Source organism: Pavona decussata, unplaced genomic scaffold, assembly GCF_977016875.1.
Source record: "Pavona decussata unplaced genomic scaffold, jaPavDecu1.1 SCAFFOLD_150, whole genome shotgun sequence".
Classification (NCBI taxonomy): domain Eukaryota; kingdom Metazoa; phylum Cnidaria; class Anthozoa; order Scleractinia; family Agariciidae; genus Pavona; species Pavona decussata.
The window spans coordinates 86,082-227,924 of NW_028145562.1; the positions used below are offsets into that span (position 1 = coordinate 86,082).

The following is a 141,843-nucleotide window of genomic DNA, read 5'->3' on the forward strand; positions in this document are numbered from 1 at the left end:
TAAGCGAGCAGCTAACTACGGGTTAAACACATACTGTATTCTGGGTGATTTGAAACTACACAAACGGCGTCCATTCTAGCAAAGGTACGTTTTGAAATCAGTTGAAGTAGTGCATAGATTTTGACCACTTTTTGCTGAATAGGGTAAGGCTGGCCTGGAATTGGTTATAGTTTTTTCACGAGTAAAATGGAGTTGGAAGGCCTAACGAGCTCCTACTCACCTGTCTGACATATTCACGCATATTGGCCTTCTTTGAACCAATTTAGCATCTTGTATGTTTGTAGCGGGTTAACATGATCATTTATAGCATTTGGATGATATGCAATCGAAAAGAAGGTCATGTCTGAAAAAGGGTTAGGAAGAAATTACATATTTTGGTCTCAAATTAGGCGAGAGTTTCAAGAAGCGCGCTAACCCCGGTGGCAAGATGTAGGTGTAGCCATTATCATTTGTCAGTAAAAGACGTCTGACTGTCTCTGTGTCTTAACCATAAGCGACCTGCCATTTACGGCTAAAGAACATACGCTACTTTGGCTGGCTGGGAGCTACAAAAGCCTTTTCCATTTTACCGAAAAATTGGTTGTGAAACAGGGATTTCGCACAAAATAAAAGGAGAAAATACGATGGAGAAACCGGCCTTAGGGTGTCCCGTGCTTTAATATTTGCGTATTCTTCTTTGGCGGTCCAAAGTCACTCGCATAAATAGAAACTGTCAGGAATATTAGATTAGATGGAATCGGTTGATTACCAAAAGCCAAGCTTGTTTACTTGAGCGCATTAAAAAACCTTAGAGTCAAAATACAAACTCGCTTCGCTTTGAGATGAAAAAATTTGGCTTGTATTCATGGACTAGCAACATAAAATTGCAGCGTACTTTATTGTGAAACTAAATCAGTGTTTTTCCGCTTTATCTTGGAGAGCGTTTTTCAAGTCATACTTCCTTGTGAGGTTCAGGCAAAGGTTGAAGCTCCTATTTTGCATAATTGAGAAATGCTAGTATTTGGAAGCAGCGCCAGGGTCTAGGAACCATCTGGCCGCACGATTTTATTTTATTCGATTTTATAATAAGAAGTCTTTGTCTTTTCATAACCAGATGGACATCGCTGTAGGATGTCTCACTATTGGTTCACATGCATTTTTGTGCACCCATTTTTCCTTTTTTATTTTTTACAAGCTGTGAAGGTTGGTTGGGAAAAAGTTGCTGTTTTTACTACTTGAAACAATTATGTGAAAATATCAATAATATTTTAATATAAGGAAGACTTTGGCTTATAAAATTATCTACGAATTGTAGTATTTGGCCTTGCAGCAATTTTTTAGTGTTGTGAGAAGTTATCAAAATTGTTGAAAGTTTGCAATTTTTTTTCTCACTACAAAAAATTCAATTTTTGCCAACGAAGGGACCCTGCTGGAAACAGAGGAAAAAGCGTTTAAGGCTAAAACGAAAGTTGTATTTATTTTCAAGTAACTGGACAGAGTATAATTCACATTCAATATTTGAAGCAAACCTATTTTGTGAACAATTTGGGTTATGAGGGGGAGCCGGGTTGAAATTAAATGTTGTCTTAAAGACGACGTTTGCATGCAGAGCGAAATCAATTCTACTTCTGTTTCAACTCCGGAAAATTCCAAGGTCTTTATATTATGATGTTTTGTAACGTATGCTTGTTACACTGCTTGAGTGATGTGACGGAAGTTGAGGAGCTAGTGCGTTCGTCTCCGCCGCAAATCCCCGCGCAAATCCCACCGACAAAAGTTAAAAAAAAAAAAAGAACAAAACATCGTTGTTCTGTATGTCTGTGAACTTGCCCAACAATCAACTCTAGTCTTAGATGTAATGTTTCAGAGATATGGATAAGTAGATTTGTTTATTTAGTGAACGATGCCGCAATATTTGCTTTTCGTGTGAAAAGTTACTTCCGATTGGCTATCGAAGGATGATTAAGCTTCTCATCCTTAATATAATTAGTTTTAATTGTTCCAGGTCGTATTGCTATCAAGTTATTTTCTATTTATTCTGCAAGTTAACCGGGAAATCTGGGACATCGATTTGTTAAGTAAGATATTTTAAAATATGACTTATTTTAAATCAAGGCGGATGTAAGTCGCTCGTGCGTGACACAGATAAGGGAGCGAGTGACATTTAATTTTATCTTGTGGTAATTTGCAATTTTGGTGTTTGCCTTGAAAATACTTTAGAGCCTTTTTTTATACAAACTTTGGCCGAGGAGTAAACTTATTCTATTAGCCTTGTTACGCAGAGTTGTTTCTTTTTTTTTTTTCAATGCCACTGAATCGTAATTTTGTCAAACTTTGCTCCGCGTTCATGCAAAAGTTCTGCTAGATCCTAAAGATTTAAAACCGTACAGCAAAAAATCAATGACTGAACAGTCTTTTGTCAAAGTATCAGAGGATTTGAGTCACTACCGGTCAGCGTTTTTTCATGCTGAATTTCGATTATTTCAGACTTTTGCGTGATAGAGGAAAGGACAGAAAAGTGTGTGTGTACTTCATCCGTGCTCAGTTTGCTAACAAACGAGCAGAGATGAAAAAAATTGCTATATTTTGACTGAGGAAGACTCGTTATGTTAAATTATAGTGAAGAAAGTTCTGCAGCTGTGTAAATGTCTGTTTAGGGAGAAGCTGAAAAGTGGAAAATTTCGCCCGTTCTCTCGTGGTGAAATCCGAGCTTCGGGTAGGGTGACTGTTTTTCATGGTTTTCTGCCGGAATATGGAATATTTCAAAAAAAGTAACCTTACATCCTTTACTTACTTACCTTGGCCTTCAAACTGGCAAAGTATGAGCGAAATCGATTTTTTGACCGTGGCCACATTTTTTAATCTTCTTCGATTTTTACTGACATCCACTAAAATAAATAAATAAAACAGATTTTCTCCATTTTGGTCTGAAAGTGTGAAAACGGGTATACATGATTTTACAGAAACAGGCATGGATGCTAGAGACCAGGCCCCAGTTGTTCAAAGGGCATATAACTTTATTCGCTATCCAGCGGAAAAATGTTTTGAGTTGGAGAACATTTTATCTACCGGATAGCGATTTATAAACTGGATAGAGTTATCTTATCAGCTCTTTGAACAACCGGGGGCAGGTCTGAAGATGGGTATGAATTTTAGGGGGCGAGTCCTGAAAAGTATAGGTTCAGGGTTTGAAAAACCTAACGTCTACCCCCACAAAAAATTCCGAGTAGTAATCCCCACCCCCCCTCCTCCCTGAGAGATGAAAGGCCCTAAGTATAGTGTACACTCGACTCGCGTTGGTTGATCTACTTTTTGCGGTGTTACACCGTGCTGACGAGAGCCAACCAGCTCGAAACAGCTGTCCACGGTTACCGCATTCTGTTGATTCTCGGACTATCATGTCGCTGTCGTGTAAGTTTTCTACGCAGTCCTATCAGCCTTGCAGAATTGGAGTCATTTATATTTTTGGCTGATTAGATCTTTTACAGATCCTGCGTATACTTGCAGCATTTTCGTTGTGCGGTCCCTTGCTTATTGTTCGCTTTGCCGCAGTGTCTTGTCAATTTTATTCGTTGATAAAACAGTAAAGACAGCACCTCATCAGTTTAAATTCAGTAAATTTAAATAATCAATACCGTAGGTAAGCAAAACCTGTTAAATCTTGACACGTAGCCCGATATCTGGCAGTTCAGGAGAACTCATTTCCTCACCCTCCCCCTCCCAACCCAGAAAATAGTGCTTGGGAGTGTGCAAGGTTATCCATTTACAGATTTAAAACATCGCCGATATCACGAAGGATGTAACATGAACACAGGAAGTTATTGTCAAATTAAGTTCGCAAATAACCAAGGCTTTAGGGCGAGGTGCCGGTGGAACTGAGAGCTGCAATCCATCCGCCGCATAAAAAAGAAATAAACTGCCACCTCGAACAATGGAACGGTTGGGTCATGTTAATAGTGAAAACCAAAACAAAAGATATTTGGGGCCACCACCACTTTATTATATATATGTCAGATCAGAGCACGGACAAAGTAAACATTTGATCTCTGACAACGGGTGTGTTTTGATGATGTATATACAATATCCATGGCAAGAGCTCTAAACTGTCGTGAACTGATGTTAGTAACACTCGGAGCTGGCTAGCTGTGTGGCGTTGCGGACCACAAGGAATTTTATCTGGGCGGTGATTAATGCATTCAGAAAGTTTCGAATAAACCCGACAATCAAAGGGCACATGGCATGGATCTGTCAATCAAACTTTTGCACCAATCCAAGCATTCGTGGTGTTTCGTCTTATAAGACTAACCTTTGTTCTTTGGGTATACACGCATTCAGTTGTAGGGCTAAAATCTTCCAGTTCGCTACCTTACCGGCAACAATGAAAAAAAATCACGCGATATTTTCTTGTTTATCAAAAGCACAAAGTTGCAATCGTGCCCATTCACAACATGGTTGAGATTTAGCGCGCGCGTGGGGGAATTTGAGAGGTTAGAAATTCCACCTGAATTACGTCAGCGACAATAACGAAACCACGTGAACATCACGTGTCTTTTTAGTCAAAAAGGAAGAGGATCATCTTCAGCAGTCTCTCATTTTCAAGGCGTTGGTGCAGTGAGTTTCGGTCAGTTCAAGTCAAAGAAAGCTTGATCTTTAAAACTTCAAAAGTTTCAATACCAAGGTAAGCTGCAAAGGAGTAAAGTAGCTCAAAACATTAAGCTATTATTCTAAGAAGCTCAGAATTCGGTACGAAACGTTTATTTTGCCGCTTAATACTTGTTTAATAGTAGCGCGTAAGACACCGCCTTGATTTTGAACTCACGAGTCTTGAATCTGTACTTTGCTACGTTTCGGGTTTGTCTTGCCAACGTCGCTGAAAAACTGAACTGGATTTATGTGTTTGTGGCGTCGTGCGTCAGTAGATTTGTTATAAAAACATCTTAAATAATCCGTGTTCCAACGATTTTGAGGATGTTCGATCTCGCCACGTTTCCTCGGTTAATCAAACTGAAAGCAACGATGCGTTGAATAAGACCACAGCGAATACAATATCGTTAAACCGAAGCTTGTGAAGCAGCGAAGCGATCACTGGTTTAATATATATACCCTGCTGGTCGGCATTGTTGTTGATTATTGAAGCGCGTTGGAAGTTCCAGCGAGTATGATTGCATCCTGATGTGTAATTGCAACAATTGAAATAGATCGTTCGGTATTGTAGACGCTATTCAAACGCCGTACAAAGGCAAATTACTCTTTTATCTAGTGCTTTGTTTAGGATTTTGTTTTGGCTTAAGATTTCTCTCTTCACTGGAACGCGAAGTACTTCCAACGGCAATGATTGTAGATTACAAGCGACGGCATGTTGTAGTATGGCGTGGTCGAACAACACCCACTGCCGCATTCTGCGTTGCTCGCGTGTAAGTTTCAGCATCAACACAAACCTGTTTAGACTTCAGTTATATTGTAAACCGTTTCAACAGTATTCCGTGTTGAATTTTGTTCGTTATTTTTGTAGGTAATTAGCCCGCCGAATATTGATCAGTGTTTGTCTTGTTGACGGTGTTTATATTTCTCCGATGTTCTCACAGCAAAAATAGCCATCTTGATTTTTAGCGACTCTTGTATCGGTAATTCACGGAGGCGCTGACGCTTTCCGTGTTACCAGTAAGCGAAACCTTTTGTCTATATTTCGATGTACTGTGAAACAAATTCAAGGCGTGATGCTCATTAGATTGGTGAGGGATTTTTCTAGTTCAAATACACCTTCGCCTAATGATCCCGGGGTAGAGTGCGCGCGCGTTTTGTCGGCCGCAACAATATTCTGTACATTTGCCGGTATTGCTGAAGGCAGGTTCCCCGTGGTCACAGCATTGTAGCTAGTCCGATACTGATATCCTTCCTGCACAAAGTACACATTTTCACTTTCCCCCTTCGCTGTTTCATTCTCGACGCAAAGTGCAAATTACACGCAAGCTCGCGTGAAATATTGTTATTTCGCTACTAGGCAAGGAAATGGTCCAGCGCGAATTTCAGAGAAAGTTATGTCGACGCCTATTTTAACTGAATTAGTAAGATGATCTCGAGCATTTTTTCCGAAACCAAAAGCGTGCATATTTGAAATAATTCATCACCGCGTGTGTTGTGGCTAGTCAAATAAATAGAATACGTATATTCGTTTAAACCTAGGCAACAATTTAGTCATCCCAACCCTCCTTTGTCCTGTGACAAAAGGTCTGTTTGCAACATGCTTCTTGAACTTTGAGCTATTAAAGTGGAAATACCGATGCCCTATCGAATATCAGTAAACCGTAAGAACGTCTAATTTCCTTGACTGCTTCGCGGAAATACCAACTCGATTTGAATATTCACTGTAAAAACATTAATGTGTCTTTTCATATGATTAACATACGTCGTGTCATAGACGGCCGTCACTCAGCGCGTTGTCACCAATTGTAGACAACATAGTTCTAACATTAACCATTTTACATAGAAGTCAACGAAAATTTTATTGAAAAAAGACAGTGTGCTCCATCCAATTCCTGCGAGTCTATTGATAGCGTGCTTTTTCTTCAGCGGACAAAACGAAAGATTAACCCTGTGAATAATTATTAACCTCAAAATATTCTCGACCCTGAGATGTCAAGGTCTCGTCAAAAAATACCTGTCGGAAAACGATATTTCGCAGCTTTTTTTTGTGTGTCAAAGTGGTTGATTCCAGAAAATCCTATCCGAAGAAATCCTGAAATACCGGAAACTTTCGCGCTCACACAAACTTAAATCCAAGATTGTTGATCCTGCATAAACCATTAATTGAACTTAATTGATGCATACCGTAGCTAAATGAAAACGCGTCAAGGAATTAATATGGGCCGTTGATTTTTCGAGTTTGTCTCGCGAACATTAAAACAGAATAACAGTCGCTTATCAGACAGAAAGCGGCAAGTTATCAAGTTCTTCAAACCCAAGGTCCGGCTAATTACATTAAAAGTTATAAAAATACCTCTTTATTTTGTAACGTTAGTTTTTACTAAATTACTAAATCAACTTCGTGAAAGCGCTTTTTACCTCTTCGTTTTCAAACCTGGACTTGGCAGATACAATTTTCCAAAGTGATATTTTAATTTTTTTCCACATAAAATCTTGCCCAGGAATGGGAATTTCAAAGAAATGTGTACAATACTCCACGTAATAACTAACTAAGAATTGTTCTTGTTCATTATCAGAACAGTACTACTTGTTGCAGCTGCAGTAGGTTTTCATATAACCAAAAGTAATTTTCTGTTTGGGGGAGTGGGGGCAGGAGGAATTCCCAGTGGATTGGGGGGGAGGGGAGGGGAAAAAAGTAGCCTGGGATTTTCTTCCTGTGAGTGGTGTCAAAGCTTTGTTTTTTCTGTCAAAGGATACAAATTGAAATATAGTAACAAAATCTTTCTCTCTTTTAGATGGAGAAAATTATCATTCTGTCATTTGTCGTTCTTGCTTACGGTAAGAAGTTGTTCCTTGAATTTTTTTTATTTTGTTTGCCTCGTCCTTTGTGAAAGAAAAAAAATCCCTTGTCATGTTTCCATGATTTATTTCAACAATAATCTTGTAGCAAACAATACAATGTATAATTGTTTTTTTTTTGAAGTTATCGAAAGGAACCTCACTTCACAAAAATATTTCCATCAACTTTGCAAAATTAAAACCTACAAAGATGATTCATTTATCGAGGTGTGCTTGAGTTTCCCAGAGTCATCAAAATTACAGGGAATGTTATTAAAACAAGTGTTCCCCTTAGCTTTTTTATGATTGGAAATCATGGCTATTGCTTAAAGAGCTAAGTAGCTTGCAAGTTGATCGAAACTCTGCATTTGACTCATTAGAATAATTTAATTGCTAAAAATGTGAAGTTTAAGTTAAAATATTATGAGGTCAGAGATTGAGAGATAAATCGTTTATTAAAAAACCACAACTTGCAGCTATAAGCTGAATTACTTGTGTTACGAACAGCATGTTTAAAATTTGACGAAAAGGGGGTATGTTGTTTTTTTATTTTTATTTTTTTATTTATTTATTCGAAAAAATACAAATCCAGATTTCTGATTTCTGAGTTGGCATTTTTTGGGTGAATCCAGAAATGGAGCATGAATCCATAAAATCCACACTCTGGGTGGATTCTTCAGATCAAATCTAAATCTGGATTTTAAAGGACACCACCTAAGCATTTTTTTCTGGGGTGGGGTGGGGGGGATTCAAGAAAAAGTATTTTGGACAAGCGGTTATCTGTACAAAAATGGTATATACACAACAGTTCCTGTCACGTTCTTACTGAACTGTTCTTTTTTTCACCATTTTGATTTTCCTATTGAGAGGAGGTAGAAGAAAGGTGCGTTTCAGTGCAAATTTCACACACACACACCAAAAAAAAAACTACTAAATGGTATGTTACAGCAATTGTAAGCACCTTTCCTACGGCTAAACAATTTAAGTACAAAAATGCCCCTGATAGTCGTCTATTTGTTACGAGGAAGGCATTTATCAGCTGTTTTTTTTGTTTTTTTCTTGTTGCATATAAATGGACCCTCAGTACTCCTTTTAGTAGAATATTTTCATGTGATAAAATGGTGACTGTTGTTCTGTCTTGTTCAATCCCTCATTGCCATGACAAGTGATCCTTTTCGGATCTTCCTTGTTTTGGTGGTGAAAAATCCATATAATCTGAGATCACAATAGTTTTCAGATTCTCCTCAAAAAGAAATGCACCCAGGCTCTTGCAGGAAAGTGAAGAGTTCAAATCTACAAAAAAATAATGTTGAATTGAAAAAAAATGGCTGGTGTAGTTAGCTGACAAAGGTTTGCTTCTAGGATCTTCAAGCTCAACTTGTTTTTTTTTTCTTTCATGTGGTAGTTTGCATTATCCAGGCGGGTACCCCCGATCCAACCACACCAGCAGGTAAGACTAGCAAACACTCTGGTGTAAGGGGGAAGCTTACTAGTAATTTCAGACCTGAAGAAGGGGGGGGGGGGGGACTTGATAGAGTAGGTGGTGGGTGGGGTGTCATTAAAAACAAGAACCTTGGTGTAGTTAATACCATAATTAGTAATTTCAACTATTTTAGACCAAAGTGGTGGTGGTTTTTTTGCCCTGCAAGTTGCGTATTTTTACTGCACATAGGGTTGGAAACAACCACTTTGCAAATTTGACTGAAAGTTGGAAACCTGTGGAAACAGCTGGTGATCAATGGGTTAAGAAGTTTTTTTAAGAGATGCGTAACTTGTATGCCAAAGTTCCATTTCTGGGCAAAAACTGGTTGTACCTCTCCTGTGACTAAATAAACAGCTGTCCATGAGATATGACTGTTAACCCTAACCCCTTATATCAAAGAACAAATTCTCCTATCTTGTCCCCATACATTTTTTATAAAAATACTGGTGAGAGTTACTCTAATATCAAGAAAATTTACCTTGGGTGGTCATATCCTTAATTCTCATGACCTCAGTGGTTGAATAAGCATTGTTAGTATATACCACACAAGTGAATAGTGCTTTTAGTGCGCGCTGATTGGCTAGCTTGGAGGTGATTAGCTAAGTACTATTCACCTCCGAGCAGCCGAAGAGAAACAAGATGGCTTCCCGTTTCGCCACGCCACGAAATTATTTCGATAAAGGAGGCGGCTGTTAAAAAGTACATAAATGGCAACAAAGTTTGGTTTGACGGCATTACATGGCATGTAATTTAATCTTTCAAACCTTGTATTCTAAGGCGACAACTGTCGAGCGCTGTACAGCACTATAATTATTAAAATGTAAACAATGAAACATCTAACGTTTTGCAGCATGGTTTCAACAACAGGACAAATTTCACACAACAATAGAAGAAAAGACACCTAGCAACTAAACAAGTGCCTCCAGAAGTTTTATTTGTCCAGCGGGACGGAACTTTCTACAATAAGAAATCGCTTACTGCCCGGGGCGAGAGATTTTAAAATTTCCCACCGTTTGTCGGTATATTGTCAAAAATTAGAGTAGTAATTTTTGGTCCACTTCTTATTCAGCTTGTGTGGTATATACTAAAACAATTATTCCCCTCAGTGTCAGTGAAAGTGATAAATATTTACCTCGCTAACATTCATCACTATTCACCTCCACTTTGGTGAGTAATTGTTACATATTACAAGAAGAAATTTGATGTTGATCACTGTTAGGGTTGAAAGGGTTAATTAATATAGTCATTAGTGGATTCTCTGTCCATTGTGTATCATTAATTTATGAATTTGTGTAAAATTATTCTTTCCTAATAGCAACAACTCCTGGACCTACAGGTACGAGTAAGCTGTTTATTATTATTAACATAGTCTTCAAAAACAAGATCGTATATTCTTGTTTACTAGTGGTGGCACATTTAATTTGCCATTGCATTGCTTAGTAATGCAACTAACTGAACCCATGAGCTTGATTGAAGATGTTAGGTGGAGCTCAGCACCATCCTGTGAACACCTCCAGTCTGAGTGTCATACCTTGGAGCCAAATACAGTTCAGCCTATCTCATTCAACAAGTGTTTTATATGAAATTATATGAATTCATTCATTTGCAGTTCAAGTATACAAATCTCGTCAGTGTTTGCTCTACTTTTTCACTTTTTAGGGGTCCCACACAATTTTTAAGCGTCCTCATAAATTGATTGTCTGCATGGGAAAACAAGTTGTGTAGTTAGTTATTAATTTCGAATTATGTCATGAAATCACAATTCACAATAATGTACTAAACAAAGTTTAATCACTGTGAGAGACCTGATGTAACTACAAGCCTGTATCTGCTATTGCAAAATAAAGATTAAATTTAGACAGATTACAATAGTCAGGGATTAAGATTTTCATAATACTTGTGAAGTCGTGACTGTGAGGAAAGTACTAGTTACGCAAGGCAAAGTATCAAAACTGGAGTAGAGTTTAATAGGAGGACATAATTGTTAGAAGTTTAGAACGCTGGAATTTAGAACGATAATAAACAAAGGTTGGCTGTACATTCTCTTTGATGGGATTGACCAGCCAACACTGGGTAAAAAGATTCTGTAACAAATTAGCCAGCAGCAACCCTCAGTCAATATTTAGTCTTCTTGTAGCTTTGAGAATGCCTTTGAGTTCCTTTAACTTTGCCTTCACTTCCTCTGCTTCTTTATCTTAAAAATGTTCGCTGCTTGAAGTCTCTTGTATTGTAACCCCTGAACAGCTGATTCACACGATGGAGAGAGAAGAAGTCTGGTACTAATCTATTTTGGCTGCCATGTTGAATCCTAATATTTTATTAACAATCCCAAGTTTATTAACAAGTGTCTTCAATCAATCACTTTCCTTTTTTTCTTGGATTTGGCCTTTAGGGTAAGATTGTCTTTGTACAATTTGGTAGCTTATTTTTTCTTTTATCTTTTCTTCTGCTATTTTATTTCATTAGAGTTAAACTGTTTGCACGTCTAACAAAAGTTTTATGTACATGCGAACTCTAAATCTTGTACAGTTCACCTCAACAGGTATATTACAGATTCACAAAAACTTAAGATAAAACATTTGCAACCCAGTCCATCTTGGGCTGAGTGCACTCATCAACAGTTTCAAGCACACTGGGGTGTTAATTTGTAAATAAATATTTTTTGGTTTCTTGTTGATTGAAAAATGTTTTTAGACTTTAGAAACAACACCAAATCCCCTCAAGAACCTCCATTGGAAGCTAAATCCAGTTAATTACTGAGAATGCAAATGTGGTTTATTAAAAAAGTGTGTTAAACTTTATTTTCAGGTAGTTCCACACCTTCACCAAGCGGTAAGTCACTTGTTGACTTCATGTTAGTAAGTTACACTTAGATTCTGGAAGACTAATAAGTGTCCTTGTTTACAAACTACTTAAATTGATCACTTCTTACGTAAAGGACATTTAGAAGCTAACCAGGTCAATTGCCATATGATACGTGTTGTTCTCCAATAAGGAAACAGTCCTTTGCAGAAAGAAAAACCCTTCTTGGAGCAGGCAATTTTGGTGGATGTGCACAGTTGTAGTGAATGAAGGTTATGCTCGGTAATTTACTGACATAGTCTTTTCACGTGTTAATTTATAATTTCTTCAATTTTGTTTCAGGACCTAGTGGAAATGATACAACTCCCTCTCCAACAGGTAAGAGCCATTCAAGACACTGCTCCAGTCAGTTGCAAATGTAATACATTTGAAAAGGTTTTGACTTGCAAGAAAGCTTAATGTTGGGGTGGGGTGGGGGGGGGGGGGTCCACTGAGGTCCAAACCCTTGCTCCTTGAATCTACCACATTTGACAGGCAAGGTAATCGTTTTATATACAGTCAAACCCCTATTGAGTGGCCACCCCCTGTCAAGTGAGGGTTGTCCAATACTGTACATTAATGTGATCCTGGGGAAACTTCGTATTGCGCTGAGATGACATTATTTTGCAACAACGTTGTCTCAAAATGACTGTTTCTGATGAGCTCGAAAACTGTCATGTAAGCATGGAAGCACAGCACTTAAATGGGTTTGAGGTGCACAGATTTAAATTTTAGTTCTGGGAATGAACATGCTGCATTGGATGGTGTTGTTTATTTCTTTTCATTTGAGTTTGCAAAGCTTCTGACACTGTTCAAGGAACACTTAAAGAATTGTTTTGTGGTGAACATGTATAAACAGCGGATAAAATTTTTTTCTTGAAGTTAAGCGAAAAAGAGTGATTGTAAATTCTATGAAGATAAATTTACTTAGAAGACTTTTTCTAAAGTGTGTAAACGGCCACAGTAAATAACACGGTAAATAGCAATGACCTTACATTCCAATCAATTATAGCATTTTCAAAGCAAAAGGATCTGATTTATTTGGACTACTCCCTTTTTCAGAGGCTTTGAGGTGCTTTTCACCTTACACCTTCAGAGGTGTCTTGAGAGGTGTCTTGGGTCCAAGTGATGTAGTGCGTCCAGTTTAAACTGTAGATACCTACACCCCTATATCAAATTAAAGCTTGTAGAGCTGGCAATCAGACTAAACCAAGAATTTTGAAATAAAATGAATTGCCAAATTTATAGCGCTGTTTTCTCCAATCATTTTTTTTTTCACTTGGAGGAGCCACTTAAAAGAGCTAACACTTAAAGGGAAGTTTGTTCGTTTGCCTTCAGATTTGGACAGTAGCTAGTTTAGCATCAATGTGTCTGCGAATTTTTGCTTTCAAAATATTTTTTCTCTGAGAGCGATTTTTGTACGATCACTCCACTTTTTTTCATCCTATTTCAAAAATGTCTTATAACTTTTCATTGCGATTGAATATGGCAAGACGCAGACACGTTTTTTTAGCGCTTTGTGTCTGAAAACTGAGGAGCAATTTAAATTAGCAAAAAACAAAATTTGCTTTGACTTGTAGCTTCTGATGCTTGCATTTAAAGGGCCCCAAGTCAGCCACACCTTTGTTTTTGTTTATATGCGAGAGTTTAGTTATTATATTTAATTCGCAGCATGTCGAAATGAACGAAATCACTGTGAAACTACTAAAGATAACGAAACATACTTTCAGGAACACAACTTACAGTAAAAGAATAAGATTTCGCTTCACCATGCAATATCAATAATTTCAATGGCATCGAAAATGGCGGAGGCTGACTAGGGTCCTTTATGGTGGTGAAAAATTCAACAATTTATTTCATTTCAAAATTCTTGGTATAGTTTGATAGCCAGCTCTATAAGCTTTAATTTCATTTAGGGGTTTAGGTATCTACAGTTTAAACTGGACGCCCTACATCGCTTGGACGCGAGACACCTCTGAAGGTATAGGGTAGCCTTAAATTAGTACCATCGCCAACTGATGTGTCAAAATTTTCACCTTCACGGCTCTCCAGAAAATATCTTCTCAGACCTTTTCGGTACGCTGTCAATGTTGCTGGCTCATTCTTTGCCAAAAGTTCTTTTTCTGGTGTCTCTTATCTCTAGAAAAAAGTGCTTCTAGAGCTCTGCTGCATTGCCTGTCATGGTTCAGGTCTGCCAATACATAGCTAGAGCAAGCTCAGTAATTTTTTTACAGTCCTTCGCCGCTTGGTTCATTTTTCAAATTTTTAAAGTGCTACTACGATCAAAACTTCATGTCACGTATGAAACAAAAATACGTTCTTTACAGCTTATCCGATGTGGCTGTACCTGTCTTGGTCACTGAAATGAAGTTTGGGCCCCGTAAATTGAAAATATTGAGCCTTGAAAACTGGTGTTTTCGAGTCCGCCATTATGAATTTATGTTCCAGTGAGCCCGCGGTATGAAAGTGATTGGAGTTGCGGTATTTCTATTCAAACCTATTGTGTTTTTGTCGTGACGTAATACTCTCAAGTCGCTGATCGAGCGAGTACTGTAGTTCTCCTTCTGGCGACGAATTTCAGAGCTGTTTTGACCACAGAAAGCTCTCCTGGATCGTCTTCGCATGATATAGGCAAAGGAAATTAAGAAATCCTGACTCTGTAGAGCTAGTTCCGTCTGAAGAAGAGGCAGCCGAATAAGTTCAGCAGCTAGCGCTTTTGCTACAAGAGAAGGAAGAGCAGACTTTGCTGAGTCGTTCATCTCTCAGGTAAGATATTAGAGATAGAGATTGATATTTAGATGTGTTATTTGCTGTATTAACAAAACAGGCAAGCTTTAAAAGTGTAGTGCCTGAGAATCCTCAACAATTTCTCTTGACTACTAGCCAGTTCATTCCCCGGAGGAAGGCTACCGGAGACTCAGTTGAATTGAAATCGAAGTCAAGTTTAGGTTTTTAGCTTTGCTTTCGAAAGTTTGCCTTGGTGTTAAATTAGAGTGCACAGTTAAGTTTCGGTTCCGAGTAAGCTTACTGTTTTTGCACTTTTTTACCATGGAAAAAGAATATACATTGTACTGAAAAGCTCTGTACAATGGCTTGAATTTAAGCTGATCGTTCCCTTGTAATTGATGCTAAGTTTCCTCTTGGTTCAATATTTTCTCAGGTGCAAATGTTCAAATTGCTCCCTTGAGCGACTTACCAAGCCTGGAGAGTGCTGGTGCTGCATGGACATCATTGTATCCAGATTTGAATAAGTACAGTAATCAATAAACAAATAAATTTGCAAGGCAACAACAATTTGCAATGATTTGTTTTCTTCCCTTGCACCATCATGAACAATGTAATAGTATTAACAGTCTTTTCCGTGTACATATATTTTTTTTTAAGGTAGCTCACATCAGGTTGAACACCACTGAACTGGATGCTTTAACGCACTGAAGAAATGACTAGCTTTATAAATGAAAATTTATTAACATGCTTTCTGGTAACAAGCATCCACCTAGGCAAATGAGGGGAGGAAAAGTAGGAATGTTGCAAATATACATTGAAAACAATATTCTTGGGAGTTAAAGTTTGTGATTCAGGTATTAATTGAAATTTTTTTGCTTATTGTAATGGAGGGTCAAATCAACCTAACAACAAACATCCTTTGTCCTACATGTCTAAGGGCAAACCCCCAAGCAAGTGTTGATGAGTTTGATACACTGTTGCTGTGGTAACAGTTCTTGTTACTTTCACTTTTGGTGCAGTGAGAGATGGGCAAATGCACGCTACCAAAATGAAGTAAAGTTGAGACTGTTGTGAGCCACCTTTGATTTTTTTCTCAAGGTTGTTCTTCTTGATCAGTGTTTATTCTTAGAAAATGTAGATTCAATTTCATTTGTACAACAACAAATTTATTGGTGAAACAAGATTCTGGCACTCTTTTTCAAATGAACATAAAAATAAAATTATTAATGTACTGCAGACAATGAACCATAAACCTTATTCCAAAATGGCTACCATATTAATATTGTTTATATTCAAATTAGTATTTATTTAAAACCACACCAAAAGAGAAAACATTGGAGTTCTGGTTGCTATACATGGCTCAGGAATGTCTGTGCTTCAGCTCCCTATTAGCAGGGAGCAGGGGGTGAGGAGGGGGGGAGGTGGAGTGTCATGAAAGAATAAGCAGTGAAAACAGAGGGTCACATAAATTTATGCTCTTGCAATCATAATTTATAGTATGACAGGGAGAGCGAGTTATATACAAAAGACAAAATAAAATTTGTTAATTTAAGTCATTATTTAACAAAAGCAAGACAAGTATTAAGTATTAAAATATTAATGTAAAGGAAATGTGTAGCATAATGGAGTTATATGATGCCAATGGGCTCTATAGATGATTTGAATTATGTTGGGGCAAAATGGTTCCAGTAAGTAACTTACATTTTGCTTCCATTCTTGTTTTCTTTTTCTGGTATTTGAGCTACATTGTATTACCTGTTCAGGGGGAGGGTCATGAAATTTCATTTGCATCGCTATGGAGGGTCACATCATTTTCATTGCTCAATTTAAAATCTCCACCTCACTCCCCCCTCCCCCTCCCCACTGATTTCTGACCATTCCCTAAAACAGAAGCCTATGTAATGGAAAGAGTTACAAAGAGGAGGCATGATGAATGAAGAGAAAACAGTTCTTTTATTGATTCTGTTTGTCAACTGGTGGTTGATGACAAAAGATCAAGAAAAGCCCTTGAGAAAGGTCAGTGCTCTTCAACTGCTAGTCTAAGGAGGAGCACTGGCCTTTTCTTGGCTGTCCACATTTTTCACGTGTTGTGCTCTGCAAGGCTTGTTTTGGCCTGTATTTAATAGTAAGAGCTGGGTTTTGACGTTGTTGCAACTCAGCGTCTGAAAAATAAATCAAAATTCAAAATACATTACCAATTGAATCTAATTGATAAGAAACCACTGAATGTGAGGTTTTCTTAAAACCTTTCTTAAACCAAAAATTCAAACTATTTCTTCAAGAAAACCACTTAAAAGAAAGAAGGAACCCTTTTGTAAACGCCAAAGACCACCTTATCGAAAGCTGAGTGAAAATGGATAAAGTGGTTTTCTTCGCGTTTGTTTGCGCAGTTTTTGCCGCAAGCTTTTGCACAAGCAAAGTAAACACAAGCTTACTCTTATCGCACTGAGATGTTTTGGAAATGCTTCGGAGGGAAAAGCTAGTTCCGGGAGCTAGTTGCACTTACATTATTTACTCGTTCAATCAAAGTTTAGTACGTTAGAAACGCAATATAAAATGTGTATAAAAAATTGTGACTGCTATTTGTATGGGTGCTGAACAAGGTATCAAGGAATCACCAGAGATAAAAAACAATATTCACACATTTCGCCACTTTACATAAGCTTACCTTTTGCCGCTCCTTCCCCTTCGGAGATTTTTTTCAGGTTCACGATCTCCTGATCGCTTACCCTTTTCAAAAGATCAGGTTTAATTTGTGTTCACTGACTTGGGTGGAATGCCCGAGTGTCCCTCGAACTAAACCGAGAAAATAGCAAAACGTGCAAGACAACAAACTGGACCCACACATCTCTCGTTCTGTCGGCCGGACTCGCATGCAGCGCAATTCCTGCCGCTCGATTAGAGCAGTTGTTATACCACTGAACAACACAGCGACTTCCCACCATTGAAAGAACGAAACATTTTTCGAAAACGTGTTCGAAACCGTATGAGAGGTTAGCCTCGTAGGGCTCGCCTGGGCTTCGAGTTGAGAGTCTGACGTCACTTGTTTTTCCCGGGTGACCCGGCCTCTGTTGTCATTGGACACCATCTGCCTTTGGTAACCAGGCCGCAGGAACATGGCGGTTCAATGGCGGATGAAAATTCGTGGAGTTTGAGCGCAAAAAAATCGCTCTTTCCTTCATCTTACGAGGATATAACTTGGAGATCATGTACTTTAGGACATAAACTACCAATCAACCGCAAATAAAAGGTATTCGAAAATTTGATCGTAGTAGCACTTTAAATCTCCATGGCATCTAAGCTAGGATAATAATGCTCTTTTTTGTTTTTGGGTACTAGTATGGTTGCTTTTTTTTTTATTCTTGCTTCCGGTTGTGAGGTTTAAGCTTATTTATCACTCTTTTCATGTGGTTGTTTAATATCTAGCAGCGGTATCAAATTTTCAATAAAATTTGCTGGTAAAATGTTTAAACCTACTAGCTCTTCCATTTCATCAATGGAAGGTACTTTATGGACTGTAAATTTTTGCATTTTAATTTGCAATTAAAGCCAAAAATTTAAATAACCCACCCCGAGAAAAAGTTTTGGTGTACGGATAGTACCATGGCTACAGTTTGACTGAAGTAAGAATTTCTCTTTCAATCAGCGCACGATCTGTCTTTCATCCGTTTTCATCCTCCAACAAAATGTTTGTATTGCGATAAAAGACTAAATTCCAGATTAAGACGACATTACGGCTCTATAATGACGGGGTTATGAGAAAATATATTCTGTATTGGGCTTCGTCTCTTCGCGACTCCGCCCAATATGGAATGTATTTTCTCCCATCTAACCGTCATTATAAAGCGGTAATGTCATCTCAAAATCAAATTAAGTTTATAATATGACCTGAAAAGCCACCTTTTGACAACCTGTAGAGATGAGACGGACTAATTTGTCCATTTGAAAAGACTGAATCTGTTGACCTGAACAATGCATCTCATCGGAGGCACTTTGATAAAAATGGCACGATGTTTGTTGTCTGGCGGTGTGTTTATAGTTGTAGAGTCATTAAATGGAGAATGTTATTGTCAACCCAAAAAGTCAATTTCTTGCACCAAGAGATTTTAAAACGCGCCATTTTGGCCCTGTTCTGGAAAAGCTGATTGCATGTAGAGTCCAAAATAGGTAGCAACTGATAAAATATCCAAACACGTTTTTTATCGGTCAATAACACTTGACACCGAATGAGATTTAAGTCGTGCTGCAGCCAGCCAAATTCTATCACTTGTGGCATTTTCTTGTATTTTTCGGGTTAGTTCCTTTGAAGATTTTCATGTTTGTGCCGGTGGCGAGACCAATGTTGTTTCTTTGGTAGATGTTTAAGTTTCACTGACAAATTAATTCTGTGCTGCCTGATCCATTGCGGTGGCCTTTTCAGTTTCTGCACTTATGGAGTGTCCCATGCCTGCAATTGCTCTAAATTGTTTGCTCAAAACAATGAATAATCATAAATGTTTCTGTTAAGCCGCCGTTACACGTTGAAACTTGTGAGACAAGTTTCACGAAAAGTAGACCCGCTTTCTACTTCTGCAACGGCTCGCAACGGTCGCAGTGGTGAAAAAACAAGAGTTTCACCGTGTAACACCACTTCGTGAAACTTGTCTCGTTTGCCGTTGCACACAAGTTTCAGCTAAAAGTTTCAACGTGTAACGGCGGCTTTAGCGATTCTCGCATGTATTGATTGAGTCGAATTTTGAGTGAACTGAGCCCCAATGCTACGTCAAGACTGTCAACTTACATTTAAGCGGTAGTGCAGGTGTATCATTAAAGGAATTGTGACAAGTATTGTAGTTTAGCTACATTCCTGTGATCAAAATTGTACATATTAACAAAATGGTTTTTTTATTTTCTTATTTTAGGCAAGCCTACCACTGGCCCAACAGAAGCTGCACCTTCACCAAGTGAGTCTTTTTTGATTGTATACTGACTATTTTTTTTCTAGGCTAATTTACTGTTGTACTTTTTTTCAATTAAACGCATCTTAACCCTTTGAGCTCCAACAACGACAAGCATGTAAGGTCTTCCAGCTTGTGAGGTCTTCCAACAGTTTAGATATTAGACAAGTATTTCTTTTTTTCTTTATGAATGTGTTTTTCAATTGAGTGGCGTAAAAACAAAACTAATTAAGTGATTACTTTGATGAATCACAATCGGTGTGGAAATGAAAATTTATCCCGAGTTTTCATAATCTAAAACGTAGGACTGTCTGCATTTAACTGTAACTTTGCCATATTAGTGACACTTCTGTTCTGTCTACAGCGAGTGGAGCTGTCTCTGTCAGAGGTTTCGCTGGACTGGTGATGTCTGTGTTGTTGATTGCGTAAGTATTTTAAGCAGGCATTGCAAATTAGAATCTTTAATACAGGAGCAATACATTTCTGTCAGTAGCTGTTTACTGCACCATCAATATCTGCAGAAAACAAAAACAACAACAAAAAAAAATCGAAGAAACCAAAAGCGTTTGACTTAATGGAATCAAAAGGTCATGTCCCTGCACTGTGATTGGCGGATTTTGATCCACTTGGTCGGTTTCTGTATATTGCAGTTTGCTGGTTGTCGCTGTAATTATGATTGACAGCAGTAAGACATGGAAACTGTTAGTTGGGTTGAAGTTCAGAGTCTGCGTGTTATTGAAAGGCGCATTAAATGAAAGCTGCTAGAACTTTCCCTGTCATTAAAGGGACAATGTCATCCATTGGTAGCATAACTTAAAATAGCTGAAAAACCAGTTGCATAGATGGAAACCTTAAAATTATCATTTTAAAATGGTTCAGTTGTCAACAATTTCCCTACCAGTACACAGAGACTACTGTTGATTATTCTTCTTCTTGTGTATTGAAGAGAAATCATTTTAAGACTGATTACAGTTGTTATTCCCAGAATGAATAACTTGTATTAAAAAAATTTTTCTTGTCATTGCTCTAAGAGCAATTTGATGATGGAGAAAAGGTACCCTATCACTTTTTACATACCGTAGTTTTGGGGAAAACACAGGGAAGTCACCATGACAATGCCCGTTTAAGACTACTACTCATGCTGTTAAAGGTGGTTAGAAGTTTGGTTTGAGGGATGTAGTACAGTCGACTCCCGATAACTTGAACCTTCAAGGGAAATTGAAAAAGGTTTGAGTTATTAGGACTTCAAGTTATTGAGGGCAAAATTATAAAAAATGACCTGAAGGGAAAAGAAAATTGGTTCAACTTATCGGGAGTCAACTGTACTTCAGTGTAACCATTCACAGTACTTTATAGTGGTGCTGTTTATTATGCTATGTACAAGGTGCTTGTAATTTACGGGATAAAATCCTAAATTGGGATCATTCAAATGAAAACCTATCCTTTAGATGTGTCTATTATGCTGTTCAAGGTGGTTGTTTGAAGTAGAGCTACTGAGCACAAACTCCTGTGCATACTTGCTCAGTTCTGCAGCTTTAATATTTGGTTGTCTAAATGAATATGAATAAATGAAACGTGTTTAAACTTTTGGTGACAGGTTAAATAGAAGAAGACCCTTGCAGTTGTTTAGCTCAAGTTAAATAAAGAAAGCCTGGGAAAAAAGATTAGGCTTGAATGGGATTTGAACCCATGACCTGTGTGATGCTGGTTTATCAAGCACACTGGGAGCTGGTCATATTGTGAGTTTGGGTATGAACTCACAATATGGACAGCTCCCAGTGTGCTTGATAAACCAGCATCACGCAGGTCATGGGTTCAAATCCCATTCAAGCCTAAGTTAGAATCCCATTCAATCCAGAATTTTTTTTCAGGCTTCCTTTTTGCATCTGCTTATTCAGTTGCATAAATAATTGCAAGGGTCGTTTCATCTATTTAATTTTGTTGTCTTTTCATTGCAGTTTATTCTGAGTGAAGCCAATGTCATTGCTGAACAGCCGTGCTGTTGCTTGTTGATTGTTTTTTTTTTTGGAAGAGTCTGATTTCACAGCTCAACGTTTCTTAGCATGTCGACTACATTGTATTTAACACAAAAGTTTTGCTTGCCAGGATATAGTTGCTGCTGGGTTTTACCATATCTTAACAACTTCTATTGTATATTAAGATACATCTAAGGTTCTGTACCTTGTTTCTTGTAAACAACGATTAGAATTTGCAATGTGACTTTTTATAGAAAACTAGGAAAGTAGTGGAAAAAATAAAGCTGTTGCCTTCGTATAAATTTGTCCTTTTTTTTTTCGTTTTGCGGTTGCAAAACTGGCATGATATTGAGAGAATGTCTGTGTGAGCGAGTGAGAAATTTTAGCAAGCGCATTCTAAAAGGCCATCTCCAAAAAAAGAGAGCTTGCTTGCCGGCTAGCATTGCATGCGATTTACGTGAAATTGAAGCATATCTCCGTTCCGCTCTGTAACTCAGTGTGGTTTGTGTTGCGGTTTTTTCTTGTGTTTTAAGTACCCCATTAAATCAATAAATAATCAGGCAAACAGTCTTATTAAATCGTTGTCCAAAAGAGGATGACGGTAGTTATATAGGGGGTTATAGTCCGAGGAGATAAATGAACGACCAGATGTAAATTTACATTAAATCTTGAAAATACAATCAACTATTCTCTTATCAAATAGAAGAAACATTCTCGCAGTTAGTACGTAACTTCAGCAGTTGCGAAAAGAAAGCCTGAAAAAATTCAGGCTTGAATTCGAATGGGATTCGAACCCATGACCTCGGCGATGCAGGTGCAGTGCTCTAGGGGCCGTTTCTCAAATAGCCTGTTCCAGATTTACGTGAAATTGAAGCATATCTCCGTTCCGCTCTGTAACTCAGTGTGGTAGGCGAGGGGGGACAGGGGAAGAGATCTTGAGACTCTCCAGAAGCCTAGAACAGGCTATTTCTCGAAGTCCCGGTGATAAATGTTTCTTAAAAGTCAATTTGCGTTAGCTTTGAATACTAAATTTTAAAATCTTGTAATTCGATGAAAACAGTGGCCAAGAACCAAGTCTGTGATCACTGTAATTGGCGAAAAAATATTTAAAAATATACTTATTGAGCCCGCAAGTTACTGGGACTTTCGAGAAACGGTTCGTAATATACCCGCGAAGGATGAATAAATGATTGTAAAGATCCTCGCAGTTGGTATGCAACTTAAGCAGTTGCGAAAAGAAAGCCTGAAAAAAAAAAAATTCAGGCTTTCAGATCCGGAGTTCAAAATATATGTTTCATATATTTACATTCGTTTATTCTCTGATCGGATGCCGAAAGCAACCAATCAACAAATGAACAGCGGAGGCAAATGCTGTCGCGCAGAGCAGCAAAAATTGGGCAGTACAAACAATAATGTTTGCAATGTGTGCATCACAAAGAGCACAGTCGTGCAGATGTGTGCAAAGGACGACTGAAGATGAAGTTGAGTGTCTTCACAGTCCAGTATTTTTTGAGCTGTTGTAAAAGGAGAACATGTGAATGTCTATAGTTTAATCAGCACCAATCCCCACCTTCCCCCCTATAATAATAATAATAATAATAATAATAATAATAATAATAATAATAATAATAATTATTAATAATAATAATAACTGGTTGGGAGAAAGACTACTCAAGTCTTAGAGAGAATGCAGAAGGTGGTTTTATCGGCGACGCTGAACATTGCAAGAACTTTCAAAGTAGTAACATGATAATGTTATATTATACCAAGATTGATAGACCAGCCATGAGTTTTAGACTTTCAGACATCTAGACTATGACTTTTATATATGTATATGTATTTTATTGATTTATTCACATGCTATTTTAAGTTTCGCTTGGCTCACAGGTTATGCTATGCACCCTGTGTTGCTTTCTGATAATGTGCATACAGATAGTTTTACTGCGCATTATAATTTAATAATAAAGATATTTCAACAGGGAGCCCACGTCACAAATGAACAAAGGAAAGGAACATAGAAGAGGTTGTTGGCATGCATGATAATGTGATGAGGAGGAAATCACTCTTAGCTACTCGGCAGGGAGTGATAGACATCAGCCCTATCACTTGCCCTAAGGCTTCTTCTTAACTTTCTCTACAACCTTTGTTTGTTTCTTCCGCTTGAATTTTGTTTTTGTAAAGTGTGTGTGTGTGTGTACCTTGCTTTTTCTTAGTGATCCATGCAAGTGCATGCAAAAATTGCTTCCTTTAGGTTACAGGACACCCAATGAAAATGTGGAATCTGTTTGGTCTTTCAGTCAAGGACAGTGCCTCCTAATACTGAGGTATTTTTGTGCAGTTTATGACTATGCAGGAAAAACAGATCTTAGCATTATTTTTGTTTGCAAGGGCTAAAGACCTTAAAAGATCAGCAGTGCCACCGATTTCTAGTTCACCTCTGAATACCGAAAATACATATTTGTATCAATGGAAATGTTAAAAATGGTTCAGTATAATTTGTTAAAAATTATTACCCTACGAGTATACATAAACGAGTGTTACCTTTTGCTGCTGATGGCTTGGATGGAAATGGATTACAGCTTGTAAAAATTGGCCAATTTTTTCAAGTTCTTCCTGTGTATTTTGGACAAATTGCTAAAACTTGATTTATAAATTGATCTTCATTGGAGAAATCACTTAATATTTTCCATCCCGTGCTCTACAAATAATTTCATTTCAGACGAAAAAGGTTCTTTGTTAAATATTTGTGTAGCTTTAATTAAAAAACAGCAAACTCTGTGACAGTACAACCTTAGCAAATTATCTCCAAAAATGTGTGGTTACCCCTAATTTTCTTTTTTGACTTGCCAAGATCTACTTTTTTCCACATAGTCATGCATAAACCGCACAAAAACATCTTTTTAAGAAAATATTATTGGAGTTTTATCCTGAGATGCACAGAACAAGGCACCATTCTTAACTTTCCTTGAGCCACACATTTGTGTTAGACGTTTACCAACCATGAGATGCCATCCACTTCTTTCCATTTCCAACCAGTTAGTGTGTTTTATGTTTGCACTTGCTTTCTGTTACTTTCCTCACTCTCTAGAATGGCCTGAGCCTACAAGCTTAGCCTACAGCCTTTAAGCCCTAATGGTGATCAGCATCAAATTCCTCCTTGTAATATCAATGTTTATTCAAACCCTTAGTTCATGAGAAATTAAGGATATGATAACCCAAGGTGAATTTTCTTGATATTTTAATAACTTCTCTCTAGTAGTTATAAGAAAAGTATGGCGACAAGATAGGAAAATTTGTTCTTTGATATTAAGGGTTAACTTCAACTTACTGTTAAATACAGACTACGAGTTGCAAATGACCAACTTCTTTTAGTGCCATTGTTGCATGCCGTTGTCTTGTGAGTGGAGTATTGAGAAAACAGTTAACGTCTTGATTTACTCCCAGTCAACAGCTGAATTGCCATCTTGGTCTGATTGTGCCAGTCCCTTTCGTAAACCCAGATACTGAAAAAAAAGTAAATATTTATAATTATTATTTTTCAATATATATGTAGTATGTTCCTGAAAACAATAAAGTTTGGTGGCAGAACTTAAAGTATTATCTATTGCCATTCTTGGGGGGAGGGGGAGGGGGGTATGCTCCCAGCCCTTCATTTATAAGCCACTTAATATACAGCAGCATCTTCATAATTTTTTAATTTCTAGAGCTGTTATATTTTGTTACTCTTATTTGGGCCCTGTAGAAGACAAGTTTGACTGGTCAAAATATCACGATAACGATAACAATACTTTATTTAACGTGGGATTTATGCTTAGCTTAATCAGCTAGTTTACAGGTAATCCATGGTCAAGTATATACTAAAAATTAGAAACCAAAAAATGAACAACAATTCATGGTATAAAAACTGTAAAAGCTAAGAACTAAGAATCGGATTAAAAAAAGAAAAAAATCTGAAAACAGTCAAAACTTAAAGGACCCTAGTCAGCCTCCGCCATTTTCGATGCCTTCGAAATCATTGATATTGCATGGTGAAGCGAAATCTTATAGCTTTACTGTAAGTTATGTTCCTGAAAATATGTTTCATTATCTTTAGTAGTTTCACAGTAATTTTGTTCATTTCCACATGCTCCGAATAAAATATAATAGCCAAACTCTCGCATATAAACAAAAACAAAGGTGTGGCTGACTATAGCCTGCAGTGCAGGCGTTTTTCATGGGCGAGCGCTGAATAATAAATTTAGTTCGCGTATTTGAAGGAGGCTGAGGGGGAGGGGGGAAGGGGCAGGAAATGAGAGCCTCCTTTATTTCTCAGCCAGTCGTCCTCTCCCTTAGGGTCACTTTTGACTCGCTCCAGCCCTCTCACGCTTCCTCGCCCAAAATGACAGCAACGAAGGATTATTCAGCGCTCCCGCTCCAAAAATACGCCTGCATTGCAGGCTAGGCTGACTAGGGCCCTTTAAGCGATCGGATTTTGTTCTTCACTTCATGAGTGCCAGCTTTAATTCTAACATAATTTGTTAGCTCTTTCCACATTACAGTCAATCTACATCTACATCACATGCAACCAGTGTTTTTACAATTTGAAAGGAGTTTTACATGTCAGTTTTGAACATTACCAGCGAGATTTCAGAGTTCCTGTAGAACGTTTCCTGGTTTATTGATGGCGTAATAAAGCTATGAATTTTTCTTTACATTACAACACTGAATATTTAAAAAAATGCAATGCATAAATATTATAATTGTTGTTTCTTAAGTATTTTGAATTATTTTTCGTTTGATACATCTTTTCTGGAAAGATTTCTAGAGGAATCTTCAAGATTCCATTCAAGTACCACACCTTACAAAGAGGAATTTGAATGTTCATTTCATTCTCGGAAAAACTCGTCATGCATGACATAGACTGACTGTAAATCCGCCCTGCTATCTATCTGCTGTACAAGCATTGCAGTTATATTAATAATTAAAATAATTAATTGAGTTTCTTCTGATACATGTAGTATTCCTACATGTATGTACCAAACATTCAAGTGATACATGTAGACAATTTCTGACCTTTTTCCGGCTTTGTATTGCTTGTTCAGTCCACAGCAATTCCATGGCAATATGTTCCCTTAGTTCACGTAGCTTAACAGCATCAGAAGGAAGGTCTGTAGTCGACTCATCACTTGTTACTGGATCTGAAGAAAATCATGAATGAATACAAAGATATGACATGCAGTACTCCTACTGTAAAATGAAAGGATGGAAAATTATTAATTCATGATTGAGTATTATTTTTCCATGAGAAATGCAAAGTATTGCAAAATTGAAAAAATCCATACTGTTGATATCAGATTGACCACCAACTTGCTGTAAAGTTTTTGTATTAGATAATGACAAATAAGCTAGTTCATTCTCCTTAATCCCCCAAAACAGTCATAATAAAACGTTTGGGAGGTTGAGTTACACACCCACTCCCCCTCTACTAAGGATGAGGTTATGTATTTTAAAGTTCTTTAAAGTCATTCTCTGAAAAATGTGCAGTTACCCCCACATTTTCCTTTTGGATTCCAACAGCCCTACGTGTAGCTTGCAAAGATCTGCATTTTTCACATGGCACAAAAATACCTCTGTCTTTGGAGCAACATCTTAGATTCAAAACATTTCGGAAATCGATTTTTACATAAATTATAAATATCTAATCATTTTACTTTAAGGGGCAGTGTCACCTAGTTTAGTGTTACTTTGAATGGCCAAAGAACATTCTTTAATTGACAGAATCGTTAAAATAATGGTTTAGTTTTGTCAACAATAACCCTACTAATTAATGCACAGAAACTAGTACAGTCGGACCTCTATTAAGCGGCCACCCTCCGTTAAGTGGCCACTTTCCAAAGTCCCGAATTATTATTTTGTCAGTAAAGTGCTGTATTCGATACCTCTATTCAACGGCCAACCTCTATTAAGCGGCCAGTTTTCAAAGTCCCCAGGGTGGCCGCTTAATAGAGGTCCGACTGTATTACTTATCAGTTGAATTTATAAGTTTTTGACTCTACACTGTATGAAAGTAAAATTCTAAGCTTTTGACTCTGCTAAAGCCTTGTTCACAATGCTTTGGTCAGGTCACGTGACATGTGTCCTGACCAGCCTTGTCCAGATCACTGGAAGGTTGTATCTCCCCTCGTCTCTATTTAGGGTCGGCTTGTGGGCTCTGATGTAAATTGCCTCCCGAACTCCTCTTGTAAGCCAGTCTGGATCTCTGTCCAAAATCCATGTCTTGTCAATGTGGACATGGTGTTCTGGCTAATGTCTTTGTTGATGTGTTGAGACACTTTTGGGGGAGACTGCATATCCTACATAACTAACCATTCCATTAATAGTATTACTTATGTTTGGCTAAGGATGGCAAGGATGGAAATGGATTGCTACTTGAAAACAATTGGCCAATTTTTTCAAGTTCTTCTTGTTTTGACAAAAAAACAGCAAAATCGCCATGACAGTGCCCCTTTAAGAGTCAAAGTAATTAGTGCAGAGCAATAGTTACTGGTACACTTTAAGGTGGAATTGGAATTTGGGAATTTGGACATATTGGGTTTTGAGGAGTGGGGAAAACTGAAGTGCCCCCATAAATTAAAGCAACAGCAAACACAACCCAGATATGATGTTGAGTCGGGGAATCAAACCCGGGTCACAATGGTGGAAGATGAGTAGTCTCACCACTGTATCATCCCTGCTCCATACATATTGACTCCTATACAAGCACAATCAGGCAGTCAATAGTAACCAAGAGTTGGTTGTATTAACTGCTTACCAAATGACCTGTCAGTCATCCAACTTTCACTGAGCAGTGCTTGATCTCTTAAATGAAGCTTCCCAAGCATATGTTGTGGCAGCAATGTTCCAGATGTATTGTCATGCTCAGCTTTTCTCTTCATCTCACATTCATCACTTGTCGTATATTTTAGGGTGCTGCTTAGTGGAGAGGCGGAACAAGAAAATTCAGAAATTTTGTGGGCATATTTGTCATCTCCACCACCATCTGTTCCTTCTGTAGTAAGATCTGAAGGCTCCAACCTTTCCGAACTTTTTTCTCTAAGGAAGTTTCTTTCACCCTTTTGTTCTTGTCTTTGCACAGCCTGAGGAAGAAAACCTTGGTTCTGCAATAAGTCTTCATCGTATCTCTCAGAGTTGAAAGGTCTTTCTGGCCAAGGAACTTCATCATCTGCATTTCTTTCTTTATCATCTTGTTCCCTGCGTAATGTATAATGATTTAAGTTCCCACTAACGAGGGAATATTGCTCAGTGTCTGAATTAGCTCCATCCTTAGCCGCATTTGATAAAAGTTCACCACCGCGAAAATCAAAACCCTCGTTTGTTGTTTTTTGACCGTCACCATTTTGTCTGGTGCTCAAGTTCGTTTCCTCGCTCGCACCATTTAACATTAAAGGATCAGAGGTTATCAACGGCAGTCCAAAGCCTTTTCTCTTCCAGCACACAAGTTTGTAATCTCTTTCCAACTCGCTAAAAACTTCTTCAAACTCTTTCCGAACTTTCAGCAACTTTTTACGCGCAAGAAAACTACGCACATGTGCCTGTTAAAAGAGAAAACAAATGCTTTTTCAAAATCCTTCACATTGCAAGAAGAATTTCGGGTGTAAGGTAACATTTGTCATGAAATTACCTGAATAACTACAGCTGCAGTTACAATACTCAAATCTGCCGCCATCTGTCCCGCCATCTTGGTTTAGAGAAAAAGATGCTTATTGCGCATAATCACTGAGCACGAAGGGATCGCAGGCTCAATCACAATGGCGGATCTTTTAATTTGGACATGTGGTGAAATCGTGGTGTAAGTCAGTGGCGAAAAGAAATTGCAGTACTTGCATTTTTTGTGGCAGTCATTGCTTCCTTTTCGTGAATCACGATGGCGACAAATGCTGCTGCTGAAGAAAAACCTGTCAAGTACGAGTGTAAGTACAGACTGTATTCAGTAAGCTTATAGTGTATTCAGTATATCGACATGTTCTTTGATCTGGTAAATAAAATTAAAATGAAGTGAAGATCTTTATAATTAAAGTTTACCATTTATTAAAAAAAATGCACTGATCAACAAATGCTTCAACTTCTGTTCATGATGAATAGTGTATCATACCTTGTCAGGGCTGTCAACCTCATACGTCTTCAAATGTGGAGAACATGACTTCCCCGGCAAATCGCCGTACAGAGCTAACCAGCTTAAGATAACGTCTGCATCCACTTGTAATTTTAGAAAAGATGACTTTGTATATACTTAATTTTATGCTCATGATTTCATATTTGTAAGCGTTAATTTAGTTCAAACATTTTGTCTGTATATACCCCCAGTTTTTAGCTTCTTTAGTTTACTTGTAATCAGTTAATTGCAAACGACCCCACAAGCTCATGTAGCTTTAATACTCATCGTTTTAAAATAAAGGCTATCAGTCGTCGGGTCAAGGCCAAATTCACGGGTTCGTTGGGGGAAGAAGGGGGGGGGGGGGGGGGGAGTAGGAGGGAAACGTACATTTCACCAGCAAAAAAAAAAAAGCTCAACATTTCAGATTTTCTTGTAAGAGAGTCGAGCCTACGAAACATGGTAAACTTCGTCAATTATCCGGGAGATTACAGACATAAATCTGGAGAAATCTGCAGACCAGAAGATACGCCTCAAAATCTGGAGATTACAGACATAAATCTGGAGACCGGGAGATACGGTTCAAAATCTGGAGACTCCTGGATTATCCAGGAGAGTTGACAGCCCTGCGTTGTTGAATGTTGATGCATGTTATAAAGGCTCTCTAAGTTGAACCCTACTTCAGTTTAGCCCATGTGTACTATGCATATGAAAGACAGCTGTCCACAGTGTGTTGCTCGTCACTGCCTCCTGCCACTTGGTTGATATATTAGCTGACCCACGAGGATTACTTGGTTGCCTTGTCAGGTAATCAGTTTGCAGAGTATGGTAGAACTTGATGAGATCTTGCACTTGCATCTAGCCTTTTTCTGAAGACTCATGAGTGCACTAATGCATTTGCTCTGCCTACTGGTCAGGTGCTATGTCAAATGATGCTCAGTCAATATGTTGGTCAACTATGGACCAAGGTAGATTGAAACTCAGCTGTCTATTGACTGACATGTACACTGTATGCTTGTTGGGAGATACATGGCTAAGTGTAACCAATAGTTGGGTAATATGCTACCGACATGGGGCCAATACTTACGTTACTAATTGTTCGCACTGTTGACTCTGGCATTAATTTCATTGTTATATCTCATCATAGATTTGGATCACACTGCTGATGTACAGTAAGTACTCTGTTCTAGTTGATGCCTAAAAATGCCAAGTATTAAAAAAAAAACATAACTTTATTTATACTCAAGGACCTGGAGCAATAAAAGTAGCAATAATTATTATAGCTATGGAAATACCATTAGATAGCTATTGCTACTTTTATATAGGGTAAAGGTTAAGTCGTACTCCAGCCTAAGTGAGCCACACAGCTGCAGCTTAACCAGGTTTCTGTAGCGTGAAGCAACTAGGAGTATTGTTTATTTGTGCCCAAGGGACTGATCACATTCACATGATTTGATGTGCATTTGTTTTCTTTTGTTTCAATGTAATTTATAAGAGGTGAAAAAAATAAATAAATAAAAAAAACAGTCAATAATTATTCACTATATTTTTTTCTCTATTTGTAGGCTTCATGCTTGTATCCTTTACATTATTTGTCTGTTGTTCTTCTTGTAATATATCAAACACTTGTAAGGGAGAGTGTTTCATCCGATTTCCAAAAACTGAGAAGTGTTTTGAAAAAATGAGGCAAAACCATACAGCCAACTTTGAGGTGTTTGTAATAGGATGAAACACTCTTAAAAGTGTTTGATATATAACCTCTGAAACCATTATTGTCAGAAATAGTTCACTGAAGACTAACATAATAAATAATTAATATATTATATCACGCAAATAGTTTGGCTTGAATTGAGTCTGGTTGGATGGTGTGATGATGACTCAAAAATGTTCACCATCTCTTAATATCCAATAATATTGGACTCAATTCACACCAAACTGTTTGCATGAGTCTGATCGGATGGTGTCGTGACGACTCGAAAATGTTCACCATCTCTTAATGTCCACTAATATTGGACTCAATTCGCACCAAACTGTTTGCGTGACATTACATAATTATTTATCATGTTAATCTTCAGTGAACTTTTTCTGACAGTTTATTCTGATCACTTCAAACCATTATTGTTGGAGAAATGCAAAGCAAATTTTTACCAGGTTCAAACCTCCTTTAAAGCAGTGATTTCCTATGTGCTTGTTAATAATCATTATTAACAAGCATGAGGCCTGATCCAGACACTGCAGACACATCAGTGTCGGACCTAATTGATAATTTAAGTCCGGCAAAAGAGCGATGTCTGAATCAGTTTGGTATGGCACTTTTAATTTGATGCGGCAAACTTTATTGACTTCGACAGGGTCTGCCGCATTATGTGACTCTAGAGCGGCAGCTGATTTAGACACTGCTCTTCTCATGTGCCAAACCTAATACATAATTACTCATTGTTTACCAGTGCTTGTGATTGGCTCAAAGCTCCATACCATGACAAGTCATGCATGAGATTTTAACAGTGAAGTATAAGTACAGGCGCGACTGTCGCTTGATTATCTTGAATCAACTTGAGTCTCGTTTTTTGGCTTTCAATTCGCTACGCTTTGTGATTTATTTAGAGAGAATTGCTCTGGCATAAATCTGTTTTTCCTGCTGTTTTCATCCTGACACCAAATGTAGAATTTAAAGCTAAAACTATTGGAAAAAGTCATTGAGAATCACTGATAAAGTTTAGTTTCTCTTATTGTATTGTTGTTTAGCGATAACTAAACCAGATCAGCCACGTTTTTTCAGAATTCCTGACTTTCTGTCTCGGTGAAAATTGTTTACTTCTTTCCCTCAAGGTTGTGAAAAATTATTTGTTTGTTTATCGTGGACCTTAGTCCCTGAATTTCAATCCCATCAATTCTTTGTTATTATTATTCATAGTATGATTCTTCCTTTATTCAAGACAATGCTAATGGCAATGTTAAACCATTAAGGGGGTGATGATCTGAAGGAAGCTTTTGAACAGGTACGGGAGTTATAAATAATTAGTGTCATATTTAGTGTATAATCCACCGTATGGAAAAGGATGATAGCTTTACATTTTACCAAATGTTAGATGATACGTTATGATCCTAACACAGCCAGTGAGCAAAATTATAGAAAGCCGTATTTTTTTGCAAATTTTGTCCCAGTACTAACAACGTTGTGTATGCTAGATTTGAAGTTTTAGAACTTTTCTGTGCTTTTTTTATGAACATTTTTAGAGTTGTGAAGTCTTTGTGAAGTCTTTTGTTAAATCAGTCCGTGTGAATTTACAATCAATAACCAATCATATCCAGCATATACAAGGCCCCTCTGGCTGCCGCCTCAGTCTACATGTGATCTCACCCCACCCACCCAGACCAATACACACAAAGACCAGACTGCAACACTGGGAACTACATCCCCTACTCTTTACGAACAGCGAGTGGGTTCTTCAATGTCCCACAGAGTTACTACAAATTATATTACATGTATTTAAAGACCCTGAGTGGTCGGTGGTTTTTGTGTGCTAAGAATTATAGGTACATGTAAATGTGCCATTTGTCATCTTTTTACGCACTGTGAGTTCAATTTCATTATCTCGCTATCATGAAATCCTTGTTATATTTGTTCCCTCTGTTTCTCGCTTATACGCCTATTTACATGTAAACAACAAAGAATTTCAGTTATAAACCCTCCTGTCCATGTATATGTTACAGGTCAAAATTAACTTTAGGTCATTTTTTTCAACCTAGGTTAATTTTAAATCTAACTAGGTTATTTTTTTAACCTAGGTAATAAAAAACTCCTCCTCCCTTTTTCCCACCAACCTCCCCTCTCTTATTCTCGTATTCACCCCCCTGTTCTATTTTACCTCCCCCACTAGTTACCATGCCCACCCCATACCCCAATTTAATGTTTTGCAAGTAACAACGAAAGAAAGATTTTTATCTGTACTTACTCAGGGCTTGAACTCTCGACCTCCGGGTTTGTAATCCATCACCTTTACCACTAGGCCATCGTGGAATCGTTGCAGATTTTCCTATATTTCTTTGTTTTCTTACTCATGTGGCGCCCAGGCCTCCTCGGTCAAAACTTAAGTTATGCAAAACTTTGCACATGCGTAGTTGAACAAAACCCTAACCCTTTAATCATTGCTTAGACCTAATCAGTAACCCTGGTGAACCTTAAAGCATGCCCTTTGTTCAATTATTGTCATCATAGTAGGTTACCAAAACCCCAACCAAACCCTAACCCTTAAACCATTGCTTAGGTCTAATCCGTAATATTAACCTAGGTTAAAAAAAAATGACCTAGGTTGAAATACATTTAACCTGAAAATAAATTTGACCTGTAACATATACAATTCATGTCAACAAAGTCTATTCTGGTTATAAGCCCCCTTCTCTCTATTTCCACAGATATAGGCCCACCATACTTATGTCCTTGAATTTGTTTTATTTTTTTTCCTGGAATTGAGATGGATTACTGTCATTATATAGGATGATGTGATATTAAAAACATGTTTAATTAACATGCCAGTGTTTCAGCTAAAACTTCAGCCCTTCATCACTGGGAAGTGATAAGACTTCTTTTACAAATAGCATGATATATACAGCTGTGCCGACAAAGGTTGGCCCAAAAAGCGTAAAAGTGTATGCGACAAAGCCGAAAGGTAGTCTGGTAAATACCCACAGTCAATTTCAATAAAAGCTCAGAATCCATTATCCCTCGACTGTACTGTGAACACTTGAGATGGCGGGCAATATGGATTCTGAGTATTTGTTGAAATTTATTGGGTATTTCCTAGACTACCTTTCGGCATTGTCCCATACGCTTTTACGCTTTTTTTGGACAACCTTTGTCGAAACAGCTGTATAAAGAAAACTACAAATTTTGATCTAATTAAGTCTGTCCTTTAAGGTGATTCCATTGAATTGCATTGCGCATCCTTGCTGCGCATAATTTTTCGCGTCATTTAGCGTGCATTTGTGCGCGCGCACGCAGAACATTACAGGATTTCCTTGAGGTTAAGCTCGGCAGGAAAATAAATGGTCCTTTTCTTCTAAACGAGCACGGTGACCCCCATTTTTTAATGCATCAATTTAAATGATTGTCATACGGTTGACCACAAAATATCGCGATTTAAAGAAAAGTTTAATACTCTTTGGGATATTTTTATTTGAATGCTTTAAAAAGCACATATTTAGGTAGTGCTGCTTACGTGCATACGCAGCAAAATCTTTAATTTCTTTCATAATCTTAATTCCAGTTCAATGAAAATAGTTTGTTGTGTATTAAAGATTAATTAAAAGTAAATTTTGTTGAACTGCTTCGATATTTTAATGCAAGAAATTAATTTTCTAGAAATGATAGTTCCCTTCTCTGATTACTAGCATTCCTAATATAAACCTCGTGGGTCATTTATTTACTATTAATAATAGCCATCCAGGTTGCACAAAAACGAGCAAGGTGACGCCCATTTTTTATTGCATTTTTGTAATGCTCATAACATAGTCATGAACTGGATCAAGTCTTAGACAATTTTAAATACTCTTTCTTTTTCAGCGGAACCACCTTGAGAGTTAAATTCAAATACTCGTGCATGAGATACAGTAAATGCATGCGTTTTTTTTTTTTTTTTTCGTTGAAGGTAGCAACAGCCATGTTTGGCTACATGACAGATTTGGACACTGTGGATATTGTGAGAACAGAAGAAATCACTGCAGAAGGTATGTGAACAAGCACAACTCAAATTGTATATCCTAGGAACAATGTTCTCCTTAAACTATAATCCTGGTTGTCCATTGCTGGTAACAAAGATGTACAGTAAGTGATGAGGAAGGCAAGAGTGTCACAGTTCGAAGACAAAGGCATAGATACAGGGATGGGTTGGGTGGATTGAAAAGCGTAGTAAGGGACATGATGTCCTCATGTCTGTCTACGTACCATTGATGAATTTGCAAATGAATAAATAAAAGAATGAATGAATGAATATAGACCTCTTGCAGCAGGCTACTGCCTCAACTGAAATGAAGATGATTTAAGGTAAACAAGAATTTAGAAAGTGACTGAAATGTGGAAGGTTTTGATTGTATCATGGTTATCTATCGGTAGTAGTCATTCACTTTCCTTCTCCATCAAACTTTCAAACTTTAGTGGGCAATATACACGGATATGAATGGTACAGATAATTACATAATATAATATTAAAAAGGTTGCCCAAAAGGGAAAGGCACGAACGGGACACTCAGACTCTTGCAAGGCACCCACCCAATACAACAATCTAAAAGTTAATCTATGCATGGTGACATGAACAATCCCTTGAAATGGACCACAACACTTCTTTACATCCAGATTTTTCAGGGTTCCATGCACTGCTGGAGCAGTTGTGATTTGCTTGTGTTTTGTTGTCTGTCCTCACTGGACTACTTTTGTGATTCTTGAGCTGAGCAGTAATTCCAGATGTCCTAGGTTTGACCATATATATATATGCCTTGGAATTTTATCATTACAGGTGATGACATGCTAAATCTATTGTTCCATTTTCTTGACGAATTTCTGTTCTTGATGTGTGCTGATCCTTACTTCATTGTGAAGGTATCTGAAATACACATAAGTTTTGTATTTTTAAGAGGGTTTGTCCCCCATGCTCAGTTAATTTAAAAAAATTTGACATGGTGAGAGTTAATTAGTTTATTTAATAATCGCTTTAAGTGTTAATGTGTTTAGCACAGCAGTTAGTACTAATCACATTAACACTTAAATAGAGCTGTGATGTCAACAGGGGAAATATGCTTGTCTGGCGATTTCTCTCTTCTTTAGTTGTTTTTCGTGTGGAGAGGAAGGAAACGGTGTGAATGGAAATAGGATTGTTGAATACTCAGAAATTATGAAACAACTGAGCAAAAGAGGAACCATAAGACTAAAGATTCCTGTATTGGTGTCACACCGCAGCACTACTATCCCCTGTCTTGTCTTGTGTGGTATCTCACATGCATCTCACCGGAAGTGACATTTGATGCTTTTATACACCTCAAATACGGGGAAGAAAAATTGAAATGGATCCTTTTTATTTTCATACGAGAACAACATTAACATAATGAAGCAAATAAAAGAAATGCTGTCATATATACTTTAAACGCTAGGAAAAAGTAGACACATCGATCAACCCTTTGTCAGTACAGTGTTTAGTCAGCTTATCAGTTTTACTTTTTGCTTATTTTAAAGGAGGTTGAGATTTTAGAATTTGACAGAGAAAATTTCAAGATCAGAGCAGTTGGGTGAGTTACAGGCCCCCTCAGGATAACAGCCCGGTAGCTGATTGGGCCACCCTGTCTTAAATAAAGTTCACTTACTTACTTTAACTGATCACTATAAATTATAATCTATTTCTAATAATAATAATTATTATTAATTAACAGATGACTATTATTTAATGTAGCAGCTTTCATGTAGTTGAAAATTTGCATCAAATATTTGTGTCTTAAAACCTTGATGTCTTTGGTAAATTAAGAGTTGTGTGACAAGGTATCCCACCTACAGATATGGCTATGTTGTGATTTAATTAAATAATTTTTGGGGGGGCTTTAAAGTTTTTCAAACCAGTTTAGTTTTATTTTCCTTGTGCAATATTTATTACCATAAATATCCAAGACAAAGGAAAATGAAAATCAAACTGGTTTGAAAATTTTTAAACCCAAAACATTTTGAACCATAGCAGCTATTTGTTCAACTCTGATCAAGTGTGAAACACTTATCAAAAGGTCTGGAAATTATATATTAATAGTATTATGATTTTTCTAGATGGGATGCTAGTTCATTGCACCCTGTTTCTTAATATTGCTTTGTGCATGGCATGTTTTTGAAGGGTGAAAAGTGGACTGCACTCTCCCTAATCAGGATTTGCAGAACCTTTTCCAGATGTTTTTGCAGATAAACCCCCACCCCTAAGTTGGAAAGCAAAACTTGTCGTCAGAAATGTGACTGTTCTCATGGTTTTGTGTCACTTTAGAGGCAATTAAAGACCTTGTGGATGTCAGTTTTCTTACTCTATTTTTTTTTATTTCTATCTTTTATAGGAGGGGTGAAGAGTTTGACCTTGAGAAACATCCACAGGTAAGCATTAAATTAAAAAAAGTAGAATGCATTAAGTAGATGTGATTATTAACATGACCCTTTGTTGCAGTAAGTCTCGAAGAATTTTCATTGATAATTTCCTAAATCTAGCACGGTCAGTTTTGGCAAGCACTTGTTTAGATCTTTGGGGCCATTGTTTTTGTTTAAGTTACTATCAAGTAAGAAGATTGTCCAAAAAAAAAAAAGTCTTGAGAAATTGTTTAGAAATTCTGATTGTCAGAATTGTATTTTATGTACTTCTTAAATTTTACTATGTACTGTATAGGTAAACAATAACCTCCATTTGGCGCGAAAATATGCTCAGATATTTGTCCGCGGACATTATCTGTTCCGAGAAGTGAACAGTTTTCCGAGAGCGAAGCTTGAGGAAAACTGTAAGCTTCGAGGAGCAGATAATGTCTAAGGACAAATATCTGAGCATATTTTTAAAGCCAAATGGAGGCTATTGTGGTTATTATCCTTCAAATATTTTTCGCAACATTTAGCAACGAGCTTGAGTATTTGAACATTTCATTTAAGAACAGTTTAACGTCAAAAACGTTTAGAGTGTATGTTGTTTTCTGATACTGCTTTATCGACCAGCAGGTTTATCTCTCCTTCGTCACAAAAGCAAACCATTCCCCCATCTCGACATTAATTTTCATTGTAAACAAGACGGGCCTTGAAGTTTTTTTAAATTGGGGAATATCACTTGGGGAATATCATCGGATATTCCCCAGTTTTAGCTGGGGTATATTCGGTCACGTGAGGCGTTTAGACCAATCGCGTGGAACGAAAATATTTCATGGATTATAAAGTTAAATATTATATGGATGGTTGGGTTACGTTTGGTATTTAAAAGAACTAAGTTTTAATTAGTTTATCATTATTTTGTTTCATGTCAGCACTCGTTAGGTAACTCCTATTGATTCTGGCTCTTTAACTAGTGAACTGTTTATGTTCCATTTGTCGTGTAAGTACAGTGACCCCCAATGAGCACTGCTACCATGTTAAATACTTTTGAAATTTAGGTTTCATTTGATTGGTTGTATTTTAGAATACCAATTCATTAAATAGTCTGACTAAATGATCAAGCTAAAAATTCTCATAAGAGCTTTTGGAGTTACTAGAATGCAAACTGTATATTGAATATTGTGTGCAAGCAAAAGTTTGCAGATTCGTCCTAGCAAATTAAATGATAAATTCCATTTATTCTCATTTCAAGCTAGACCTTAAACGTGATAGTTTAGTGATTTATCAATTGATTTCATTATCTTCTTTAATTTACTTTCAGGGCACAGAAGTAAAAGCGATAACTTACTCTAATATGCAAGTTCATGACGAAGACAACAAGCATGAAGTTTACGTTATCATCGATATATAAACAAATACATGGAAATCAGAACTCAGAGTGGCACTTACCTTGCTTGATGCAGCTACAATCATTGCAAGTTACACTGATGCCCTACAGTACATACACAGTGAAGTTCTTTATTTGGCCTCCAATAATAATAATAATAATATTATTATTATTATTTAAGACAGGCACCTTCTGATAATGTTCATGGCTGTAGTTGGTGATTAATTTTGCGTAAGTGTTGTCATTTCCAGACACTGAGTGGCTGCTCATCTTCAGGAGAGTTGCCTGTTATAAAAGTCAATTTGCCAACTACAAATGACAGCCCTTAATATTGGATGGTCCTTTTGGTTATGACCAAAAACAATACTACAGTATCTACCTCGTACTACAGTGTACAACTACTACTACCACCAAACATTCTGGAATAAGATGGATCAGATTGCATCCTTGGAAGGTTAGATAGAAAGATAGACTTCCAAAGAAGCTTCAAGAATCTCAAACAAAATTGTAAACCACAGAGGAAATGTTCATAACACTGTAGATTGGTTAAGAGAACCTTAAACTGTTGTCCAGAGTCCCCTGTTTTCTTTTGGAAGCAGACTAATGGCAGAGCAAAATCTGGGAAGAACATAAGAATACCAGCTAGGGGTGGGTTAAGAGAAATTGAGAAAGACAGATCTCAGTGCAATAAATGCAGTGATTGAATTTGGCCAGTGCATGAGAAAGTAGGGGATTGTGGACAGTCTGTAGAACTCTGAATAAGAAATTAAAAAATAATGAAGTTATTTTTAAATATTTATTTGTCACTGGCCAATTTGTTGGGGATTATAAAATTGGATTGATCACACTGATGAAGTTAAGTACTGGTAAAGTTCCCTGTCACATGTCCCATGTCACATGTCTATGTCTGTCACATGTTCCCTGTCACATGTCTAAATTTAAAATTAAATACTTTTTTATCTCATAAATAATAATTTTAACCATCTAATGTCTCAAATCAATTAAGTGACGTTTAACTAGTAATAATGTAGCAAAGAGTGAGGAAGAAGGATTTCTAAAGAGTTTGTTTCCATTCTCCTTCCTGTTTTTCACAAAATTTATAATTATTTTTCTGCTAGCTCCTGCCTCTTTCCTTTTTAATATTTTTTGGTATTTGAAAATTGTTTTTAGATTTTTTTCTGCCTTACGTCATCTCACAAATGCTTTAAAAAAAAAATAAACTAAAATTTTATTATAACAATTTGGTACTTGTTTATCATGAATGACATCAATCTAAGGCCACCAGTTACCATAATTTGGCCTGAAAGCCTGAGTCCCTATAGATTGAACTATACATCCTTAGAAATTCAGGAGCAGATAGTGGCATAAGAGATGTCAAAATGGTTGAATTTTTCCCATTATTGTTCACTTTTCCCTGTCCCCACAGATCCCTACTGCACAGAAACTGTGAACAGAACTTTGTAATGCAAATCATGAGGATGGAAAAAACTGTTCCTACACACAAACACGTGTAATATTAAATGACAAGGCACTGGAAACACTACCAGCTGGTCTTTTCATGATCCACGCACCAGCAGACATGGCCTGCAGCCATGGCTTTGGAGATGGAGTTTAATTTAAAGCCCTTCTCTGAGCATCATGCCTCTACATTGATCGACCAGGGTAAAACAAGGACATGCATGGGTTGTAAGGCTGTGTGCATGCAGGAGGGTTAAGCTGGTGAATGTAAGATAGTGTTCACAGTCTCTTATCACTGACATCTCTGATACATGTGCAATGTTAGTCAAAAACCAGCTATCAGTGACGTTTCAGATTGCTGTAGTAAAATAATGGGGAATTGGAAATGTCTAATCTACCCTTTCTAAATATTATAGGCTCCTTTTATTTCACAACAGTGGGACTTCCCCATGAGCAGTACTAATTTTTACAGAGAAATTTGGGTACACAAGTATTATTATAGTACATGTAAGCATGACAAACTTGTTTTTAATCTTATCTGCTCATGAATTTGTTTGGCCCCCTTTGTGGGTGAATTGAAAATTTTAGGTTGCGTTCGATGACTTTATTCTGGAATAAGAATAAATGGAATGGTTATTAGATTTGTCTTTTTAAGTAAATTTGAGAAGACATTTCTGCATTTACTTTTGCTGACACATGATAATTTAATTTAATTTAATTTTGTACTCCAGTAAACTGTAATTCCAAAAACCACTAATATGAGGGATTCCTTGTCATCATATTTGCATGTGTTCCTATTCCGGAATAGGGTCAATCGAACGCGATCTTATCTTTCGTTGATCTCTGGGGTACTCCATTTTTGGGGGGAGTTCACAAGAAAACCATGAAAGTGACACTTACCTACCCCTCCCCGAGGACGTGTTCTTACAGCGCGGGATCTGGGTACGAATTGATTGAACTGAACATGCGCAGTACCCTGGGAAGAAACGCGGGAAAATTCTCGTGAGTCGATCGATCGAAGACATAAACATGTCGACTCTCTTCTCCTACTTCACAAAAACGCCGAAGTCTAAGAAGCCTTCTTCGCCAATATGCGGCGAGACAGCCGAGAAAAAGAAGAACCATTCTCCGAAAGAAGAAGCGCAGGGTTTTACGCCAATCAACGAAGAGAAAACGAGAATAAAGGAAAGAACGACAGATAAATCGAGCAAGAGCGAGGAATGCTCTCCGCGGATTGAACTCTATGATATTCTCTGGGCGAAACTCGAGGGACACCCTTGGTGGCCTAGTTTGGTTTGTAATCATCCTACACAAGGCGTGTTTCAGCAAAAGGATAAGTGTCATGTGCAGTTTTTTGGAGAACCACCGAGTCGAGCTTGGGTGAAGCGAAGGTGAGCTGTCCAGACGAAGTATCTTGTACATTGCGTTAGCTGTAATTAGCTACATTTCCATTTGCCTTTGTTAGATATTTAGTTCAGTTTATTGTGGAGTGCTTATATCCTTTTGGACTGTATTTTGCGTCGATCAAATGAAACCGTACCTTCACGAGCATACCTCAAGGTGGGGAATTTAATGTTGAAGTTTTGAATTGACCAGTGTATTCACCTATAAGACCGGCGTAATCAATCGATGACAATCGATCATCGGAAATTCAATCGATCAATCGATAACAATCGATGACAATAATTAACTAATTATTAGTTAATTGCGATTGGGCAATCAAGGACCAATCGGTAGTCGCAAGCTTCAGTCCTCTAAAATTGCTATTGATTTCTATTGATTACCATTGATTATTATTGACTATCCTTTTGCTGTCAAGCTGTTTTATTTTTTCAATCAATTTTTGATTAATAATTTTGTTAAGTTTGTTCCATTGTGGTCTCGTATGTGTGTGGTTACTTTAACCCCGGCTTTTGCACAAAAAACCCCCCAGAAAATATGTGGTTGTTTTGACTATCTACCAGGTTGTAGTTTTAAAAATGGTACCACGAATGCCCATTTGCTGTTGAAGTTGGTGAGCGATTTGTTGCTCAGAAGAAGAAAGGAGATCATGGGAATGCGCTGAAAGTGATCGATAAGATACATGATCGTGGCCAACTGGGTCACCTACAAAGGGATTTAGTAGCACCTAGACTTTCTAAAAGTCGTTTAAATTTTTTTTCTTGGTTAGTTATGCCTTTCGGTCACTGCGCGACCTCGTTGAAGCTTGCTTTGCTCGCTTTTTCTCGGTCGCTACAAAGAACTTTTTTATGTGACTTATGAGGTCGTCTAAGTACAGTCGAACCTCGATTATCTGGACTCGTCCGGATCGCGGTAAATAGTCCGGATAATCGAGAGTCCAGATAATCGAAAATATGAATATTAATGAGATAGAAATGTAAACAATAGGTTACAGCTAAGAAAACATGATTTTAAATATGAAATCGGTTTCCCAGTAGATCTTTGTTGAATAAACTAGGCGTACAGGGCTTTATCCAACTGCTCATCATCGGCCAGCTTCAGGGACTTTAGTTTCAATCCTTCGCCCTTCTCAATGCTGTCAGTAAATTTTAGGATCTTGTCTTTGTTCTTCCGTATGTCAGAGATCTACTGCTTTTTGATGCCAAATTCTTGAGCTAAATTTGTTCTTTTTTCTTCTTTATCCAAACCTGAAATAATTATCTGCTTATCTTTAATCGATAGAACGGCTTGCTTTCGCTTTGTAGACATGTTTTTTATTTGAGTTTACGATCGGTCCCACGCAGAAGGAACTAATCAAGCATGAAATTCCTGTGGCCACAAAACAATTGAGCCAATCAGATATCAGCTGAATGCATCAGAATATTTCTTTGTCTCGTCACGCTTGCGAATTTTGAAAAGTGCACAGGATAATACGCTGTTTCAACAGTCTTTTGAAAGGATTATTGGGCTTTTTGTGACTTTGAGTTCAAAACATCTCAACTAATTAATTAATATTCATGAGAAAATTGGGACCAGAGAAAAAAGTCCGGATAATCGAATAGTCCGGATAATCGAGGTTCGACTGTAGCACCGCTCTGGCCTTTAAGAAGCAAAATTTCCTTGTCAAAATTTCTGACAAGCTTGCAACCTAGTCGCTTTCATGTCTCCATCAAGGTACAGGCCTGGATGCACAGCTCAACACAGTGGTCAATTAAATCTGTGGGGGTGCGGAGGGTGAGGATGCAACAAAAATGTTATGGGAACTGGGAAAGGAGGGAATAGAAGCCAAGATGAAATGATATTTGTGAGTTGGTGGGAGAAAAACATGTTGGTTAAAATTTTGTAAAAATTAATAAGGATTTGTCATTCTGTAATTTATATTTGCATAATTATTTTTAGGCAAGTGAAACCATTTGTAAAAAGATTCAACAATCATGTAGTGGATGCTACAGTTAAAAAGGCCATACAACAAGCAGAGGAAGCCTTACCACTTTCAAAAGAAAAGAGAAAAGAACTTGTAAATTGCATGCCTTCAGACGAGGAAGATTCAGTTGAAAACAGTAACCAAACAATGCAATCAGAGGACGAGCGCCCAAGTAAAGAGATAAATAAGCACAAACGGAAGAACAGTGATGATAGCCCAAACAAGGATATTGATGACGACGATGATGAAGTGACAGGAAGAAAGGTACAGTACGTACTGTAGATATAGAGAGGAAACAGGGGTAAGTGGATAGCTAGTGTAAGAGCAAGAAAGCTAGGAACACTTTCCAGGTTTGTCAAAGGTAGCCTGGGAAAGTGGACGTTGTATCAATGTGACTGCTTTGCTGTAAGTTGGTGGTGATCTACAGCATACACAAAAACACACCTGGAAAAGACAGCACCAAATTCTATACAAGAGGTGGATTTTTTTCTCTGCAGCCATATCTTTTTAGTACTACTGTAGGAAAACTTAATTAACAGCAACATTCTTTGTGTGACAACAATTAACGATTAGATAATGAGCTTGAGATTTCTATCGCGTGATAGCTGATGAGGGCGCAGCCCGAATCAGCTATCATGCATAGAAATCAATAGCGAATCTACTAGTCGTTCAAAACTAAACAAGTTACAAATTACCTATATCCTCATCGCAGACACTTCAAAAACGCGAGGAAGCGGCCACCATTTTGTTGAAAGCCGCTACTCATTATCCATCACAAAATAGATAGCGAGTAGCATAGCCAATCAGAGAACGGCATTCGTGATAGAACACTAGTAGATTTATACTAAAAGTGGATTGAACTGGTAGGAGGACTGTCAATGTGGGTTGTGAGAAAAACAAGATACTGATAGAGATAAAAAAGGTTTATCTGTCAGCTGGCAACTCGTTCCATTTCCACAGTACCTCATAAATTAATACAGTTAAATGCAATTTAACGGAGTTAACTTGAGCTCCAGTGTGCCAGTTATGGTCAGTGGTGTTTACAATGTGCGCTTGCACCAGGATGCCAGGTGATGTTGGATTGAAAGGTGTTTTGTAGCGGGAAAAGTGAGCGTTTGTTGAGTAGATTTACACGTCCTAAAAGGGTATTCTCCCCTTCCTCGCCTCCCTTTCAATTGTTTTTATCAGCGTAATGGGTGCCTTTCTTCTTTACTGTGTGGGGGCTTATGGCTGGGTTGCCAGGGTTTGCCAGCCACAGGAGCGGTCTTCATCTAGGAACTGGCTGCCAATACTGGAAACTCCTGGATGTCTTCAGGCTTGGCAATGCAGTTGTTAGGTACAGTCACAGGTATGTTAAACTCTCAGTAGTTAATGTGGAATGCATTTGTTTGTTTTCAGTATAACAGCAAACGTCCCAGACGAAAAGCTGCATCAAAGAACAACAGAGTGAAGAAAAGACGAGTCATTGAGTCTGGCTCTGAGGGAGACTCGGAGGGTATGTTAGTGACAAACTCAAACCGGCTAAAGGGAAACTGTGAGGAAATTATCAAGGCATCATTGCCAAGTGTTACTAATACATTGTACATGGTGCTAAATTTAACATGTAATATAATATGGCATGAAACGGGCCAGACAGGGGTCCAGCCATCCTACTGTTTGCCTGGGAAATAAGGGACTCAGTGACTTCTGATAAACTGCTTGATTCTCCTTCCAAATTACCTTGCATTTCCTTGTAAGGAGGGGGAGAATTTGACATGAGATCAACAGTCTCTTAGGGCCTTTTTCCATGGACCTTCAGTTGAAAATTCACCTGCTATAATCTCAGAACACACCATAATCATAATCATATACCGTAATTTCAAAGTAAACCATAATAACTTTTATTGGTTTTACCAAGACACAAGGAAAGGATGAAAAACTTGGCCAATTATTTCAAGTTGTAATCCATTTCCATCCTCCGCAACCATGACCAAAGACACTTATGCAATGTAAATAGTTTCAATGCACTCATATTAATAGTGACTTAACAAAAACTAGAGCATCATTTTTAGGTTTGCATTGTTGCAATGTGACTTTAAGCTTCTTAACTGTTATTAAAATTAACTACCTTAGTTCCCTTAAAGAAGTCTTTGATGTTTTCCTTTGCAAGAAAACAAATGTTTATTACACCACACTTTTCTTGGGAACTTTCAGATGAATACAAACCTGATGGTGATGATGATGATGACGAAGATGACAGCTGTAGTAGCGGAGTTGACGAAAATGAGTTGGCAGATGATGTCCAGTCAGAGGAAGACATTGAAGAAGATACTGAGAAGGTTATAGCTCATTAGGAACTGAGGTTTTAACGGTAGTTAAGTCATGATTGGGCCACAGCTGGCCATATGGCGAGAGCTTTTAATTACCTTAATTTGTTGCTCTTTAGCCAGTGAAAACCTGGTGAAGATTCTGAAAGTTTTTTAAGATTTGGGCAAATGCAATCAGACTTTTTAAGAATTAGTGTTCATTGACTTTGATGTTACCATGGCAACCAATTTTGATAGCCTTTTTCAGAAAATAGGAATTCTATTTTAAAATGAAGAAAAATTTCTTTTCTTGCTCTCAGCACTTTCCTGAAGTTTTGGGGAAATCCAGAAATCCAAGATGAGAGATCGTAGATGGCTTCCATTTGGCAATCAAGAAATAAAATAATGTAATTGCCATGTCATATGACATCATCACTTCCTGTTATGAACCTCAAAGGAAATGTCTTTGGATGCACTATCTATCCTAAAAGCCTCATTGTCATGGCTTTTATACTTGTGAAGCTATAAAAGGGGGGAGGGGGAGGCAGGGGATCCCTCCCTTCCCCTCCTGGCCCCAGAAGATAAAAAATAGTCCAGGCTAGATAGGCTTAAGACTTTTTCAAGTTTTCTAAATTGTCTTTATTTTATTTATATATTTATTTTCCGTAGCCATCCCGTAAACGCAAAAGAGGAAGTGCATCTACTCCTCAACAACAGAAAGTAAAGAATCGCAAGCCTTCCACGCCCTGCACCCCAGTCACTAGTAAGGCATCCATGTTGAGTACATCCTCACCATCATTACTGCTAGGGTCATTAGCAAACAAGGTATCCAGTTCTGCCAGTAAAGCTGTAGAATCTCTGGCAAGATTCCAGATGACTTCATCACCTGCTCCCAGCTCAAATGCTGATAATGAGGATGGGGTGGCTACTTATAAACATGAAAAGCTGGAATGGTTAAAGGAAGACAAGAGAAGGTAGACAGTACATCTTAGTTTGTGTTGTTGCAGAAAATATCCATACATCCCCACAGAAGGTATTTTTGGTTTCAGCCCCTCCCCACCCCTCTGGAATTACCAGTTTAACTCCATTCTTTCCTTTAACCATTTTGGCTTTTGATACCCCCTCCCACCCCCTCAGAATTTCCAAGGACCTTCCGTGGGGTGGTTATGGATATTTTCTGGAACCGCACAAAAGACCAAATGAACCATCTGCTAGCAGATGGTAACCTTTATCAAAGTTGATTTCCTAGCCAGTTTATCTAAAAGAAAGGGCATCATGTAGAGGATACCGTATTTTTTGAACAACAAATCTTAAATCACTGCATGTAATATAATTTGCAAAATCAGTGATGTGTGCGAGTTAACAAATTATCATGTGCAGTAAAATTTAAAAATATTAATTCAAATATACCTTAGTTTTCTTGTCACTTGATCTGGCTCGGAAATAAATTTAAACAATATAAGTTTTACCTTCTCTTTGCAAACTAAAATGCTCAGTTTCTTACCGGGTTGCCTTGGAATCTCATCAATGGCTTTTCTTTCATTGATGTCCACCAAAATGCAACTTTATCCGACTCGTGAGGGTGGTAGGTCACTTGATACTGGTAACCGCTATAAAATCCCTAACACGCCTTTATTAATTTGCTTTTAATTAGTTAATCTTTTTTTTTTTTCACATGATAAGCAAGCTTTGTGTTGAATGTTTTTTTGTATGATTTATTACAGAGACAAGCATGGCAGACCAATGTCACATCCTGATTATGATCCAAGAACTTTACTGGTAATAAATACATTATTGAAGTGTTCCAGCGCACGCAAATTTTTCGGCTCTAAGTGACTTTTGATGTAAGGTCAAATTCTCCTTTTGTGTTACAAGCGAATACAAGGCAATCTAGAAGGAGAATCTAGCAATTTTTCAGAAGTCACTTTTATGGGCTTTTTTCCAGGCACCCCTTGGATTAATATATTCATTTTAGGTACAAATAATACCTGCCATTTAATTGGACTGTGTGGAGTACCATTCAGTAAGGATATGATTAATAGAATATTCGCTAATTTGTGGAAATCATAAAAACCACAAACAAAGCTTCAACTTGAAAGTATAATAAGAACCACCTCATCACAGATGAAATATTTTCAGTTTTAAAAACATAAGAGAAGTAGCCAAAAAAACCCAAAACATTTTACTTAAGTACTTGCAGCTGACTGATGCATGCACTACACAAGAGAACTTGCTGAGCAGGCAGCCTGAAAGCCAAAACTGAATCAGTTGAATGCTTCAAGTCCTAGCTCCCTTATATGGGACCTAGACTTCAATAAATTAATAAGCAAAAGCCGCTGCTGTGACTGAATATCTACTGATCATTTCCCTATGGTAGATAAGTTAACCTGTTAAGGAGGTTTGGCGTGGTTTTGGTTAAGATTTAGATTTACAGTAGATTTAGATGAAATGAGGAACATAAACAAATTAGTAAAAAATATACAAATCAATATACTGTGAGCACCTAAGTTTCTGAATTTCTTCTCTTGACATTCCAGGTTCCTCCATCGTTTTTAAACTCCAAAGAAGTCACTCCTGTAAGTCTGCTTTTTGTTTGTTTGTTTGTTTTAACCATTTTAAGCCCTAACCGTGATCAGCTTCAAATTTCTCCTGGTAATATCAAGGCTTATTCAAACCCTGAGGTCATGAGAATTAACGATATGATCACCCAAGGTGAATTTTCTTGATATTTTAATAACTTCTCCCTACTACTCTTATAAGAAAAGTTTGGGGACAAAATAGGAGAATTTGTTCTTTGATATTGGGGGTTAAAGGATTAAGGGAATGATATGTGGAAAAGTTGTACAAAAAAATTAACCATTTTTGGTTGTTTTTGCAGGCAATGAAACAATGGTGGCAACTGAAGACTGAAAACTTTGACACTATCCTTTTCTTTAAGGTATAATTAATTATTTAATATGTGAAACTGAGCTGTGGTGATGTGATGCCTTGTACATTATTTGACTTCAGCGTAAGTATGCTCGGGTGGAGTTTTTTGCCACAACAGTCTGAACTTGTCTTCATCTTTCTGCGAATCAAAGTGTCCCTGATATGTTTGTTTTTGCATCTTTATCAGGTTGGCAAGTTCTATGAATTGTACAACATGGATGCTACAGTTGGTGTGAAGGAGCTTGGATTAATTTATATGAAGGTATACACTTAATCCTTATACTGCATGGTCCACTGGGTGAAGGGCATACAACTAATGAATCAGTGACAAATTTCTTGTTGATACAGTCAAACCTCTGTTAGTGGACACCTCCTGTTGGGGTACACCTCTTTTAAGCAGACACTTGGTCATGTTCTCAGCTACATACAAACACTACATTTTCAACCTCCCATAAGCCAACACCTCTCCTGAGCAGACACTTTTTCTGGTTCCGAGGGTGGCCGCGTATGGGAGGCTCGAATGTAATATGATAACTTGTTGGTTACTGGCAGTGTGGTTGTCGATATTGGTGATGGAAAAGTATGGTGGAAGGTGATGACGACGATGATGATGGTGATGGAGGTGACAATAATAAGGATGGATGAAGCTGATGATGATGATGATGATGATGATGATGATGATGGTTATGATTTTTTTTTTCAGGGTAATTTTGCTCATGCAGGTTTTCCTGAAATTGCATTTGGTCGCTATTCTGACACTTTGATACAAAAGGGATACAAGTAAGCATGAAGTTAATTTAATTAAAAATCATTTTCAATTTATTCTTATTGTTATTTGATGACATGTTGAGCACTCTTAATAACTCTTCATATCGTCTGAATAACAAACCAGTATTTTACCGTTGATTATAGAGTGGCAAGAGTGGAACAAACAGAGACACCAGAAATGATGAAAGAAAGATGCAAGAAAAGTATGGCTACTTTTCAGATTTCATTCTTCTTGTTGGCATGTCTGATGGTTGCATGAGGTTTTGGTTAATGTGTACTCTGGCAGGTTACTGAGCAACAGACACTTGACTCTTAAGCTGCTTAATTTTTTGAGAAAATGCATATAATGGTCATACATCTATTACATACATGTAATAAATTATGGTTTTGGTGGTCAAACATTTTTCAGGGGGAGCAGGGATGGCGCAGTGGTGAGCACTCGCCTCCCACCAATGTGGCCCTGGTTTGATTCCCGGTGACGTCATTATTTTTTTTTTGTTGTTGTCATCCCTGCTCGGAGGGTTTTTCTCTGGGTTGTCTGGTTTTCCTCCCTCCACAAAACCAACATTTTCAAATTGCAATTTGACCTGGGAGCCATTTGTTTATTTAAACTCAATGTTGTACTTAAAACCTACCCATTAATTTGGACCCTTGGTGACAACCCTGGCTTGCAAATACCCTTCCTCTTGTTTACGTGACAGTGTAGTAATTTTTCTGTGTGTATGTTATGGTCAAAATTTCTCTTTTTTGGTTTGAAAATTTTTGAGCCAGTTTGATTTTTGTTTCCCTTTGTCTCAGATTATGATAACAAATACTGCACAAAGGCAAATAAAAATTAAACTGCTTTGAAAAATTTTAAACCAAAACATATACATGATGTAGATGCGAATGTAAACCAGCCGTAAATTTCAACGTTTATTTCGACACGAGGCACCGTGAGACAAACTCGCAATTCTAGTTACACCAATAGGCCTTCATAAAAGTCGACTTAACTGCCATTTAAACCATGAAAACTAATAAACCTTAGTGAACTTCAAATTGAGGTAAAAACTCGGTGGCCCTCGTGGTAAACATTAAAGGCCACCTATGCGCATGCCCGAAACTAAATGTCTGCGCAGGGAACCCAGCTGGGAAACACGAAGCCCAGCAGTAACATGGCTCCCCAAAATGTCCAACATTTTCTACAAAAAGGAACTAATCTTTAGCAAACACAATGTCAATGTTCCATGCTTAGTGAAAACACTTAAAGTTTCTTTCACTGTAAATCTCTTTCTTAACAAAGTTCTGGCTCCTCAGGCTCCTCGTCGGGGAATCCCGGTCTCTCACGCTTCTACGAGCAGCACAAGCTTATTAACAGGTCTTTCCAGTCTGGATCCATTACTTGTCAACACTGTCACCGAACGTACTTGGTCCTGATCATCAGGGTGAGTTTCCACCACTTTAGCCATGGGCCATCTGTTTCTAGGAGACTGGTTTTCTTTCAACAACACAACATCTCCGACCTGAAAATTTCTTCGTGGCCGAATCCACTTGTTTCTTGCTTGTAACTGCTGCAGATATTCTTTACACCATCTTGACCAGAATTCTTGAGCCATATGCTGTGTACGCCGCCACATCTTTCTGCAGTACAGGTCTTCTCTCTTGAATTCTCCAGGCGGGGGCAGCACAAGTCTTGTCTTTCCTGTAAGCAGCATACTTGGTGATAATGGTGGTGCAGAATGTGGGTCGCTGAGGGTCTCCACCGTCAGAGGTCTGTTGTTGATCGTGTATTCGGCTTCGCAAAGGAAGGTCCTTAACGAGTCTTCGTCCAGCCGACTACCATGTTCTCTGATGAGACCATTCATGACATTTCTGATTGACCTGATTTGTCTTTCCCAGACACCACCAAAATTGCTAGCAGATGCAGGGTTTTTAATCCAATCAATGCTTTTCTTAAGGAGTTCCGCTTTGATCTCCTGGTCATCCATTTCTTCAATAGCTTTCTTGAGTTCTGCTTCTGCACCAATGAAATTCGTTCCTCTATCGCAGCGGATTTCCCTAACCGATCCCCGTCTACAGATGAAACGTCTGAGTGCATTTATAAACGAATCCGTTTCCAAAGAATCCGCCACCTCTATGTGTACTGCTCTACTTGCTAAGCAAGTAAACAAGGCTCCGTATCTCTTCACGACAGATCTTCCTCGCTGGACGTGCCAAGGGCCAAAGTAGTCGACCCCACAATAGGTAAAGGGTGGTGTTGGCTCTACGCGCGACTTTGGCAAATCTGCCATTTTCTGTTCTCCTTGGGTCCCTCGAAGGTGACGACATGTTACACATTTAGAAATAAACTGTCTGACCATCGCATTTCCGCTAACAATCCAATAGCCACAGGAACGAAGCTCGTTCAGAGTTATCCCTCTTCCGCTATGATGTGTTCTTTCATGAACATGGCTGATAATCAGTGAACTAATGTGGCTTGACTTTGGTAGGATCACAGGGTTCTTTAGAGTGGGGGGCAGATTGGCCTTCCGTATTCTTCCACCAACTCTCATAACACCATCACTGTCTAGAACTGGATCCAACATGCGGAGGGAACTTGTCTTCTTAAACAGGGCTTTCTTTTCTTTGTCTGACTTACGACTACCGTAGACAACTTTCTCTTTAACGTCTTGCAGACTTTTAATTTCTGACGGGAACTCATTTCTTTGTACGTGCTTTATGATCTCCATTTCTGCTTCTTCTAAGTCAGCTACGTTGACTCTTGTAGAATTGACATCCTTACGTCCGGCAGGTCCTTCATCAGATTCCAAACCGCTGGACACTTTTCTCTTGGCTAGGACTCTATCTCTCAGATGTCTCTTTTTCAGGCAAAGTGCTACAGCCATCTTTGCTTTAAACCAACTGGAGAATCGTCGAAGTCTCTTGACAATATCACTGCTCTCTTTCACCGTGCTAATGTTAACCTTGACATTTTTTACTTCAGGGGAATCTGGATCGACGTGGTCTTCATACATTTCTTCCTTCAGCCAGCTCTTTGCAGGTTCTTTCAGGAAGTCAGGACCCGTGATCCATGCCGCCTTCTCAACAAAGTCCTTTGGAGACATACCTCTCGACCCTTCGTCAGCAGTATTCAATGCAGTTTCCACATAGTGCCATTGTGAAGGAGTAGTGTGCTCGTGGATAAGCTGAACTCTGTTAGCTACGTAGGTATGAAAACGACGAGATTCATTACTTATAAAGCCTAAAACGACTTTACTGTCCGTCCAGTAGTAGTCCTTTATGCCCTCATACTCCAATTCATCCTTTAACTTGTCACCAATATTGACAGAAATTGTGGCAGTGGCCAATTCCAATCTCGGGATACTGACTATCTTCTTCGGTGTTACGCGGGCCTTTCCCATAACAAACGACACATGTACCTTCCCGCTCTCGTCTTCAAGTCTCAAATACGAGCACTGTCCATACCCACACGTCGAAGCATCGGACATACAGTGGAGCTGTGCCGACACAATCTTTCCGAATTCTGCGGGTTTGAAACTTCTTGGCACTTTTAAACTTTCAAGTAAGCAAAGTTCATTCCGCCATTTTTCCCATCTGCTTTTGGTTGCATCGTCAACGGGTTCATCCCAGCTGTTAGACTGACAGATGTCTTGTAATATCTTCTTTCCAACAAGTACTACCGGAGCAATGAAACCTAAGGGATCGTAGATAGAACTAATCGTTGAAAGGATGCCTCTACGTGTGCAAGGCTTATCCTTAAGTTCAATCCTGAAGTTGAACGTATCTGATTCGATGCACCAAATAACTCCTAGTGTTCTTTCAATAGGCAACTTATCTTGGCCAAGTGCAAGGCTCTTCACATTCTCTGCTCTGTGCTCGTCAGGAATTGAGTTAATGATGCATTCAGTGTTGCCCACAAACTTAGTCAAGTTAAATCCCCCATTCGTGCAAACTGCCTTGACGTCCTTCACTAGATCGATAGCTTTGTCCTCGCTGCTTGCAGATTTTAGAACATCATCTACATAGAAGTTCCTTCTAAGGGTGTTGGCTACCTCAGTTCCATAGTTGTCTTCGTTTTCGTCTGCTGTACGCTGAAGTGCATAGTTGGCACATGCAGGAGACGATACTGCACCGAAGAGGTGCACAGTCATACAATACTCTTCGGCTTTCTGCTCCAAGTCTCCATTTGGCCACCACAAAAATCTGAGGAAACTTTGATCTTCCTTTCTAACTCTCACTTGAAAGAACATCTTCTCGATGTCCGCCATAAAGGCATAGTTCTCCTGGCGAAATCTGGTTAGCACGCCAAGGAGGTTACTTGTAAGATCCGGTCCCTGAAGAAGCTTGTCATTCAAGGACTGTCCTTCAAATGTGGCTGAACAATCGAACACCACTCGTACTTTCGACTTCTGCGGATGATAGATCCCATGATGAGGAAGGTACCAGGTTCTTCCAACTTCATCTTTGAACTCGTCATCCACCTTGCAAGCATATCCTTTGGAGATGATATCAGCCATAAAACTGCAGTAATCCGCACAATATCTGTCATCGGCCTTCAGACGCCTTTTTAGGCCAGTCAGACGCTTCTCTGCCTGTGCATAGTTGTTAGGGAGCTGAATGTTCTGATGCTTAAATGGGAGGGGCATCTCATAATGCAGGTCATGAAGATGAAGGATGCCACTTTCCACCGTTTCGCAGAACTTGATGTCTTCACGCGACATTGCTGTCCCCTTTTCTTGTTCAGAGAAGTCCAAGTCAAACATCTGACTAACTGCTTGTGGAGTTATCCGCTCCTTCACCTTTCTCTGTGTGACTACATATCCCCGAGGGGTAATTATAGTATCTTCAGGGCTAAGATTGATTTGGTTGCATGTAATCTGGCTACTCGGCTGTGGATTACAGAGGGGCCCGTTGACGTACCATCCGAGGAGTGACCGAACTGCGTACGGGTCTGAATCTTTGCCGTAAACGATTTCTCCTGGACGTAGGGCACTGGGCAATTCAATCCAATAAGCAGACCCACTTCGATGTCTGCCATGTAGGGGGTATCTCTGCACTGATTTTCTTCAAATGAGACATCTTGCAGATTACGTCAGGTCGAGGTATTTCATTGCGGTCTGCTGGAATCACATGCCGCGTAAACGTTCTAGGTAGGTCCAAGATCACGTCCTCTTCTTTAATGTTGGCTACCACCAATCCTTCAATGGCCTTTGTGGTAACACTGCTCGTTCCATGAATCGTAGTAAGGATAAGGTCAGTGTCATTTCCCTCAATGCCAAGCGCTTTCATTGACTTCTCACTCACAAACGTCCCACCACTGGCGTTGTCTAGCAGTGCATAAACCTTTATCTTCTTTGCTGGATCACTCTTGTGAAACAAGTGAACTGGTAATATACCCATGTTGATAGGTACATCTCCAGCTTCCGTGACGTTACAGATGGCAGTGCGGTTGCTGCTAACCCGAGGTTCAGCTCCAGGTTGATTATCACTGTCGTTGCTGATCTTCTTCGCCCAATCATAGTCGTGTAGCGATGTGGGGTGTGGCCTTTTGCAAGTCTTACATGTCTGCCGCTCCTTGCAGTTTTTGGCAATGTGCTGATCACTAAAGCAACCAAAGCAAAGTTTCCTCTCCACTACAAACTCCCGTCGCTCAGTTAGAGTTTTCTTTAAAAACTGTTCACAATCATTTAGGTTGTGAGGCCTTTTGCATAAGGAACACGACGTGGACTGCTCCTTTCTACCTTCCTGCTTTAATCCCGTGGCAAGGCTTGTTCCTTTTCCTCTGCTACGTGGCCTTCGTCTGAATTTGACATGAGTGCCTTTGTCTTTCTCATCATGATGAGGTTTGGTAACATTTTCTTCTGAGAATACAGGATCTGTGGCAAGCTCAGCCTGTTTGCGGACAAATTGTGAGAACTCCTCAAAGTCAGCTATCCTTCCTTTTTCAATCTTGGTCTTATTGTTCCTTTCAGTCCATTTGCTTCGTAGATGCCTTGGTAACTTTTCCCACAGCTGTCGCAGTACATGAGCTGTGTTCAAATCATCCATGTGAGACATGCCTTTCATGGCAGACTTTGCTTGGTCCAGAGCAATAGAGAAATTTTGGAGAGCTGAGCCATCGTTTGCTCTGATTGGTTGCCATGAAGACAGTTTGGTGATGTGGGCATTTGCAATCTTGAATGGATCTCCAAACTGTCTCTTTAGCAGTCCCTTGGCTTCTTTGTAGGATCCTTCCGATTTTCTCTGAAGACAACCATTGATAACTTCTTTAGCTTTACCAGAAGTGTACTGACCCAGAAAATACAGCCTTTCACAGGAGTCTTCAACCTTCGATTCAATCAAAGACTCAAAGGCAGTCATAAATGCGGGAAATTCCATAGCGTCACCGTAAAACATTGGAGGCTCAGTTGATGGAAGAAGGCTCCTTGCTTGCTGGGAAACCATAATTCGAGACAATTCCGTCTGCTTTCTTTGAATGTCTACAATATCTTGAAAGGTATTGTTCTGGACTGCCAAGGAGTTAACAGACAAACTTGTTGAGCAACTTCGAGGGCTATAAACACGTTGGGGTGTCTGTGGGATCCCCTGCGATTGATCTCTGATAGAATACACAACTGCACGCCCGTCTACGAAATGGGGTTGAGTTGATGAAATATGTGCACTTGTGGGAATTTCAGTGGGGTTCACTACACACCCAGGAGTCACAATGTCTACATGGGTTTCAAAGTCAAAGCCTGAATTTCCTGATCTGCATGCTGTCATTGGGCTTGTGTAAATGGGGCCTGTTTGCTCTGTAGTATATCCACTAAGAGGATTTGCTTTAGTGGGGTACTGGTGCCCTGAGACATGATTGCCAGAAGAATGTGCTGGAAGAGACTTTGAAGCAGGTTCTAAAATTGGAATGGCGTTTGATGAGGATGAACTAGTCACCATTGCTGCCGTTGTCATCGTTACAACCGACCCTGGGGTTGACAGGGAGGTAATGTTTGTATCCTTCATAACGTTGGCTGGGAGTAGACTGGACACTGGGAATATTGGAAGCTTTTGTGACTGTAAACATGTAGGTGTGGAAACCCACTCTTCACTGTTCATTTGTTTATAAATCCTTTCTTCTTCCTTTGCCTTAGCTAGACTTTTCCTAAGCTCCAATTGTTCCTCGGCCATTTTCAGTGCCTGTTTTTCCTTCAGAAAAGCTGTCTCAACTTCTAGGGCTGCCACCTTAGTCTTGGCTTTTATCAATTTCGCATTAGATGAAAGTGAAGATAAATTAGAACGTCTAGAGTGATTAGACTTTCTAGAGCGATGAGACTTGTTAGAAGCAGCAGAATTTAATTCAGCAGACTGAAGCTCTTTCGCTTTAGACAAATATTCACAGACAGACTGTTTAAACTTAAACACATCTCCATCATGAACTTCATACCATGAATTAGCACTGGCAATATCTGATTCATTCTCTAACACTTCGAGGAAATTATCCTGAGCAACTTGTAGCTTGACAAGTAAATTGTTTAAACCTTCCGTTTCAGATGACACAAACTCAAAATTGTTAAGATCAACAAGAAGAGGCTTCATTTTGTTTATCTGCCTAGTCACGTGGCGAAGAGCCACAGTTCTACGCTCTTTTAACCTTTGTATCTCGTACTGTTTACCTTTATCCGTTGTAAATTTCTTCCTTGCACCCGATTCTAACTCCGCGGCACCATTCTCCGTCGATTTCTCCTCCATATTCAGCGAACCTTGAACCTTAACTGAATCATGAAGTCGTATTTCTGATGCCGCATCCGTCGGTGGAGTGTTAAGCGGTGAAATGGCGCGAAACGAAGCCGTGTCAATTGAAGATGAACGCGAACGATAACCTTTGAAAATTCCTTCTTCACCATAAGCCATTGTAGATTCCATGTTTTCGTTTTCCATGCCCGTAATTATCCGTGAAAGTTGCAATAGAAAAACCAAGTAAACCGTATTTATCCTTGTAAACCACACATCCATCGACAAACCATGCTTGAGGTCAAGTTTTTACTGTAGATGCGAATGTAAACCAGCCGTAAATTTCAACGTTTATTTCGACACGAGGCACCGTGAGACAAACTCGCAATTCTAGTTACACCAATAGGCCTTCATAAAAGTCGACTTAACTGCCATTTAAACCATGAAAACTAATAAACCTTAGTGAACTTCAAATTGAGGTAAAAACTCGGTGGCCCTCGTGGTAAACATTAAAGGCCACCTATGCGCATGCCCGAAACTAAATGTCTGCGCAGGGGACCCAGCTGGGAAACACGAAGCCCAGCAGTAACACATGATGTCACTTTAATCCCATCAAATTATAGTCATTACTGTTCCTGGGTATTGAGTGTTGTGATGATTTCCAATCTTGTTATCCCTTCAGCTCATTCTAACGCAAGATCTGACCAAGTTGTCAAAAGGGAAATCTGTGCAGTGATTACAAAAGGTACAATATACATTGTGTTACTATTGTGAGTAGGATTTTTTTGAGGGCAGCTAACCATTCTTCAGTTGTAAAGTGATTTCCCTACTAAAAAGTCTTGTTTTGATGTGCCATTTATACGGTTGCAGGAACAAAGACCTATAGCTTTCTTGATGGTGACTGCACAGACAGTGAAGCTGCTTATCTCTTGGCCATTTCTGAAAAGGTAAAATTAATGTTGTCAAACCTCCCCTCCCCCAACCCCACTTAATAAATAAACATCAGCACTGTAATCTTGTTGTGGCCTTTAACTGACTAAAAATACTAAACAAAAAATAATTCACCCAATCCAAAGGGTTGCACACTGTTAGTCTGTGCAGCTAGATGCTTAATGTTTGGAGAAGGAAATCGTATCATTGCCTTGCCAAAAAACAAAATAGCAGTGACCTGAATGCTTGCTTTTGAAAATCTCTCTGGATACTAGCTGCCAGCTTATTATATTTTTGTTGTATAATTATTTGTAGGGATCTGATGATTCTTCTGGTGGTGAAAGTGTTTACGGAGTTTGTTTTGTGGACACATCTATTGGAAAGTTTCATGTGAGTTAACACTCAACTATTAAATATTTTTTTTATTTTTAGACATGATAACAGCAAAGAAAGACATCAAACAACTCATGAGTGACTTAATGAATTAAATAAACTTTTGATTTGAATTTGTTTCAATAATTGGGCCTTAATTTACAATACATAGATCACATTTACAAAGGAACAGTGCTGTACATGTAGTGGTTCATTAGTGTATTGAACTTTCAACCAGACTTTTGTGGAAGATTGGAGGGTTAGAGGTTTGAGGCTAGGTTGGTCACTGCACTTTGGTGCTGTGTCCTTTCAAAAGAAACTTTGTTCCACATTGTCTTTCTTCACCCAGATGTATAAATTTATGGGTACAGGTGACATACTGCTGGGGGGGGGGGGATGGGGTTGGTTTAGCAATGTCCCTAAATATTGCCTCATGCTGCAAAAACTGGGTTAAGTTATGGCCATGTGGGCCATTTAGACTTGAGTGCAACTATTTTATATTGTTTACATGTATCTTGCCTTACCTGAACTTAACCAGAATATTTTCATCACATTTGAGAAGGAACAGTGATGATAATGGTTAGTGCTGGGCTCGCAATCAAACTTTCAGTTAGAAGATCAGAGGGTACTGTAGGTGGTTTGAGGCTGGGTTGTTGGTTGTTTCCTTACAAAATAAACTTTACCCCACATTGTCTCTCTTCACCCAGGTGTATAAATGGGTACTGGCGACATACTGCTGGGGATAACCCTGTAGTAGACTAGCATCTCATCTTGGGGGAGTAGCCAACTCCTTGTTGCTTCATGTTACAGACACCAGGTTACATTCCAGCCGTATGAGTGACTTAGGCTTGTACGGTGATTTTACCTTCCCACATGTACATGTACATGTTTGTTCTTTCCTTTAAGATTGGACAGTTTGAAGATGATCGTCAGTCCTCCAGGCTCAGGACTTTGGTGGCTCATTATACACCAGTGCAGGTGTGAAAATCAAATTGTTGACTTGCAGTAATTTCTATTTACATCTATGTACTCCATCCTGTTGTTTTCTTTTTCCTAGACAAAGTGTACCATGATTATTATCTGCATATATGAACATTAATGCATTAACTATAACATTAATGCATTAATTATACATAATACATGTGTGTATTAATTATGAAAATATATATTTTAAATGTATGCAGATGTTGGTGGTTTGTCACCCTCCTACTCTCCCCCACCTCTCCCTCTTTCTTCTCTTCTCTCACTTTTCCTCTTTCTTGCTACTCACTTTCTTCTTCCGCCCTTTCCTCTCCCTCTACCATCCCTTTCTCCTCTCTATTTTCCTTTTCCCTTTTCCCTTTTCGCCGTCCCCCTCCCTTTCCATCTGGCAGACAGTCACATTTTTATGACTTTAAATTCATTTAATGTGATTCATAGGTGTTGTGTCCCCGTGGAGGTGTAACACTTAAGACCCAGCACATGCTTAACCATGAGCTGATGTCCTCTATGAAAGAGTATCTCACACCAGGTTTGTTAAATTTCCATTTTTAGTGTGTGCTATGCATTTATCAGATGGGTGTTAACCTGTAGTGGAAGGATGAGAAGTGACACCTGTCAGTCATTGGTATTTTGATCTGTTTTCCTTCTCCAACCCAAGTTCTTTCTTTTTCTGGTTTAATAAATCTGGGTCAAGCTTAGAAGAGTCTTTACCATTTAAACCATTCTGTGCCTATCCATTTCTGCATTTTCTACTTGTTGAAATAAGGTTTATCTTAAGAAGTGTTGAATTTTACAGGGTCACAATTCTGGGAAGCAAGTAAGACACTAAAAGTTTTGGCAGAAGAAGAGTATTTCAAAGAGGACAAGAAAAGCACAGAAAACTCCATGAAGGTGACCTACTGCCACTATATTTTGAGTCAACTTAAGTACAATTTGTTTTCTCAAATTTTAATTTTAACCCCTTTAATCAAAGGAACACAGAATAAACAGTTTTTCTCATGCCTTTCTATGACATTTGCTGTCCTTTTTGTCAAATTTTATCAACATTTAACATTATAGTGACCTCAAGATGGTTGTTTTTGCAATGTCACTTCAGTGAACATCCTAGTTTATGAATTTTCATTTGAATCAGTTTTGAGTCAATTAGCAAGCACCCTTATTATCTCTGGCATGGTGGTCACGAGCTTGCTTATGATGAGAGTTACAGGTCTATTTAATATCGCATGATTGCATCTTTCTTATTTGTTTGTTCATGTACCTTTGCAACTAAACAGTATGTTTTATTTTTCTGTGTTTAGAGTTGGCCAGATTTATTGAAGAAATTAACTGATGGAGGTAATACAAATTTAATGAAGATTTATCGAAATACACATGAGCCAGTGAGTTTATTAGCTATTGCATATTGTCCAATGCAGGTCCTTGCTTAATTTGTTGTTGTGCATTGTCTTTGTTTTCTGTTAAGGTAGCCAGGGGTTTGATTCAAAATTGCCGGAGGAAATCCCAGCTGCCTACTTATTTTGAAAGCCCTTTGTAGTTAATGACAATTAATTCAGATTAACTTTAATTTAAGTTCAATTATCAAAGTCTTTGTTTCTTGGATGTTTGGGAGGGGGGAGGAGGAGGCAGATGTGATGGTGTGTGTGCACACAGTGACTAAATAAATACTCATAATAATAATATTCAAGGTTTGTTGTTTCGTAAGATGGCAGGTCTGAGATCCATAGGTAACTGTTGGTAAGATACACTGATCGTACACCTGGCGTTTGAGAACGATCGGAATATTTTATAATATTTAACACTTTGTAATTACTCATTGAAATATTTTGAGAAAAATGCCCTTCAAATTTGCAATATCAATATTATTGTAATTATTATTAAAAGTAAATATTCTCTCCCAGTGAGTTGCTTTCACTCATCTTTCACTGACGTGATCTTGGTTGACCCATGCTTTGTGCACCCAGTGTTACATTCATTCAGTTGTTATTTTTTGTTAGCTCAGATTCTCTCCATGAATGTTCCTCGGTGTTCTCTGTTTTGTTCTTTCTTGAAAATCCCAATTTTATCTGGATACTTAATCACCACTGATAAGCAGTAGCAGGGAGTGATTTCAATGTAGTGTTTTGTGTGTGAATGATAAATACTATTAACACCATCTTGTGTGTAATTTGATGTAGATCCCTTGGGGTTGACGCCAGGTGACAGTAGTCAATTGGCATTGAGTGCTCTTGGTGCTGTGGTGTGGTGAGTCATTAATTTCTATTTCAGTTTTGCAACATCAGTGTGCCTGCAAGGTTAGATGTCCTTTGAAATTCTGCACTCAGAGTACTATAGACCTTTTTCATAACTGGTGGCCGATTTATTCTTTTCAATATATGTTAATTAGCCCTACAACCTCATTTAAGAGTAAAAATTCTTTTGAATTTTGCACATGCTGACGAGGCTAGTAGGGCTAATTTTCATTAAAACAAAAGAATAATTTACCGGCCGCCATTTATGAAAAAGGTCTATGGGGTGGTCCATTCTTGAAGATAATAAACCCTTTCATCCTTTCACTGCTGATAACCTTGAGGTACGTTTTTTGTAATTAAAAGCACAAAAGGAAGAACTTTAATTACAACCCTTTACATCAACAATAGACCATTTCCGAGTTGCTTTGAACCTCATTATGAAAGCCAGGCTTAGTGCAAAGTTTTTATTATAAAAATTAGTTTTCATTCATATGCAAACAGAACTAATTTTCATATGAAAAGTTTTGCACTTAGCCTCGCTTTAATAGTGAGGTTCACGGAAACTCGGAAATGGCCCATTACTCTGTTTGAACCACATGACATTAGTTTACTCCTGAGGCAGGGTTCCACTGCATAGTCATACATTAGCAGTAAAGACAGGTTCTATGAGTAGATACTCTCAACACTCTCACATGAATGCTCTTGTTACGTTAAATGGATGCTCAAGGCCCTGTAGAGGGCTGAACAGTAGTTTAATTTGATAAACTTCCAAATACTATTTAAAGGTATCTGAAGAAATGCCTAATTGATCAAGAGGTCTTGTCAATGGGGAATTTTGAGGTATGTATTATCGTTAAGTTAATGCCACTTAGTTATCAATGGTTAGACATTGCAGCTAATCGGTACAATTAATTTTACAGGCCTCAATAATAAAATATTGCAGCTATAACACTCCTGATTCTGGTCAGTCCTTATATGACTACTAACATCAAATGCACCAGCTCAATGTTTGTAAAATGTTTTTCCAGTTCTTGCATTACTCTGCAATCATTTTAGCAAGTGCTCTGTTGTTTAATGTCCTTCCTGGACAAATGTTGTATTTTGTGTCCATTCAGGAGTACACCCCTCTGGATAGTTCTTCAAACAGTGGAAAGACTGCAAGTTTTGCTAAAGGAAGACAACATATGGTACAAATTTATATCTTGAGTTAAAAAGATAATAAAAATTATAGTAAAATTAAATGTCATTTCTCTTATTTGTGTGTGACTTACCTCCAGACATCAAGTGCAATGTACTTGCATCTCCACAAGTATTTCTTGTACCATCATTTTTTTTTTCTTTCACCCTAACAGATTCTTGATAACATAACACTGACGAATCTTGACATCATTGCCAGTGGTCCTGATGCAACACCTGAAGGCACATTACTTGAGAGACTGGATCAATGTTCTACAGCATTTGGTAAGTGATGCACTCTACTATTCTCACTGCTTACCATCATCCCCATTACTAGCTCCCATCATCATCATTCATCATCATATACCTGACCAATTGTCATCATCGTCATCATCACTAACGTGACCATTGTCATTGTCTTTGCTCTTACTAATGTGACCAATAAAATTGTCATCATCATCTTCCTCACTTACATGACCAATTGTCGTCATCATCATCATCACCATTACTAATGTGACCAATTGCCATTGTCATCATCATCAATTGCGTGACCAAATGTCATCGTCGTCATCATCACTAATGTGGCCATTGTTGTCTTCATCATCATTACTAACATTACCAATTGTCATCATCACCATCGCTAACGTTACCAATTGTCATTGTCATCATCATCAATTGCGTGACCAATTGCCGTCGTCATCATCACTAATGTGGCCATCGTTGTCTTCATCATCATTACTAACATGACCAATTGTCACTAATATGACCATTGTCATCGTCATTATCATTGCAACCTTAGTCACCATCATCATCAATTATACTTTATCTGGCCTTCTCAAAATGTCCTGGCAGGTGTTGTTTTGCCAACTAAACACGGTGATGCTTAGTTCACACTAATTTTCCCCAAGGCCCCTTTACTGGTATATATTTCTGGCTACTACTGCTGTGATGTTGCCTGCTGCTACAAAACATTTTGAGAAGATTGCACTTCATCATCATTTAAGCCAGCATAGTCATCCACATTGTCATCAGATTAACCTTCACACACAAAGAAAATCATTTATTCGTTCTAGTCACCAATGACCAGTCACCAAACGTTTAATTGTCTACATGGCAGCTGGAAAGGAAATTGTAGTGTCAAAGGCTATCATCTTGGTTGGCCCAAACTTGCCAGTCCATGTTGTTGCCCAGACATTGATAGATATGTCACAAAAGTGTTGTTCTCTGTAGCCTTGGTATGTTATAACAATTAACTCTCCATTTCTAATTCTAATGTTGAAAACTAAGCTCAAAAACTTGTGCCAGGTTTCATTCTCACCAGACCATAAAAAAAATAGTGCTAAGTAGTCAATAAACCATCAATGCTTTATCACTTGAAGGAATTCATTCTTTTCCTGCAGGCAAACGGTTGTTCAAACAGTGGCTTTGCGCTCCACTGTGTAATCCAACAGCGATCAATGACAGGTACGTACTTTTATTAGTTTTCTGCTCTGTGTGATAGGAGATTCAAGTATATTAGATCATGTGTCCATGAGCAGTCTGGACTAGCTTTGTCTGGATATACACACTGTCCGTTTGGCTTGTTCTGGGAGGAGGAGCTTCTGAAGGGTTCATCTTTATGCAGTGCATGAAAACATTTTAAGAGTTTTTATATCTGGTGCAATGCCAACTGCCAATGTAGCATTTTACCATGACTAGAATAAAATGAAATACAGGGCATGTGTCCGACACGTAAATGGCGACTGTCTTGTTTTTCTATCAAAAGAAAAATCACTCTTCATAAAATAACCCAACAACAATAGTAAGAAACACAAGTGTTGTTGCAAAATGCTACAATCCTGTTGATAAAAAAAAACTACTGCATGCAGTGGCTATCTTGCAATCACCTTTAATCTTTAGTTTACAATTATTGACTGCAGTATCAGCCTGTGAGCGATGCTTCCCTTGTTCTGTTACCAGTGTCCTTTTGTTTACAGGTTGAATGCAGTAGAAGATTTAATGACTAACTCAGGATTGGTGTCAGATGCCAAAGAAGTTCTCAGAGTTTTACCAGACCTGGAAAGACTTTTGAAAAAGTATGTTGACATTAAACTAGGCTGATGCCTTACCTAAAAATAACTAGAGTTTACAACATAATCATACTTATATTGTTATGACGCAAATGATGGATCAGAGAATTAGCTGCAGTGTGTGTTAAAGCACTAAAGTGAACTCAGGAATTTCCTACTGAGCATTAGCCATAGTATGGAAATAGGAGACAGCATGAGGCAAAGAAAAAATGTCCGACCTCAGTGGGAATCAAACCCACGACCTACAGATTTTTCTCTGTCTTGTGCGATCTCTGTTTCCTTACTTGAGCTAACGCTCAGTGGGAAATTCATGGGATCACTTTAGCACTTTAACAGACACTGCAGAGTTAATTCTCTGATCCATTATCAGTCTGAGGAGGCCTAATTAATCTCATAAGCTTTCCAGTCTCTTTTATGTCTCCTTAGCACTTTTCAGTACACCTAATTGTATGTCCCGTGTTGTGCCTTCTTTGTGTGGCTAAAATAACACTAAAAGAATTAAGTTACTATAAGATGTTTTTAGTGAAATTATCATAAGACCTGAATTTCTTTTTCTTTTATCAGAATCCATGCATTAAGTTTGCCACGAGACAAGAACCATCCTGCTCACCGAGCCATTTTGTACAATGAAGACACCTACAGTAAACGCAAAATAAATGACTTCCTTACAGTCTTGGAGGGATTCAGTAAAGCAACTGAGATTGTTACCATGTTTAAAGACCACACCAGTTCATTCAGGTACATTGATAATGTAACCACGGTTTGTGAAGAGTCTGGAGTTGAAAAAAGTTTGACAATCTGCAAACAAGTATTTCAGACCTGGAAAAAATATGGAAAATAAGATCAAGTCTGGAAAAATGGAAAAAAAAGTCTAGAGTTTGTTCAAAGCTGCAACAAGTGCTTATAAAATTTTACATAGCTAAGTGAAACCTTTTCCAGCTATTCAGATTTTATCTTAATTTATTCTTAGCCAAAATTCTCTCTGAGTGTGATTTGACTCATAACCTTTAGTCAGAAAAAGGAAATGATGGTTTGGGAAAAAGGGTTTGGGAAAAACTCTGGAAAAGGTCTTCACTCTTGAATTTGCATTAAAAAAAGGGGAAGAACCCTGTGTTATGCCTGCACCAGTGGGTCGTGTTAGCACAATCGGTTACTAACGCTTGAAGGGCTTGCTCTTGTAAAGGCACAAGAGGTGATTTAGAATCCAAGTTTCTCCTCTAATTTGGCATGAAAACTGGGATTGTTTAACACATTCAAAATGTAGTTCCATAACAGTTAAATCTGATGAATTAGCATATGACTTTTGCTGTAAACTCAAGAAAAAGAAACAATTAAGGAGACTTGAAGTGTGGTTGATTTGCCTTTGTTTGGCTTTACACAGAGAAGGAAAGAAGTTGTTCATGCATTGTTTCGGTTGGTTTATTTTTTGTAAGCTAATTCACTGAATTCAATCCCTTAAATCCTTTAAAAAATATAACGAGATTTTATAAAAGAATATCATTTCTTTGAAGAAGTTCACTTTACATTCTGAACCTCTTTCCAAAATGTTGCAGGATATTGATCAACGGTTTTGTCTTTTCACAGGTCCAAGCTGCTTTCTCGGGTTGTCACAGAACAAAGTGAAAGCTGTCAGTCAAAATCTTCAGGGCAGTTTCCAAAGCTGCAGGATCTTCTGCTAACGTTCAAGGTCTTTTTTTAATGTTACTCATCTTAATGCAACTATCAATGTTAAGTGAGTTATTTTCTGAAGTGGTAGTGCTACGTCAGTGGACGAGTGGAAATGAGTATTTGGTTTTAGAGCGGTTTCCAATTGAGTGTCGTAAAACTAAAACCAAATTAATAACTGTAGCCAATCGCAACAGATGTAAACAACACAACAAGCCAATCTGAATTCGAAGCAAGTACATGTAACTGGCGCCAAGCGCGGGGAAACGCGTGCGGCCAAAACACGATTGGTTTTGGTTTGGATTCCCATTGGTTGAGAAAGTTTTGCCAACCAATCACAGAGCATAGTAATGTAAAACCAAAGTAAACTCGAAATTACTTTCGACACTCTATCGAAAACCGCTCTATTAACTGAGTTCGTACAAAAAAAATGTTAATTTGTTTAACTGCAGGGCACCATAGAGCTCTCTTCTGAGAAACTCGATTCAAAGGTGTCTGTGCTTTCCGGGTCGAATTGGAATTTGAAGGAAGGAAGGTCTTTGGGGATGTGGTTGGGAAAGTGTTCTTAGAAATCAAATATCACACATCTACTTGAGGTCCCCCACAACAGATGTTTATTTATTTAGTTTTCTCAGTTTTTGTAGGGACACTACTACAGTGTGCACCTGTTGCTTTAGAAAAAAAAGTACTAGGGTGTCTTTTTTAAAGCAAAATGTTGGGGCTCTTCTGGTTACAATGCCTGGTCAGGGCACCCATCAGGTTTGCACGGAAGTCGGCAATGTTGACGAGCTGAGTAGTGGCGTGGGAAATTATGACATTTGATAGAGTCCTCATAGAGTCGGGCTTAACTGGCTAACGGAATAATGATTATGGTAGCATTAGAGGGTAAGCATTTACTGGATCGTTATCAGTAGCTACGTGTGTTATTTTTGTATTTTTTTTTCCAAACGTTCCGATCCTTTTGTTTTATTCAGCATGCATTTGATCACAACAAGGCCAGGAATGAAGGCGTCATCTTACCCAAGCCAGGTGCAGTAGCTCTTCGTTCGGTTTTTGCATAAGCAAGTTTCACGCAGACTTGAAAGCAACAATGGGAAAGCCTATATAATAAAAACCCTGAACTAGCTTGTTCGGTCGGTATTGGGAAAATATTTGTCGTGTTCTTTTTTTAAAAACATATTAAAGTGGTAAGTTATTATTTTTCCATTTTTTCGCTATTTCTTATGTGAAGCGTTGACTTAATTTTGATGGGAACTGCGCGGATGCTGCACTTTGCAGATATTTGCATCTTGTAAAATATATATTTCAAAGTTGGGTCTTCTGTCACTAACCTGCTTTAAAGACGAAAAAAGACGTTTTTCTGTTGAAGTACGGACTGTCGAAAGTGAAGCAAAGTGGATACCACAGCTGGTAGCCATTGCGGTAAAAACTGAAGATGTTGTTATGTTTTAACTGTAGGAGTTGATCCAGACTATGATGGGGCTTTGGCAGACATTAAAGCTACAACCATCTGGTTTGACCAGTACCTCAAGAAACAGTGTTCAGCACTGGGCTGTAGGGTGAGCCTCATGTACAGAACATTCATATTTCCGTAATTTTGTGATACAGTAATTTTAATACAGGGCTATACTGGGCTGTCATTAGCACCAGGCAGCTAGCTACATTATAATATGGCTTTCAACTCCAGCGATAATGATCCACTCCCCAGAGTGTCAAGATGGCTAAACGTCTACTAGACTGCGAGCAGTCGTGCTTTTTCCTCAGATCACGCGCGCAAAGTGACGGTAAACTTATGCAAATTAGAAAAGTGAACGAGGAAAGATTGGGGAGAGGGAGGAAAAGTACGCGTTCCTTGAGGCTCGCGACGTGACCGCTCGCTAGATCCATCGCGCGTGGACTCGCGCGCAGGAGAAGAAAAAGACTACTCGCAGTCTAAATGTCAAGTTGATGGCTTTGCAGTGAAAAGTCGCTGGTCGACTTCTCCAAAGTTTAATAACAGCCGTGTTTATGAGAATTTGGGGTTCATCTCATAGCACAAGAAGTGTAGGGACAGATGTTGAAAACGAAAAGGTATTCGAACTTTATGTCAACCAAAAAGCTGAAACAAAACAAACAAACGAAAACAAACTTCACTACTAAGTTTTAGATTGTAAGTTGATCTTTTATAAAGATATCTCCAATGCATAGACTGTAATTATGATGAATTTTATGGCAAACAGAAAGCACACTCATGGTTGTTTTAAAATTGTAAATTTACTTTTCGGTTTGTTTTTTTAGGTCACATATTGGGGATCAGGTAAGGAAGAAAAAGATCTGGCCTCGGTTGTTCAAAGAGTGGATAACTGTATCCACCGTATAAATCGCTATCCAGCGGATAAAATGTACTCTTTGGAGTACATTTTATCCGCTGGATAGTGACGTATCCGCTGGATAAAGTTATTCACTCTTTGTACAACCGGGGCCTGAGTTACAACAACCCTCCAAGTTGCGACCATTTTAGTTGCCATGGTGACGAGTATTTTGGTCCCGGCAGTTGGTCGCCAAATCGTCACTAAAGAAAAATTTGAACTTGGAGGGTTGTTAAAGTAGACCCCTGCAAACAGAAACCAAACATCTGTTTTAGAAAGCAGATGTTCAAGAGTAGCCAGTAGCAAATTACGGTCAGCAGTGTCCAGGGTAAACGAATTCCTGTTGGAGATCGCCAGGGGTAAATTCTGTAAGCAGCATTTAAGGGAAGCACGTTCCTATTTGAGATCGCAAGAGGCCCAAGAGTCTCTGTGATTGTGATAGTGTGAGTCTATTGGAGTGAACGCTTTGAGCCCCGATATCAACGTATATATTCTCCTTACCATTCTCCATACATAGCTTATGGTACAGTTGGGAGAATCTGTTTATACATCGAGACATTTTATTTTTGGTGATAATGTCCCTCGTTCTCACGACCTTAATGTTTGTGATAGTGATATTGGTTTGATTGTTTGTTGAGAACTGACAAAGGTGACAAAACCAGTAACTAGCATTGGCGAAAAAGTGTGGATCTCTTAGACTACCGGGGCCAAATTGGAAGGTCTGTTCACATATGGCGCCCAGAATCTTCCCAGTGCCTTAAAAATCCGCGAGCGAAACGAGAGTAGCGTTTGAAGTTAAATTTCCCGGGCACTCTAAATTTGCGTGAGTATAAGGACGAGTAAGCTGATGTGCCAGCAAAATGCAAAAGTCGCGTTCACATTGGTTCCTGGCATCCACTGGTCGTAGTGGTACACAGTGTAAATGCTGACTGCATTTTTCTCCACTTCAGCAAAGAACCGTTACCAGCTGGAAGTTCCAGATTCAATCCGTAAGATTCCAGATGAGTACACTCTACAGTCACAGAAGAAAGGATTCAAGCGATACTGGACTGCAAAGATTGAAGAGAAATTGGCTGAGCTGGTGGATGCCGAGGAGAGACGCGAAGAAGCGCTTAAGGATACCATGAGACATGTGTTTCACAAGTTTGACCAAGAGTGAGTCGTTTTGTCTTTCTTCAATCCTTTGTTTTTTAGTTGAAATAATTACCACTGGCAAGTTAATCCGGTTCACACGGTTGGTCGGAACACACACGTAACATGGTACGCAGGGAATGTACACACAACCACACGCTGCAATTGATGGTTTGCATGTGACGTCATGGCGGCCATGTTGGTGGACTTGAACAATAAGATTTTTCTCCTCAGGGAGTTCACTTCCATTTTTATGCATACTTAGTGAACAAATTTTCTGTTGTTTTGTCCACCAGCATGGCGGCAATGCAAACCACATATAGGGCATTTCCGTTTTGCTTTTAAACCTCATAACGAAGGCGAGGCTAAGTGCCAAGCTTTTCATGTGAAAATTAGTTCTGTTTGCATGTGAATGAAAACTAATTTTCATAATAAAAGCTATGCACGAAGCCTCACTTTCATAATGAGGTTCAAAGTAACCCTATTCGCACCGAGTACAAACAAAGCCAAATAAAGCGAAAACAGAATAAATAAATAGAAGTTAAAATGCTGACGGTAGAGAACTGTCACTGTGGACGAAATAAACTTCATGCGTTAGTCAATGCCTGCAGTATCCATCGTTTACTGGTGACTTCATCATGGCTGGAATTAGTAAATGTTATGTTTCGTGTAAGAAATCAAACACGAGGAAGATTGTTTCATCCGATTTCCAAACCGAAAAATGGCATGAAAGCTTCTCAAACCATTAATAATTCCTGGAGAAATTTAAAGCAAAAGTTCACCAGATTTTATGATGATTTCCAAACCTCGTTCGCGGTGATTTTCTTTGTTTTCTATCATGAATTATTGATGAGTTTGTGAATGCTAAATCGTTCCTTCATACTATTCAAACAGGTACAAGACCTGGGACCAAGCAGTACAGTGCCTGGCAGTGTTGGACTCACTGATCAGCCTTGCGTCTTACAGGTACAAACTCAGTTTCGTTTATTCATCTTTCGTCAACCGTTACCTCGCTGAAGTGATTGTTGTTTTCTAGTTCGCAGTGTGACGGTCCTATGTGCAGACCAGAAATTGTTCTTCCTGAGCAAACATCAGATGGTGATTTCCAGGTACAGATCGTTTCCTTGTTATACAATTTTTTGTTATTATCCTTCTTCCATAAACTTGTACATCTAAGTGTCGAGGCGCGTCGGATTTTTGATCGGAGGGTCGGTGGTTCAAGGCTAGGTGGTTCTCTTCATTGCTGTGTTGTTTCCTTAGACAAGAGACTTTACCCACATTGTCTCTCTTCACCCAGGGCCCAGTTGTTCAAAGCCCGATTAAGCTAATCCTGGATTAATGTGAACTTTGATTCAATTTTAATTACTAATCGGTAAAGATTCTTTCAAAAGATTTTTGGCCCTCAGTTTTGACATAGACTTGTCTTTACTTTTAGCTTAAAATTAGGCCTTAAAACCACTTTTAAAGAGAGATGAAAACCTTGATTAACTTTTAATCGTAGATTAGCGTTAATCGGCTGTCGAACAACCCGGCCCAGGTGTATAAATGGCTACCGGCGACATACTGCTGGGGGTAACCCTGTGATGGACTAGCATCCCATCCAGGGGGGAGTAGCAATACTCCTAGTTGCTTCATGCTACGCTGGAAACCGGGTCAAGCTCCGTGTGGACCACTTTAGCTCTGAGTGCGACTTCACTTTATAAGCTAGTTAGTATTATTTGTAACGTGGCATTTTCCTTCCCTTAACAGCCGTTCTTGGAAATCCGCGATGGCCGGCATCCGTGCATTTCTCGTACGTTCAGTGGTGGTGATTTCATACCAAATGATACTGTAGTTGGTATGAAAGATGTAAGTACATTGTCACCTCTACTACAACTCCATTAGCGTCTTAAACTAACCCTGGTTAAAGCGAGCGCTTAGGTACAACCAACAGGCAAAGTAAGCAGTCGAAAAGAAAAAAGACGGAGAACGTCGGCCAAAAGCGTGTTCATTATGCTAAGAGCTGTAAACACTAGTGCCACCATATATGTACGGAAAAGGTAAAACTATGGCCCCGTTCAGACCAGGTGCCGGGGGCTAGTCTGAACAGACATCTTTTTCTTTTAAATCACGATAACTTTTTTGCGGGCCTGCCCATCAAGCGAGTCTTCTTTCTAGCATTGTGAAGAATGTTGTCTCTTTAATTCGAGGGTCTCTCCAGCGTTTCTGCAGTAATTCCTTGGGTCGTTTTCCCAGAACTAATGGTGAACAATTCACTTAATAGACAAACGCCCGGTACACAAGGCCGAGCTTGAAATAAACGCCCTCGGCGTTTAATGGAGAAAATACGGTATGATTGTTGTGAACGGGTAACTATCACTTCCTTCCTCGTATTTTTTCCTCAGGAAAATGACCGCGAGGAAACAGCGGTGAAGAGTCAAAGCACATGCGTGTTAGTTACCGGGCCCAACATGGGCGGCAAATCAACTCTGATGAGGCAAGCTGGGCTCATTGTGGTTATGGCGCAAATGGTAAATAACTCATTCTTGGTTTGAAGCGAAAGGTGGTGATACGTTACTTTGACGACTTAAACTACAACGACGTTGATGATGATGATGATGATGATGATGATGATGACGACGACGACGACGATGTTGATGATATTAATGTTGATTAGGAATTGTTTGCGTCCTGCAGAAAATACATCGTACGCTTAATACGCGGGTGAAGCTCAAAGTTTTTAAAGTAAAAATAAGAGTCGAAAGTCAAAGCTCGAAAAAAACTTGGTAACATGGTTTGTTTAGCTAAACAGTTATTGTAATGATCGACGTTTTCAAGTGTGTTGTAGCTCTGAACTTGAATATCATGTGGTCCTACTTGGAAAGTGATTCGGCGATCTTTCAATGGCATTTGTTGGCTGATGTCCAATTTCTGGATCTTGGTAAAGTCTTTTGAAGGAGTGGACTGACCGTAAAAAGCCGACACCAGAACAGTTTTGTGTACATGGGAAATACGAACTGATTCTACGATCTCTGACAAAAATTTTCCAAACTTTCACTGTGAGCATTTTCTTGATTGAGAAGATGTATTATATGAACATTTCCCTATCCCTTCACAAGTGGTTTCCGTCGCCAAACGTTCCATATATTCTGAGCGGGATCATTTCTGGAAACGCTGTGGCTTAGCTGTTTGGCATGATCACGAAGAATTTGTTGTGGTTCCACAAAGGAATTTTTGTCCGGATTGTAGGCGTTTTTACGGAGGTAAAACACACCCAAGAAATTACAATGAAAAGTTTGTGTAAAAAGCTGCGGATTGACTATCAGGGCATAAGAAACATGTCCGTGCAGTAGTGAATCTTGCAAGGCTTGAATGAATTTCCATCCGCCTTGTTCCCTAATATGTGGTCTGTTTCCAGCTTTTACGGAGGAAGATTTCTTGTAAAATCTGATCATCAATCTTTACATTTTAGGGTTGTTACGTGCCCGCTGAAAGGTGTCGTCTTACTCCTGTGGACCGTGTGTTTACCAGGCTTGGTGCTCACGACAGAATCCTATCAGGTAACTATGGTAATAGGTAACTTTCCGTCCAACGTTAACCAGTTAATTGTTCTTGGTTAACGTTTCCAAAGTATTTGATGATTGTACAAACACTGAGAAAGGATAAAATCCCAAACATAGTGTATGAGAGCTTCGGATGAAATACTTAACCGACGGTAGCGTAACCTCACTTAAACCGAGTGGGACCTATATATTGCCTTTATGTGGATAAATCTTCGCAGCTTCGATTTTAACGTTACATTAGTTGTGCGAGGAACGAAGAAAATTAAAAGCCGCGCGAAAATAACATTAGGGTACTTGGTAGCTCGTATGGTTCTTGCAACCTGTTGCTTTCCGGCCGGCACAAACATACTTGTCGTGTTGTACAACGGCGAGATTTCAGTCTTTCATATACAGAGGCGTTTACCTGGCCGTTGTACAACGGCGAGATTTCAGTCTCTTTCATATACAGAGGCATTCACTTCGCCGTTGTACAACGGCGAAGTTTCGATCTGTAATATATAATTCTTTTTACCTTAATTTACATATTGTGATGTTGGCGAATTTTTACTTGTTCTGTATATTGAAACAATCACATAATATGTGAAAGTATGTACACCCCTTTGTCTTGTAATATTAAAAAAGGCGTTTCATGTTTTAGGCCGGTTTTACACGCTTCGATGGTAAGCCTCAACAGTATCGGAGCGTGAATTCCACGTGCATTTCGACAACCGATTTTCGAGTTGAATTTTGATCGTCATGGCGGTGTTTTTGAGGATATCGGTCCGACTTCATAAAAATCTTTCCCAATCGGGCCAACATTCATTCTCACGAATCAGCCGTCAATCGGGTTACAAGTTCGTGCTACTAAACTGCCCCGCCGACAAATCGTAGCGTGTAAACCGTCCTATAACACCTTTGTCACGCGGGGCCATGTTGAGTCTCAGAAGAATAAAAAGCTTTGTTTTTGCACAGCAAACCTCGCCCAGACGAGAATTCAGTGCGAGGCTTGCTGTGCAAAAACAAAGCTTTCTCAACATGACCGCCGAGTGACAAAGGTCTGCCACAACAAATTTTTCTTTTCATAGGTGAAAGCACATTCTTTGTGGAGCTGAGTGAAACATCCACGATTCTCAGACATGCAACCAGGCATTCACTTGTCCTTGTGGATGAGCTTGGACGAGGGACCGCTACGTATGATGGGACAGCTATTGCCTGCGCTGTGGTCAGCGAACTTTCAAGGCACATCAGATGCAGGACGCTGTTCTCCACTCATTACCATTCACTTGTGGAAGAGTTTTCCGCTGATAATAATGTTCGACTTGGTCATATGGTAAGCAGCCATAAAAGCACTGTTTTTTCTCTATATAGCGGTTTTCGATTAGGTGCTGTAAAGTCAAAACGAAAGTAAGTACTCTGACAAATCACAACAGACGTAAACAGATCAATGAAGCAATCAGAATTCGTACATGTAACCGGCGCCAAGCGCGGGAAAATACGTGCAGAAGACACGATTGGTTTTGGTTGGGAAAATGGCGCGAACTTTACCAACCAATCACAAAGCGAAGTTAAGCAAAACCAATGCAAATGACCGTGTTTTGCTGCCTCATGGTTTCACTTTCGTGCTGTCTTGGCCTTGCGGCAATTTACAGAATCTACAATTCTAAATCGCGCTAAATTTTGTATATTTGTTAGCTTATCCAAGGCGTTGAAACGCGGCGAGCGAAGGAATATTCTCACATGAGTTTGCTTCTCCAAGCCAGCTGACACACAACATTCCAGTTTGTTGTCAACGACAACTGGAACAGCTGAATCTCGAAAAACAGTCTCCTCGTGTCGGTGGTAAGATATCAGTGTAAGATATGGATATTTAGAGAAAGGCCAAATCCGAAAACGGTAAACGGAAAACCATGCATTTAGGTCTAAAGTAGCGTCTGAACTTCAAGTAGTCAAAAGAGTTTCTTTCACACTGTTTTGTTTGTTTATTCACAGCATTCAGATTTGAACTCAATTTTCAATTTATTTCAGGCCTGCATGGTAGAAAATGAGGACGACACAGATCCTAGCAAGGAAACGATAACATTTTTGTACAAATTTGTAAAAGGCGCATGTCCCAAAAGCTACGGCTTTAATGCCGCAAGGTTAGCTGGGATTCCTGATGAGGTGAGTCGGCGCCTCAGCATGCGGTGTGTTCCTGCCAAAACTCTGTAAACGTTTTTTAAATCTACCCGAAATTTTGGAAAAGGTGGCCGTTGAAAACGTGAGCGCTTTTTGTGAATCGACACCGAATCAGGGGCTTCCTGGCCCCGAGAAGGTTCGGAATGATGCAAAAGAGAGAAGAAAGGAGGAAAAAGAGAGGGGAACGGGAAAAAAAAGATTGCGCAACCTTTTGTTTTATAAATGAATATGAATATATGAAACATATATTTTGAACTGCGGATGAAAGATTAAATAGAGGAAAGATCCTCGCAGTTACTACGCAACTTAAGCAGTTGCAGGCAGGCTTTCTTTTCACAACTGCTTAAATTGCGTACTTACTGCGAGGATCTTTCTTCTATTTGATCTTTTGTTTTATATTGGCAACTTTGGAGGGAAGGGCTAACGCTCGAATCATCTGCACTCGAACAAATTAAACCAAACATTTGTTTCTACTCCTCTACCGACCCAACAGCACACTTTCTTTAGAAACTGACCCATATGCACCGCACTCTCAAAGAAACATGACCTGTGCCGGCCCGTTTTCAAAAATCCAGGTAGAAATAGCTAATAAAGAACAGATTAATTGCAATGCTCATCGCTAGGGATGTTTCTGGAAACTTTCGTTTAGTAGAGCTTCAAAGAAATGGTTATGTTATGGTATGTTTTCTGTCTTTTTTCCCCAGGTTATTTCTGTGGCAGTAAAGAAAGCTAGACAATTTGAAGAGACCATGGATCGTGTGAAACTGTTCAGGTTAGTGACTTTAACTAGTGATGAACATCGAATTTCTCCTTAAAGAATCAACATGTTACGTAGCTGACAAGTGTTGAGAATAAAGAACAAATCAGTCACTGATTGCTTCTATTTTTATTTCAGAACACTGCTCTCAAAATCGACTTGCAAGGGTCAAGATGTGTTGAGCTTACAGCAAACAGTAAAATGTCACTAGAGACCAAAGTCAAGAAAATATATTATACTGTTAAGGCTACAAGTTTTTAGTGTTTTTTTCCCAAGTAGTGTTAAGAAAATATAAACTTGAAAATTCAGGTGTTCATGTTGCTCATCAGTTTTGGAGCGTTGGTAATAAACGGTTTCATATACTTCAGACGTGTCTTCTCTTTGTTTACTGAGTACCAACGGCAGTGCTCCTTTGTTTGAGGTTTCTATTTTGACGCAATTTCTAGTTTATGTCGCTATCTTCTGGTAATTGTCGACGTGAATACAACGAGATGGCAGCACAAACCAGAAATTGTTAAAAATTTACATGCTGGTCAAGTAAGGACTCTTTGCCATTTTCTTCCCTGAAACACCTTTGTTTAACGTAGTCGAGTGGTTTAAGCTGTTTACAAGCTCCGTAGAAACCCAGCAAGCCGCGCGCGCATTTGGGAGAGGGACGGAACTTCCCGTCACTTCTTCTCGCGCCCGGCTCGCTCCAATGAGTTGGACAAGTGAAAGTCTATTGGTTCTTTGTAAGGAAACTGGTCATAATAAGTTTGCTCGAAAACGTATTTGAACACTTTTTGGGATTATTGTCAGTGCTTTAATTATCTCTGAAAAATGCGTGGTTACCGCCAATTTTCTCTTTGGAGGATTCCAATAGCCCTTGTTAAGATCTGCTTTTCCCTCATAGTAACAGACGGCGCCTTAACACTGCTGTATTAAGATGCACAGTTCTTGAGTGGATCATTTTTTGAGATGAAGATCTCTCCGTGATGTAATTTCTCAGAATTCACAGCTCAGATTAAGATGGAAATCTCTCTTAAGGTGCGTTCGATTGACCCTTTTCCGGAATGAGAATACAAGAAATAACTTCTAAAAATCCCTCATAAGTGGTTTAGGGCATAACCGGAGAGTTGGTCCCTAGTAAACTTCAGCCAGCGAGAACGTCAAAAAACACTGATACATTTCTTGCCGTCCTATTCAAAACAACGGGAAATGACCAAAGGTTTTACGAAGAGCTTGAACCCATCACAATTCAGTTCTTTTCCTTTCGCTTTCTGATCTTGACAGCCGCCGCTACTAATTCAGTTTCTGGACAGTTCGCACACATTGTTCAACTTAAATGAGTTTGAATACCGCGAAGTTGAGAACGCGAGTTCAATGTTTAAGTTACTTTTTCGTTGGATTCGTGGCGACCAAATAAGAAGAAATAAGACGGCGACTAAAATTGAGCCAGATCGCAGATTACTAATTCAGTTTTTCCTTTTAATACGGATTTTTTTCTCCACATTTCTTCTTGTTAAAGGTATATCACAGGAACAGTCCTCTTAGTATTACGGTTGAGTCGTCCAAGTGGGATCTGTTCTTGTTCGCGTTTACCGCAAAATATCATTTTGAATCCTTTCCGCAACTTCGGAAGACAGGGATAGTAAATCAACGGGCTGGCTGCTGCATGAACAAAACTTATCGCGATAGAAATGCGCATTACTGCGAAAAACCATTCGTGTTTCCAACAATCTGAACAGTAAACTTCGTACAGTGAGAAGAAGAAGAAAATCGTCATAGTGGCGACAAACAGGAATGCAATTGAAACAAACGCGTAAGCTAACGGTTTTTGCTTCTTACGCCTGTTTGCCTGGATATTTTCAGTTGTTTCTCGTAAAACAGCATCGTAGCCCTCTCTTTGGCGAATGCTTGGTTTTCGCAGTGAATTGCATAAGAAGGAAGCCAAGACGACGATCACCACAAGCGGAATGATGTTGTTGATATGTACGTCTAAACGGCGCACCCAAAACTTCCCCGCAATCATGTCCAAAATAGAGAAACACAACGAATAGAACACGATGCAGGCGACACAGAAGAGGGCATTTTTGGCTTTATAACTTCCTCTCTGGTAGGAAGCTGGAAACAAAGTGTTTCCAAATCGCTCAACAGCGAAAGCGATAATGAGAAAGATTTCCACTCGAAGGAAAAACGTTAAGCATATTTTCGAAAATTCTTTTCCCAAATGAGGCGATTCTTCGTCACCCAACGCGCATGCTATGTAGCTTTCTGTCGCCGCTGTACCAACCACGACTGCATAAGAGGCCTGAAGTACAGACAAACTAGCGATATAGACTGTTGTTGTAGACCTCCACGACTTTGTTGGATCTTTCCACAAAACAATTAATAGAAGACCGTTCAGTACTAAAGCTGTTACACAGAAAACAACCACGAGTACTGCCCCAGGAATGCAAACCGATGATTGAAAGTTGTCTTCCATGCTGCCGATACTCCTTTCTGGTCTCTAATGTCAGCCTTTGGTTTTCATAGGTCCGCATCGTGTGCAAAGCATTTCATAGGTCATTATGCCTGCTGTGAAGGACGAGACGAAAAAAACACAGTTTTACATTACAAGTACCTTGAACAGAATTATAACAGCTGGTTATAATAGACAACATGCTCGAATAATCACCCCCATCCCTTGTTAATGTTTTGAAATTAATAGCAGGTGAGGAACCGAAAGGGAAGAAATTTTAAAATGAATGAGTTACAAGAACTATATAAAAGAAGAATATGATATGCAGTGTTGATTTAAAGGGAGGGTTTCACATTTCAGCGCATGTGCATGAATCTTAATCTATCTTATCAATTTTATGGCCATAAAAATCCCAATCCCATGTTCTTCAGTAATCATATGCTAAAATTAGTCCAAACAAACTGACAGATGGTCAAAATTCAGAGAGCATGTCGGTGGATTACACCCACACTGTTGATATTGAATTTAGTGTTGACCCGAAGGATTTATTGCACGGTTAATGATTTTACAGGTATTTGCATGCAAAATAATGCAATCACTTGAAAAATCCTCAAACGTGAAATTTTCACAAGCAAATTTGCCACCACTCGCTTCCGAATGGCTTATAAACAATGAATTAAATTAGTATGTTATATCTTGCTTTTACACGTTTAAAAGGAAAATTAGCGACAAAAAGGTTACACGCCGTTTCGACGACTTCATGTCACTATTGTCAAATGTGAAGAAATTAAAATAGGTGGGATATATACAGAAATGGAAGTGTGAAAAGAGACATGAAAATTAAATTCGAGCATGAGAACGGATGAAAATTAATTTCTTCACATTTGACAATAATGATATGAAGTCGTCGAAATGTCGTGTAATGTTTTTATCGTTAATTTTCCTTAAAAAAATGTTTATCAAAATCGATCCTTATTGGAAGTTCACACGTTTACTTAAATTAATGGACTTTCGTCATACTGGGCAAGGGCGAAAAAATGTATTTTTGATTCCAGCGCATGCGCCTTTATCCAGCTACGGAAATATATTGTACTGTATATATTGTATTGTATTGTACTTCCATTAAACTGTATAGTCGCTTTCACTTAACGTATTTCAATTCAGCTTCAGATTCAAATTAAATTTCCCTGCCAACAACCGCACTCTTTTAATCATAGCTGGAGATATTATTTGCCATTTCAGTTTAAATTTTCATCACTTGCAGATTGATGTTTTCAAAAGTTGGCCAGTGATAACCCGTTAATCATTGAATTATTCATTTGATATTGGCAGCGGTTTATTTCTGTTTGCGCTTATAACTAAAATAAAATACTAATGAAAAATAATAATATAAAGTTCATGGTTTGAGGGACCAAGCGCAAATAAATAGAACAAAGAAAACACGAAAGACAACACGAAAGAAAAAATACGTGAGAAACTCCTGCAGACAGTCGTCTGCGATATCTATACACCTGCACGAAACTGGCGGAATTACGAAAAAACGAAAACGTTCGTACATCAAACGTTCTACGTGTTTGAATGTGCAACAGTTTAACCAATCAACAAACAAAGTTAGAACAAAAACCAGTATAAATTTTAACATCTACATTGTTACTTTCATCTTCGAAAATATGGCTTATTCTTGTTTTATCTCGATGCGATTTAAACTTAACACAATTTTACAACAACGCTACACCAAATTAGTTGTATTTCGGCGCGTACAACTGCCGTTTCCTGTACTCGAACAAGACAACGATGAGCGAGCTAAAGAATCTTCTTCTCCAAACACTGGTGTTCATGGGAGAGCTGCAAGTCAACTTCAACCATTTGCAAACCTCAAAATGAATTTGTACAATTGTTTCCTACATGAAGCAGCATCTTTCATTTTCATAAACCATATTTTGATTTACAGGATTATTTTGTTACCTTTTACACGATACTAAATCAAATTCCATTTAGGCGAAGCTAAAAATGGTTATTACTGTATTTTCGTGCAGGTGAATTATTTTGCGACCTAAAGATGTTTAATCAAAACTGCGCCATGTTTGCTGAAGTTATCAAAACGGTGATTTGGTTTAGTGGACAGTTACCTGAGAAAGCGTTGTGTTATGGAAGAAAATCAAAACTTAATTCTCTATTCCTATAAAAAGCAGACAAACTAAAGAAATCAAAATTGTACGGATAGGAAGAAACGTACCTTGGTGACGCGATTTTAAAAGCGAGAAAAATGTCCTCAAGTTGACATATAAAAGTGATTAACTTAATGCCGTCGGGCAATTTTCCAGTGCAGTTATTTTTAACAAATGTTTACCACAAGTCGTGAAAATACCCACAAGACCAGTAAAATATATTCAAAATGGTCAACCACAGAGACAGAAAGCGCGCTAACCGTGATACACCGAGAAAGCTGTGGTTGCAGATCCACTGGCAAAACATGTCAATGCAACATACACTACAAAATGTCAATTAAAAATTGGTGACGAGAACGAAAAACGTTTTATGTAAACTAGCACGATTAAACTACATTTGCAAAACAGATGTTTCACACAAATGAAAACAAAGCAATTAGAGTTTTTGGCAGTTCGCCTTTGAAAATGTCAAGCGCTTTTTGCAAAGAAAACGCACGAGGAACCAAATACAGTACATTACTATTTACACAGTAATAAGAAACGAAAATTATATTGAGCGATTTTAATTTTTCTTTACAAAAACATAATTTTATCGACAATTCATTAAGTTTAGTTCCCTGCACGATGTCGACAGATTCAATAATTTTAATGTTTACCTTTTTTCCGAGATGCATATTTCACTCATTAATAATCACTGCTTTAAATTTTAGTCACGTTCATTCCACCTTGTTTGATTTGAATCATTCATAAGCTACCAAACTACCAATCAGAAAAGAAACAAGTCAAGTCTTTTCACAAACCTTTTATGTATAAAACTCAATGAATGTGATTAAATCCCTTTTTTTTCCTTGATTCTAATCCTTGAAACATTTGATATCTCCCTTTCTAATTTGTTGCTACGTTTTGTTTTTTAATACAACTTCTTTTCAGAATAAAATATGTTGCGCAAGAAAACCGTTCAGAAAACTTTCACACCTCCCGCAATTTATTTTAAATTATCTTTCCATGTAAATTTGCCAAAAACAAAGACCAGCCAGACGGCCCTTTTGCTTAGCAGTGAGGTTTAACCGAACGGCAAACGAGCGAGAAACGAGACTTCCTTACCAGTTAGCAAAACGTTGGAACGAGGTAAATGAAAACGCCATTTTAGTACCACTAAACATTTCTGAAATAAACAGACATACTGAAAAAGTAGTTCCTTTTCCTGGTTTAGGACGTAAAGAGGAACTTTTACTCGTGATACTTGGTTGCGAAATGAATTCACAAGGGAAAAAAATCCTTTGTAGGAGTCTTGTTGCCATAAAATCCGTGGGTTCAATTCCCGCCGAGGTCAAAGATTGTTTTCTTTGCCTCGTGCGATCTCCCATTTCCTTACCAAGGCTTCACTTTAGCACTTTAACATGCACCAGAGTTAATTCTCTGATCCATCGTAATGTTTTTGGTTTGTTTGGTCTATTTTTCTTTTGTTTGTTTGTTTTTGTTTTGGTTGGTCTGAAATTCAAGAGACAGTAGGGAACGACGGCGACGTCAACGATAACGCCACAACGAGCAAAACAATCCCTTTGCACGTGCGTTATATGTTTTGGTACATTTCTTTGCCGTCATCAGCAAAAAAACAACGTAAAATGATCAAATTCAAGGTTTTGTGGAGAACGTGAGCACACAACGGTGAATTATTCATTCTACTTTCTTGCTTGAACGCCATTCCATTCCTATCAATTTAGTTCCTTGATACTTCGGTCACATTGTACAAGTTGAACGAATTGGAATAATCGCGAAGTAGTGCAAGTAACGCGAACTAATATTTTCAAGCGAAGTTTTTGTTACCATTGCCGTCGTTGCTTAAGTTCCGTAATGAGAAACTTGGCTCAAAACGATTCAACATTTCAGGAGCACACACTGACCACATACCGTCTTGTGTATCCCTTGAGTATCAGGGACTGCTGGAGTCTCTTTGGAGCTTATGAAGATGAGTTCTTACCCTCACCCCACCCCTCCCCCCCAAAAAAATTGGATGGCCTGTTATCGAGTATCTGCACTGTCTCCAATGTAGACAAAATAAAAAGAAAATAAAAAAAAATAACGAAAACAAGAAACAAGAAAGATGTTATATTTCGGCACAATCGATGGCAAACGAATTTAAATATTACAGAGGTGATGGTTCGCAAATATACATGTGAAAGGCAAATTTTTTTAAAGTTAGTTACCACAATTATATCAAACGAGAAGAGAGGAAGTATCGAAACCATCTTCAGAAGACGTTGCTGGAATATAATGTCATTCTCGTTTACTGTTTTCGTTTTTTTTTTTTTTTGTATATTTTGTCTAAATTTTACACCATGCAATTTAAATTCGGTATAAATTATCAGTGGGAAATGAGTTTTTAGTTACCTGTTATCTTTGAGCATTCCTGTCATTTTCTTTTGTAAATTTCAGGATAGACAGCCGTTCCCTTCCAGCCTTTCTCGTCAATGCAATTTCACCACACAATCCAAAGGACTCTAATACATTGAGCACTTCATCTGCAAAATGACAATTGTGTACCTAGATTGTTGAATGCAGAGGCACACATGACACACAAATAAACTGTGCTGAATTCTTTTGCTGCCGCATCTGTTGTTGTGGAGATGCACGAGATAGACGTTACTTCACGTGTAAATAAACAAACTGAACTGATTGCAAAGCTGAAAACTACGGCAAAGGGCAATTTTTAAGCAGCTAAAAATATTACAACTGTAGAACTAGTCTACTCCAGGGCCAGGGCTTCAATGACAAGCTCTCACTGTAGCTCTTCCCACTGTCCCCAACACCACTTTTTTTACATTTCCGTTTTTGTGTCTACGGCTTCTAGAGAAGCGTAGACACTATGTCATCGGGTTGAGTGAAAGAGTGAAAGAGTGTAAGAGTCTAAATGCCACAGGAATCCCAAATGGAATACTATCGAAAGCCGACGCTAATCCTCGACTGACCGAGATCTAAGCGATTGTATTTCCGGATCAGGACAATGGCGACAATACGGTAAATGATGTTTTCCGATGTTGATTTGCTTTTTACAAATAGTTTACAGTCAACCCAGGTCACGCGTGAACAGTATTTCCAAGAATGAAATGAACATTCGAATTCCTCTTTGTAATGTCCGACGTGTGAATGGAATGTTGGACATTTCGCTGGAAATCGTTCTGAAAAAGACGCATTAACTGAAAAAAAGATTCAAAATACTTGGGAAGCAATTGTTATTCTTGAAATATTCAATTTTGCAATGTAAAGAAAAATTCATAGCTTTATACCGTCGATAAGCTAGGGAAATTTATACGGGAACTCTGAAATCTGGTTTGCGATTTTCAAAACTGACATGTAAATTTCAAAACTCCGTTCAAATTTCAAAAATATCGTTCACGCGTGACCTGGGTTGACTGTAAGTGATGATTTGAACCAGAATTCTGTAACTTCTGTAATTTTCATCGCAAACGTACCCGAATTTACTGCGAGTGATCGCTTTGAACAAACACGGAGTGTCTTCAAATTTTACATGCGTGTTTGCACGCACGCAAAAAAAACTTTTGCCTCTAATAACAAATGCATCGTTTATTTCAATACAATGTTTCGTTGGAAAAGCTTTTTGTTGATTTTTGTGTCTTTGTCAATTCATATATGCGTTTGAGAAGCGACAGATGCTAGATGCGCAATCAAGGACAATTTGCATAAGCGGGTTGAAATTTGATATGCCAAAGGTCTTCATCAACACGCCGTGAATTTTAGCAATTTTTGCGTTCAAGTGTGTTTTTCGGCAAATGATTAATAGGTAACCATATTATTTTACGTCAGAAAACATTTGTTTTTAACCGCTCTAGGAAAAAGTTAATTTATGCGAAAACTATGAAAACACGACAGGAGTCAAAGAATGATACTTGCCATTCATAAGTTCAGTGTAGATTAATTAATAGTTTCTGTTGCATTTTATGCCTACGTTTCAGATTAGAACTTTGCTTTCAGTACTTTATGTTTAGAACTCTGCTGCATTGCTTTCAGTACAAAGTTGTGGTTCACGTTGTAAGATTATATAATATATTGTTTATGTTAGAATAAAGTTACAGTTCTCTTCAAACAAAATGTTTGTGGTAAACAATACCAGCTTAATCTCTTCTCACCAGTATTCTGTGCAACATTGTTACAACCATTTTTTTATCTCTATCCTATTTCCACTCCTCCCTCTTCGTTTTCTTTTCAGTTCTATATCCCTTTTCTTCAATTCTTTTTTATCACATTTCTACACCAGTGCTGCAGTAGACACATGCAGTCTGAGACTGCCTATTTTTTTCTTTCCGCTCCTTTTTTCTTTATTTTGAAGGGAACAATTGAGGAGGAGAGAGTGTTGATGTAAGTTTATACTAGACTTTCTCAAAGTCTGTTTTCCTGGAAATATTGATTAATAATAAAACATTAACGTGCTCATTTTTTAAAGAAAACATAAACGCGAATCTTACGTTAACGTAAACGCGATTATAAATCGCTCTAACATTTGCAAACTAGTACATACTACTTTGAGAATTTGACAACTGAGGCCTAGTCAATAAGGGGGGGAGGGGTACTTTAAAAATGTTTGGGTGGGGATGTATCACTGGTACTTTAAAACCCTTACCCTAACCAGAACAAGTTCAGGGCCTCTGCATTTTGCAACCCAATACAGCACTAGACTAAAGACAAAAAAATCCCTACCCTATCCCAGACTCGCTATTTTCCAGAAACTCGGTAACTGTCACAATCCAGCCAAAACAAGATCTTCTACGTGTACAACAACAACAACTAAAGCAAGTTTTTTAATTGTCAATTCTCGAAAAACCTAGTCTAGTTAGATAGATAGTTTAGATAGTTTATTTAAAATGTTACATCGCAGCTTACTAAGACTGAACTGTGTAAAGTGCCCAATGTATAAATATACTTAATCAAGCAATTGATCAGTTTCCTGGAAAATTCTCTGGTTTCTATACCCTACCTGCTTGAAGACCATACCCTTCACAGCGGCACATACCCATATATAGCACATATATGGGAGTACCTCACCCCCTCCCCTCCTGGGAGTGAATGGCTGAAGGAAGAATTGTAGTACTATACCTGGTTTATTTTCCGCTACAGTCACAAGATAAAAACAGCCAGAGTTGGACAGAAGAGGGTAAACAATGGGGAAGAGACGATCCATAACCTGTGCAGCAAATGAAATTTGTTTTATCAGAAACTGACATCCGCAAAAATATAACCTGGAGTTTATTTGACTCAAGTCGCTGATTTGTTCCCTGGCAAAAATACATAGTTGAAAAGGTTTTTTTAAAAAATAAATATACATATCCACGTACTGGACAACATTGAAATACACCTTTCATTTGGACAATCACAACTCAAAACCTCATCCATCCAAAGTGTATTACTTAGTGACTTTCACTTGAATACAACTTCGCACTTAAGGATTTCATCCACAGACTCAAAAGTAAGAACCACCTTGTACATCATAATAAACAGCACCACAGGAAAGTATCGCTCAGTAGCTTTCATTTGAATGGTCACACTTAAGGATTTCATCCACAGACTCAAAAGTAAGAACCACCTTGTACAGCATAATAAACAGCACCACAGGAAAGTACTGCTTAGTAGCTTTCATTTGAATGGTCACACTTTAGGATTTCACTCACAGACTCAAAAGTTAGAATCACCTTGTACAGCATAATAAACAGCACCACAGGAAAGTACTGCTCAGTAGCTTTCATTTGAATGGTCACACTTTAGGATTTCAAGTTTGTGGATGAAATCCTAAAGTTTTAGCTGCTGAGGTCTATTTAAGGGAAGGGTTCCAGATCTCATTATCATTTTTACCTCTCTTCCTTCTTTTCCACCAGCCCAAGATGCCTCAATGTTATGACCACCAACCTGACAAAATAAAAATTGCCAGTAATCTATTTGTCAAGATTAGTTTTCAATAAATTGAGTGTCATGAAACCAATTTAACCAAAGTGATAAATCATCACTCATCCACAACAGATGCAAACAACACATACAGCTGTACTGATATACCGGTAATTATTAAAAACTGAATCATTGTAAAATGCAATTCGATGGATTCGATTGGCTTAGCGGCCATGGTATATGAGCCATTATACCATGGCTGAGACATGGTGACCATTAAATTTTCTGCTGGTTATTCTTGTACAGCGAAATCAGTAAGATCTAGCAATATTTCTTGAATGGCTTTAATAAAACAATTATTCCACTCATGCTTGTTGGATTTGAGATGATTATAGCCAACTCGTCGCTACGTACCTCGTTGGCTATCTATCATCTCATACCCAACGCAGGCTCGTGGAATAGTTGTTAATTATTTACAATTATAACTTTCATAACTTTTACTGTACTTTGCCTGACAATTATATCCATGGATTTTTTTCTGTGGACATTATTTGCTTTGAGAAGTGAAGAGGTTTCCAAGACTATACTTAAGGGTTCCAAACTATAAACTCCAACCAAAGGGATCACACAAGACAAACCACTGGCATTAGGGTTCAATTTTTTTAAAATTACAATAACGGCAGGAAAACAAACATACATACAAACCCTCGTCACGCCTAGGTCCTAATAATGCCATGAGAGGCATGAAAAAAGTATCTTTTTTTTTTATAGAAGGCATGGATAGAAAAATGCATAAAAAGGAAGAATTAGGACTCACAAGTTGAGATTTATACCTCTTCAGATGGTGTGACAACATAGGGAGGGTTGAAAATCAAAATATCAACTTTTCCAAAAATTTGTGGAATGAGACAGTCAACCTACAAAACAAAAAAGATGCAACTACATGACAAAAAGGAACAGGGTACATGAAATAATAAAAAATAATGAAATATTTGATTCATATCCAGAATTCTGATGAGATTAGTGAGAAAGTAGGACATTTGTAATTCCTGTTCATGTCGCTCATATTTGATAGGCTAGGTTAAATATTCACCACATTCACTTTGGAATTTTCATCTATGACATAAATTTATACAACAGCATATAGATAAAATCATGCGACAAGTCTAAGTAGCTCCCTGGTCTGAGTTTAACCTGGTTTCTATAGCATGAAGCAACTAGGAGTTGTTACTCCCCTCCTGGATGGAATGCTAGTCCATCAAAGGATACCACTGGTATCTATTTATACACCTGGGAGAAGAAAGACAATGTGGAGCAAAGTTTCTTGTCTAAGGAAACGACATAGCAATGAAGAGATCAACCTAACCATGAACCACCCACCATCCATGATCGAAAGTCTGATATGCTAGTTAACCAAGTTTAACCATGGCAGCTCAATCATGAAACAGCTATGGTACGTGGGATCTAATTAAAAGGATCTCAATGCATTATAGGGCAATTTCAAATCAGACCTGGCACCCTATGTTTCCAAAGTGAAACAACAGATGGAGGAAAATGACTAACGTCTTAATTTTAAAAACACCTTGAAGCAAAATTTAATGTGACTGCTTTATCCTATACAAAAACTTCATGACAAAGCTCCAAGTCAATCAATCACACACATTTTATAATTTGTACTGTATTTATTTTTATCTTGTAATCATCTGTTCTAATACTTTTCGTTCCATGTTAACGTTGTGTAAATAGTGTGAAATAAATGAACCATGAACCAACCACAAGTTTTTTAAATGTGTACTGTACAAGGATTCTCTGTTAAGCAACTATCAGTGTTATGCAGTGTGTTTTGGATGGGTGTGGGAGGGGGAGGGGAGAGGAGGAGATGGGCAGGCGATAGGGAGGCAGCTGTGGGGTATATGACTGTTGTGAATGATTCAAATTGTTCTCATATATACATTGTGTTCATAAATTTCATAGCAAATCCAAGGTTGGGGATGAAATTTCCCGATCTCTCTCCTCCCTGGCAGTTCAATATCGACACTGGTGCACTTGAGATCATTACAGTTCTATGAATATGCAACTCACCAGGTCAGTTATAACACAACTGATGCTGACTCCATTTTCCTTTGCTGTTTGTAATGTACATTTTGCAGCAAATGGGTTTACATCAGTGGCTCTGTAAGAAGATAAATTATAAGAATAAATATTAACTTTATTACAATCTCACAACATTATCCAGGGACAAGTACCCTACCATTTGGGGAGACTGTTACCTGATCAAATTGGAATTTGGGTATGGTGGTTTTTGTGGAAGAACTGAGTGGAGGAAAAATCCCCCTGAGGAGCAATGAGATAAGAGCCACCAACAAACTCAACCCACAAATGGCATCAACTCTGGGAATCACCCCACTTCACTATGAGTGAGTGCTCTCAGGACACAATGTACACCATCAGTGTGCATCCCTGCTCCTTCCGTTTCACCATCCTTGTTGCCATCCTTGCTCCTCTCCATATAACATCCTCCAGCTGTTGCAAAGAGAAATGAATTTATGACTGTAAAAAAAACAGGATATAATTGAAGACACCTTGACTCACATGTAATGAGCGAATGGTCCCAGTATGGAGGCCAAGAATGTTATAAGAGCACCAGAACCACTGCCAACCTCCACACACAAAAGTGGCCTGTGAACGACATGGACATTATTATAGACAATTCAATCATATCATATAACTTGCTTTTTTATCAAGATAATGTATTATTTAAAAGTCAAGCCTTGATCCACCTTAACTGCCACAGTTAACGCCACTCTACAGATTAAAAAGGCATACTAATTATAAGGTGTGACCATCCAAATGAAAAGTACTGAGCAATACTTTCCTGTGGCGCTGTTTATTATGCTGTGCAAGGCGGTTTCAACATGTGAGTTTGTGGATATAGATAATAATTCTTTACGACCATTCAAATGAAAGCGTGCTGAGCAATACTTTTCTGCGGTGCTGTTTATTATGCTCTACATGGTGGTTTTAACTTGTGAGTGTTTGGGTAAAATTCTTTACTATAACCATTCAAATGAAAGCTACTGAGCAGTACTTTCCTGTGGCGCTGTTTATTATCCGCATGCTGTACAAGGAGGTTTTAACTTTTGAGTCTGTGGATGCAATCCTAAAGTGTGACCATTCAAATGAATGCTAATGAGTAGTTATTTCCTGTGGTATGGTTTATTTTGCTGTATAACGTGGTTCTAGCGTCTGTCTGTGGGTAAAAATTGTGACATCCAAATGTAAAATGATGAGCAGCAGTTTTTATACCTTCTTTCTTTCAAGAAATCCGCGTCCTTTTCCAAAGCATCCATCATAAGAAATGTATCTTCTGCAGGTTCATAAACATGTTCGTAATCTTCCTTCTTCAAATGAGAAAACGAAGGCGTTGGAAATGACATGGCAAGGGTTAGAAAGCATCGATAAAATACCACGCTAACAGGACACCTCGTCCGCCATGTTGTCCGTGATTCCTACAAGAAAACTGGAACTAGTGCTCCCTGTGGGAGAGGGATCAGATTCGATCGAAACGCGGTTTGCGATGGAACCAATGCAAAAACGCCTCAAAACAGGCAGCGAAACCACAAAAAATGACAAGTTGAATAAGAAATTTCGAAATTCAAACGAATCTTCATTTGACGGGAGAAATTTCGAGGAAGACCACAGCTCTATACAAGCTAATATCGAACGCGCGAAAATTGACCCGGGAAATCAACAACTTCCGGTGTGCGAGGATGGCGTGGATTGCAGCAAGATAGATCTGATTCACTTTGCAGAATTCTGGCATCCAACGAAAGAAGAACAACACGAAGGAAAAGAAGAAAAAAGCAAAAATGGTGGTTGTTGCTACGAAGAAGATGAGTGTGAAGTGGTGGAGTTGCCTTGTCACGAGTTAGAGGCCACACAACAGGTTTTTGAGGAGTATTCCGACAGCGAGTCAGATGATGAACTCGATGAAAACGCCAATACGCTGAGGAAAAGGAACGAGCAGCAGCCAAGCGCTGAAAGCTTGGGATCTCAGTAAGTAATGAACGCTAAAAAGAAAATTTAAATTGCCGTTTAGTTAGCTCAGCTTGTGGTTAAACAAATCTAAGACAATAGTGATTATTGTTTTTTTGAATCTGAATTAAGAACATGTGCTTCCCTGCTTGCACAAGGGCCCGGTTTTTCACGCGAGAAAAATATCCTTCATAAACAGACGAGTGGAGGCAACGTTTATTAAATTATGTAACATAGGTTAATTAGGAGGGTTAATCATCGTTGGTTTGACCATTAAAATAACTCAAAATATTATTTTGCACACTTCATACGTTCATCGTCGTCTGGTACACAAAATTCAACACATCTGAGCTCATTTGCATGACAATATCTCAAAAAAAAAATGTTTATTAACTGGGCTTAAAAGAGACTAAAAAGTTACAGTAAAATATGCAAAAACAAGAACGTCTAAGCTCTCAAAATTTGACCGTCATTACGCAAAGCAAAGAGTTCGAGCGCATGAAATAATGTTGCGTGACGTGACTTTTCATTCCATGATCCAAGATCTGAGTGGGTGTTTTTTTTTGGTCCACGTCACGCGATCAATAATTCGAATCGGAAGTGAATATTTCGAAAAATTAGGAAAACTTTCCAAACGTTTCGTTACTGATGTAGAAAACAAAAAAAGCAAAACGAGTTCAGAAGCATATTACCGGTAAATTTTGCAGCTTCAAAGAGTTTTCATAACAACACTGTAATTGCCTCGCAGACTAGCAAGAGATGACACAGTTCTAAGTCGCGGTCCTAGCATTGTCAAATCCTACTCATTGTTGTCCGAGACGGAGCGTCGGGAACTGATAAGAAGAGCGTTTGAGATGAAAGACTTGCTGAAGAAGGAACTTGATAAAACTCTAAGCATCATTGAACAAAAGAACAAAGAACTTCGAAAAGTGCACTCTCAGTTGGAGCGAGGTCAGCTGATGGTGGATGGCGAAAAGGAAGCTCTTGATAAAGATGATCTGTGCTATTTTCCCCTTTTCGCTGAAAGAGAATATAAGGAAGGATCTGCAGCTCAGATGCATTTTCGCCTTGCAGGTAAACTGTTTTAGGTGCGATTTCCGCCGCCCTTCTCGAGTAGCGTGTAAGTTATTTTGGATGTCCCTGAAAAAGAGACATCCTCGAATGGAAGGGAGTGGGGTGGGAGTGTGTAACACTAAATCAGAACCATTAAAACCCAAAAAATACGATTTTTTTTTCTATAATTTTTGAATGATAATTGTAAGCATTCCAATCAAGGAAGCAAATTAGAACTGACTCTTATTCGGGTGTTTTAAAACATTTTGTTGATATATTTTTTTTAATGGTAAATTTATTCTGTTCTCCATGCAACATTTTCTAAATTTCTTTCAGAATCCCAGTTTTACAGACTCGTAAACACCGCAGACAAGTATCGCGTCACTAAGGTGGAATACGTTGTCAATCCTGTCTTAATCAGAAGATTTCGGAAAGCCAGACAAAAGCTCAAGAATGCTCGAGGAGAAACCATGTCTTACCCTGTACTGGCATTCCATGGAACGAAGGAAGCAAACATTCATTCCATATGCAGTACTGGATTCAGAGTTCCTGGAGAAGCGAATTTTGAGCATGCCACAGATACAGGCAAGTTACATTCAAATTATTAGCCTGTGTGGAGTCCGGCGCGCGCGAAGCGAGGGAAACGCTGAGGAGAGCGCATCATTTGTTTTGCACGCCCCCACCCCTCCCCCCGATTCTCCCCTTCCTTCCTCTCCTTCTCCTCCCCCCTTTCTAGCGTCTGCCATGGGGGCTATTCAAAATACTGTACATGATATTTCTCCTCGATAGTATCTAACTAAGGGAAAATAATTGATGAGGTTTTAGTTCCGGGTCATTGAGTTAGTGGGATTGTATTGCATACTAGGACTATTAAGATAAAGAGGAACTTTTGAGATTTTCAATTTTTTTTGGTTGTTTTTCAGTTTGCTTGTCTAGCCACGCCATACCACGTCATATCAAATGTACAGTCCGCTTATTATTTTGACGCATTCGCGTCGACTCCATCTCCTTTTTATCAGAGCCAGTTAGAGATGCTGTCAATATTGTCAATATTACATAACTAGAAAAACCGTTCGTCAGTCAGTCAGTCAGTCGGTCAGTCAGTCAGCCAGCCAGCCAGCCAGCCAGTCGGTCGGTCGGTTGGTCAGTCAGTCAGTCTGCCAAATATATATTCTGTGAATTCATGAGTTGTCCTAATAAACCTGATGAAGACTGGTATTGGCCAGTCGAAATATCGTACACTCAAGCCTTTCTGACGTCGTTTGATCAGTCCTTGCAGTAATCCTTTTGACTTTCATTTCTATTTTTATCGATTTTGACTTATCACGATCCTGTTTGATCCAACGTTGAGCAAGATTGATCGTTCACGGTTTTTGCAGTGGTATTTAAACCTTAATTTACATCAATACATGTATTATCAACCCCTAGGTTTCTTCAGCACAAGCTACCGGGAAACGGTAGTTCACGAAAGCCGATTACCGTTAATCCGCGATTAAAATTTACAAGCTTTTCATCTCATTTATTTATTTATTTATTTATTTATTTATTTATTTATTTATTTATTTATTTATTTATTTATTTATTTAGGATATTATGGCCGCGGTGTTTACTTCAGTGAGTACCCCTCCTACTCAATGAGCTTCATCCGAGGTGCATCAAGGCTCCTTCTGTGCCAGGTGCTCCCAGGAAAGGTTTACCGATGTACCAACCTGATCCATGGAGAGCCCCTGGAGATGGGACATGATTCCCACACCTCCCCCGATGGGAAAGAACTTGTCATCTTCAACTCTCATCATATTCTACCATCTTATGTTGTACACTATGGCGAAGCAACAGGAGACTTTAAATATGAAACAACTGATACATAAATTTTTAACTTTTCTATTGTTATTTGATTCATGATCACGTCCTCCAGTAACACTGATTGTGAACGGTTTGTTTCTGAAATCATTTACTGTAGATGTACAATAACATAACATCATAAATCACAGTTTTTAGCATTCCACCAGCAAAATCGTAGCCTTTTAAAGTTCGAATTTTTCACCACTGCGTCTTCGGCTCACATTTGACAGAAAAATAAACTTCCCCACCTTGGATTTTGAAACAAGGGTCTTGGCAAATTTCGGATTTTACCATTGAGATTCTACGTTATTTTTATTGTTAAAGCTGGGTCTCAGCAAACTTGAAAGGTGATCTTCACTGAACAAATTCGGACTAGCTTAAACACCCCTGCTGGCCACATTCAAACTATTTTCCTAATAGATCAGATTTATTTACATAACATTTGCCAGACTCGCGCTCCAAGATCCAAGATTTTCAACAGACTGAAATTCTGCAGGCCTGATCAAATTTGATGACATACAATTTTTAATACACCTCTTAACACCCTTACAGTCTTACTTATACAAACAATTTTTGAATCATGTGAGAAATTAGTTTGGCATATTTAAAGTACCGTAAAACTTACAAGTATACCACTGACATCAAATACATGTGGATCCTATTTTTGCGTACTACACTATGTTTAATTAACGTCATTGTGCAATTCCAATAACTCTCAATGGATTAAAAATAATATTCTGAACAAATCTTTAAAAAAATCCCCATTTTAAAAACAATGGTGTTAGCGAGATGTCAATAGTTACAACAACAAACGAAAATAAAATACTTTGGCATCAGTTATGATCCAACTGTAGCTAGATTTTTAAATTGCATCATTCCAAACCAAAGTCTTTAGAGTGGCAGGCCTCATGCGGCAGCCTGTATTTGAATTTTTATACCTTTCAGCTTTCCTGAGCAGGTTTACCCTGGCTAGCCTCCCGTTTATGATTTAAACCTTGTTTTGTTAGAAACAAACTAAAATAAATACAAAATATGAAAAAATAAAAAAGTATGGACTGACTGACAAAGTAATTTTTGTTTGTCTAGCCTAAACCTGGACTAATATCTTGTAAAAAGTAATCAACAGGTCTAAAGGGGCTGTTACATCAGGCAATTTTTCTTGCAACTTGTCAGACAAGTTGCACCGACCGTTGCCTAGTGTAAAATGCCCTAAACTGAACATGCCTCGCAACGTTTTTGTTGCAGTCACCGTTGCACCAAGTACAACCGACCTCTACTACTCGCAACGATTACGGCAACAAAAAAATTGGCAACGATCCGTGCAACTTATCTCAACAAAATTGCGAGACAAGTTGCAAGAAAAATTGCCTAGTGTAACAGAGTCCTAACAATCAGGCGCACCCAACAGTTCATTTCAGTGGATATCTGTTCGGAAAGCCTTAATCGCTTCACAAATTCAGATTTTGTTTTAAAGAAACCTAAAGCTTTCTTTGGCAAAATGACAGCTCAAAAGTTCATAACACTAGAAAATTAATTACTTTTGTTTTTGATAGAGCAAATACGTGGTTAAAAACGCGAAAAAAGGTTACCTGGGGCCAACATTTTCGCAAAGCCAACAACAGTTCGTAAATTCGGGAAATAAAATTTCTTTCCGTAAAACTTGCTGCAAACCTAAATTAGCTTAAATTTTCAGCATCCGAACAAATCAAGTTGTATTACGCAAATGTCTTTGAAGGGCAGAAAACGATCAGACAGCATATTAAGTATTTTGCATAAATGTTCTCGTTGGGCTCTCCTTAATAACATAATGAGCTGATTAAAAACAAGTAACACCACACTCTTCCAAAATGTAATATAACTTAAATAATACTTAGCATCTTAAATATTGAGACTTATGTAATGATAATATATATAGACATATATTACATGTCAGTACGTAGAATAGTGAGTTATAAACAAATCTTTAACTTAACACAAGACATTAACAATCATGTTAGTACGACATTAAATTAATCAACCTTTATGACATTAATCAGCTGTGCACAAATTTAATTTATGATTCAATTAGCATTCTTTGAAACAATTAAAATAAACTGTACAATAGAATATACTTCATTTCTCTGTATATTAATAGGATTAAAATGGTGTTCAAAATACACAGTAAAAACCTACTTCTTCTAGCAAACAAAAAAGTTGATGGTAATTCTTTGACACTGTGACGTCATAAGTGAATCCAGCAATGAATTAGCCACTAGAACTTTTCAGTTTTAGTTCTCGTGCCTACTACAGTCAAAATAATTTATAACTACGGTCCATAAAACTAAAAAAAATTCCAGATAGTAGTGTTGTATCTGTTGCAACCAAACAATAGGGAAGTTAGGTAGCGACGATGGCGACGCCAACGGAAAACGTCACTTGAAAATTTACCTTCATTTTGTTTTTGCTACTTCGCAATTACTTCAAGTAGTTCAAGTTGTACAAAAACGGCGAACAACCCAAGAACCAAATTTGTAGGAATGTCGTTCAAGTTAAGAAAGAGAATAAATAAATCACCGTCTTGTGACCATGTCCTCCACAAAACCTTAAATGTGGTCATTTCACGTTGTCATTTTGTAGAGGACGGCAAAGAAATGTACCAAAATTCAAAACGCACGTGCAGAGCGATTGTTTTTGCTCATTAAACCTGTTCAGTTTTGTGGCGTTGTCGTTGCTTAAGTTCCCTAATTTAAGGTTGTAGTAACACAAGACAACAGCCATACTGAATTCCTAAAATAATAATAATAATAAATTTAATTAGTTCTCTGTCATGTTTCGTCCTCGCTGCCCTCATCCTCCTTGTCAATCATACTCAAATATTCCTGCAGAGCTGACAGCTGTAGGTTATTGTGGTCGTCTTGGTTACCATGGTCTATGACGTCATCTTGAGTAATGTCTGCGTCGCTTTGACTGTCATATAATCCAGCGGAGACATGAAGAGCTGGTCCATCCAACAGGTCTCCTAAAAATTAAACAAACCAAAAGGAGAGATGAAAATGTGCACATCAGGAAATCATGAATTCAAAGTGCTTTTACTTGTGCATGTAGAGTAGGTTATGTGTCCTTTTGGACTTAATTTTGGTTGGACACAATAGGGTTGTGACGAAATAGATCAAACACGAGGAAGAGTGTTTCCTCCGATTTCCAAACACTGAGAAGTAGGTTGGAAAAACGAGGCGCAGCCGAGTTTTTTAACCAACTTCGAGGTGTTTGGAAATAGGAGGAAACACTCTTTCGAGTGTTTGATATAGCTTCTCAAACTATTGATAATTCGTGGAGAAATTCGATGCAAAAGTTCACACAATTTTAGGATGATTAAGATGAGATTTCTAAACCTGCTTCACGGTAGTGATTTCCTTAGTTTTATCTTCATGAATTGTTAATGAGTTTGAGAAAGACTTAACCAACACTTCTAAATTCCAATTCGATATGGAAAGTGTCCTCAATAAGTGCTCTGCGCTTAAGATATTGACACTTAAATAAAGTGATTTATTTATTTTGTGGATTAGCCTATTTGCAAACTTACCATCCAAATCCATCAAAAAACTAGGGAGATTTTCAACCGGTTGAAATACAAACAGTACGCGCGGATCAGACGGAAATTTTCTGGAACAAACGGACGAGTTTTGGACGTACTCTACTTTTTCCGTTCCAACCGTTTGAAACGGAAATTTTAACATTCTATTTACACAATACTTCCATTTCCATTTTGATGTCTTCTTGCGCCATCACTGCGCCATCACATACGTTTTTTGATTAACCAATGAGATTGCAAGTTTGGAACGACTGGAAAAAAAATCTTTCCATTTGACACCGAAAGTTTCCGAAATTTCACAAATTTTGGCTGAATGAAAAGCGCCTGTGGTCTGAGTTGGAACAACATCAATCAACAGGTTCAGGACCACACTAAATGGCATTAAACTGTGGATGACATATGCTCCCTCTGAGGTAACACAGGGATACAGGGTCCGTAATGTTTTTCAGAAACAAATTTCCAGGATTTTTCCAGGCCTCATAAAGTTTTTTTCCAGGACTCATAATGCAAATTAAGTATTTGTAAGTTGTTGGATTTTCCCTTCTGGCTGTTCCTCAGTGCCTTTCACGAAAATTTTAATAGTAGTTTGAGTTTTCAGATTTCCAGAATTTTCCACGACTTCCTTCCTACTTCCTTCCAAGGACGTTCCAGTCCTGAAAAACGCTGGACTAAAATTCAAGTACTTTCCAGGATTTCCAGGACACGTACGAACCGTGGGGATAAGAGAAGATTATTTTTCTCTGAAATTAATAAAATCCTACTATTGAATTAAGATAGAACTAACCTAATACAGCATCAAAAGAGTACTTGGTGATAGAACTAACCTAATACAGCATCAAAAGAGTACTTGGTGATGTCAACAGGCTGGGTGATCCAGTTGTTTTCTTCCAGATCAGACATCATTGCTCGCCAGCGAGGATCGGGATGTAACAGCCAACAAATTATAAACATGAGATCTAATTCAAAAACATTAGAAAAAAACTTTAAGTGCACAATCTAATAGGCTGATAAAGCCGTTTTTTAGAAGAGTTGTAAGTCTTCCTGGTATAATATACCATTTTAAAGCTAATGATGGGTGTATTTCGTGATTTATTTAATCATGAGAAAGGGTTATCGCTTTGAGACAAATGGGTTTAAAATGTTCAAAAATGCCCCAGTCCTTGTGTATATTAGGTACATCCCTAAACTGCAGCTTATTTTGCAGTCCTCAACATGTTCATTAATGTGAGAGATGTCTTAAAGTGCCTATCACCCTTACACATTGTTATTTGGAGGCACAACTGTTAGGGGGAAAAGTTGAAAAGTGATGGGGGTGGTCAACCATATCACATATCGGAGGGGGTTATGTTTACATCCCTTTAATGAGAAGATCTACACAAGGTGGTCTTCAGGTCAAAAATTCATAGAAATCCGTCAAATACTGACGGAGTTACGGTATTACGTATCAATTAGCACTCTTAAGGATTACACAAACCCACTTTGTTTTAAAAAGAGTGACACTTAACATTGTGATGAATTGGAATTTGAAATTTTTTAGACGTGTGCTTACCATTGGAGACAGCAAATGGTGGATGTAATTCAGCTCTGATAGTCTCCTCAACATCATAGAATGGATTCTCACCAAACACTAACGTGTACAGTGTTACACCCATTGACCATAGCTCCAACTGTGGCCCTGCATAGCTGCAAATATTACAACATAAAGTAACATTAATTTTGTTTAATTTAACATGGAACTAAAGCCGCCGTTACACATTGAAAATTTCAGCTGAAACTTGTGTACAACAGCGAACGAGACCAGTTTCACGAAGTGGTGTTACACGGTGAAACTCTTGTTTTATCACCACTGCGACTGTTACGAGCCGTTTCAGAAGTAAAAAGCGGTTCTACTTTTCGTGAAAGTTGTCTCGCAACGGAAGTTCGAACAAGTTTCACGAAACTGACCATGTTACACGGTGCAACGCCTGTTGAAAATTGTTTCGCAGCGCCGTTGCACACAAGCTTCAGCTACAAGTTTCAACGTGTAACGACGGCTTAAGCCAGAGAATGTGTGTACTAAGCATTTTGCAAAACGTGAATCAAATTGTCCTGGAGAGGTATCTGTCTTTGATGTACAGTACGTGTATCTTCAGTGGTGCTCTCTAGCTTAGTTATGTGTATGTCTGCTTTTAATACAAAACCCTAAACAGGTGCCTTTGTCAGAAAGCTGTCCACTCTGGAACAATGTCGATGAGAGATGGGAATTGGCTGTGAGTTCATAAATTTAAATGGAATCGATTGCAAATAAACAGAGGTATGGCCTTTGGTAGATGTTCATCTTGAGAACAAATATCCCCCTTTCACGGGTTAGAGGTGTCCACTTTAGAGAACTGTCCACCTTAAAAAAGGTATCTTCTTCTGAGGGATATCCAATCTCCACAGTAGATAGTTTAAGGGGCACCCTCTTGGAAAGCTACCCATGTAAGTGTATAGGTTGTGCCTGCCTTAAGCAAGTGCTTTGGGGAAGTAAAAAATTGAGAGGGATGTCCCAAGCATATTAGAGACTGTGTACCAAGTTTAGAAAGATGTGTGCCTTAGAAAGGGGTCCATCTTACAGTAATAACTGTTATTTGCATTCAATAGATCTCTACAAAGAAATAAAGGGAGGCATCATGGCCTGGTGGTTAGGGGGCTGGACTTGTAATTTGAAGATCCCAGGTTGATGTCCTCTGCACTGACCACTTGGATTTGTTTCTCTGTGGTCTCTCCCCTTCAACACAAAGGAGGCTCAGATAGTCTATTCAATAACCCTCTCAAAATGTATTGCTAGCTGGAAGTTACTGTTTAGCTCACTGTAAAACCCCTTTGGACTTAGCACTTTCTGCCTGCTGATACTGTGATGTTGGCTGCTTCCACAAAACATTTTGAGAGGGCTAATTCAAGGAGCAATTATAACAAAAGTTATTAAAACATTGTCTTCGTAAGCACCTATTTCCCATCAAGACTTCAGGTGAACAGTACTCCATTGTTCCACAGAATGTACAAAACTTCTTTCCTTCCTCCATGTAGGCTGCAGAACCAAAATCGATCAACTTGATGTGAAACTTGTCGTCCAAAATAATGTTTTCATCCTGTGGTGGTAGCAATGATTTTAACAATGAATAACAATAAAAAAGAGTGTTTTGCCTATAAATCACTCATTTTTAGTCTGACAAATGTCACTTTGAACAATGTTTAACCAAGCAAAAGGGTGGCACATGACCTGTCATTCTTATGGAAACAACTCTATCAGGGTTGTACACAGATTTAGGCAAATTACATATGCTTACATAATGTTTTCTAAGAGAATGTAAATTAATCTAATTATGCAAACTTTATAATACCTGTAACTTCAAGCACTGTGAGCTAAATGTTTATTAATTTATGTAAATGCATCACACAAATGTATTTTTAGGCCCAACTTAAACACTCTCACCTTCACATCTCGATGAAGTATACTTCTGCTGTGAAGGAATGATACTGCAGAAACAACCTACAACAACAGAAAGTAGTTTATTATCACTTTGAAAAACATGAGATTCCACTCTGCTGCCTATGGATCTCATTGAAAACTGGAGCCGGTATGAGGGGCATGAGGAAAGCTGCAGACCATCATGTCATGTGACCCACAGCTGGGTTGTTCGAAAGCCGATTAACGCTAATCTACGATTAAAAGTTAAGCGAGGTTTTCATCTCGCTCGTTGAAAATGGTTTTAAGAGCAAATTTGAAGCTAAATGTAAAGAATAGTTTAAGTCAAAACTGAGAGCCAAAAATTTTTTCGAAGGATTTTTATTGATTAGTAATTAAACTCGAATCAAAGTTTGCGTTAATCCAGGATTAGCTTAATCGGGCTTTGAACAACTGGGTCCAGGGTTATAACTCAGAATGTTGGGTGGGTCAGACTTCTTTAAAGTACAGTTATAAAATATCACGTTTGAAATGTAAGATTCCAGTGTTTGAGATGTCTGTGGTGAAACTTGGTGATTTTACAAGCGCCAAAAGTTTGACTATTTTGACCTGAAAAATGGTTGTTCAAATCCCACAGTCAAAATACCACGTGACAACATCCCCTGATGTAATGTTGGGTACAACATGGGAGATAGTGCGAAAGCGAAGGTTAGAGGAAGGTAAAACCAGCGGAAAAATGAAAGGAGTTAGAATGCACTACATGTAGTTTCCCTCAGAGTACGACATTAGTGAGCGTAAACAAAACGATTGACCCCAACACTGCGTCACAAGAGGGAATTTTGCAATAAACTCAACCCACTCTCCAGTCCATAATTATTTTGGGTCAAAAAAGTCCAATTTTTGACACTTGTAAAATCGCCAATTTTCACCCTACACAACTCAAACTTTGGAATCTTACATTTCACGCATTATATTTTATGACTGCGCAAAATAAATCTCACTTCATATGTACTTTAACATTAAACCTACATGTATCAGGGTCTATGTTAGAAATTGGCATAAGGGCCAAATCTCTTTGCAGATTTACGAAGGGGAATGGCCTTATGAAAAGAAACTCAAGTTAAAGATATCTGAACTTGTCATATACAATTTAAGATATTTAATAATGGTAAATTGCCCCAGCAGTACAGTAGGACAAATTTGTAGTGGAACTACAGTGGAATCTTGATTATTCAAAGAAGCAAGTGATGTCACCTGTCTAAACAAATAGCTACAGAGAGCTTCATCAATAGCCGGCTGTCTATCGATGAACTCAAACAAATCCATTCCACTTCCATGCTTCTCCATGACCATTTGAAAGAATTCTTCATTTTCAAAAGCTTCCAACATCTGCAGAAACAAAGAAGCAAGTTACAATACAGTCAGGTTTGTAAAATAATAAATTTAAGAAGTCAAACATTTTCATTATTTTGTTTTTGATGAGGCTAAATGAAATTTCAGCAACATGTTAAATGCAAGTTATGTTGCTCAACCTCCCCCATGGATCATGCCTTGCAGGTGGCCATATGTTTTTCTGGGGCTTTGTTGCTTTGCAGCTCTCCCTTTGGCATCAGATCATTTTACGATTGCTCACTGCATGTTTGAGGGAAGAGAATGTTTGCTCCCGACCCTCCCACGACCCTCCCCTTGTTATGTTACAGGGTTGTGGTAAGTACATGTATCTAGTTCTTTTGGTTTCCACTGAATGTTGTTGTTCACTGTGATGGTACATGTACCTGGAGGGTGGTTGCTGCTCACAGGGTTGCTATGGATACCATTTGCACTCAGCTGGTAGAAAAACATGGGGTCCTACCTGATTCTCAGACACCCCCCCCCCCTCCCCTGACTTACTGACTTACTGATGGTTTATTTCACATAGTCACCTGCCACATCGGAAATCTTTGCTGGTGTTTTTGAGTGAAAGATAACATTCAAGCATGCAATTGGCTTCGCACACGAATTCCCTGAGAGAATATCATGGCATGCTTGCAAACCAGAAGGTTGTGATTACCTTGACAATGTTTGGATGTTTGAGGTTTGCCAACAGAGCAATTTCCAGAGGAATTGAACCCAACAAAGGATCGTCCACCCAGCAGTCAGGGAGAATCTTTGCTTTCCTGATGAACTTCACAATAACCTGAGGAAAACAAAGTAACAGAAATGAAGTGGTATAAATTTAATAAAACAATAAGAAATTTTAATTTGCTGGACACTTGCCTGGAATATGTCCCTGCTCACCAAGGCAACTAAATTGACTTTTTACTAAATTGTAATTAAGCGGTCTTTTTATAGACATCAGCAGACGACTTCCTTTTTGGGCAAGGACCAAGAGGCCACCCACCTGAGTTTCTTTGGGCACTGATGTTTAGGGAGGAAACTCAGACGTTTGGGGACTACTGTCCCCTCATCGGTGAGTCAAAATCCTAACTGGACAGGATTTTGGTTAACACTTGCCTGTTTAGTAATAGAAGCAAAATTAATGAATATACAAAAATGAGTTAACTTGCCTTTAATCCATCAGATCTCCTCTGTCCCACTTTAACAAACCCAAATGCTCCTTTCCCTATAGACTGTAGGGTGTTGTACCTCTCATCATATCGGCCACGCCCAGGGGATGGCTCCTCCCTCAGACTGCTATCGTTGAAATGTTGAGCAAGCTGAAAGTACAATGCATGTTAAAATGAACGCTCTTTTAGCTTGAAACGTTTCCAGAACTGTGGGTTGTGAGGTTTTGTTTACAATCAAACAAATATTTTTAAAAAACCGAACAGAAACCCCGCCTTAAAAATCTCAACTAGTAGGGATGCCTACCAGCTGGCTATTTAAGTGTACAAAGTATGGCCAAGGATTTGAACAGGGAGCTACCTTGAAACAAATCCATCTAGTGATAAGACAAGAGACTAAAACCTGAGGCCTCCAGAGTCTGCGCCTCTACCACTCCGCCACACTACGACAAGAGTTCTAAGTAGATTTCAAAAGAATTATGAATTATAGTACATGTACATTAACGCCACTTGACTCACCTCTGCTATACCGGCAACTGAGAAATCCAGTGGTGATGTGCTATTAAAACTTGACGCTAAAGCAAAGCTGCTTGTGGATCGGCCTCCTTCACCCTCTTCTTCTGGGTCACGTGATATCCATGCACAGTACAGAACACGACCATCGTTTAACTCCATTTTCTTGACCTGTTCACAATCAAAAGAGATATCAAACCAAAAAAACTTAAACTGCATCATCCCTTCTCCTAGAGCATTAACAAATAATCACAAATTAAAGTAGCCAAAAAAATCTTGTTTAATTAGAAGGAAATTGAATTGAAATTTTCCAAATGAATGTTATTCTGCTTTTGATGGGAATCCTCAATGTTCAGGTAATCTTATAGAAGAAGCGATTTCTCTGCTGGATAAACAACCAGGGCCCGGATGTTTGTTAGCCACTTTTAATTTAGCAATTGAATACTTGTACATTTAAGTAATGTTTAAAAAACGAGCAAGAGTGTTTTATCGGGTTTAACACCACGAGGTGCAGCCGAGTGGTTTTAGACCTGATAACATACGTGCTGCGAGTTTATTGAAAGGCGTCAAAAACATTCTTGGAAAAGCATGTGTCACTAAAGTTCATAACCATAATATTATGCTTTATATTTGTGAAAGTTGGAAATTAGCATACAAGAAAAACATTAAACACGACATACTAATAAGGAGGAGGTTTATCGATATAAAGTCACTCCATGTGATGTACAGTATTATGGACCATTTGATGGGTCAATGGGCTTATGAATTATAAATGACTTTTTGAAGGGTTACAGAACATTCTTTCATGGATACATAGCCCTATCATAAGTATAAATAAATAAACATCATCATCATCATTATTACAAAACCTGAAAGATAATCCCAAGAAGAGATCCATCCTTATGCCTGGCTTTCCCAACAAAGCTTCCTTCACACACAGGTTGAAATGGTGAGGCAACATCTGTGCGCTCCACACTTGTCACCAAGTTTGGTGTGGATGTCAAACCTTCCAGTTTAAAACTGTCATCATCTGGTGGAGTAGCTGATATCCTGATTGATCCAGTTTGGCTCTGTGAGTCTGCAAGTGACGTGTCCACTGACGAGTGGTTTTCATTGGTGCTGGGATGTGAATATGTTTCACTAGTGTTTGCTGATGTCTGAGGACTTGTAGCTTTTTGATCTGTATGAAATTTTAACAATTGAGGGAATAATTATTATGATATCCCTTATTCTCATAACCTCAGGGGTTGAATTAGCATTGTTATTACACGGACAAATTTGATGCTGATCATTGTTAGGGCTTAAAGGGTTAACCATTACCTTCTTCTTTGGTCATTTCAGAAGATTGCTCCTTTGCATCTGAATCACCTTCATTCTCACTTTCCTTGAAAGAAACTTCATTTTCATTCTGATCACTTAACAATGAAGAAGTTAATGATTTCTTTTCATCACCCTGTGACTCCCTAACTGGTGTTGATGCGTCAGCGGGTGACGACACGGCAACAGGTCCATCCAGTTTGACTGGATATTCTTCTCCGCTCTCTAGTCGCATCTTCTCTAAGCTTCCACTCCTGTCGTCAATTCCACTGTCCTCAGCATTTGTTTTAGGAGTAAAGGAACCAGATTCGAGGGATGGAAAGCTTGATTCACTCAAGGTGTTTCCCACTTTGCTGTCACCAAAGTTTGCAACCATGCTTTCTTTGTCAAGCAGGGTACTGTTCATGGGTGGAGACGCCAGATCACGGGTTGCGTCTCTGTTGTTTCTAATGCTGTCTACTGTGGAATGAGAACTACTCAATCCAGTACTGGTGCTGAGAGAGCTGGTGGTGGACTCGTCCAAATTGTTCACATCTAGTAAAGAAATTTAAGATTACAAAATTAATGAAAATGCCTGTCTTCAGGGCTGTCATTTTCATTTTTACTCACATGTTGTATTGAACTTTTCACCCCTAACAATCTTGCTGTTTTGTTGGTAAAATGAACCTACAGCTGTCGAGACTGTGAACCTTTAAAGGGACAGTATCACGCTATTTTTAGTAAAACAACGAAAATCGGAAAGATGCTATTCGGTTAATAGCAGCCAAGATATAATGACGAAATTCCATTAAAAGACTATCAGAATGCAAAGAAACTATTCAAGGATATTTTCGCCGGCAGATGACCAAGATAGAGAGGGCTTCAAATTTGAAAATGTCTGGCGGACGTTTTCAAATTTCGCTGTTGTAACGCACTGAAAATCGCGGTTGTACTATATTTTGGTTCAACCTTTTGTCTTAGAATCACTATTAATATTTCTTTAAAGTAGCGATTGACAAATTAAGTAACTCAGTGTTCAAAGTTTAAATTTATTGAATTTTGGCCAAAAATCATGATATCTCCCATCGATCTCCCATGATACTGCCCCTTTAACATCAAGGTTCTTCCAAGGTGCCATACAAGGTGCAGGCAAAGTAGTAATTAAAGCAATCTTTTTTGACTCACACTTTGATAAATAATTACAAAAGAAGTATTAAAATATACAGTACATTACAAGTTGATTAGAAAAAAATATCAAAGAGAGTAATAATTGAAGCCTAGAGGCTAAAGGAACCACAAGAACAGTATTCTTAGTTTACAGAATAGTATATTGAGTTTGTAACTGCCTGTACCACATCTGAAAACATTTTGCAAAAAAAAACCCACTGACCGAAGTTCCCCCCACTGTAGTTGCTTGCTTTTGAATCAAGTTCACGTGAGTAGATTACTGTGCTTTTTCGATCCTTTTCGAGAAGGAAGTCATCATCAATAAATTCATCATCTTCGTCATCGAATGGTGGTAGAGGCATGCTGCTGTCATCAATGTCATCCATGTCATCATAAAAGTTTGGAATGAGATCAACCATTTGCTGAAATGGGAAGGAAAATTATAGAACTTCAAGAAAGGTTAAAAAATCAAGAACATCTTAAATAAGGAGGCTCGAAAGGGTTTTTAGCCACATGCGCACGTGTAACCCACTAATGCCTAACTAAAATGTATGCGTCAGCAGAATAAATCAAAATGTCTAGAAAAAGTTTTGTGTGCAGAACACCAGTAGTGGAAATTATACAGCATAATATTGCAGGAACCGACAATAAAAGCTGCAGGAAACATTTGTTTTTATCTCGAAATTTTGATCAGTGACCTATCTTGATTTTTTGCATGTATGAAACATTCAGTATGCCACTACAAATAGAAAGGTTTGGGAAAAAGTAATCCAGTGGAATTTTCTGTAGGTGGAAAATGCCTTTTTTGAAATAACGCAAGATCTACTGGGTAACTTTTTGTCATAATTATTACCAGAACAGTTAAAGAATTTAGGGTGCTTTCCAACAAAGTTTTTCAATAATTTACAAAAACTGAAATTAAGAATCATTTTTGTAGAGCTGACCTTTTGCCATAGTAACTGCAATGGCATCAGAACTAGCCTGAACATATTGCCCAAGAACTGAGTTACAAAGAGGATTATAGTTTGTCCACATGATCAGATACAATTTATTGTAATCTTTCATCATTTCACAAACACCACAACAATGAATTTATTAATTTATTACAACATTAATATGATAATATACTCAGTCTGATTATTTTCTCAAATGAATTTGTTCAAAATCCTGCACCGTGATTGGCTCCTAGCTATTGTCTATAAGAGCACAGACAATAATTAAAAAATGACGTCAGATGTCATGCATATGCTTTCTAAACAGAAAATAAAGCCAATTCTGCACACACTTTTTCCACGTTATAATAATTGTAAAAAAACAAATCAACAGAAATTTTCTATGGTCTATACACCTTAAAATGATGCCATAAAAATGTTCAAAACTTGGCCGTGAAACCACTCGCGGGTGCCTGCGGCCAGTAGTTCCACTTGAGTTTTGAATATTTTTATGACGTCATTTTAAGGTCTATAAGAGAACATGTATAGACCATAGAAAACTTCCATCGATTTGGGACTCTGGCATGCTGATTACATATACATGTACTGTATGTAAGTTAGACCATGGAATCTCCACCCTCCAAAAGCACGGCCTCCAAACATCAGATCCAAAATTAAAATGCCTATTAGTATAGTAGAATGAAATCACAAGTAAGCCTGAGCCCTTGTAGATTTGAAGTGTTTTATGTACTTACCTTTCCAACCAACTCATTCCCTTGGTAACCAAACAGCAGAAGTGAGAAATTGTGGTTACAGGAATGGATGGCTCCCTCAGGAGTGAATGTCACCAAGCCACTTATGTTAGCAAACACCCAAACCATGCCCTTGAAGAAGAGTTTGTCATCAGGGAAGTCCCTGTCTCTATCAAGCTTTTTCAGGTCCTTGCCATACTTCGGTTTAAGGGAGATGCTGAGAGGAAATGTTGCACCATCTCTCGTTCGTCCAGTGGCTCGCTGCTTCTTAACGTGCTTTATGGTTAGAATACAGAAAAAAGAACAGGTATCATGCAAGGCCAGGGCCCAGTTGTTTGAAAGCAGATTAAGGCTAATCCCTGATTTAAAGTTAACCATTTCGTTCATTAAATTCGTGTTGTTATTAGACAAGTTTACTATATTTTACTATCTTATTCGAGTGTTTAGAACTTTGTAAATCTTGGGCCCACAGTAATTGGTGCTAGCTGTTGTGGTCACCCTGCCTTAACCCAGTACTTGTTTATTTTCCGTTTACATTGTCATGTCCTGTTTATAGTTTTATCTTAGAAGGCGAAGTCTAATAAAATAAAATAAAATAATAGAACTGCGAGACTAGAATTCCCAGCATTCAAGTTTGAGTGGTTGAGACAATGACTGAGCATCTACCTACAACATCGGAAAGGTGAGATTTTTGGGCTTCAGATACATGTACGGTAATAAAATGGTCAATGGTGCTTTCATTATTACCAATAATTTTAGGATGGTGCTTACTAATACCAAAGTATTTTTACGTGGTTTATGACTATGCGGGAAAAGCAGATCTTAGCAAGGACTACATATATTGAAATCCAAAAAGTTAATTGGGGGTAACCATGCATTTTTTAGAGATAATTTAGCAACAATAAAAATATAATTCTAAAAAGTGGCAAAATACAAAACAATGTATAGCATTTTTTCCCAATTTGAAGCTTCATTATCTCTGAAAATGCATGGTTACCCCTGATTTTCTTTTCAGATTCCAATTATCCTTGCCAAGATCTGTTTTCCCCGCATACTTATAAACTGTGCAAAAATCTCTCTTTTTAATAGCAAGCACCGCTGATAGAAACCTGACTTCTCAAACCATTGCGAGATGAGCAGAATGTGTGCGCAGTAGCAAAAGAAGGCATTGTCTTTAAGCAATTATATTGTTTGTTCATATTTTCCTCTACTAACATGCTACGAAGCACTTTCATTATTAATAATCATTACAATGTATGTTGTTACTGTACCTTGTTCATATTTTCGCCTGTTGGTAACTCCAGTGCAGGAATCAGCTTTTTTATGTGGATCCCAATCAAATCACCAGTTCCAACATACCCATACAAAAAAGCAAGTTCTTGATCACAATCCACTATGGTGCCCTGTAAAGACAGCATAATGTTAAATGGGATGTTATGGGGTCTTACTTAGTGGGGGGGAGGGGGGTTAACGGAACTTTTATGGTATTGCACGTAACAATGTGTTTGAAATATTAGAGAGATTCAAAATCATGTTTAGGGCAAACGGCAAACATGAGATTTGTGTTTATGTTTTCTAGAAAAAATATACATGTACATGTAGATGAGAATAGTTCAAAATAATTCTGACCTTTGATGCTAACACAAAACTACTCAATTTTACTGAGAAACTGAAAACATTGAGCCATAAATGAAGGATAAACAATCATACAGTCAGGTGGCCATTGCCGTTGTTTGCCATTTGCCGTAAACGTAATTCTATTGTTTTATGGTTGCCACAAAGACCGACCTACATGACTTGTAAAACACCATGTCACACACAATGTAGGCTCTTCAACTTTACTTCCTACTCAGAAAGCCCTTAATTACATTTTATTTCGGTCTATAATACTAGTCTGTACAGACCTGAGCATCAAAGAGAACCATTGCTGTTTTTCTTTCCACAGGCTCAATGACAGCAATACAACGCGGTTCTTTCTCCCAGGTCAACTTCTTCATCCATACAGAGACAGGAAACACAATGCCGCAGCTATCAACAGCTTCCAGCTAAAACACAACAGCAAGCAGGATTGCAAAAAAAATTCCTTTCTCGGAAGAACATTATGCTTTATGTGATTGAAATATCTACAAAACAGTACTAATTTATGGTAGATTTCTATTCACCCACAGTACCGCTCAAAAGTAAGTTACCAGTCATATCTCATTTCTCGTGAGATGCAACTCTTCTCTTGAAAAACACGACTCTTGTCTTAAAAGACGAGAGTCATGTCTTGCAAAAGTCTCTGACGCGGAAATTTTGGAATTAATTACGGGCAAATGTAGCATTTCCAAAGGTCCTGTAAAATCCATTTGAGCAAAATTTGCTCTCATGGGAAGGCCATCTCCTCTCTGGAGACAAGTCTTGTTTCTCGAAAGGAAAGTCTTGTTTCTCGAACAAGAGTTGCATCTAGCGAGACGCAAAGTGAGAGGGCGGTAACTTACATGCACTTTTGAGAGCAGTATTGTAGCTCTTTCTGTCTACTTCTCACATTATGTTCCTGGCTACTAAAGAATATCATGAGAAGGCTTTACTGGCATTAAAAATTTGTCCAGATAACAGTAATGATTGTGCCTGTCTGACCACAGTTAAATTTTGCCAGACAGGCAAATTTTGGTCAGTTGTTCTCTGATGATCAAAAGCTGTTTACAGCTCTGGTTTTGACTACATGGAAAGGCACATGTACATGTAAAACTTCAGACACATACTTTGAAAAGCAAAATGAAAATTGACCCAAAAAGTCAGTCAGGATGTTGTGGCATGGAACCCTTCAAAAGACATAAAAGTAGCATGCATGGTACATTGTGCCAAATGAATTAATCTTAAATTGATCTTATTACGTACCACTTTTCCACTGACCATCACCACCGCGCCACTAGCCTCAATATGCTGCTCAACAAGAGCTTCTTGTTTTTCTTTGTGTGTGTCGGCAAACAGCTCTGACATCTTGATACCAATGAGTTGTTTCCTGGAGTAACTGAACAACTCTGCAGCCATGTCATTGGCTGTCAAGATTTCTGAGGTCCTGGCATTGATTGTAACAATTGCCTTGTTCTGCAGAAAGTGAATTTAACAAAAGTCAAAAAAGCTAGGCTCAAAATCCGCTGCTTACTTAGGTCCAATTTTCAGGAGCGATGGGTGGAGAATTTCTTAGTCATATGCAGTTACTGGTCAAACTGTTTTATTTTGCAACTTAATGGTTATATTTTGGCTGATTTCAATCGAACATTTTAGATGTTTTACTTGGTTCATTTGAATGTAGGTAAATTATGATGTGCTATTGCAATAGCTAAATGCCTGACATTTTTTTTGTACAAAGGACAATACGCACCGGATTCCTGACTGTTGTGGGAAAGACCGCCCCAGTTCCTGCTCCACCCACAAAATTGTAAAACTGCCATGATGTGGTGAGCCGTGGATCAGGGAGAGTCTCTACAAAGGAACCTCGACAATGACCAGGAGAAAAACTAAAGCTGTGTAGTGAATCACCTGCAAAACAAAAGAAAAAAAAGATAACAGGAGGAGTAAAAGTGTAGCGGCATCAGCTCCATTGTCGGAGAGATCCCTGAAACTCAAAAGAAAACTAAATGACTCACAGGTTCCACAAGGCTGCGAGGTTTATTGTGCCAACTCTTACAGCAACCCTGCGTAGTAGGATGTGTTGGGGCAAACGCTCTAGTAGGTTCTGAGTTAAACAGCAATAATAGCTCCCGTTGTTCCTGTCAAATTTCTGTGAGCCTTATGGAAAATTACACACTTTTTCGCGGTATAAAAGCTAAGGACACATGACCACTAGCGGAAAATCCTTGTGTTGTGTTGCGGTTACAATAGGGAAAATATCTAAAAATACTATGAAACAAAACTAAGGCACGCGGGTGCCATTACAAAAAGATAAAAGTGAATAAAGAACCAATATTTCAATTTGTAAAAATTTTTGACAAAAGGAGGTAGCATCACGTGCAGTGGTTTTAAAACCCGATAAAACCTCCTCCTTATTAGTATGCGGTGTTTAATGTTTCTCTCGTATGCTAATTTCCAACGTTCACAAAAGCATCATTGTTATGAACTATCTTGACACACGCTTTCCAGGAATGTTTTTGAAGCCGTTCAAAAAACTCACAGCACATGTTTTATCGGATTTAAAACCACTCGGCTACGCCTCATGGTTTTAAATCCCGATAAAACACTGCTGCTCCTGTTTTAAACATTACTTAAAAGCAGCTAGCATGACAGCCTTGCAGTCTTCAACTTACTTGAGATCTGATCCAAGTTTCTTTTTGGCTTGAAAATATCCATTTGATGTTCATCATGTTTTGATTTTGCTTTGTACATCTTTGGGAATGTGGCATTGAGATCCAAGGAATCGTGCAGCATGGTGGTCAAACCAAGTTCAATGGCTCTGTCCTTCTTTGTTGGACGAATACGGTCCAGGGGAGAGGGGTATGAGGGGGTTCCAAATAACAATGATCCAGGGCCAGGACCTGACTTCAAGTTCAATGATTTACCAAGAAATTTATTCTGAAAAATAAAATAATGGTAAATAGTTATATAAAATACAATAATATTAACAGACTGGGTTGCCCGTCAGCAGAATAAAAAAAATTCCTGACTTTTCACTTTTCGAAACAACCAGCCCTCCAATCAATAGACCAACGCGCCAAGCATAACACCACCGCAGCACCACAGATAAAATGCATTTAAATGCACTTTAAAGGAGTTAGTCAACAAGAGCGCCAACAATGCCAGTGGTCAGAGGTTGGTTTAGAGGCGCACACGCAGTAGTCCTGCGTGATGTTTATGTGGCACATGTTTCAGCAATGTGAACAGTTTCCAGCCAGCGTTAATTGCCGAGAGCATTCCTCATCTGGTTCTCCCCCCCCCTCCCCCTTTCTTTTCTTTTCACTGATACTTCAGTGTCATGGGTGCCTGTTTTCATTTCCATTCTGTGAGGGCTCATGGCTGGGTTGCAGCGTCGTACCAGCCATGGGGGCGTTATTCAGTCTACGGGCCGGCTGCCGAAAATGGAAGCCCTTGGATATTCCAGGCACCCAACCTCCATATAATGCAGTTGTTAACTGCATGTACCACATAATCTATTCTTGGAGTTACTCTGATGGGAGAGTTCCCTCTGATCTTTCTAAGCAAATAGAAGAGGACTCTACTTGTATGGTACAAGTACTAATATTATTGATGTGGTGTTTGACTCTGCTCAAAATTACATGTGGATATTATCAAAGATAGCACCCTTGTTTGGCCTGTAGGTCTCCAGCATTCTGCCTCTTAATACATACATGTAACAACCTCAAAGCTTTTCATTGGAAAGTGAAACTTTGATAAATGTACAGACTTAATCAGATTAAAAAGATGTAATGTACACACAATAAGTCACACATATCTGCAAATGTAAGAATAAAACTGAAAAAGAACCATCATCAGACTATTATTTCAAAAATTCATGACTTCCTTTTTTTGATTTTTTGATTTTTTTTTGGTAGGAGAAGACTTATTTGCATAAAGAACTATGGCAATTAAATACAGTAATTAGGATAAAGATATTCGAATAAAGTCTTTTCAGTTAAGATCCCAGGGCTTTTTTAATGTAATATACCACATAAATTAACTTATAGAGCATCAAATGCATCTAAGATCGAACTGAGGTGCTTTACAACATAGGTTGTATAAAAGAATTGACCATTGCATTAGTCCTTTCTGACCATTGCAGTAAGCAATAATATATTCCACTTCTTTTCCAGACTACACCTATAGCTCTAGATCATAACTAAAGTCAAAACAAAAAGAACGATTATTTTTAGAAGGTCATATTCAAATTCAAAATGGTTTGTTTACCGAAAATATTTTCAAGGAAAATTCTGTCCTGTTGTTGATTCGTATGTTATCCGTATGCATATTTCAAAAGCTGTAACCCCAAGGAAAAACCTATTTTGCGGTGAATACATATATCTTATTCGATGGTTTTACATATAATACGCGCGGATATTTTGCGAGTTGCGTAGTATTTTTCCGAGCCCCGAAGGGGCGAGGAAAAATACGAGCAATGAGCAAAATGTCCGCGAGTATTATATGTAAAACCATCGAATAAGAGATTTATTATTCCACTACAAAAAGATTTTGTTATTTTGGCTTCTCTGGTAACAGTTTTGAAATACACCCGGGATTATCTGTCCATCGGTATATGGCGCGTACGAATGACGTAAACAACACAGAAAGCCAGTTAAATGTCTTCAATTTGATTGGATAAAATTAAAAGATAAATGACAAGTGATTGGCATGCTAAAAACTTGCTTTCGAGCTTGCATCGTTTCAAAAACTATTCTTCGTCCAATCCGGCCATTTTTGCTCCTTTTTTCTGCCTTTTCCGTCCGTATTCGCTCTGTTGTAAACCGGTCAAACCGGGACACTACAGTGTATTACGGTCTCATATTTTGCGTGTCCTCTTGACCTTATTTGGTGAAATGACACGATAGTGGAATAATAATATCTCATATTTTTATCTAAATGTAAAGATAACAAATGTCAATTTCAGGTAACGCAATATTCTTACATCCATCCCGTACGCTTTTCTGTCCGGTACTGAATTTGTGTGGAATATTCTTCAACAGAATCGGCTACAGCTAGACTTGGTAACCTTTCAAAAATTTTGGTTAATTTAATTTCACTGCAGGTGCAATGCAGAGCGACAGTTAAGCTTATTTTTATTCAAGCTTATTGTGATCTTGTGCATAGATTGAAACTTATCAATAAGATGCAAGGCTGGCCTGTTGGTATGGTGAAGCTTAGCTCCGTTTTCTTGACCACATCTGACAACAAGCAGGCTTTCGCCATTACTCTATTATAGGAATTTCAGAGACTCAACTAACCGCTATTTTTCTGCATCATTGCGATCGTTTTACGGCGTTTTCAATACGCTGCATACGAAGTTGTTTACAAGCTGGAAACGCGCTTTGCTGAGAAATTCAAACGGTTTGTGAAGTCGAAGTCCCTGTCAGCTAAAATGAAGACAAAGAGAAAATTCGTTCCTACCAGTGGTGTCTTAGCTCTAGCAGGTGAAGCCTTGACATTCGATGGATCAGGAGACATAGTTTTCCGCAGCAAAGGGACGCTCTGTGGCCGTGGAGGCAAAGGAGATTTGGAAGTCGTCGCCATGTTTGGTCTTTCAAATCGTTCCGCGCGCCCAAATCTTCGGGAGCACTCGGAAAGAACGGCGAAAACCGATTGCTTCCGACGATGAGAGGTCCGCAATGAGTGCCAAGGATAAGTCAATAGTGTTTTTCGAAGGTTTTGGCTCCTGGTTTTGGTGACCTTCGCTTCCAGTGGAAGGAAGGAAGGAAAATTATTTATTTATCCGATGGGCGCAAAGTTCCAAATATAACAACGTTATTTTTAATATTTTTTGACGAAAGAAAACAAAAGCATTACTTTCTTCATATATATTTGTAATGGTTTGCATGGGATTATCTGATAGCTGAGAATTGGCCAAAAAAATAGTCAGCTGAGAAATGGTAGTTTTTAACTGGTAGATGAGAAACGTTAAGAAAACTGTCAACTTTGCCTGACGGAGTATACTGTTAATTTTACTTGAAAATAACTTGTCAGTGACTGTGGGTTGGTGCCTGGAGAATAAGTTGCTAACGAAAATGACCTGGAGCTCCTCACAAGTCCTTTTTAGAAGTCGTGAAGTCGTCAGAAGATTAGTAGTGCTCGTAAAAACTGTAGATTGTAATCACCCGAAAGTTCTTCGGAAATGGGGTTCTTCGGAATTTAGGGGAGCAGGGTTGGCGCAGAAGTAGAGCACTCGCCTCCCACAAATGTGGCCCGGGTTCGATTCCCGGACTCGGCGTCATAAGTGGGCTGAGTTTGTTGGTTCTCTATTCTGCTCCGAGAGGTTTTTCTCCGAGTACTCCGGTTTTCCCCTCTCCTCAAAAACTAACATTTGATTTGATTTAATTTGTGTTGTGTTTAGTTGAGTTGATTTGAATTGCTTTGATTTAAAAGGGGATACCCTCGATAGGGATAACCACTGGTATCTCCTGTTCATGGTATCGATGTTTACATTGATCAGATTGGATAAAGCCTTATTATATAAAAAAAAAAAAAGAAAAAGAAAAAAAAGAAACCTTCGGATGATACTCGGCACTACTCTGCTAATGAGAGGGACACTGTTGGCACGATACAAAACCGCATAAACACGTGAAAGATGGAACTTAACTGATATCCGGCAAAGTTAATTTATAGCTGATTGGCCATAATTTTAGCTGATAGCTTACATTACCGCAATTACCACAAAAATCACCAACGACTTGCTCCCGTGGCCTCGTACTTAGCTCAGTCGGTAGAGTAACGGACGATCAAATCCGGCGGTTGTGGGTTCGATTCCTGCCGAGGACCGTCGAAGCTTTTTTTTTCTTTGCCTAGTATTGCCTCCCCTTTCTTTACTTGGATAACGATCAAAAGGAAATGACATGGCTTAACTTAAGCACTTAAGCATACACTGCAGAGTTAATAATAGTTTTAACAGACTGAAAAAAGGCCCATTTTTGGCTACCCATCAGGTGTTCAGGTAACCTCACTAGTTTATATAGAAAAGAAGCTGAGTGAGGTAGCGCCGTATACAAACCAAAATTGCTTTTTCAACTGTAAAAGATATGTCAACGAACAGCAAAAATAAATTTAAAATAATGTGTGATGCCGCTCCGGCACACAAACATCTGACACACCTGTTTATTTCTATGTGTTTATACAAAAGCACAAACCTTTAGTAGCAATAATGATTTACAACGCACTGCTAAAAAGACATCTCAGTCACTTAAATATTATTTTACTGAGTGATTCAACCTGGCTTTCGCATTTTTTTTTTTTTTGAAAGACCATTTCTCAGATTTCCAGAGCAACTGAATCAAATAGGAAGGCTATTTCTCTCTGAAAAATCCTTTCTGTATCGTAATCGATCGCTCGGTGAGCCCAGTGTCGAGGCAAGGAATTTAATATTAACTAATCTCTAGCGCTAAAAAAACTTTTACAGTAGATTTTCTCCACAGTACCTGTAAGGGCCGTTGGTGAAGTTTCGCTGCAGTAATTCGTATAATCATTTGCCTGTCACGAATTTCTGGACTTAAAAATTTGGATGTAAAACAGTCGAGAAATCTGTTTATTCATCGAACAAAAAAGAGTGAAATCACGTATGCATGACAATCCTCTTTACGGTAGTTCATAAAGAAATTGCTCCATGAAGTGAAAAATATATACGACTTAATAAGTACTGTTATTTTTTGTATTTTAACGAACACGAAGTCAAAATTATAGTTTTGTTAACTACCGAAAAGATAATTAATTAAATGAACAAACATTTCGGTCCAACTGACCTGCAAGCTGATAATGCTTAATTCACTCTGTAAATGAAAATAACTAAAAATTCATGCTGTAATGGAAAATAAATAAAACAAAAGATAAAATCTTTATATATTAGCCTTACCTTGAGTTTGCTCCCTGTGAATTCCCCACGATTGGAATGATAAGTTGTACTTCGCGTATGAAAATAATTTGGGGATCGGCAGAGAATTTTTCCAGAATTAATCGATGCTAGTGAATTGTGAGATTTATTCTTTTGCTAAATTAATGATTATGTCACGATTAACCGATGAAGCACAAAGCCGTTTCAGGAGTCGAATGCTCCTTTTGATCTTTCCCGGCCTTCTTCGTGAGTATAGAGTGTTTTCACATGACGTCACGGCGGCCATGTTGGTGTCCCAAAACAAAGAAATGGCGGCCATGTTAGTGTCCCAAACTAAACCTCTGGGAATTGAACTCTATTTTTATGCAAATACTTTCTTTTGTTTCAGTAAACCAATTTGGCCAGTAGTCACGTGAATAAAAACGCTCTATTATGTTGGTTGTGTTGTTGCTATAGTTATTAACATAAGGTCATACTCCAAAAGTAAAACGCTAGAAAATGACATTTTAAAGGCTTTTGTTGAACTAATTTTCGAGGAGGGTGTGGGAGAGTAGTGATTATTACCAAAGGGGATTCAATAACATCATATTTAAAATCCCTGTTTCAATTTTGGTCTTATAAGATGGTATTTCGCGCCTGCTGAATACCGTTATATAAGGTACGTCTGTTTTGGGAGGAATCACCGTTTATGTACACTCGCTCCATGATCCAGACCTTTCGTTTGAAGACTGAATGCGCGCATTTGTAGGTATGATAAACTAACTCAAAAGATACGTCTGTTTTGCAGTCTAGGGTCATCGGGGGGAATGTATGTAGCAGATTTTCAAAACAATACTGGCAGGCTTTTATTGTCTTTCGTCTGAACACTATGCACTCAGACAAGGCAATGGACTCCGGACTCAAGCCATCGGGTGATGTCGCAAAAGCTCACCGCTTTGAAAGGTTTATGCCTACAGGGATCCAACCCAAAACTGGCACAAACCAAAGAAAACAAAACAAGGGCTGTACGTATTGTGGCCCAGGGGTAGCACTTATTTTTTATAACTTTTTTTGAGATTCAAATAAAATATGAAAACAAATAGCATAATGATAAAATAAATAGGAACAAAAAAAATAAAAAGGAAAAAAAGTCAATTCAATTTGAAAAATTGATTGAAAAAGAATAATAAAAGTAAAATTAAAGTTACAACGCAAATTTTTTTCAAATGAAAATTGGAATTAAGATCATTAAAATCAAATGAGTTCCAAAACTTAAAATACGGTCGAACCTCCCGTCAGCGACCACCCAAAATGCCAACATTCAGTGGTGGCTTACGGGAGGTGGTCGCTTACGAGAGTCGAACCACATGTACAGGGAGTGTCCGGCTTCCGGGAACAGGTCTGACACATCTCTTTATTAGAAGAGAATATATCGCATGCATTTTCCTATTTACAATACGAGCAGTGCTAGCTTGTCACTAAAAGTTCGTCGTAAACTCTGAGTAGCGTGGTACATACAGCGAACACGGAGATCAGACCATGCATGTGTCAAGTGCTCGCTTACAAGAGGTTAAAAACAATAAAAAAATATACTGTCACCTCAAAAAGTGGTCGCAGTCGCTTATGAGAAGTTCCAGCTATCAAGGCTTCGACTGAGAAAAATTTCGTGTTTTGGACAGGTGGTCGCATATGGGAGGAAGTCGCTTACGAGAGGTGGTCGCACATGGAGGTTCGACTGTAGGTGGTTTATTTCCCAAAATTGCCAGTAGAAAGAACCGTTCCATTTCATTCTCCAACGGAACAACTGTTTTTCTCATACCAATGAAAGCGGTACCGTGAGAACCAAAAGCATGCTTTTTCCACATCTGTCGGAACCTTTAGACCTTGGGGCTGCGTCGTCCCAGGCGCCAACGCCGCGAGTTTCGGAAAACGAGCGGGAAATTAGCTTTCGGGGTCAGGGATCATCTTCCAGCGGTTCGGGCGCGACTTGCGAACATGGAGCGCGAGACGAAGGAGGAGAAGAGGGTTATTTTTCTCTCCCCCTTGTCTCGCGCTCCGGGCTCGCGAGTCGCCCTTCGCGCTTAATTTGTCTCTCTCTTCCCGCTCGGCTCAAAAAGCGGCTGTTATGCAGGCTAAACGGTCCATGTCCCGGAGGTAGGTGGCCGCGCTAGTGAAACAATCATGTACCCCACAGGAAACGTCGCACAGCATTAGTTTTAATACACTTCGTAACAAGAAAAAGCATTTTAAATTTTATTAACACGCGAAGTTTGAAAAAAAAGGGATGCAAGAAATTGAAACCGGTTGTGCCTTACAAGCAGCACTGCCCTTTCAAACGTCTGTAAATTTGGCGTTTTTTTAAAAAAAGGAACATGTCACTCAATTTTAAACTTTCTCCTTTCGTATTAGTTACATTTACTAATGTCATATGCTTCTGTTTGCCAAGCAGCCTATCATTTCATTCAAGAGATCTCTCATAAGTCCATGGTGCATCTGTATAAATCCCCAGCATGCTTTGCGACACTCACTTTCAAGATGGCGGACGGACCTGTGCTCTTGGGTTTAGCAGATGGAAATATGTCAGAAAATGACGATAAAATTTGTGGATGGAGCACAAATAAGATTGGTGGAACTCCGGTAAGCACATGAGTTATTTTGTAATTAACGTGCACAGTAGTCTCTGTTTCCCGCGGGAAAATACAAATACAACTTATATGTCGTGACGAAAGATTTAGGGAGCAACTACAGAATACAGGGCCACTTTGGTCCACACACATAAGAACGACACATAACACAATAGAACGACACATTAAACACAATAGATGCTATTATCATGTAAATAAGTTACCCTGTATTCTGTAATTTAGCTAGATTTAGCTTATATCGATATTGCACCATCTTTGCTCGAATCAGGGCTCCAGCGACAAGTACATTGTAGGAAATCTTAATGCTGCTCTTATTTATAGTAGACCTATAGCTGTAGTCTGTGGTCTGTGCTTTACATTGACTGATTTAAAGTTGTTGTAGCTTTCTGTGTGGTACATGTAAAGGAATTACGTTTGTGTTTGTCTTTTATACAATAAGCTTAATTATTTTACAGAACTGGTTACTCGGTCCACCATCTCACTATCCAACCTGTTCTCTGTGCAGAAGTCTTTTGTATTTGGTATTTCAAATCTACTGCCCTCTATCAGATTCTGTCTTCCACCGTGTGCTGTATATCTTTGGTTGTGCAAATACATCTTGTTGGGGTAAAAACCAGAGGTAAGCTTGTAATAGACTGTTGCTTGGTACAGTGCAGGAAGATGGTGTTCTGCTAGCTTAGGTTATGTTTCATTTTTGCTGAGATTTGTATATCAATCAAACTTTATTATATGGTTATAAATTTTTAAAGCTAATTGCACTGGATGGCAAGTAGCAAAAGCTAATTGAGGTAGGCAGTGAAAGAGGAAAAGAAATGTAAGTTGTGGTTCAATTTTATCCTTGGCTTCAATTCTATTTTCCATTGTTTCAAACTCATTATCATACATTACCATACTCAAAAACAGTGGAAAATAAAATTTAAACCAGTAATTAATTTGAACCACAACGTATTCAATAACAGACATAAACTCACTGGAAGAAATGAAGCAGTACAATATAAGAGATCAAAAGTAATTACATTTTGTAAAATAAATAAATACATATATAAGCTTATGTAAAATATGATATACACTAGCAGTTTTGAGAAAAGAAGTAGCTATAAAATATAAAATATTGAAATAGTTTGGAAATCAGAGAAGGTATGTCAACATAGGTGTCCTCAAGTAGCAGACCCTTTATGTAAAACTTCATGCAGTTTTCAGAAATTCAGAATGCTGACAGTATTTCTCTGTTTAAGTCTATATTAGATCATTTCTCCTAAATGGACTACTCCTGTTTTGAATGTGCTGTTTTATGTTTTGCTGCCTGTGTGTGTTTGATTGTGTATTTGCTTTTTAACCTAAATGTATTGATAAATTAAATAAGCTACACCTAAAATCCTGATTTTGAAAGTTGTAATTTTATTGTGGAGCCTGTAGCTCGTACAAGCCCCACTGGATTCTGTATGGGCGTCCTCGCCATATGTTTCTCTATCTTTTGTTATTTATTTATCTTTTATATTTTGATATACAGCTATTTCAATTAACGTTGTCTGATTAAAATCAAGCTAAAAGACAAGACCGCAATGTTTTGTGGGATTATTTTTTATGAATAATTGTTTGATCAAAATCATCCCTGCATGTGCAGGTCATTGTACTGCTAATTACAACCTATTGTTTTCTCCAGGTATGACTGATTTTGTTGAATTTATTCATAAAAATCCCATGTAAACTTTCGGTCTTGTCTTTAAGCTTCATGCTTTGAACCGACAACGTTAGTTGAAATGACTGTATATATTTTGATTGTAGCGATGTGCAAGAATAATGGCAAAAAAATAAACTGAAACTAAAACTGAAGTTTTATCTTAAAAATATGATTTGCTACTTTTTGAATATCAGGTGGAAAAAGACCTACTGATAATTTACTTCAAAGACATCGCTCTGTTATGTTTTCCCAGTTTCAGTCATCACTTTTGGGAAAAACGTTTTCACTCATTTAATGAGTACAATACTCATAGAGTAAGCTGTCATATTAAAAAGAAACATTTTAAACATTTTTTTTTCAGTTGGAAAGTTTTGAGATGTCAAGCCAAAGATAGTAATTTTATTAGCAAGAGAGCAGCAGAAAATGAGGTATCATTAGATAAGAATTTAGTAAATTTAGTGAAGAAGACTACTGGCCAACATTGGCTTGAGTTTAACCTAAATAGGAAATCTTTTTTATTTAGGACTGCTGAATTGTGGAACTCGCTGCCTTCTTGCTAGAGCAACTACTTGTAATTCACTCCCCATTTTAAAACCTAGCTTAATAAGTATCTACTTATCTGAGCTTGTATCCTATAGTCCTCTGAGGTAGAGTTTATGGTGCTCGCGACATTATCTTTTATTTTCTTACAATTGTTATTTACTTAAGATTGTGTATTTACTTATGATTGTAGCTTTTTCTTGTAGTAGTAAGGGGTCAGATTGCAATAGGGACGCAAGTTCTGTTTCTTTCCCCCGTCACAGCCTGTATTTTTACTGTATGTTTATTGAATTTCTATTGTATAATATCCTCAGTAACGAATTCATTAAAGTAAAAAAATTAAATAACCTCACATTAGCCCCATATATAATAGCAACATGTTTGTTTTATTTCTTATTTGTTCCAGTCTCCAAGCAGCTTTGAAGTTGATGACTGGTGTGATAATGCTGAAGACTGGGGCGAGTGAGTATCAATTTGAATGTTTTAAGGACGGTGCCTTCTAATACCGAAGTATTTTTGTTCGGTTTATGACTATGCGGGAAAAGCAGATCTTAGGAAGGCCTATTGGAATCCAAAAAGAAAACTGGGGGTAACCACGCATTTTTCAGAGATAAATAAAGGGTGAAAGTGAGAAGTGATCATCGCAGTGAATTTTCCAATTTATGCAATTGGAAATTGGAAGTTTCAGGCTTCCAATTTCCAATTGCATAAATTGGAAAATTCACTGCGATGATCACTTCTCACTTTCATCTATATCCGCAGTTCATATATGAATTATTTCATATACTTTACATAGAGATAATTAAGCAACAATATCTCTAAAAAGCCCTAAAATATGAAGCAATGTATGGGATCTATTTCCTAAATTGAAGCTTAATTATCTCTGAAAAAAGCATGGTTACCCCCAATTTTCTTTCGAGATACCAAAAGCGTTTGCTAAGTTCTGCTTTCTCCGCATAGTTTTAAACCGCGCAAAAATATTCCTGCATTAGCAGGCACCACCCATAGGAAACCCGAGTATCTCAAGATGCGCAGAACGTATGCGCAGTAACAATAGTAGGCACCGTCCTTAAATTCAGGTCTTTTCAGTCTCTTTTGAACATAGGTCTTTCCAAAGACTGAGTAATTTGCACATGTCATAACTAGATTAGATAGATATCTTTAGATGCATGCACCCTCAGATTATATTGCAGGGGCTGATAAAGCCCCCAGCTAGAGTAAATGGTAACTTACCAGCTAGAAATAAGTGCAGAAAAAAAGCTACAAACTGCAAGCTTCAGGACCATGTATACTTTATTTGGCTCAGAGTTCAGCTTCTTTCCTTGAAAAACTGAATCATCTCACAACTTTCTCTCTGCCCAATAAATTCACTGCATGGTAAGCTAGACACTGTGTAGGTTCGGAGAATAGGGAGCACTCGTCTCCCACCAATGTGGCACAGGTTTGATTCCCGGATTCAGCATTTTATGTGGGTTGAGTTTGTTGTTGTTTCTTGACCTTGCTCTGAGAGGTTTTTCACTGGGTTCTCCGGTTTTCCCTTCTCCTCAAGAACCAACTTTTCCAAATTCCAATTCAATATTATTTTGTCTGTTTGATAGTGAAGCTGATGGCATCTTAACTGGCTTAGAGCAATGCACTGGAAACTTAAAACTCTCTGAAAACAAGCAAGAAGAGAAAGATAGTGAAAGTGTTGCAGGCCTCAACACAACCCAACCATGCAATGAATCTCCGGAACTTTGCACTCCACACTTTTCACCTCTTTATATCAGTGTTGCTGAAGCTCCTGATCAGAGAGAAAGCTCTACGCAGCTCACAAGACATGAAAAAAAACTACTGTCTGAGTACCAGCAGCGGGAAGGAGTCCAAGTGATGGATTTGATAGATGGCGAGGATGTCAAAGGGTGGGCAGGCGAGACATATGAAAGTGCATCAATCAAACATGGTGACAAGGCATTTCACAAGTTTAACAAGCATCTGCAAGTTTGTCCACAACAATGTATGAGGTACAGTATGTAATTGTTTAGAAAATAGTGGAGAAAGAGTGGGCGGGGGATGGACCTCAGGTAGAAGGTGTCCTGAAGGCCCCACTTCCCACCCATTTACCCCTGGCTTCTGGTGTATTCTTTTCAACTCTCACGTCTTTGCTCAATGCTATTAACCAAGTATTTGCTGCAGCTGAAGGGCCAACGGTGTAACAGGCCTATATCATGTGGTGAACGTCAGTCTATTTTTTGTTACAGTAACTTGTTGCATTTGAACTCTGAGTTTTTACACTGAATTTCAACAAAGAATTTACCCGTTCAAGTGTGATTTAAGTTCACTTAGAAAGGACACATGCATTAGTGAGTTATTGTTTTAATGTACCGTGTCAAGTGTTCTAGAAAAATATGCCTACCCCGTTAAATTGAATCCCTGCTATCTCAAACAATTTTTGTTTTCCCTTGGGAGTTCAAGATAATGGGGTCCTTCTGTATTTGGAACAGAATGTTTGGTTCATCAACAGAGTTAATAACTAAACGTAAATTGGAAGAAGATTCAAGTGCACTCGAATCTCTTTACAGTGGCTAAACCAAGCATTCGTTTCCACTCCCCACTAATTCAGCACAGTTTCTTTAGAACTAACTTCCTTGTGTATTTGGAAAAAACCTGACTAGTGATTCCAGTGCTGTCTGTTTCCATTTCCAATAATTTGAGGTCTGATTTGATGGCTAGCTACGAAACTCGACATGTGAAAGTTAAATCTAAGGCAGCGTTTACACGAACACGGTTTCATGCCCTTGAAACCGCATCGAAATGATACGGTTACAAAGCGTTTACACGGTGCCAACCTCACCGTTTTCTATGGTTATGCCAATCTCGTTCCCAGGCACTTATTTTAATATTGAGGAAGAGGATCTGGGTTCGATTATTACGATGCCATTTCGTTTTTGTCAACATGGCGAAAAATAACGCACAATTCACATGGACTGACGACGAAGTAGAACTCCTGTTGAAAGTAACTAAAAAGGACAAAGTCAGCGCTGCACTCCGTGCGAGGTTCACCATTTTGAATCTTCGCGCCCAAGTGAAATTTCGCGCCAAAATAGTAACCGTATTCAAATCGATGATGCGGTTTCGCCGTTTATACGACAGATGAAACCGCATTGTTTTGAAAACGCTCCACTTTTGTCAGCGTTTTCAAGTCGTCGCGGTTTCGGTCTCAACCGGCGTCGTGTAAACGGAAGGTGTAACCGCTTCGAAAGCGATGCGGTTACAAATGAAACCGCGTTCGTGTAAACGCTCCCAAAGTGTTCACCCTTTATGATTTGCACTGCAACATCACAGCGATAAACAACATTAATGGGGTAGTTATCTTGCATGTAAACCGTTCCACTACTTACAGTGTCTTATACTTTACTTATGGCAGATATCAGTGGAATGGTGCTCCTGTTTCTATGTTTAGCACAAACCAATCAGAGCTGTTGTCAAATGTTCCTCCATGCCAGCACTGTGGAACGATACGAGTGTTTGAAGCACAATTGATGCCTGCACTAGTTGGAAAATTAAAATGCGCAAAACAGTCAAACGCAGCACATTCTCTTAATATTCAGCAGAATAGTCAAGAAAAACTGTTTCTACAAGAGAACAACGAATCATTTTCCCAAACTTCAGAAAACACTGAACTTAAAGTGACTGGTGAAATTTCTACAGAAGATTCCGGTTTCCAGAAAGAACCCAGAAGAATATTTCTGGCAGCTGTCAATCAAGCGAATGACGTCACGATTGAGTTTGGTACTGTGATGATATTTACGTGTTCTCAAAGTTGTTGGAAAGATCTGGAAAACACTGCGCATGCTCTTTATTTGGAAGAGTTTTGTTTCGTAGAAGCTGATCCTGATCAGAAATTATTTCAATAAAAAATCCTTAAACCCTTGTAAGCATTGCTGTACTGTCTGTGTCGTCTTTTAGTGAGTTGATGTCGATCGTCGTGTTTCTTTGGCCACACGGCGAATTACTCTCCAGCGGCCAAGAGTCCTATTTTGTGACAACCATAAAGCAGTCCCTGACATACACTCTCTGACAGTGTCGGCGTTGCCGAGTATTGCGTTACCCCGTGACTAGCGTCACGTTGTGAGCTTACGCAACAGGACGGGACGGTGAAATATCATTGTGTGACCAACATGACATCTTAGTACCTTCACATTTTTAGGCGATTTTCGACTAAAACTGGTGTTCCCTCATCTGTGACAACCTGAAAACCACGAGCGGTAGTAATCTTACAACCCAGAGTCGTAAATACTTGGCCATCACGTTAGTCACACAAGCACAATTTGCCGTCACACCACATCAGCCGTCCTGTGGCATAAACTCGCTAATCTCAAATTTATGCGGTCGCGCATGAGGTTGTGTTAGTTTTTGAGCACTCGGTCTGGTACAGCTCTTGGAAATGTGTATTTTTTCGGCTTGCATCTCAATCTTAAAAATTTTCTTTGTTATTTATTTTTAACACATTTGGACAGTATTTGGAGCTTTGAATTCATCTGTTCAAGTCAAACATAATCGCTGTGAACAGCACCAGTACACGAATCTCCTCCCATTGGCATCTTCCACCGTTCGCAACATCGACGATATCTCAACCTCCAAGGTCACTCATATAAACTCGACCAAGCGTGGAAGGTCGACTGGGAGGAGCAGGGATGGCGCAGTGGTGAGAGCACTTGCCTCCCACCGTTATATGTGGGTTGAGTTTGTTTTTGGTTCTCGTCCTTGCTCCGAGAGGTTTTTCTCCTGGTTTTCCGGTTTTCCCCTCTCCTCGATAAACCAACGTTTCCAAATCGAATTCGATCTGGAATCTGAGGGGCACAGCTTTGTCAGTTGTAACAGACTGTTAAGTGTCACACTCTTTAAACAAAGTTGATTTGATTTGGTCTGATTTTGGTTTGGTATGTAGCAAGTCTAAGTCGGACTTTGCGGGCTGGTATCCGAAATTAAAACGCGGCCTTAATCAAAAACTGCATCATTTGACTGACGGAAGAATCATCCAAAGGTCTTGAAACTGAAAAATGTCCTGCTTTTAAAAATTCTTTTGAGAAATGAACACGAATGCACAATTTCAAGAACAGGGTCTGTGCGACTGTTGGGTATCGCCAAATGGTCAATGAGGTGATAACCAATCAAATTAGCGCATTTGAATTTATCCATTTACTCCTGTGCCATCACTGCCACTTGTAAATCTTGCCTTAATGAGAACGCCGGGATATATTGGGCCAGAGTTGTACACAAAAAGCCCACGAGTTCTCCCTAGAAACTGCGCAACGCTACTTCTTGATTTTAAAAAATTTACTCGTTAATTAACTTTTAGCCCCAAAAATTTGTATCGCAAGGCGCGCCAGAAAAAAGATAGAAAAAAAAAAAAATGAAAACGAAAGTAACGGGACAGAGGAAGAAAAATAGAAAAACCATTCTGATTTTGTTTTTACTGTTCAAAAAAAAAAAAACTCTCAAAATTTTGTATTGTGTGATAAGTACGAAAGCAGATTTCACGTTGAATGAAACTATCACTTTCTAGGCTCTCCAAAGCGCGTTTAGACCATTAGTCTGCTTAAGATAAGATAATATAATATAAGATACTTTATTTAACGAAGGAAACATATGATTAGCTATGGTTCAGTACAATCTGCATCAGCTAATTTTACAGCTATACCACGATTAAAAAGTAAACAAAAACACATAATCAGACAGCAAAAGACAAAACAGCTGATAAAACTATAGAATAAAACTATTTACAGGATAAGAAAGCAAGTAGATATTCATAAGATGCTAATCTGTCTCAGATATTGACTCGTTTTCAAAAAATCGTATAATCAGTTGACGCTCTAATTGAGTTTGGTACACTGCTATTCCAAAGCCTGGGCGCCTGACAACGTCACGAATTAAGTCCAAACATAGGAGTGTTAGTTCTTTGCATAAAGGCCAAGTAATATGGGCGACATTTTCTTGCAACTTGTCGCCCAACGATGTTGCATTGCATGTTGCGATTGTTTGTTACCCGTATTACCACCTACGTGCGCAGCAAATTTTCATGTTGCAGAAAGAAGACGCTCTTTCTCCTTTTTGCAACATAAAAATTTGTTGCGCATGTAGGTGGTAATACGGGAAACAGACAATTGCAACTTGCAATGCAACATTGTTGGGCGACAAGTTGTAAGAAAATGTTGCCCGTATTAATTACTTGGCCTTAAGTCATGAACAGAAACTGCCATTTCCTCCTAGGAAATATGTTCCTTTTTCGAAAATTCGAACCTCTTACTGGTCTTGACTTGTAGCTTGTGCTAGCCCTGTTCTTCGACCCTCGCTTCCAGAGCCATGTTCAGAAATCCTCGTGCACCGCATTGACTGCAAGCACAACACTCTGTTCAAAATCGCCTTGTACTCCCGCCTAAAACGTTTATTCGTGGCACCATATATGAAAGGGTTAATGGTACTGCTTAGGTATACCAGGAACCCGTATGTGAGGTAGACCTGCCGTGGCAATGTGTGCTCCCCGCGCACGGCGTCGATGTAATCGATGATAAGAACAGGAAGCCAGCAAAACGTGAAACCAACCATCACTGCCGCTAGAGTCTTAGTCACTTTCGCTTCTTCTACGTTTGCTCGAAGCTGTTGGGGGTTATTTTCTTGCGAGAAAACCTGATTGGTTCGTGAAACCGTGTAAAATACTTTGGCGTAGCAGATCGATATGATTGTTAAGGGAGTTGTTATGTACACACATTCAATAAAGGCGGTGTAAGCGATATTGATTTCAAAAGTGTACAGGCACATTGCTTTACCGGCTTGGAATCGAAAACCACTGTTTTCAAAGAAAAATGGAGGCAGAGAACCAATGAATGCTGTGCACCACACGGCAGCGATGTATAGCAAAATTGATCGTGGTGTAAATAACTCGATATATTTTACCGGTTTCACGATGCGAAAATATCTGCTGACTGCGATTATTCCCATGGTGAGAAGAGACGCCAGGCCAAACGTAAAAGCACCGAAACCATGAAATCGGCAAAAACTTTCACCGAAAATCCACCTCCCTCGCATCAAGGTTGCGACGGAAAAAGGCATACAGCAAGTGGACATTAAAATATCGCTCACAGCCAGTGCTACCACAAACATGTTGGCAAGCGAGCGAAGTCTCTGGTTTCTGTACACAGCGTAACAAACGGAGAGATTTCCGAAGAAGGCCGCCACGTTGATTACCGATAACATAATTGTCTCAGTCCAAACTTGATGTCCGTTCCTTATAGAAAGCTCAAAAGATAGCACTTTGTCATCCATCAGAGCAGTTCACACAGATTTAAAATGTTTTAAGAAGTTTGAAGCTGATTTTCTGGATTTTAAAGCGCTTTAACGCCCTTTGAGGTTTATCTTGTGATACAATATTAAACCATCGAGTTCCGTAGATAAAATCCGTTTGCAGACTTCAGTTTTTCCAGATGTTTGGGCATCAGTTAATATATACCACGCAGCATATATTATTAGTGACGCACTAAATTACAAGTCTCTTCATTAATTGTCTTTATGTACAACGAAAACTCTTTTCGTCCTTTTCGATGTCGATGTTTTGTCGGCCCTTCAATTGTTCTCCTTTAAAATGTTGACCGGCCTTTTACTTAGGATAACAAGTCTAGTCAATATGATTTCATAAAAATGTCATCTGGCTCATTCAAATTTATTTTCCACACTAATCAAAATCTGATTTCTAGATACTAACAATATTGCTACACTTCCAGGAAAATAGATAAGACAATATACCCACGAAGGGCTATACCTTGATGCAACATCAAATTCTCATTTATGGCATAAAAGGTTATACCCTAATCGGTTAGGAGAATTTGTCTTTTGCGAGGTACCCATCTAATAGGATTACTAATCAGTAAGCAGTTCGCATAAGTGTTTTTTGAAGGGTCTTTCCAGTGACCGGAAAAAAGGCGTGTTTTTTTGTTTTGTGAAATAATGTGGATCCATTAATATATCTGTATTTGAATCGGATATTTGAATGCAGTATTCATAAAAAGCAAACTTCAATTAAGTTCAGTCTTGCGTATTTTTCGCACGTTCTATGGCATGAACTATTTCAAACTTGTCTTTTGTAGTTTAGTGTCTTATAAAAAGACGCTATCCAATTAAAGAAGAAAAAGAAACAAAGCCGACACATCGTAGAGTTAAGTTTGATTAGTAGTGTACAATATTTCGGCTGGCCAATACAAGCCTTCCGGATCCTCAGGTACAGCTAAAACCGCAAAAATTACATACGCACGTGATTTATACGAAAGTTATTGTGAAATAATGTAACACAATATGATTGACAATAACAGAAGGTACATACACAAATAATATTTAAAAGGTTTCGTCGCGGAGATTTAGCCCATTAGGTTCTAACATGTTTGCTTGTATAACAACAGCTGCTTCTCTCTTTTTTCTAACAGAATCTCTAGACGAATACCCAGGGGGTTTTTTTAATAGGAGTGAGTTTCATGTCTTTGGAAGTAGTAGCGTTTCATTTCGAAGATGACGGAAAATTAAATCAGGAAAGCCGTCGAAATGAAGCCGAAAGAGAGGGATACACGATGAACCAATAAACTAAGCAGCTCAGATTATTCCAAAGTTTACAGATAAGATAGATAAGATAACTTTGTTATATCACATTCAGAATATCTAATAAAAACTATTTACAAAATTATTACAGTCACGTGGTAAAGAATAAAAATATATCAGTGTAAGCTGGGAAGATCTAGTAGGCTATAAAAAAAAAACAAAACAAGAAAACGACAGACTTGATGACAAAAAGAAATTTTCATCCATTTAAGATTAAATCTAGGTTGCTTTAGCACGGTCCCGTCAAGTTGTACATAGAGTTTCTTTACAGGTAAAAAAACCCCTCTAATATATACAGGACCGTTGTATATAAACTTATTTATGTGGAAGTGTTGGCTATGGTAATGGGCCATAAGACTAAGTGTATGCCGTATGTATGGCATAGATGCATTTATGTAGAAGCCGGTATATATCTTAATATATTTTCCACTTGGTGTTCCAGGAGTTTTTGTAGGAGAAAAGTTCTGAGTTTTGATTTTAGCACAGTTTTGATCAAAAACAGCAAAAATCTCCTGACATAGTTCCCACGAAGCCACTGAATCAAGTGCAAGAAAAAATACTAGTTGAATTTATTCACCGTGTTAAGGATCGGAAACAACCTACGATCAATTTTCTAAGGCCTGATGAGTAGGTTCGCAGTCAGGTCCTAGAGGAGTCACTCCGTTGTCATAGCAGGGCCAACAGACGTCATGACACGTCCTCGCACTTAGGCCACTCCGTCCTCGTACCCAGACCCCTCTGTCCACGTATTCAGGCCCCTTCGTCCTCGTACCCAGGCCCCTCCGGCTAAGAGACAGACAGCTCTTGAGCATCCCTGCCGGGGTCGAAAATGGCACTGAGCCTGTATATATTCCCTTGAAAAACTCTTAAAGAAATTAGGGTTCTATCCATGATTTTTCATTTTAGTAAACTACATCTGCAGACTTCTTTCTTCTTAAATTCGTGGTAAAAACTAATCGGGGGCCAAAACTGTTTGCTACTACGACTCGTCCTAAATTAATTGCCAGCTTCCTCGCTAGTCGCAAGTTGCTTGCAGTTTTCTGGTTCTTGGACTCTCACCTCCAGATACATCGTTGGCAATCCTCGTACATCGAACTGAATGCGCACAAAACACTTTCCTCAAAATAACCTTGTATTCTCGCCTGAAGTGCCTATTCATTGCACCATATATGAAAGGGTTAATGGTACTGCTCAAATAAACCAGGAACCCGTATGTAAGATAAACTTGTCTCGGCAAACTGAACTCCCCGCGCGCGGCATCAATGTAATCGATAATACAAACTGGAAGCCAGCAAAACGCGAAACCAGCCATCACCGCCGCTAGAGTCTTGGTCACTTTCGCTTCTTCCACGTTAGCTCGTAGTTGCTGCGGGTTACCTTCAGCCGAGAAAACTTGATTTGTTCTTGAAACTGTATAAAACACTTTGGCATAGCAGACAATGATTAGAGTTAAGGGCGTTGCTATGTACACACATTCAATAAAGGCGGTGTAAGCGATGTTGGTTTGAAAAGTGTACAGGCACATTGCTTTACCGGCTTGGAATTGAAAACCACCCTTTTGAAAGAAAAATGGAGGCACAGATCCAGTGAATGCTGCGCACCACACGGCAGCGATGTACAGCAAAGTTCGTCGCACTTTAAATAATACGAGATATTTGCTTGGTTTCACGACGCACAAATATCTGCTGACTGCGATTACTCCCATGGTGTGAAGAGATGCCAAGCCAAACGTGAAAACACCGAAACCGTGAAATCGGCAAAAACTTTCACCAAAAGTCCACCTCCCTCGCATCAAGGTTGCGACAGAAAAAGGCATACAGCAAGTGGACATTAAAATATCGCTCACAGCCAGTGCTACCACAAACATGTTGGCAAGCGAGCGAAGTCTCTGGTTTCTGTACACAGCGTAACAAACGGAGAGATTTCCAAAGAAGGCTGCCACGTTGATAACAGTAAACCAAACTGTTTCAGCCCAAACTAGATGATACTTTCTTGTAGAAAGCTCCTCTGAAAGTGATTCCTCCATTCGCGGTCACCAGCTGACAGCAGCAAATATTATAAACGTACCTGATAGTCTAATTCGTTGTTGTGTTTGAAACGTTTCGTTACTGTAAACGTTGCAATAATTTACTTTGTACCGGACTAGGAACCTTAATAATTACTTTTCTATTCCCATTTTGATGTTGATGCTTGCTCGTGAAAAAATAAACCAATTCCAGAGCTTTTTTAATTTGTCTTTTATTCTTGATATCCACACCATATTTAATTATCAAACCAAGTGTATATTGTTTGTCTCCGCAAATTATTTACCTGTTCATCCAACAACAAAATACCAAAATATGATTTCTCCCTAGAATGCTGTTGCACTATCCTCTAACTACGTAAGGGGAATTTAGCTTTCAATTTGAGTAGAATTTGTCGCTAACCAATATGTAACAGCACGTTTTTAACTATTTTCAATTTCAACCTCTTGGCATTTCAGTTAGGGATTTCGGGTTATATTTCTATTATAAGGGTATTTCAATAAAACGAAAGCTGCCAAGAAGAATTGACATCTCCGAAAACTTAATTGCTCGCAAATGAAAAACAATAAAATAAGCTACAACACTGGGATCATCAAACATCGGAGATTCAATTCTTGTTGGTAGCACCTCGCATTTTCTTCTATTCATTCATATTTATCCGCATTTATTCGTAGTTACAGGTTTTGGGATTTTGAAATTATAAAATAAACTTAGGGATTTAGATAATCGGTTAAAATAATTTAAAACGTCGAACTTCAGTGATTTCTCGTTGAGCATTGTGAATGTATAGTTTTTCGGAATTGTAATTTTAAGTTGTGATTTCTTAACCATTTTTTTCTTAATTTCAGAGTGAGTTTCAGCTGTCGGAGTTTTCTAAAGAAATGATTTATTTCTATTTAGCAATTTGCGTAAGATGGCAAGCTTTCTAAAGCCGGCGACACACCTGGCGATTTTATACGCCGATCGCAGCGAAAATCGATTGCGATTTTCGCCCCAGATTATTGCTGACACACTTGGCGATTTTTTTCGCTGATCGCGGGGATGTGGCAGTTTCGAAAAGTCATTGTGATAAGAATGCCCAACCTGATGGGTTGACTTTACTGGTGATTCGCAGTGATGGGCGTAGAAAATCGCGGGAACGAGCACACTTGGCGAATGCCGGCGAATTTTATACGCCGATCGCGGCGATCGGCGAAAAACGCAATCGCCGCACCGGGCACACCAAGCAACTTTCGTTGATCGCTGCGATCGGCGTATAAAATTGTCAAGTATGTCGCCGGCTTAAACAAGCAATTTCCTTTCAATAAAATTCTAAAGAACTATTTATCTTTAGCCGCGAACCACTCGCACTTCTTGAGGAAAGTACGCATACAAGAGAGGATGAAGCGTACTAATATATTTTCTGTATGCTATTTAAAGCTAGCTGTCCTCCATGTTTTCAACACCTTCTAAGTTCTTTGTTCTCAATTCGTGAACTCAAGGCCTTCAATCGGTGCCTTTCATAATTCAGAACTTAACTTTCTTTCGATGGCTACTTTAGAAAAGTTGACATCTTCTTATAGGTCCGTTTACTTTGCTGTCTAACAATTCCTTATTTGACTTATCAAGTAAATATAACTAGCCTTATTTAAGATTCTTTTATTTCTGAGGCCACGAACAGCTGAAACTACCTCATAAGATCCAAATGATGTTATTTATCTTTGGTCAGTTAGCAATCCAATTTTATGAATATGTAATGTGAGCATAAATAGAAGCGGCTTTCATGAATAGGACACTTGAGAATTGTACTCAAAGAAAACTCATTAAACTACAAGACCAGTCGAAACTTGCTGACAACTTTACTTTCTGTTGCCGTTAAAAATGTTTGATAACAAATATGTCCACAGGAATTGTTTTGGGGTTTTTAGACTTTCTATCCAAGTGCCCCAGAAAATAGCACACGTTTTGGTCCGTGTGGATAATATGATCCATAAATATCGCTCTTACTTTGAAGCGGTTTTTTAATCCGCACGGATACTATCAAGGCAAAAGATGACATCTTAATCACATGGAATGTAAATATATAAATTTTACCTTGTTTCCATTTTTTTGGACCCTAAATCGTCTATACCAGAAATCTTTCTTTTTATATTTCAGTTTTTAATATTTTGATAAAATTTCAAACTCATGAAGCTGAACATTTTAGTTGACATTGATCCGCGTGCACCCCAATTTTAAATAGATTTTACAACACTTTCCAATTCTCCGTTTCATTACGTTTCTAACACTTGCTAGGAAACTTAAACTTATAACGACGTACGCAGTTAAATTGTGTACATTTGTCAACTATGTGGATGTCACTAATTTTCGCTGGCACCTTAGAATATTATTGCTCGAGATAAAAATGGAACACCCGTTTTCACAAACACGCCTTAGTTTTGCAAATCTAGAGGCAAGGCTTCAGAGACTCAGCAAATTTTTGACTCATTTTCGTAATTTTGTTTTCTTGCGTGGCTTAAAATTTTTCCAAATCAATGTATTAATGTACCATGTATAAATAATAGAATAAAGTTTTAAAGTTGTAAATCCAGAGAAAAGGCTTCGAAGACTCACAACAAACTGCTGAGAAAACTAATTTTCGTCTTTTTTTTTCCTTGCGTCGTAAAAAATTTAGGGACCTTAAGCAGCAACTACTACGACCGCAGCGAGAGCGTCAGAAAACCGTGGTTTTAATTAGAAAAACACGGGCTCTGCAAGTGCGTTATAAACTTTGCTACATATGCACTTCTTTGTCGTCCTCTGCTACACAATGGCGTGAGAAAACCACATTTAACGTTTTATGGAGACCGTAAACGCATGATGATTAATTTTCCTTGCTCGTTCAGAAGATAAAGCCGCTTGTACGACGTTAGCTCCTGGATAGCTCGGCCAAATTACAAACTAAATGAGTAGAAATCATCGCGAATTTATTCAGAAAAGGTGAATGCAAGTTTTTAGTCCCATGTTTGTTAGCATCGTCTTTGTCATCTCTACTTAACCCCTTAGTTCCCTTATACGACTGTTTGCAAAACGCATCATATTTCATCCGAATGAAACTCAGATTCATAATTAACATGAGGGATATAAGCGATATCGCAGTTCGGGATCGCACCTGAATTTTTTGTGGCAAATAGGTTGCACGGAACGGATAAAACGACTGAGATGCAACAAAGATTTTGATCTTTAGGAGGCGCATAAGCTTACCAGTGTGTCATTCCATTTCCTTTTACGGCTCATCATTTAAAACACCACACTAAGTTCCCTTCCTTAGATATTTAGTGAACAAATTAAGCTTTGTAATAACCATTTTGTTTAAGCTTGACAAAATAATCTGTTTACAAAATCAGTTGAGTAGAATTACTCAAGTCTGCTATTGGTTCAATGTAAACTGATTTGTCTCTATAGCTTCCTCATTGCTCCTGACTCGTAGCTTGTGTTAGCCCTGTTCTTCGACCTCCACGTCCAGAAACCCGTTCAGAAATCCTAGTACACCGAAGTGACTGCAAACACAGCAATTTCTTCAAAATCACCTTGTACTCTCGCCTGAAACGTTTGTTCGTGGCACCATATATGAAAGGGTTAATGGTACTGCTTAAGTATATCAGGAACCCGTATGTGAGGTAGGCCTGCCGTGGCAATGTGTGTTCCCCGCGCACGGCGTCAATGTAATCGATGATAAGGACTGGAAGCCAGCAAAACGTGAAACCAACCATCACCGCCGCTAGAGTCTTGGTGACTTTCGCTTCTTCCACGTTTGCTCGGAGCTGTTGTGGGTTATTTTCTTGCGAGAAAACTTGATTGCTTTGTGAAACTGTGTAAAATACTTTGGCGTAGCAGATTGAAATAATTGTTAAGGGCGTTGCTATGTACACACATTCAATAAAGGCGGTGTAAGCGATGTTGGTTTGAAAAGTGTACAGGCACATTGCTTTACCGGCTTGGAATCGAAAACCACCGTTTTGGAAGAATAGAGGAGGCACAGATCCAATGAACGCTGCAAACCACACGGCAGCGATGTATAGCAAAATTGATCGGGGTGTAAATAACTTGATAAATTTTACCGGTTTCACGATGCGAAAATACCTGCTGATTGCGATTACTCCCATGGTGAGAAGAGACGCCAGGCCAAACGTAAAAACACCGAAACCATGAAATCGGCAAAAACTTTCACCAAAAATCCACCTCCCTCGCATCAAGGTTACGACAGAAAAAGGCATACAGCAAGTGGACATTAAAATATCGCTCACAGCCAATGCTACCACAAACATGTTGGCAAGCGAGCGAAGTTTTTGGTTTCTGTACACAGCGAAACAAACGGAGAGATTTCCGAAGAAGGCCGCCACGTTGATTACCGATAACAAAATTGTCTCAATCCAAACTTTATGCCCGTTCCTTATAGAGAGCTCAAAAGATAGCACTTTGTCATCCATCAGAGCATTTCACACAAATTAAAGATGTTTGAAGAAGTTTGAAGCTGATTTTCTGGATTTTAAAGAGCTTTAACGCCCTTTGAGGTTCATCTTGTAATACAATGTTAAACCTTCGAGCTCCATAGAGCAAATGAAATCTGTCGGCAGACTTTCAGTTTTTCCACGTCATAGCGCGTGACTACGAACAATGAACAAAAGAACTGAAATATCATGTCGCTGTCGCAATAAGTTAAATGAGAGAAGCAAAGCTTTCTTTCACAGGTACATGGCCAAACCATGTTAAAAAAAAGTACAGCATATCGGATCCTAAAAGATCTACGGTGCAAATCATAAAAGCAAACAATAAGCAAAGAACCGTACAACGAAAGTGCTTCAAGTATACGCAGGATCTGTAAAAGATCTAATCAGCCAAAAATATAAATGACTCAAAAGTTTTGCTTTTCTCATTTAACTTATTGCGACAGCGACATGATATTTCAGTTCTTTTATTCATTGTTCGTAGTCTCGCCCTATGATAGATAGATAGATAGATAGATAGATAGATAGATAGATAGATAGATAGATAGTTTATTTATCAAAAACCTTGCAGCCACAGGCTGAATTACGTTTGATTTACAATAAAATATATACTACAATAAAATACATGGCTAAGAATAACTAATATAAAAGGACAAAATTATATAATTAAGAGAAAATAATATTACATCATTGCTTTATGGACATAGTGATAGATCAGTAAAACTATTTCGAGTACGAATGGTGTGGAGGCGCCGTGTAGTAAAAGAGTGCTGACTCCTTAAATTGACTTTGCACTCATTCTTGGGAGGCAGTAAGCTATACAGCTTGTGCGAGGGATTAGACAGGATGGAATTAAAAAGCTTATCACATAAGAACTCGCGGCGGTTGTGTAAGGGAACTAGACCAGTCAAAAGAAGCGCCTCATAGTACGAACAATCTGGATAGATAATACGCAAAGCTCGCCTTTGACATCTCTCAAGATCTACTGAAAGGTATTGCGGGAGGCTATGATGATAAACAGGGCATGCGTATTCAGTGACAGGCCTAATACAAGTCAAATAGAAGAGCAAAAGTTCCTCCGACTTGACTTGTGCACGTTTAAGCTGACGCAAAAAATACAGGCGCTTGTTTACTTTCTTTACAACTTCGGATACGTGATTATTTCACGTAAGATCGCAAGATATCTGCAAACCTAAGATCTTTGCTTGCTCTACACACTCTAAGTCCTGACCATTAACCTTAATTAGATCAAAGTTCTTTCTAGAGTGACTGAATGTTATACGCAGTTCCTTGCACTTGGTTTCATTTAGTTGGAACTTATCAGCAGAAGCTTGCGTCGCGAGTTCGTCAACCGCTTGTTGGACTTTGCTGACCTCAGACTTCATGACTGTTTCAGAAATAGTGGAGTCATCGACCTATTTCCACATGTTGATGAGGTCGTTTATCATAATAGTAAATAACCAGGGGCCAAGTTTTGTGCCCTGTGGGACCCCTGATGGGATGGCCCCCCACTCCGAGTAACAGTCCTGACTAAGTTTAACACGCTGGCGGCGACAGGACAGAAAGTCCACTATCCAGTCAATTATTCCGCTTGGAAGATCGTATGAAATGAGCTTCTGAACTAGGATCTGGTGGTCAATAAGGTCAAACGCCTTGCGGAAGTCAAACAGGACGGTTCTGACAGTTGCACCGTTCCCATCCGTAGCACTAAGCCATGAGTGGACCATGCTTATTAGTGCCTGTGTCGTACTGGAACCTGGCACAGTCCCAAACTGCCGTACATCCACTTTCGCCAAAACAACAGGCTTGAGGAAACTGCATAAACGGATGTCTGAATTTGGGCCCATCCGAAATCAGCTACCACGCCGTGCATTTGGTAGACCACTCGACTCGCGCTGGTGTTCTAATTTTTGCTGTGCTACACCGTGCTGACGAGAGCCAACCAGCTCGAAACAGCCGTTTGGTCTCTATCAGGTCGCTTTCGTGTTAAGTTTTCTACGCAGTCCGATCAGCCTTGCAGAAATTTGAGTCATTTATATTTTTGGCCAAGAGACTATGAGGTAAGAGAGCATATCCCCCATACATGCCCCTCTTCCTATGAAAATATTTTTCAATCTATATTTGTTTGCGTTGCTTTTTTAATGTCGACATCTTATTGCTCAGTTAGAGTGACGTCATTTAATTTTAAACTCAATGGCGGATTATAATTTCCCAAAATAGCATGGCGCGAACTAAAAAAAGATTAAAAATAATTATCATGGGGCACAGGGATTCACTCTCTTACCTCATAGTCTCTTGTTTTGGCTCATTAGATCTTGTACAGATCCTGCGTATACTTGCGGCATTTTCGTTGTGTGGTTCCTTGCTTATTGTTTGAATTTATTCACCGTGTTAAGAATCGGAAACAACCTGCGATCAATTTTCTAAGGCCTGATGAGTAGGTTCGCAGTCAGGTCCTACAGTAGTCACTCCGTTGTCATAGCAGGGCCAACAGAAGTCATGACTTTAGGCAACTCCGTCCTCGTACCCAGACCCCTACGTCCTCGTATTCAGACCCCTTCGTCCTCGTAACCAGGCTCCTCCGGCTAAGAGACAAACAGCTGTTGAGCACCCCTGCCGGAGTCCGGAATGGTGCTGAGGTACATATTCCCTTGAAAAACTCTCAAAAAAATTAGAGTGCTATCCATGATTTTTTCATTTTATTAAATTACATCTGCAGCCTTCTTTCTTCTTAAATTCGTGGTAAAAACTAATCGGGTGCCAAAACTGTTTGATACTACAAATCGTCCTAAATTAATTGGCAGGTTCCTCGCAAGTCGCAAGTTGCTTGCAGTTTTCTGGTTCTTGGACTCTCACCTCCAGAAACATCGTTGGCAATCCTCGTACATCAAACTGAATGCGCACAAAACACTTTCCTCAAAATAACCTTGTATTCTCGCCTGAAGTGCCTATTCATTGTACCATATATGAAGGGTTAATGGTACTGCTCAAAAAAACCAGAAACCCGTATGTAAGATAAACTTGTCTCGGCAAAGTGAACTCTCCGCGCGCGGCATCAATGTAATCGATAATACAAACCGGAAGCCAGCAAAACGCGAAACCAGCCATAACCGCCGCTAGAGTCTTGGTCACTTTCGCTTCTTCCACGTTAGTTCGTAGTTGCTGTGGGTTACTTTCAGCCGAGAAAACTTGATTTGTTCTTGAAACTGTGTAAAACACTTTGGCGTAGCAGACAGTGATTAGAGTTAAGGGCGTTGCTATGTACACACATTCAATAAAGGCGGTGTAAGCGATGTTGCTTTGAAAAGTGTACAGGCACATTGCCTTATCGGCTTGGAATTGAAAACCACCGTTTTGAAAGGAAAATGGAGGCACAGATCCAATGAATGCTGCGCACCACACGGCAGCGATGTACAGCAAAGTTCGTCGCACTTTAAATAACACGAGATATTTGCTTGGTTTCACGACGCACAAATATCTGCTGACTGCGATTATTCCCATGGTGAGAAGAGATGCCAAGCCAAACGTGAAAACACGAAAACCATGAAATCGGCAAAAACTTTCACCAAAAATCCACCTCCCTCGCATCAAGGTTGCGACAGAAAAAGGCATACAGCAAGTGGACATTAAAATATCGCTCACAGCCAATGCTACCACAAACATGTTGGCAAGCGAGCGAAGTTTTTGGTTTCTGTACACGGCGTAACAAACTGAGAGATTTCCAAAGAAGGCTGCCACGTTGATAACAGTAAACCAAAGTGTTTCAGCCCAAACTAGATGATACTTTCTTGTAGAAAGCTCCTCTGAAAGTGATTCCTCCATTCGCGGTCACCAGCTGACAGCAGCAAATATTATAAACGTACCTGATAGTCT

The 141,843-nt window shown here is 38.6% G+C and overlaps 12 protein-coding genes, 3 long non-coding RNA genes and 1 pseudogene across 17 annotated transcripts; 6 read left to right on the forward strand and 10 right to left on the reverse strand.

Moving 5' to 3' along the window:
- The first annotated feature begins 4,305 nt into the window (after positions 1-4,305).
- Positions 4,306-21,727, forward strand: LOC146466198 (uncharacterized). The gene is made up of 9 exons (XR_014868089.1): positions 4,306-4,657; positions 7,419-7,461; positions 8,867-8,911; positions 10,260-10,280; positions 11,753-11,776; positions 12,089-12,124; positions 19,414-19,455; positions 19,814-19,874; positions 21,408-21,727. It is a non-coding gene; the product is annotated as an uncharacterized LOC146466198 (long non-coding RNA).
- On the forward strand, positions 7,468-8,012 carry LOC146466199 (uncharacterized). Its single transcript, XR_014868091.1, has 2 exons — positions 7,468-7,862; positions 7,905-8,012. It is a non-coding gene; the product is annotated as an uncharacterized LOC146466199 (long non-coding RNA).
- LOC146466200 (uncharacterized) lies at positions 16,447-17,793 on the reverse strand. The gene is made up of 2 exons (XR_014868090.1): positions 17,181-17,793; positions 16,447-16,674 (listed from the first exon to the last, which is right to left on the reverse strand). It is a non-coding gene; the product is annotated as an uncharacterized LOC146466200 (long non-coding RNA).
- Positions 21,463-29,261, reverse strand: LOC146466201 (uncharacterized). Of its 2 annotated transcripts, XR_014868088.1 has the most exons (5): positions 29,086-29,261; positions 28,216-28,996; positions 26,478-26,602; positions 24,754-24,928; positions 21,463-24,525 (listed from the first exon to the last, which is right to left on the reverse strand). XR_014868088.1 is itself a non-coding variant. In XM_085127660.1 (4 exons), the coding sequence occupies exons 1-4, from the start codon at positions 29,140-29,142 to the stop codon at positions 24,860-24,862; spliced, it is 1,032 nt and encodes a 343-aa protein (XP_084983786.1). In that variant the 5' UTR covers positions 29,143-29,261; the 3' UTR covers positions 21,463-24,859. The 2 variants fall into 2 exon arrangements, 1 of the variants encoding a protein (XP_084983786.1); XM_085127660.1 differs by having other exon boundaries at positions 21,463-24,928.
- On the forward strand, positions 29,238-39,241 carry LOC146466202 (tRNA-splicing ligase-activating factor archease-like). The gene is made up of 9 exons (XM_085127661.1): positions 29,238-29,374; positions 30,704-30,728; positions 31,122-31,132; positions 32,524-32,555; positions 35,205-35,283; positions 36,069-36,151; positions 36,782-36,834; positions 37,633-37,669; positions 38,964-39,241. The coding sequence occupies exons 1-9, from the start codon at positions 29,329-29,331 to the stop codon at positions 39,051-39,053; spliced, it is 456 nt and encodes a 151-aa protein (XP_084983787.1). The 5' UTR covers positions 29,238-29,328; the 3' UTR covers positions 39,054-39,241.
- Positions 39,242-41,404: 2,163 nt separating this feature from the next.
- Positions 41,405-77,238, forward strand: LOC146466203 (DNA mismatch repair protein Msh6-like). The gene is made up of 39 exons (XM_085127654.1): positions 41,405-41,878; positions 43,827-44,115; positions 45,250-45,346; positions 46,045-46,169; positions 46,806-47,110; positions 47,861-47,915; positions 48,674-48,712; positions 49,015-49,074; positions 49,252-49,326; positions 49,768-49,844; positions 49,977-50,035; positions 58,201-58,263; positions 58,389-58,465; positions 58,764-58,838; positions 59,727-59,798; positions 60,240-60,330; positions 60,598-60,692; positions 61,100-61,136; positions 61,976-62,042; positions 62,815-62,869; positions 63,145-63,216; positions 63,382-63,490; positions 64,606-64,669; positions 65,182-65,280; positions 65,839-66,012; positions 66,859-66,961; positions 67,914-67,968; positions 68,398-68,498; positions 69,217-69,235; positions 70,238-70,442; positions 71,313-71,384; positions 71,455-71,527; positions 72,168-72,266; positions 72,803-72,928; positions 73,870-73,957; positions 75,025-75,269; positions 75,965-76,099; positions 76,819-76,886; positions 77,010-77,238. Exons 1-39 carry the CDS (start codon positions 41,517-41,519, stop codon positions 77,080-77,082), a joined length of 4,155 nt encoding a protein of 1,384 aa, XP_084983780.1. The 5' UTR covers positions 41,405-41,516; the 3' UTR covers positions 77,083-77,238.
- Positions 54,813-57,698, reverse strand: LOC146466204 (uncharacterized). Its single transcript, XM_085127638.1, has one exon. The coding sequence runs from the start codon at positions 57,696-57,698 to the stop codon at positions 54,813-54,815; it is 2,886 nt and encodes a 961-aa protein (XP_084983764.1).
- On the reverse strand, positions 76,982-79,335 carry LOC146466205 (uncharacterized). Its single transcript, XM_085127658.1, has one exon. The coding sequence runs from the start codon at positions 79,333-79,335 to the stop codon at positions 78,373-78,375; it is 963 nt and encodes a 320-aa protein (XP_084983784.1). The 3' UTR covers positions 76,982-78,372.
- Positions 76,982-90,813, reverse strand: LOC146466206 (methyltransferase HEMK2-like). The gene is made up of 8 exons (XM_085127659.1): positions 90,681-90,813; positions 89,967-90,053; positions 89,457-89,547; positions 88,208-88,291; positions 87,345-87,398; positions 86,592-86,679; positions 83,871-84,001; positions 76,982-79,427 (listed from the first exon to the last, which is right to left on the reverse strand). Exons 1-7 carry the CDS (start codon positions 90,809-90,811, stop codon positions 83,874-83,876), a joined length of 663 nt encoding a protein of 220 aa, XP_084983785.1. The 5' UTR covers positions 90,812-90,813; the 3' UTR covers positions 76,982-79,427; positions 83,871-83,873.
- A 54-nt stretch (positions 90,814-90,867) lies between these two features.
- LOC146466207 (uncharacterized) lies at positions 90,868-95,371 on the forward strand. Its single transcript, XM_085127657.1, has 4 exons — positions 90,868-91,430; positions 92,158-92,483; positions 92,799-93,047; positions 94,050-95,371. Exons 1-4 carry the CDS (start codon positions 90,868-90,870, stop codon positions 94,328-94,330), a joined length of 1,419 nt encoding a protein of 472 aa, XP_084983783.1. The 3' UTR covers positions 94,331-95,371.
- On the reverse strand, positions 95,053-115,746 carry LOC146466208 (PAS domain-containing serine/threonine-protein kinase-like). 2 transcript variants are annotated; one of them, XM_085127655.1, is made up of 19 exons: positions 115,583-115,746; positions 112,795-113,059; positions 111,873-112,030; positions 111,386-111,595; positions 110,410-110,550; positions 109,777-109,908; positions 108,509-108,781; positions 107,045-107,243; positions 105,679-106,209; positions 105,228-105,538; positions 104,365-104,529; positions 103,849-103,998; positions 103,353-103,478; positions 102,557-102,691; positions 101,330-101,386; positions 100,843-100,985; positions 99,425-99,558; positions 98,700-98,831; positions 95,053-97,302 (listed from the first exon to the last, which is right to left on the reverse strand). In XM_085127655.1, the coding sequence occupies exons 1-19, from the start codon at positions 115,703-115,705 to the stop codon at positions 97,109-97,111; spliced, it is 3,579 nt and encodes a 1,192-aa protein (XP_084983781.1). In that variant the 5' UTR covers positions 115,706-115,746; the 3' UTR covers positions 95,053-97,108. The 2 variants fall into 2 exon arrangements, with proteins under 2 accessions (XP_084983781.1, XP_084983782.1); XM_085127656.1 differs by lacking the exon at positions 115,583-115,746 and adding an exon at positions 115,104-115,169.
- Positions 115,747-120,514: 4,768 nt separating this feature from the next.
- On the forward strand, positions 120,515-126,767 carry LOC146466209 (uS5 assembly chaperone PDCD2L-like). The gene is made up of 6 exons (XM_085127644.1): positions 120,515-120,626; positions 121,090-121,253; positions 122,677-122,743; positions 123,262-123,317; positions 124,454-124,858; positions 126,262-126,767. Exons 1-6 carry the CDS (start codon positions 120,525-120,527, stop codon positions 126,749-126,751), a joined length of 1,284 nt encoding a protein of 427 aa, XP_084983770.1. The 5' UTR covers positions 120,515-120,524; the 3' UTR covers positions 126,752-126,767.
- A 2,357-nt stretch (positions 126,768-129,124) lies between these two features.
- Positions 129,125-130,163, reverse strand: LOC146466210 (melatonin receptor type 1A-like). Its single transcript, XM_085127648.1, has one exon. The coding sequence runs from the start codon at positions 130,158-130,160 to the stop codon at positions 129,141-129,143; it is 1,020 nt and encodes a 339-aa protein (XP_084983774.1). The 5' UTR covers positions 130,161-130,163; the 3' UTR covers positions 129,125-129,140.
- Positions 130,164-132,304: 2,141 nt separating this feature from the next.
- LOC146466211 (melatonin receptor type 1B-like) lies at positions 132,305-133,506 on the reverse strand. The gene has a single exon (XM_085127647.1). It carries the CDS (start codon positions 133,504-133,506, stop codon positions 132,496-132,498), a length of 1,011 nt encoding a protein of 336 aa, XP_084983773.1. The 3' UTR covers positions 132,305-132,495.
- Positions 133,507-136,727: 3,221 nt separating this feature from the next.
- LOC146466212 (melatonin receptor type 1A-like) lies at positions 136,728-137,952 on the reverse strand. Its single transcript, XM_085127646.1, has one exon. It carries the CDS (start codon positions 137,950-137,952, stop codon positions 136,933-136,935), a length of 1,020 nt encoding a protein of 339 aa, XP_084983772.1. The 3' UTR covers positions 136,728-136,932.
- A 2,905-nt stretch (positions 137,953-140,857) lies between these two features.
- Positions 140,858-141,792, reverse strand: LOC146466213 (melatonin receptor type 1B-like; annotated as a pseudogene).
- Positions 141,793-141,843: the final 51 nt, after the last annotated feature.

Bases quoted from the DNA above. Each gene is read 5' to 3' on its own strand.
- LOC146466201 (XM_085127660.1), bottom strand. From the start codon at position 29,142: ATGGCGGGACAGATGGCGGCAGATTTGAGTATTGTAACTGCAGCTGTA. The intron at 28,997-29,085 runs GTAATTTCATGA...CTCTTTTAACAG, and splicing joins CTGCAGCTGTAGTTATTCAG to GCACATGTGCGTAGTTTTCT. The intron at 24,929-26,477 runs GTCAGAAATTGT...CTTTTTTTTCAG, and splicing joins CAATACAAAGCCGGAAAAAG to TATCTGGGTTTACGAAAGGG.
- LOC146466202 (XM_085127661.1), top strand. From the start codon at position 29,329: ATGGCGACAAATGCTGCTGCTGAAGAAAAACCTGTCAAGTACGAGT. The intron at 36,152-36,781 runs GTATCTGAAATA...CTTATTTTAAAG, and splicing joins ATCCTTACTTCATTGTGAAG to GAGGTTGAGATTTTAGAATT. The intron at 37,670-38,963 runs GTAAGCATTAAA...ATTTACTTTCAG, and splicing joins ACCTTGAGAAACATCCACAG to GGCACAGAAGTAAAAGCGAT.
- LOC146466203 (XM_085127654.1), top strand. From the start codon at position 41,517: ATGTCGACTCTCTTCTCCTACTTCACAAAAACGCCGAAGTCTAAGAAG. The intron at 60,693-61,099 runs GTGACCTACTGC...TTCTGTGTTTAG, and splicing joins GCACAGAAAACTCCATGAAG to AGTTGGCCAGATTTATTGAA. The intron at 65,281-65,838 runs GTATGTTGACAT...TTCTTTTATCAG, and splicing joins CTGGAAAGACTTTTGAAAAA to AATCCATGCATTAAGTTTGC.
- LOC146466204 (XM_085127638.1), bottom strand. From the start codon at position 57,698: ATGGCTTATGGTGAAGAAGGAATTTTCAAAGGTTATCGTTCGCGTTCA.
- LOC146466205 (XM_085127658.1), bottom strand. From the start codon at position 79,335: ATGGAAGACAACTTTCAATCATCGGTTTGCATTCCTGGGGCAGTACTC.
- LOC146466206 (XM_085127659.1), bottom strand. From the start codon at position 90,811: ATGTCATTTCCAACGCCTTCGTTTTCTCATTTGAAGAAGGAAGATTAC. The intron at 89,548-89,966 runs GTGAGTCAAGGT...ATCTTCTTACAG, and splicing joins GGACCATTCGCTCATTACAT to AGCCACTGATGTAAACCCAT. The intron at 86,680-87,344 runs GTAAAAATGATA...TTTGCTGCACAG, and splicing joins GTGGAAAAGAAGGAAGAGAG to GTTATGGATCGTCTCTTCCC.
- LOC146466207 (XM_085127657.1), top strand. From the start codon at position 90,868: ATGTTGTCCGTGATTCCTACAAGAAAACTGGAACTAGTGCTCCCTGTG. The intron at 91,431-92,157 runs GTAAGTAATGAA...ATTGCCTCGCAG, and splicing joins GCTGAAAGCTTGGGATCTCA to ACTAGCAAGAGATGACACAG. The intron at 93,048-94,049 runs GCAAGTTACATT...TTATTTATTTAG, and splicing joins TGAGCATGCCACAGATACAG to GATATTATGGCCGCGGTGTT.
- LOC146466208 (XM_085127655.1), bottom strand. From the start codon at position 115,705: ATGGCGACGACTTCCAAATCTCCTTTGCCTCCACGGCCACAGAGCGTC. The intron at 109,909-110,409 runs GTCTGTACAGAC...CTGTCTTTACAG, and splicing joins TGGTTCTCTTTGATGCTCAG to GGCACCATAGTGGATTGTGA. The intron at 104,530-105,227 runs GTTTTGTAATAA...GATTGTGAACAG, and splicing joins TTCTTGGGATTATCTTTCAG to GTCAAGAAAATGGAGTTAAA.
- LOC146466209 (XM_085127644.1), top strand. From the start codon at position 120,525: ATGGCGGACGGACCTGTGCTCTTGGGTTTAGCAGATGGAAATATGTCA. The intron at 123,318-124,453 runs GTGAGTATCAAT...TCTGTTTGATAG, and splicing joins AATGCTGAAGACTGGGGCGA to TGAAGCTGATGGCATCTTAA. The intron at 124,859-126,261 runs GTACAGTATGTA...TACTTATGGCAG, and splicing joins TGTCCACAACAATGTATGAG to ATATCAGTGGAATGGTGCTC.
- LOC146466210 (XM_085127648.1), bottom strand. From the start codon at position 130,160: ATGGATGACAAAGTGCTATCTTTTGAGCTTTCTATAAGGAACGGACAT.
- LOC146466211 (XM_085127647.1), bottom strand. From the start codon at position 133,506: ATGGAGGAATCACTTTCAGAGGAGCTTTCTACAAGAAAGTATCATCTA.
- LOC146466212 (XM_085127646.1), bottom strand. From the start codon at position 137,952: ATGGATGACAAAGTGCTATCTTTTGAGCTCTCTATAAGGAACGGGCAT.